The following is a 144,179-nucleotide window of genomic DNA, read 5'->3' on the forward strand; positions in this document are numbered from 1 at the left end:
TGAAGATGGAGCGGGTCCCAAGACCACTGCAAAGTTCTGAGGGCACGGTTTCCCTGATCTCGTTTTCACCAATCTCAAGTCCAGTTTAGTTTACGTTTCCTGGAAGGGTTCTATACATATACACTGTCTTTCCATCGTTACCAGACTCCAATGATTTCAGTACTATCGCCCCCATTTTGCCGAGGGGCCTGAGAGTTATTAAGCAAGTCGCTTGAGGTCATGCAGCCACGAAGTAGCTAGTGCCAGCCGTGGGCAAACTACGGCCCGCGGGCCTCGGCCCGTTTGAAATGAATAAAACTAAAAAAAAAAAAAAAAAAAGACCGTACCCTTTTATGTAATGATGTTTACTTTGAATTTATATTAGTTCACACAAACACTCCATCCATGCTTTTGTTCCGGCCCTCCGGTCCAGTTTAAGAACCCATTGTGGCCCTCGAGTCAAAAAGTTTGCCCACCCCTGCTAGTCCAAAGCTCCCGCTCTAAACATCTACCCTGCCTTATGCACCCAGAATGGACTGTCCACGCAAACATCCATGCTCGGTCCATAAGGACGGATGTACCGCCACTCCAGGAGCCACCTCCAGGCCTCGCGGAGCGCTGGGCTCAGCGATGCGGGATCCTCCCACCCGCTGCAGAATCCTGGGCGGCCCGGGGGAAGCTTTCGGCTGACAACTTGACCCTTTAGCAGAGGCCAGTTGAAAGCAGGTCCCTTTTACTCAGAGATGCGGTGAAAGCTCACACGGTCTGGGAGAATCTGGACACGGAAGCCACCAGGAGAGAACCAGAGAAGGCAAGGGGGGATTCGTGGTGGGGAGTTCAACAGTTAGCGCAACACAACCAGGAAGTGTCTGGGCGCGACGCGACTCATCACCCGTGGTAGTCCCCACACTCTCAGGGAGAGGGGGCACTCACTCACCGACAAACCTCCAGACTGTTCTTGTCTGGAGACCCCTCAGCCTCCTCACAGCTCGTTTCCACGTGTCCCGCTAGCAGAATCACCGCCTCGGATGCAGAGCCAATCAGGGAGCATTGCGTCATCACCGGGCGCCAGGAAAAGGCAAAAGTAATCTCCTCGCGAACTCGAGCGAAAGCCGGGACCTTGAACGGCTGCCGTTGCCACGGGTAACCGAGCTAACGCGCTCTGCCTGCGCAAAGCCTCCTGGGAATGGTGGTTCGCCGGCGCCCCGCACCTGCCTTCCTTACGGGCGGGGGAACTACAATTCCCAGGGAGCTGCGGTAGCGGAGTGGGCAGAGGAGTGGGTGTTTCTGCTTCGGCCCAGCTCCCGGTCTGAACCTGGAAAATGCTGCTGGCGCCCCAGGAAGGGTCCTCCTCAAGGAAGAGGACGGGGCTGAGTCGCTGGAAACAATTAACAAGGAAGCTGAGTCCCAAGGTGATCTATCCCAATCGGGAGTTACGGGGCGCCGGGACCGTAACTGACTCCCAGGCCAGTCGCGTCCCCGCCTGTGCTTCCTCCCTTTTCTGCCCAGAGCATCCTTACCTGGCCCGCCCCTGCCTTGACCGCCCTGGAGCCAGCGTTGCCCTGGTGAAGGGGCCCTAGGAACTCTGGGGTCTGGGTACCTTGCGGCTTTGGTGGGCAGCATCATGAAGAACTGTTTCTTGGTAGAAATGTATGTGATTTCTACTTCAGTTTCTGCTTGTTACAAACCGGAGAGTCTGGTAGTGCTCGTCTGGTTGAAGAGAATTCACGACCTCTTTCGCCTCCTACTTACTACCACCCCAGAGTTTTGGAGAAATTCCCGCACATTCATTTTTATTTTTTATGTTTTGCAAATCAGGGAACTGGTCTTTATTGGCAGGGGAAGATCTTCACGTTAAGTTCTCGGCCTGATTACAAAATATCTAAAATGAATTCATCAATGCAAGTGGATACTGAATATATCAATACTTGATTCTGAATTTCTAAATTCAACCATCATTTTAAAAATAGACCCTCTTTGTATTTGTTCCCTCTTTTGATGAATTAGCATCCCATGGTAAACTAACCCCATTTTAAACTTGAAACATATGTAAATGGCATGTGCAAAGTCAGTCACAGGAGGCGTGCTTTGCACAGACTACCTTTTTAACAGCCACAAAAATAAATGCCTTAAATGTAGGTGAGAGTACCAAAATGGAGCTGGCTTCTCAGCTTTCCGCCCCAGAGCAGTTTCACCAGCTGTTTTCACCCTTAAGTTATACTTTTTTAAAAATCTAATCTATAGACATGTGGCCTTTCTGAGGGCCCTAGGCAATTGTGCTTACAGTTTGTTCTAAATATACCAGCTAAATAACGCACTGGATATATTTCACTTGTCCCAGATACTGGAGGGTACAGATTGGGGCATTAGAGTTAGAAACAGTCTGAGTCTATTGTAATGTACCAGTTCCATTGGACCCAAAAAAGGTTATGGATATAGATTTGATGATGAAAAGTAAAAATTTGGGTCAATTTCTTAGGACTCCAAAGGAAGGATTTTTGCTGCTAGTGCTCACTGTTACTGCCTAGAGCAGTGGTTCTCAACCTTCCTAATGCTGCGACCCTTTAATACAGTTCCTCATGTTGTGGTGACCCCCAATTTCATTGTTACAAATTGAACATAATTAAAGCATAGTGATTAATCACAAAAACATTATGTAATTATATATGTGTTTTCCTATGGTCTTAGGCGACCCCTGTGAAAGGGTCGTTTGACCCCCAAAGGGGTCTCAACCCACAGGTTGAGAACCGCTGGTCTAGAGGATGAAATGGTAAAATCACGAGCGCCTCAGAATTCAGTTGTGTTTTAATAGAATCAGCTCTTTGTTGCAGTAACAAAATTATTCAGCAGCACAGCTGCATTAATAAGTTCTCTGTAAGGCACTTTGAAGGTGAACTGTTATGTAAGTGAAAGTATTATATCTTTTCCTCCTCCGTGTTTAGATATTCCCTTATTTATTTAAAAATCCACCTGAATCATTAGCAAAGCAAATACCCCTATTCATTAAGTGATTATTAGGGGGAATTCTCCAAGTTTTTGAATGTTACAGAGAGTGAAGAAAGGAGGTGTATGACTTGTCTGATTAATATGTAACTGACCTTGGTAGAAATTCATGTGATTTCTACTTCATGTTCTGCTCTGTAAAACAGTAGAAGATTGATTATCCCTCATTGTACCTCCCTCCCCCAGTTCTTATTGGACCAAACAATATCCCTCCTGTATGTAAGATAAGAAGGCCTCATGCCCTAGCCTCTTTGGCTCAGTGGATAGAGCGTCAGCCTGTGGACTGAAGAGTCCTGGGTTCGACGCCAGCCAAGGGCACGTACCTGGATTGCAGGCTCCTTCCCAGCCCAGGGCCTGTGCAAGAGGCAATCAATCAATGTGTTTCTCTCACGTCAATATTTCTGTCTTTCTCTCTCTCTTCCAATCTCCATAAAAATCAATGGAAAAATATCCTCCAGTGAGGATTAAAGAAAAAAATAAAAGGAAGCCTCATGCTACAGGCTACCCCCGAAAAAGAGGGCCTATGGCAGCGATGGCGAACCTTTTGAGCTCGGCGTGTCAGCATTTTGAAAAACCCTAACTTAACTCTGGTGCCGTGTCACATATAGAAACTTTTTGATATTTGCAACCATAGTAAAACAAATACTTCTATTTTTGATATTTATTTTATATATTTAAATGCCATTTAACAAAGAAAAATCAACCAAAAAAATGAGTTTGCGTGTCACCTCTGACACGCGTGTCATAGGTTCGCCATCACTGGCCTAGGGAGAAGGGCAGACCCTTCTCTAAGCAGATTTGCTTCTGTGACACTTGAATAAATCTGGCAATCAGTGTTTGGGTTTTTATAAGCAACATAATACCTAGCATTCCTCTATCTTGGCTCTTAACCCAGGAGAGCTTGACAAATGCTCATTCCTGGGCCCTGCCCCAAACCAAGGGAATCGGAATCTGGTGGGCCTCGGCAGGAGATGAAAACATTCAGAAGATGCCCCAGAGAAGGCTCCGTGTTTCTTCTTCCTATCATTCTGAGTGCTTTTGTTGCTGAAGTTTCTAATGAAACAATTTGGGGAAAGAACAAAGGACACTTCCATGTGCTTTAGTCAAAAGGATAGATTAAAATGGCAAAGTTGATAATGACATTGCTATGGATTAATATTCTGTATATATTCTCCACAGCCTGCTTTTGACCCTGGCAATGTGGGACACTGGATTGAGGTAAGGATATTGCACAAATTAAGATAGAAAGAAAATTGAGAGTCAGACATAATCAGATTGAAAAGAAATACAAATAGGTCTCCATTTTGCACATATGTTGTTTTTGCTCCCATGTGACTATATATATGTTGCCTTAGTTCTTGAGGCAAGAAGAGGAGAGGAGAGGAGAGGAGAGGAGAGGAGAGGAGAGGAGAGGAGAGGAGAGGAGAGGAGAGGAGAGGAGAAGCCTTAGGAGAGGCCTTCCTCAGGTGATTGGAAAGACTACTGTAGTTACATTAACCTACGGGACCATGCACTAGGTAAAAGCTATGTGTGCATCACAATTAAGAATCTTCTACTGACTAGAGCTATCCAAAAATGGAGTGGGCATTTTTATAAGTGTTTTCTATCACAAGAGTTTTCAAGTGGATTCTAAATGGTCACTTAATATTAGGACTAATGAAAATATGTTTGATTCAGTGAGGGGATGGGGGGATTGGATTAGATAACCTCTGAGACCTGAAATGTATATATTTTTTAGTCCAACTACCATTTAAGTTGAAAATACCATTAAACCACTTGAAGTGCATGCCTCTGAGTATCAATTTGGCAACTTGCCATACTCAGTTCATTTGTGCACCACATGGTTTACAATCATGCGGCTTTTCCTGGGAAAATGTTCTTCTACCTGGTAGTATTTTGAAGAGTTATTACTTATCTGAATTGATAGAGATTATGAGCATCAGGCCAAATGGAACCTAGGCCAGATATCATTGTTTACCATTTATTCATCCACCCGGTATTTATTAAGTGCCTACTAAGTGCTAGCCCTCTGTTTGGGGCACTAGAAATAACATAGTGCGCAGGGAAAGTGCACTATATAGCGAGGGATAAACAAAGCTGTTGGGAGAATTACAGGTGTAATGGAAGCACATGGTGAGGGGTTGCTAATATCGGTGAGCCATTTTCCTCTTTCATGTAGTTGTTAGCCAGCTTGACTCGGTTAGGTATTTATCATTCCTCTAAAATTTCTGCAGTAGCTCATTTTCCATTATGTCCTCAAATAGCCCATCTTGAAAAAAATCAGTAAGTCCTCATTTGGTTAGTTTTTATTATTCCTCTAAAACTTCTGCAATAGCTCTTTTTCCATTATGTCCTCAAATCTCCTATCTCGAAAAAAAAAACAACAACAACAAAAAACAGTGAGTCCTCATTTGATCCCTCCATCATTCTGATTGCCATACAGTTTCTTTCTTGTTTTTGTTTTGTTTTGTTTTGTTTTTTAATCTAACCTGTTTGGATATGTAGCCTGGACTTCTTACCATGGTGTTTTTATTATCCTCTAGTGTCCACAATTATTTTACTCCAGTTTCTATTTCTTACCACTCTGCAGAAATTGTCATAAATGACTTACTGACCAAATCTAATGGTCTCTTCTTTGTCCTCAAACTTTTTAATGTTCATTTCTCTGGTTATCACTTTATTATTCTAGAAATCTTCTCCATTATCTTTTTTAAACACTGTTTTCTCTTGCTTCTCCTACTTCTCTGTTAACTTGTTTACTTCTTTTCTGATTTTTCTCCCTAGTATATCACAACTGTAGGTATATCCTAAACAGTTATAACCTCTGGACCTAAGACTTCCAAATCCACTTGAGTGGACCACATGCTCAAAAACAGCTAAGACCTTGTTATGTGGAAAAGGGGGGAGTATATTCAAAGGATGTGGAGCATGGTGAAGATTTAGCCAGGGCTTTCTTCAAAACAGAAAAGGAAGGTCAGTGTAACTACAGCACTGGGGACTTGACTGAAGCAGGTAATCCTATTTTTTTTGTGGTACCAAAAATTGATAGATCAGATTGATCCAGTCCTGAAAGTTCTCAGTGGAAAGGCAAAAGAACAAGAAATGTGAGGCTTATGTAAGAATAGAGGTCTGATGCATGGATTTGTGCACCGGTGGGGTCCCTCAGCCTGGCCTGCAGGGGTCAGGCCGAAACCAGCAGTCCGACATCCCCTGAGGGGTTCCAGATTGCGAGAGGGTGCAGGCCAGGCTGAGGGACCCCACCGGTGCAGGAATCCATGCACCGGGCCTCTAGTATGCATATAAAATCTTGGGTTAATCTCTTCCCGCTCTTTCCCCTCCCCCATTCCCTCTGAGATTCATCAGTCTGTTCCATGTTTCCATGCCTGTATGTTGAGTGTCTGCCCCTGGTGGTCAGTGCGCATCATAGCTACGGGTCAAATGGTTGAATGGTCGGACACTTAGCATATTAGCCTTGTATGTATATGTATATGTATAATATATATGTATATATGTGTGTGTGTATGTATGTATACACACACACACGCACACACACACACACACACTAGAGGCCCGGTGCACAAAAATTTGTGCACTCGAGTGGGGGGGGTCCCTCAGCCTGGCCTGTGCCCTCTCGCAGTCTGGGACCCTTCGGGGGATGACCACCTGCTGGCTTAGGCCTGCTCCCTGGGGGATTAGGCCTAAGATGGCAATCAGACATCCCTCTGGCAGCCCAGCAGCCCTCGGGGGATGTCCACTTGCAAGCGGGGAGCAGGCCTAAACTGTAGTCGAACATCCTTAGCGCTGCTGAGGAGGCAGGAGAGGCTCCCACCACTGCCGCTGTACTGGAAGCCATCAGCCTGGCTTGTGGCTGAGCAGAGCTCCCCCATGTGGGAATGCACTGACCACCAGAGGGCAGCTCCTGCATTGAGTGTCTGCCCCCTGGTGGTCAGTGTGTGTCATAGTGACCAGTCATTCCCAGTCATTCTGCTGTTAGGGTCAGTTTGCATATTACCCTTTTATTATATAGGATAGAGGCCTGGTGCACGGGTGGGGGCCGGCTGGTTTGCCCTGTAGGGTGTCCCAGATAAGGGTGGGGGTCCCGCTTGGGTGCCTGGCCAGCCTGGGTGAGGGGCTGATGGCTATTTTCAGGCTGGCCATAGCCCCTTCAGGGTGGGGGTCCCCACTGGGGTGCCTGGCCAGTCTGGGTGAGGGGCTGAGGGCCGTTTTCAGGCTGGCCAGCAACTGAGGCTCCCAGCCTCTCCTTTTTTTCTTTTTTTTTATTCTGGGACTTATTTACCTTCTATAATTGAAACATTGTTGCTGTCACTGGAGCTGAGAGTCGGTTCCAGCTCTGAGGCCACGGCTGGCTGAAAGCAGGTATCTGGGGTTTGTTTAGCTTCTATAATTGAAACTCTGTTGCTTTTGGAGCTCAGAGCCGGGCCGTGGCAGGCGGGGAACCTTGGCTTCCTCCATCACTGGAGCAAGCAAGCCTCCTGCTCGCTTCAGCTGCGTGGCTGCCGGCTGCCATCTTGGTTGGCAGTTAATTTGCATATCGCCCTGATTAGCCAATGGGAAGCGTAGCGGAGGTATGGTTAATTACCCTTTTTGTCTTTTATTAGATAGGAGATATATATATATAGACTAGAGGCCCGGTGCATGACATCTGTGCACTGGGGGTGGGGGCTCCGTCAGCCCAGCCGGTGCCCTCTCTCCGTGGGCCTAAGCCAGCAGGCAGACATCCCCCAAGGGGTCCTCATGCTGCTGCAAAGGCAGGAGAGACTCCCACCACCACCAATGCGCTCACCAGCCATGAGCCCGGCTTCTGACTGAGTGGCACTCCCCCTGTGGGAGTGCACTGACCAACATGGGGCAGCTCCTGCATTGAGCATCTCTGCCCCCTGGTGGTCAGTGCGTGTCAAAGTTACCGGTTGTTCTGCCATTTGGTAGATTTACGTACAGTGGGGCCTTGACTTACGAGTGTCCCGATTAACGAGTTTTTCAAGATATGAGCCGTCTCTCGGCCGATTTTTTGCTTTGAGTTGCGAGCTAAAATTCGGGTTACGAGCCAGCTTCAGATACCCCACCACTAGTTGGTGCAGCAAACGTCACAGTGAACGCCACAACATCAGCCCAGCATCACATGTCTCACTCGTTCACTTTTAGATTTGACATACGAGTAATTTGAGTTACGAGCTCCATCACAGAATGAATTAAACTCGTAAGTCAAGGCCCCACTGTATTACGGTGTTATTATATAGGATAGTAGCTGAATATTCACACAGAGCAGGAAAAGAAGGGAACCTTTTAAAAGACTCATGGGTTGAGGGAAAGAGGAGGCATATGGTGACTGGAGGACTTGGTTAGATGCGACACCAATGTTATGGAGTAGGGGAGTGAAAGAGAGACATGGATAGGAGGTGGATGTTGGAGAGGAGGTTATCATCATTTGGTTTGACCAATGGAAAATTCTGTATGACATGGTTCAGGATGACCAGTCAGTGGGTTGCTGAAGTCCAATGAAAGGGAAAGCTGTTGGAATACAGAAGATCAAGGCAAACCTTGAGGTTGGGAAATGTGTGTGGGTCTTCCTCGGGGATGTTGAAGTCACTTAGAATCAGACAGATGTGGTAGAACTATTAAGTCTTGGAATAGCTCACCCAAAATGCAACTGTCTACTACAATTTACAATTCATCTTCATCCTGATTTGTTAGACTAACTCATCTTCTTACTCCAGTACATTCTGCTACTTTGAGCTTTTCAAACATTTTCATCGTGTCAGTTCTTCAGTCTTGAGCCTTCATGATTCTACATGCCATCAGATGAAACTCTAAATCAAGACTGGCATTTAATGCCCTCTATCAGTCTACCTCTAACAACCCTTTTACTGATATTCTGTGTGACTCCCTGTCAGGCTAATTTCCTTTCCCTCCAAAAGATAAGACTTTCTTTGCTTTGATTCATGTTGATCCCCATCCTGGGATACCCTTCCTCTTTGAGAGGCTAATTCAGATCCTTCCCTTAAAGCTCAGCTTGAGATGCCCCTCTCAGTAAACAACTCCCCCCTCACCTCAACCACCTAATCTCCTCTTCTCATACTCTTCTTTGGAATTATTTTGACACTCATACACACATTTGCTTGTATACAGAGTGATTAAAAAAGAAGTGGGTACTTTCAAAAATATATTACTCCCAAAACTATTATATATGAACATGAAGTTTGCACATTCAAGGAACTCATGTTTGTACTTCTTAACCCAGAGGAAATGTAGGAGTGCCTTGTAGCTGCTGTTTCTACTATCGATGGTGATTTTCTACAAAGAGTCTAGCATGGACAATAGAATTAGTGTGCCATGGCATATCAGGAGCACATACAGGCATGCTTCACTTTCTTGTGCTCTTCTCTATTGCATTTCACAATTAGTACGATTTCATCAACATTGAGGCAAGACCCTTTACCAGCAAAAGGATTATGACTTGATGAAGGTTCAGGTGATGGTTAGCATTTTTAAGCATAATGTATTTTTTAGACATAATATATTGCATACTTAATAGACTATAGTATAAATATAAATTTTTTAAAAAATACGTTTTTATTTCAGAAAGGAAGGGAGAGGCAGAGAGGGATAGAAACATCAATGATGAGAATCATTGATTGGCTGCTTCCTGCACACCCCCTACTGGGGATTGAGGCCGCAAACTGTGCAAGTGCTGTGACAGGCAATTGAACTGTGACCTTCTGGTTCATAGGTGGATGCTCAACCACAGAGCCACGCTGGCTGGTCTAAACATAACTTTTATGTGCACTGGGAAACCCCACAATTTGTGGGACTTTATTGCAATACTCACTTTATTACTAGTGGTTTGGAATCAAATTCACAATATCTCCAAGGTATGTCTGCATTGAAAATGTTTAAGATCATGGAAATAACTGAGGTACTTCCTTTATAAACTATATGTTTATCTGTAACATAGCTACTAAGTAATAAACTTTAGAAGGTATTTACGGTTTTGTTTAATCACCCTGTATTGCTTTAGAATTGTTTTTGAGTTTCTGCATACATGTTATATGAAACAAACCAAGAAACAGTGAACTCTCTCAGAACAGAAGATTTTAGTTTTGTTTTTCCCTTCATGTTCACTATAAAGCTGGTAACAGAGCTACCATTCAATAAACTAGTTTAAAGAATAAGTTGTTCAATCGATGCAATGTTTATTTCATTGAAATATAATTTAAGATGGACCTCCCCTGTCTCTTATATGTTTATTTTGAAAATACATGGTAAGGATATAATATTTTAAAACAAGGAAATATAGACATTATTTCTAATCCTTAGTATCTTCTAGTGCTTGTGCCCAGTCATATGAATATCTGGGGGGGAGCAGTCAGCAGAGTGGGGAAGTTCAGTGTAAAGGTCCTGAGCTGGGAACATGCTTGCATATTTGAGGAGGAATGAACAAGGAGGTCAGTGTGGCTGGAGTAGAGGGAGCAATGGGAAAAGTAGCAGAGGAGGGGTTGGAGAACTCACAAAGGGCCTGGCGGTGCAGGACCTTAACACACATTATAAGGACTTGGACTTTTATTCTGAGTTGCATGAAATAGGGACCCATGGAGTTCTAACATGAACTGCACTCAAACTAATGGTTTTGAGTGGAGTTCTAACATGTTATACCTTTCATTTTGAAGGGATCTCTCTGGTGAGAGACTATTATAGAAAACTTGTCAGGAAATTGTGGTGTCTTTCAGGATAATAGCAGTAGAGATGACATGAAGGGTCTGGTCCTGGATACATTTTGAAAATAGATTTCCTGATATGTTGTATCTGGAGAGAGAGAGAGAGAGAGAGAGAGAGAGAGAGAGAGAGAGAGAGAGAGAGAGAGAAGAGGAGAGAGAGAGAGAGAGAGAGAGAGAGAGAGAGAGAGAGAGAGAGAGAGAGAGAGAGAGGAGATTCAAAAGCTTTTTTAGGAACTGAAAGAAAGGAGTTGTCACTACCTAAGTTACAAGACTGGGAACACAACAGGCATGGAGAAAAGCTTGTTTGTAGGGAGGGGGAAAGCAGGGGTTTAATTATAAAGTTAGTTCATTTATAATGTGCAGGTAAGCCAAAGTGCCAAGAAAGTTTGTCCACCTCTGCCAATTCCTCCCCAAACCCCTGAATTTGGCCAACTTTTTACTAGATTCTTACTGTTGAGTTAAAATATCCTGAAGACTAAAGTTCAGTGACCATGTATCCCAATTTTGTTGCATCTATAATTTGCCTCTACCATGGCAGGTTCCTTACAGAGTAGTAATTTGAGGAAGTATAGCTGCTCTGCCTCTAGCTCACATTCATATGCAAATCTTAATAGCATGGAAACTAATAAAATATTATATTTTTATTTTAAAAATATTCAAGTGTCAGTGGCCCATAACTAATGCTCTAAACCAGTGGTTCTCAACCTTCCTAATGCCGCAACCCTTTAATACAGTTCCTCATGTTGTGGTGACCCCCAATTTCATTGTTACAAATTGAACATAATTAAAGCATAGTGATTAATCAGAAAGACAATATGTAATTATATATGTGTTTTCCAATGGTCTTAGGCAACCCCTGTGAAAGGGTCGTCTGACCCCCTAAAGGGTCGTTCGACCCCAAAGGGGTCGCGACCCACAGGTTGAGAACCGCTGCAAACAAAAGTTACCTAAAGTTTAAATAACATTTTGTTCAAATGTATACATTGTGAACACCTGTTAAAACATGGTAACATACTATAATTTCATGTTTATTGAATGAAAGTATTTGAGGTGGATGTTTAAGCCTCACAGTTCATTCAAAAATGGAAAAATGAAATTATTTTAGTAGCTGGTTAAAAAAACAAAAACAGATTCTTGAGGACTAGAGAGAAATTTTTTAACTCTGAACAAAATCGTCATCCTATTGAATTTCTTTTTCTGTTACATTAAAGGGAGTGGAGAAAGCCTCAGAATTTGGAGTTTCAAAATCATTTTCAGCTGGAAATTCAGATTTATCCAGAAGTCTTTGGGGCCAAATGATAGATTTGGAAACATCTGAGCAAATAGAGGATCATGATGAAATCTATGCAGAAGGTAAGATAATTCATTTTTTTGCTGTGAAATTAACAACTCTTTGGAGTACAACTTATTAAAGCATAACCTATAATGAATTTCAGAGTTCAGGAAGAAAGCTTTTCTTTCTCTTGCCTTTAATTTTTGCTTATTTTACTGCCCAGAAGCTAATTTACATATTCGTTATCCACCCATTAGTCACTTAGTAGGTCTCTTGGTTATCAGATAGATTATCACGGTATCACAGTGCTTATGTTCAAGTAACCTTTATTTTACTTAATAATGGCCCCAAAGTGCAAGAGTAGTGATGCTGGCAATTCAGATATGCCAAAGAAGCCATAAGTGTTTCTTTTAAATCAAAACATAAGTGTAGAACAATAAGATATTTTGAGAGAGAGAGAGAGAGAGACCACATAACTTTTATCACAGTACATTGTTATAACTGTTCTGTTATTAGTTATTGTTAATCTCGTATTGTGCCTAATTTATAAAGTAAACTTTATGATAGTATGTATGTATAGGAAAAACATTACACATAGGATTTGGTACTATCCACTGTTTCAGGCATCCACTGGGTGTCTTAGAACATTTCTCCCATGGATAAGGGGGTGGGGGAATACTGTGAACCCCTCTTTATCAATGAATGGTGTTTAGTAGATCTGAATTATTCTGTATGTAAGTTATTATACATACAAATATCTGAATTATCAGACACAGGTTACTCAACAAATATCTGCTCCCTTTCCCTGACTTCCTCTGAAAGCCGATGTTTGCTTCTATTATACTGTTTGTTGTTGTTGTTAATCCTCACACGAGGATATGTTTTTCCATTGATTTTTAGAGAGAGTGGAAGGGAGGGAGGGAGAGGGAGAGAGGAACATTAATATGAGAGAGACACATGGATTGGTTGCCTCCCACACGCACCTGACCATGGCCGGGGATAGAACCTGCAACCTAAGTATGTGCCTTTGATCAGGAATTGAACCTGCAACCCTTCAGTGCATGAGCTGACATACTAATCACTTAGCAATACCAGCCAGGGTGCTGGTATACTTTTTACACTTAGTTTCTACTACCTTGATTCATTTTTTCCTGTTTTATATATCATACATTCCTATCTATATTAAGTATCTTTTAGCATCATTCAATATATAGAAACACTCCATTCCCTCAGAGCTGTGTGATAATGCTAATAATGATGAAGGTAATGCTGAAGTAGACATTTTTCTTTGAAATCTCCTTGCCCTACCCATAAAAACTGTTTGATAATGATAATAATGATTAAGGTAATGCTAAAGTAGACATTTTCTCACCTATATATTTAAGAAGATTTTCTGGCTACCACTAAGAAAGGAATCCAAATGAAGTTGACTCCCAGGATATCCCATTCAGTTTTTATAGTCTTTCTCCTGTGTCAATGACCGCTCCTTCCTAGTTTCCTGGTTCTGCCTTCTCTCTTCAGCCTCTAAATACTGGAGTTTCTCAGGGTGAGTCCTTCCTCCTTTGGCAACCTCATCCACTTCTACAGCTTGAAGTACCATTGTATGCTAACAACAACCATATTTATTTCTTCAGCTTAGACCTCTTCCCTGAAATACAGATTCGTGTAGCCAGTACCTATTTGACATCCCTATTTGGATGTCTCATAAGCAACTCAAAACTGAACTCAAGTCTAAAACTGAACTTATCTTCCCCCAGACCTGCTGCTCCCTGGGCCTTCCCTGGCTCAGTAAGCGGTATCTCCATCCTTGCAATTGCTTAGGCCAAAAACCCATAGATTTCTTTCTCTCACATCTCACATCCAGTCCATCAGCAAGTCAAATCAACTTCACCTCAAAACATTATTTTTTATAATGGCCATTTTTAATACCTCCACTCCTAGGCCACCATCACCCCTCTCCTAGATCGTTGCATTTGTCTCCCAGATGGTGTGCCCGCTTCCGTGTGTGTCCCCTTATTGGCTATTTTAACATCGTAGTCGAGTGATCTCTGCTCACCCTCCTGTGGCTTCCCATTGCATTCAGAGTAAAAGCCAAAATACCTAGGATGGTGTCAAGATTCTAAAGAAGGGGTTTTCCACCTCAGCACTGTGATAATTTTTGTTGTGGGTGCTGCTGTGTACATTGTAGGATGTTTAGCAGCATCCTTAGTCCCTACCCGCTAAACGCCAATGTCACCTCCCCCAGTAGTGACAACCAAAAATGACGACTTCAGACGTTGCCAGATGTCCACTGGAGCACGATTTCACCCTAATCTAGCACCACTGCTCTAAACTTGATCCCCACATTCCTGTTTCCTCCAACCTCCTTCACTCGCTTCTCTCCAGCCACTGCTTACTTGCTGTTTCTCCAGCACACTAGACACTCTCCTGTCCTGGGGCCTTTGCATTTGCTTTCCCTCTGTGCGGAGTAGTATTTCCTTTCCTAGCCATGTGGCTCACTTCCTCACTTGCTTTCCTTCTTTGTTCAAATATCTTCTCAGTGAGGCCTCCTTTCACCACCCAATTTAAAAATATCAACATCTATCTTCCATTTCTTATACACCTTTTCTCTTTACCCGACTCTGTTTTTCTGACTTACTTGTTTATAGTCTCTCTTCCCCAGTTAGAAGGTAAGCTTCATGGTCTGGTAGGTTTTATTTTTCCTGTTTTGTTCTAGCATAACATGTGACACATGATCAGTGCTCAATTAATATTTACTGAATGAATGAAAACTGAATGAAGAAAGGTCTCTGAAGTAGCTGAAATATTAAAAGATGTTATTGTTTTGTTGATAGCTCAGGAGCTGGTCAATGACTGGTTAGACACCAAACTCAAGCAAGAACTAGCAAGTGATGGGGAAGCTGAAGACACTGTATCCAGTGTCCCTCCTGTGTTAGAAGCCAGTGGTCATTTGAAATATGACAGGTTTGATGGTAAGAACTGATCTAATCGGTCAAAGCTCTAACATCCAATTAATGTGTCTAAGAAGTCTTTTCATTTGTTTTGAATAATAAATGTTATTTGACTTTCCTGTGTGTTGTTTAGTTTTATAATTGGCTTTAATTTTTCTTGATTCAATTTAAATTCCTTATCTATATTCTTAGTAATTCATGATGTCTTTTTAAATTAAAATATTCTATTATTTATAATTCTTACTAGAGGCTCAATGCATGAAATTCATGCAAGAGTAGGCCTTCCTTCCCCCGGCTGCCAGCATCAGCTTCCCTGCAGCACCCAGGACCCAGGCTTCCCCCCAGCCACCTGCACCCAGGACCCAGGCTTCCCTCGCAGAGGGAGACCCTGCCCACCACTGCAGCCCGCTGGTTGGTGGCCAGGGCCTCCCTCTGCAGGGCAATCATGGAGCCCCCGATTAATTGCCCTGCCGGCCAATGGCCTGGGCCTCCCTCTGCGGGGCAATTATGGGGCGATGGCCGGGCCCCCGACCAATCGCACTGCACCCGCCTTGGCTGGCCTGGCACCAGTGGGTATCATAGTGTGGTCCCAGATGGTCATCTGGATGGTCGTTCCGCTGTTCGGCCGTTCAGTTGATTTGCATATTATGTTTTTATTACATAGGATAATTATAATAGTAAATAATGCTGTTTAAGAGTGCCTCTTCCTATATATTGTTGGATGGCTATTTACTTTAGAGACTACATTTAGACACCCGTATATCATTTTATATTTACAAAATGCTTCTTATATCTTTATAGGGAAAATAATTACTTGTACACAGAGCTAGTTAAATAGCTAACTTGTGATGATTCTTCAAATGTAGCCAAAGAGCCTGAGATTTTTCCCCTGAGCATAATGATAGGCATAGTGACAGTAGTGGCAGCTCCTCGTGCATTACTCATGCCTTGGTGAACTCACCTGGCAGCATTCCCCTTGTTAGGACGCTACAAATCCCCAACTCAGGAATCACAAAGTCATGAGTTCTTACAGTTAGAGGAATCCTTCAGGGTTACCTAGTCTGAACTGTTCTCTTCACCCCGCAGACAGAGGTCCTTCTCCAGTATACCTACGGTGGGGTGCTGTAATCTCTGCTGAACACCTCACAGGGTGGAGAGGCTGCACTTGGGAGGAGCCCATTCAGCAGTTGTGAGGCTCTGATCTTCACAGCATTCTCTCTTAGTTAGAAGAATTAGAATTTTGTCCTCCGTAACTTTTACCCATTAGTGCCACAGAAAATAATATTGTGTTCCCTCTTCGATTGATGTTTTTCACATCAGTGTTTCTCTCTCTATCTCTCTCTGTCTAAAACCAGTAGACATTTATCCTCAGGTGAGGGGTTTTTTTAAAAAAAGATAGAGATTGGCAGAATGAATTAAAAATATGACATAACTATATCCTGTCTATAAGAGACACAATTTAGTTTCAAATATATAAATAGGTTGAAAGTAAAAGGATGGAAAAAGAAATACTATGCAAACAGTAACCAAAAGAAAACAACAGCAGCTTACTAATATCAGAAAAAAATAAACCAAGATAAAAGAAATGCTATAGAGACAGAGAAGAGCATTTTATAATGATCAAAGGGTCAATCCATCAAGAAAATGTAAGTATTAACATATATTTATACTTAACAAAAGTTCCCCAGCATGAACGGGAGTAGGGTGGGGAGGCAATGGGGGATTAAGACACATATGTAATACCTTAATCAATAAAAAGTGACCCAAAATATGTGAAGCAAAAACTGACAGAATTGAAGAGAGAGAGAGATCATTCAGTAATGACAACTGGAGGCGTTAAGACCCCATTTTTAATAATGTGTGGAACTACATGGTGTACTAAACAGAACATCAACAGGAAAGATGTTCAATATTGTGAGTCATTATGAAAATGAAAGTTAAAACTACCATGAGTAACCACTTACACACCTTTTAAAAATGGTTTAAATTAAATATTGGTCAGGATGTAGAGGAACTAGAATACTTCCATACTGCTCATGAGAAGGTAAAATCATATAGCCACTTTGGGAAAAAAAAAGTTTGGCAGTTTCTTGAAAAGTTTCTCTTCCCAAGAGAAGAGAAAGCATATGTTCATACAAAGACTTATATACAAATGTTCATAACAACTTTGTTTGTAATAGCCCAAATCTGAAAATAACCCAAATGTTTATCCACAGGTGAATGAGTGAATAAATTGTGATATACCCATACAATGGAATACTACTCAGCAGTAAAAAATGATAAACTATTGATACAACATGAATGAGTCTCAAAATAATTATACTGAGTAAAAGAAGCCTGACCAAGAAGAAAAAAAAGAGTACATAGCATATGATGTAATTGTTACAAAATTCTAGAAAATATAACCTAATCTATAATAATAAAAGCTTAATGTGCTAATTTGACCAGACGTCCTTCCGGACAACCTTCTGGACAAAGCCAGGGCTGCAAAGGAAGCCCAGGTCCTGGGTGCCTGCCAGAGGCTGGAGGGAAGCCTGGGTCCCGGGTGCCAGAGAGAAGCTGGTGCTGGCAGCCGGGGGAAGGAAGGCCTACTCTTGCATGAATTTCATGCATTGGGCTCTAGTCTATAATGAGAGAAAGAAGGTCTGTGGGTGCTTGGGATAAGGCAGAGAACATGGGGAAGAGTGGGAAAGAGACATTACAAATAAGCATGAGGACCTTCTGGAGGCTGACAGACATGCTCATTATCTTGACTGTAGTGATGGTTTACTGGTATATGTATGTCAAAAAATATTGTAAACTTTAAATATTTATGGTTTAGCCCTAGCCAGTTTGGCTCAGTGGATAGAGCATCGGCCTTCAGACTAAAGGGTTCTGGGTTAGAGTCCAGTCAAGGGCACATGCTCAGGTTGCTGGCTCGATCCCCAGTAGCGGGGGATGCAGGAGGCAGCCAATCAATGATTCTCATCATTGATGTTTCCATTTCTCACCCCCTCTCATTTCCTCTCTGAAGTAAATAAAAATATATTTTAAAAATAAAAAATTAAAAAGTTTCCCTTGAAATGGAAGTCTGGCTTAAAAATAAATAAATAAATAAATAAATAAATATTTACAATTTTTTTGTAAATTGTTAAGCCATTTTTTTAAAAAGCAGTAGAGGCCTCAAGGATGTTTAGATTAAAGTAACATATTTTAAATCTGACAGTGAGGGAGTCTTTAGTGACTTGGGTGAGGGCAATTCATGAGTAGAGGGTTTTATTTCCCCTCTTAGTTGTAGTTAATTACTGAGGCCTATACTCATGCAATTGGCATTATCAGTTACTATTTATTTAACACTGACAATATTGTATTTTTATTGTACCAGGATTATTTATATAAATATGGAAATTATATTAAATTTTTTAAATTTTTCTTTTTTGTCATTGTTCTGTTCCTTCCAGATTTATGTGGCTACTTGGAGGAAGAAGAGGAAAGCAGCACTGTTCAGAAATTTATAGACCATCTGCTCTGTAAAAATGTGGTGGACTCTGGGATGTTGGAAGATACCGAAATGAGTGGAAACCACAGCAAGAAGCAGCAGAAGGATCCTCGTCTTACCATGGAGATAAGACATAAGCAGGTGGGAGGGAAAAACAAAATTAAAATGGATAACAGGAAGCAATCTTTGTATAATACATTTAATAAGCTTAAATAAAGACTGAAGCCTTATTATGAAAAAGGGTGCCATCTGTCGTTTGGTTAGAAAGAATAAAAGTAAAATATAAGAACTTCAGAAGAAAAATAATGCTCATAAACTGAGGATAGAAAACTATTTAAGAAAACCCAAAAAAAGGAATAATTGAATTTGACCAACAGTGTTGGGCTAAACTTGATTAATTTGGATGTGGTTCTTCCTATTACAAATAGGTAGATTGGGTTTTGCTTGAATTTGGTTTTGGAATTGAGACATCAATATATTAATACCATGAATATTCTGTTGAATGTTAGAATGGTAATTCTTTTCTAGACAACTGAAAAATTCACTCATTTTGTGATAATTTGAAAGGGAGGACAGATCTGAATTACATCTAGTTCAGCTGTTTTGAATTAGAAAGGCATATGGAAACTTTCTTTTCTCCAAAGGGAATAGTAGGTTACAGGAAAAAGATGCATCTGACACTTTGTAGAGGAGCTTCAGGAAATCAGAATGGCCCAGCCTTTGCCACAAGTCCAGAACTAAGACTGAACTGAATTAATGTTTATACACGTGTGCCACCTTTTTATAACACTGAATCTCTGATTGCTTTAAACCATAAAGTGTGCCTAATTGGCACTGGGGATGTTAGGAAAACCGGGTAGAAGTATATCCTGGTTTAGATTTATGATAGAGAGGAGAAAAGAAGTTTCAATGAGAGATAGCCATTATCTAGAAGTCATAACTGGTTGGTAAGATACAGGTAAAGTTAAATGAAGCAGGAGGGAAAGGACCACTCGTTAATTCATAGCTAGTCAAGCCTCTAAAGAATTAATAGGTTTTAAAAATTATTGTGCTTATTCAGAAATACCTGTGAAGTTCATGGTTTTGGTTTTCAGGTATGATCCAGAATCATCAATATACAATATTTAAATCATCATGGAAATGAATAAAAGATTTTGGCGTTCCTTTAGGCAATATAGATGCTCCTTGACTTATAATGGGGTTACAGCTCAATAAATATATCATAAGTTGAGAAAATTATGAGTCAAAAATGCATTTCATACATTAACTTACCACCTACCTACCTTAAACATGCTCAGGACACTTGCATTAGCCTACAGGTGGGCAAAATCATCTCACTGCAGCTGTCAGCATCACGAGAAAGTGTCACGCCACAGATCGCTAGCCTAGAAAAAGATCAGCATTCAGAATTTGAAGTATGGTTTACTGAACATGTATTGCTTTTGCACCATTCTAAAGTCGAAAAATTGTAGGTAGAACCATTATAAATCAGGGACCATCTGTAAATCATTGTTCTATCCTTTACAATGTAGCCTCCCCGAAATATTAATCTTTTCAAAATTATAAGTAGTATGCAGGCATGGCCTAAATAAATAGAGTAATTTGTAAAATCTTATTGATGAGAAATAATTACTAAATAAGAGTTCAGAACTTGGCAGCTGACCCATTAGATTTTCAATTTTTTCATGGTACAGATTATTCCCTAATTGTTGAGAGTCATCTTAACTAACTTAACATTTCGCATTGGTCCTTACCCAGTAAACAAATGAATTCTCTCCATTATTCTGACAAATGGTGGGGTTCTGGAGCAGAATGGGTCTATTCTGAACTTAAAATGTGTTCCACAGTTTTGTAAATCCCTCTCTACTTGAAAGGCTGCATTTTCCCCTTGTATTCTCTCCTTAAGGTAAAAGAAAATCGCTTAAGACGGGAGAAAGAACTGGAGCGCCAGAGAATTGAAAAGACCCTGAAAAAATCTGCCTTCTTAGAGGCTCAGTATCTGGTGCAAGAAGAGAAGAGAAGGAAGGCTCTGGAGGCCAAGAAAGAAGAGGAGGCAATTCAGAGGGAGATGGTAAAGCTGCGGAGGGAGATAATTGAGAGGAGGCACACAGTGCAGGAAGCATGGAAAATGTAAGCCAGCTGTGATGAGCAGTGTATTAAGCAGTCATTTTGGAACTACTCCAAAGTCTTTTAAAATGCACAAACATTAAAATTGCAAAACACAACAGAGAAATCACCCACTATTCCACCATCTTAACAAATTAACTCTTTCACTTTTCCATGTATTTCTTCCTGGTCTTGGTCCTTTTACATATTTAATTGCAGCTATAAAGTACATCTAATTTGTTATTCTTTTTTGTGTTTCACTTATTATGCATTCATTTGTTGATTTTGTATGTGTCCTGACTGGGGATCAAACTGGCAACCTTGGCGTATCAGGACGACACTCTAACCAAATGAGCTACCCAGCCAGGGCCGTAATTTGTTATTCTGGTTGCAATTATCACATTAATTGGAGTCCTAAGATCTGTATCTTACTCCATTGAGTTCCTATACCAGTGATGGTGAACCTTTTGAACTCAGCATGTCAGCATTTTGAAAAACCCTAACTTAACTCTGGCGCTATGTCACATATAGAAATTTTTTGATATTTGCAACCATAGTAAAACAAAGATTTATATTTTTGATATTTATTTTATATATTTAAATGCCATTTAACAAAGAAAAATCAACCAAAAAAAATGAGTTCACGTGTCACCTCTGACACACGTGTCATAGATTTGCCATCACTGTCCTATACCATAATTTATGCAATGATCTCCCCTCCTTATACTGGTAAGCATTACAGCTATTTTAGATTTTTTTTCACCAGTAGTGCACTGAGCATCCTTAAGCATAGAACTTTTTTATTCTTTTGAATTATATTCTTAGGAGTGGAATTACTGAGTCAAATGTTATAGGCCTTTTTATGACTCTTGAAATATTGCCAAACTGCTTTCCAAATGGGTTGGACTTATTTATACTATTACTAGCAGTAGGCCAGTTTTCCACACTTTTCTCAGCATTGAAAAGTATCATCATTTTCAACATGTTTTAGACTTTTAATAGGTATTATATTGGTAAGTTTGCATCTCTTAGGTTACCTGAACATTCTTAATTGTGCCTCACCCTGTTGTGAATTGCATAAGTCTGATCTTCTGATGATCATCTGGAGGTCACCACTGCCCCACTACCACTGATAGAGAAAAAGAATATATGTATACATATATATGCCTAAGCAACCGGCTGACCAGCCAAATGGCCGACTGGTCAGTAGCTATGGCATGCACTGACCACCAGGGGGTAGACGCTCAATGCAGGAGTGGAAACCACAGGCATGGAAACATGGAACAGACTGATGAATCTCAGGGGGAAAGGGAGAGGAAGAGATTAACCAAAGATCTTATACTAGAGGCCCAGTGCATGGATTCATACACCGGTGGGGTTCCTCGGCCTGGCCTGTGGGGATCAGGCTGAAACCAGCTCTCTGACATCCCCCAAGGGGTCCCGCATTACGAGAGGTCGCAGGCCAGGCTGAGGGACCCCACTGGTGCATGAATCCGTGCACCGGGCCTCTAGTCTTTATATATATAAGGCTAATATGTAATATGCTAAGTGTCCCTCTGACCATCCAAACAGTCACTATGATGCTCACTGACCACCAGGGGGCAGACGCTTAATGCAGGAGCTGCCGTGACATGCACTGGCCATTTACAAAGAAACAGCACCATGGACCTGGCGCCAGCAAAGCAATACTCGGCTTCCTCCAAGTGGGACACAGGCCCCGCCACCACCCCGAAGCGACACCCCACCAAATCACAACCAATGCTGCCGAGACCCCATGGCACAAAATACGGCCCACAGCCCAGCCCAGAAATGGTCACTGTGGGCACTGGGTAATGACGTCATGTAGCAACACCCAGCTTCCTCTCCCTAGTGATTAGCCTCCTTGCAGTTTCTTCAGCCCAGGAAGACGACTTGCTTTATAGCCAGGTGCAAACATTTCACACTTTAACCAAATGTCTGTGAAGCGTTTTCCCTTGCCTCATCTCATTTGATCCTCACAGAAGTCCTGGAGTAGGCAGATAGGAGACTCGGTAGAATCCTATTTTCTTTTCATTAGCCGGAAAACAGAGATTTAGAAAGTTTAGAAACTTCACTCAACTGAAAAGAAGTAAGAAATGGTGGACCTTGAAAATGATTTCAGGTTTTCTCACTGGGCAGAATATAGTCAAACACTGCTGCAGTTAAATATTTTACCCTTTGTCTCCCTGCGTGATCTACAATAATCTGCTTCGTGTTGATATTTACTGCTGTGTTGCTGACAATTACCTGAAAGAGAAGTTGGAGTTGGGGTGCTTCACTGGGCTGGAAAAAGTTTAGCTAAATCAGAAAGCAGGTCTAATTAAGCAAGTTTATTCTATATCTATAAAAGGCTAAGTTGACTTGTGCATGCACACTACATATAAAGCTCTTGCTGGCACCAATTGCATGTGTGTCAATTTGGTTGACACTTCTATTATGGAAAAAGGGCGAATAGCGATATTAAAATATTTTTTCTAATTAATTTCCTTTCAATATGCAGGAATCCATGCACCGGGCCACTAGTATCTAACATAAGAAGAAAAACAAAATAGTTCTCACAGGATGTAGGACTGTTAGGAATCTTCATGAAAAAATGAGCTTCAAAAATGAAATAACTGATGTATTTGTTGGGAGAAATAGCATTGATGTATGAGCTGCAGAAGCCTTGGAACAGTGTGCCTGAAGTGGCTGAATACTCAAACTGAGAGGCCAGCAAGACTATTAGATAATCCCTCCCACCCCGTCAGCCCACACAGCTTTCCCCCTGTGTTCTTGATTACTCTCATTCTACACCATTTGAAACAGCTCGGCGGTGGACTTGCACTTCGCTTTCAAGTGCCAGGCTCAGGCCTCCTCCGGACGCCATTCCTTTTAGAAAGCAGTCACCAGGGTTCCCGTGAGTTCTTGCTGAGGTCAGCCTTGCTTTTCAGATTGCTCTTAAGCCCTGACAAACCTCGGCAGACCGAAAATAAATTGTGAAGCAAGTAACATTTGATGGTAGCAGGAAGCTCTTCTCCAGTGGCCACTCAGCAGATGTTCACTGACCTGTCATTTCTTTTAAAAGTTAAAAATCATACCCTGGTTACAGTGAGAGAGGAATTGTGCTATACTTCTAGGTGGATAAACTGATTTAAGCATTCCAGAAAGCAATTTGGCAATAAACAACAAGAGCTATAAAAATGTTGCTATCAGGACCTGGGAATTTCCAGTTGTAGGGAACCTGCCCTAAGAAAATGAGCAGAAATCCCGACAAAGATTTGTGCACAAAGATAATTAAAGTAATATTATTTATGATAGCAGGCATTAATAAATAGTGGAGGAATTAATAAACAACGATTCTGCAATGAAATAGCACTGACATGTTAGTGTGTTTTTTCTGGGAGGAATATAGATGGCTTGTATACCTCTCCACTTTTTCACAATGAACAGATAATACTTTCACAACAGATACTTATTTTTAAAAATCAGATCCATGGCATTAGAACTGTATTTCTTTAAATGCCCACTATGATCTGCCTAAAACCATCTAATACAGTGTCGTCGTGGCATTGGTAAGTTTGGAAAAATTCAGTTAAATTGTATTGTTGGTTGGGTTTTTTAACTTATTTGTAAGCTAACCTAAATCTGCTTCATTGCATAGTTTCAAAGGAGCTTCCCTTAAGAGATTTATTAATTACAAAGGGAAAAATAGCAACTTTGTACTGGAGAAGCCACCTTAACCAAGTGATAAGATATAACACTGTGTGCTCCCTTGTATGAGATAGGACAGTGGTCGGCAAAATACCGACTTCTGCACATGGGCCATGAAGTTTCAATCGCACTGTACGTGCACTCCCGCACGTGGTATTTTGTGGAAGAGCCACACTCAAGGGGCCAAAGAGCCACATGTGGCTCACGAGCCACAGTTTGCCAACCACTGAGATAGGAGAATTAGTGAGAGAATGTCTGCAGAATACTCGGACATCCCTGTTTCAGTTTGAGTTCCCACAAATGTAAAGTGATGTGGAGAAAGGCTAGGTGACTTGCCTGAGTTTTCACAGCTGATTTGTGGCCAAAGTCCATGAATCCTGATTCCTGACTTGGTGTTACGTTTACTACCACAGTAGTAGTATATAGACCTTATTCACATGCCTATGCAGTTTAATATACTCCAACAAGAAGGCAGTGGCTATGAGCTTGCATAAATATAAGGATGACCTAGATAAGAAAGAATCAATAATTGGGCGAGAAAGAGGATGACCAGAAAGATGAGCAATGAAGTTACTAACAGACTCTTGTGACTTGCCTGAAGGCCTTTTCTTTATTTTTATTAAGTTCTGTATTTTCTCTTTTTAGCTCTTTCAAGATTAATATAAATTCTGTTCTTACTCAATAACACCTGATTCTTTTATTATCTTTCTCCCTAGAAACCTTATAAATGCCTTATTGTAAAAATCTCATTTCTTTTTTGTGCCACCCTTATGAGAAGAGAGAGAATTTATGTCTGTTAGAGAATACCTAGTAGTTGTTAACTCTCAAATTTTGATCACAATATCACTCAATATTAAACTCAATAAAGATACTTTACTAAAATGTCTATAGAGATGTCTACTTTTCAGAGTACATTATAACAATTTTATTTCATTTTACCTGTATTTTATTTTAAAAAGGAATAAACTAAGGCTCAAAAAAAACTACCCTATTATGTAGCTTTAAAGCCAGATCTAAAAATCTGTGTCTGCTGATGGAAAATTCAGTAGTCATTCCACTATGGTCTGTTGTAATTACTCATTGTTAAGTCTGTTGTTCATGTGTGTATTTTTAAATTGTTATAATAGAGAGAAGAAAAAGCAAGAAGAAAGTTCTCCAAAATATCCAGAAAAAGGCATGTTTCAAGATGTTCATACTCTTCTGGAGAAAGAAAAAATGGCAAAAGAAAGAAAAAAGAAACTGAAAGAGTTCATAATCCAAACTTACAAGGAAAATCACCAGGTGGGAATTGTAATGTTTCTTTACTCCGCATTCTGTAGCATAAATGACAAAAGCTCCATCAGAGATGGGATAAAGTAACACAAAGCCCAACTGAGCCAATTTTTTTTTAAGCTAAACATATTTGATGGTGGCTTTTTAGACTGACGGTCAAGAAGTCATATAAGAATTCAGATATAAAACAACAAGAGTTTGGTCAGAGTTTTGACTTTAGGAATAAAGAGGGAAGTGTGGTAGGAGGAAATGTTAAGAATTGGGATTAACATTTTGAGAAAGATTGGCAAAGACTCTTAGATGCTGTGTCCTTCCTGAGACTGACAGAGTGGGAGTGACCTCCTGCAGTAACAGGTCAGATTTCTGAAAGAAAGTAGGAAGCAAATGAGTACTCAGGGGGCCATATTGAGAAACATAAGGAAACAGTGCCATGATATATTACCCAACCAGTGAGAGATGAATAAGATATGTGTTCCCAGTAAGATTAACTTTTAAACTTTATTGGGGAAGTCCACTATACAAGAAGAAATAATAATGTATGTTTTAGATATAAGTGCTAGGTATGAATTTTAGACACATAAGAATTTTACAAATGTAGTGCCCTGCTAAAACAGATTACTCAATTTTAGAAGGACCAGCCAGTGTATGTAAACATGAGATTGTGAATGAATTATATCTACTTTGTCACAGATTCTGCTTGATTTGAACCTATACTTTATTATTATAGTTTTTATTTTTAAATAATCTTAGACATACAGAATAGTTGCAAAAACGGGTACACAGAGTTCCTGAATACCCTTCACCCAGCTTTCCCCAATATTAATATCTTGCATAAGCATAGTATAATTATCAAAACTAGGAAATTAACATTGGTAAGATACCATTAAATACCATTAACTAAACGATAGCTTCTACTAGAGACCCGGTGCACTGATTCATGCACCAATGGGGTCCCTCGGCCTGGCCTGCAGGGATTGGGCCAAAACCAGCTCTCCAACATCTCCCAAAGGGTCCTGGATTGCGAGAGGGTACAGGCCATAGCCCAGAGACCCCACCAGTGCACTATCGGGGCCGGGGAGGGACCGCGGGAGGGCTCCAGGGTGTGTCCAGCCCATCTCGCCCAGTCCCGATCAGCTGGACCCCAGCAGCAAACTAACCTACCAGTCGGAGCATCTGCCCCCTAGAAGTCAATGTGTGTCATAGTGACTGGTTGAAGAAATGGTCAGACAATTAGCATATTAGGCTTTTATTATATAGGATTAGAATGTCACCAGTTTTTCTGTTATATCCTTTTTCTGTTCTAGGACTCAGTCCATAATTTCGTGTTGCATTTAGTTGTTATGTACATAGTCTCCTCCCAGTTCCTGTCTTTCCTTATCTTTTATGATCTTGACATTTTTGAAGAGTACTAGTCAGGCATATTGTAGAATGTCTCCCAATTTGGGTTTTCTGATGTTTTCTTCTGCTTAGATTGAGATTATGCATTTTTGGTAAGAATACTACAAGAAGTGAGGTTCTGCCCATCTCAGCACATCATATTGGGGGTACATAACATTAATATGTCTTATTACTGCTGATGTTAACCTTGATCACTTAAGATTGTGTCTGATGGGTTTCCCCACTATAAAGTTACTATTTTCCCTTTGTAACCCATAAATGTCTTAGAGGAAATATTGTGAAATTATGCAACTATCCTGCTTATTCTTAAACTTTCACCTATTAATTTTAGCATCCATTGGTGGATCTTGCCTGTAACAATTATATAATGTGATATTTGTCTAATGAAAATTTTGTATTTCCCTCATTTCTTCTCCATTTATTAATTGAAATTCTTCTAGAAGGAAAAACTACCTCTTCTTCCCCAGTAATTTATTTATTCATTTATTCAATAATTTGTCTGTATCAATATAGACTCATGGGTATTTATTTTATTCTGTGGGTTATAACCTAATATTTTTGTTGTTTACTTTCTTACTCAAATTGTTCTAACTTTGGCCATTAGGAAATGTTTCAGGTTGACTCTTTCGCCCTTTCAAAACCCATCTTTTTTGGGTACTTCCTTTCTGTCTATCACCACAAGATGTTTTAGGCTAATCTTGTTTTTCCCTGCCCTAACCCTGGAATCAACCACTTCTACATGGAACCTGGTTCCTTTTATTGGAGAATAATATTTAGAAACCAAGATCATGGAACTAGGTATGTTCACTGCTCCTGGAGTGTCATTGTCTCTAGGCCCTCCCCGCTCGGCAGACATAATTGGGAACTATGTGTATGTATACAAACCCACATGTGCACACACATTTTATTTATTTCTGTGGCTGTCAGTATGCATATTAAAATCCATGAGTTCTCACTGGTGCCTCCAAGTCCAGTGCAACACACAGGGTCATACTATCCTTCCCCCTTCCTTATTTGTAACTTATTTCTGTATCTATCTGTGTATCCTATATAATAAAAGGCTAATATGCAAATTGACCGAATAGTGGAATGACCGGTCGCTATGATGTGCACTGACCACCAGGAGGTAGATGCTCAATGCAGGCGCTGTCCCCTGGTGGTCAGTGTGCTCCCACAGGGGGAGCGCCACTCAGCCAGAAGCCCTGAGCTGGGCTCACGGCTGGCAAGCACAGCGGCAGTGGCAGGAGCCTCTCTCACCTCCGCAGCAGTGCTAAGGATGTGCTGGAGTGGGCCTAAGCCGTCAGTCGGACATCCCTTGAGGACTCTCATACTGCAAGAGGGCGCAGTCAGGGCTGAGGGACCACCCCCGAGTGCACAAATTTCATGCACCAGGCCTCTAGTATACAATAAAATAACTTCAATCCTAACCCAGCACCACAGGTTTTAGCATAGCCTTTCCTTCTTGCTTATCTAGAATTTTTTATCTGACAGTGAATAACCTGAAGCTTATTATCTAAATATATTTACTTACTTATTTAATCTTAGTATATTATAAAGTAGTTTTAGAATACCTAACCCATGTAACATTGGAAATAAATTTACTGAGTAGAGTATAATATTTATGCCATTATTTTTGTTTTTAGCCTTATTAGCCAAAATATTGTTTTCCAGAGTTACTTAGGTCCTCCTTCCCTTTCAGGGTGATGATTGTTAGTGAACCTCTAATTTAGATTTCCCCAGTGTGTATGGGTGTATCTGAGACATGGGGAAAATCTACCACAATGCTTGTCAGGCTTTTACATTGACTTGGCTGGAGATAGGATGGTCCTCAGGTAAATGCCATTGGAGTAGCAGGCCCTCTGGGCTCATTCTCTTGGTCCCAGCCCACATTCCTAGCCTATTCCAAAGGAGCCTGCAGCTTCCCTTGGGTAATGAAACTTGGATACTCAGCAGCCTAAATATGGCCACAGGATAAAAAGGGGAAAGATGCCTAGCTGCCTTGCAGTGAGCGGCTAAATAACAGGAAGCTCCTGTCAGCACCCTCAGAATGGGTCACTGGCACAAACCCAGCAGCTGTCTCTGTAGAGTATTTGCAAGAAGACTTTAAAGAATATGTTTTAAAGAGTTGCTCTAGTTTGGGTTCCATTAATTCCTGTGGTTTTTGTGCTTTGGCTCTGGATTGTATTTGCTCCCCAAACAAACTCCTCTTTTTTAAGATTTTATTTTTTTATATGTTTTTTAAATTGATTTCAGAAAGAGGAAAGGAGAGGGAGAGAGAGAGATAGAAACATCAATAATGAGAGAGAATCATTGATCAGCTTCCTCCTGAATGCCCCCTTCTGGGGATTGAGCCCACAACCCAGGTATGTACCTTGACCAGGAATGGAACCGTGACCCCACAGTTCATAAGTTGACACTCAACTACTGAGCCACACCGGCCAGGCAACACCCCAAACAATCTCTTAATATCACATTTGGAGCATGTTATTTAATAGGAGACTTTCTGAGAGAAACAGAGCAGGCTCTCATTAAAACACAAGTTCAGGTGCAGCACTATTCATGCACCTTTCCCACACATTTCATTTCTAAGCCTCATTGTTTTATGAAAAAAATCTATAGATTTTTTATAGAAATTTTTTACTTCTAGCCTATCCTATTTTTTCTTTGATCTTACAGTGAAATCTCTTGGGGAGACTCAGCAATCCACATGTCATTGCTAATTAGCAGAAACAACACAAGGGATTATGAAGTTCTAACACCATTTGGAAAACAGCCTTCTTAATTTTGCACCCTATTCTGAAATACATTTCATGTTTTCTTAATAAGATAAAAAGTCTACAATCTTTCCTACTTGTGAAAGTTGAAAAGAACAATGAAAGATGGGTTGACACTAACTTAAATCTTCATTCTATGGGGAACCAAAATTGCTTTTTGGTTGGGTTTTTCTGTTAGAGAGTCATTGTTAATGTTATGTTTGTGGCATTGTGCCTTCGAGAAGGTCACCCCAAACTAAACCAAGGAAGCATGGGTATGTATGGGGGAAAAGCCTGGATTTTTTTTCTGACAAGGTGATGAGAACTGTAGTTAAGTACCTCGTTTATATAGCATGATTTCTTCCCAAAGATCTTAGTTTTATCAGGACTGCCTACACACTACTGAAGCAAAACAATTTCTGAACTGAAACATAGCAACCATCCTCTCAGCAATGTTGTCTGTTTGGGGAAGGAAATGAAGGAAAAGCCTCTTTGGAAATAAAACTACCAAAAAGAGAAATGTCAGGCACACATGAAGAATATTGGGAGTTGTGTAAATCTATCCTCTAAGTTTATTGCCAAGGACCATGTTGGTATACATATAGCCAACTCTCTGGACAACTTCCAAGTAAAATTCTAAGATTGGTAAGGAGGTTGTTTGTTTTGTTATTATATTCTTCCTTACCCTCATCCAACAAATAACCCAGGTTTCTTATTCTCTCAGAAGGGACAGTGAGGGCCAGTTTACACATTGCACTGGTGTTTTGTTTTTCAAACATGAAGCCTTTTTGATCCCACAGATTCCATTCATGTATATATGATTTTTTTTTTCTTTTAAAAAAACTAATTAAATTCTGCTTTGAAATTTTAAGAAAAGAACGTTTGGCACAAATAAAGTTCATCCTCTAAATTTTTACAGAGTAGAATATCCTTTTCCCTGAACACTAGACATTTCAGGTGAATATATTTATAAGGATCTTGAGACCAATATGGGTGAGGAACAAATGACATCATATCATTGTCTTATTGTTGGACTACTGTAGAGGTGAATTGAGCATTTGTCTAATATATTCTGAGGTAAGCTGTACTTTTGGCAGTATGTGTGTGTGTGTGTGTGTGTGTGTGTGTGTGTGTGTGTCTGGGTGTAGGGGGGAGTAGGCAGGGAGTGGGGACTCAGAGGGGGAAGAAGGTCTAGAAGGGGAAGAAAGGAAAGGAAAGAGAAGGTGATGAGGAGCAGTAAGTCTTCCTTCCCTCTTAAAAACATGGTCCAGGCCATGTGGGGAAAGGAGCCTTACCTGAATGGCTGGTGATAGCTGTGTTACGGTCATTGTTCTTTAAAAGATCCCAGAGAGTCTTACTGGCTACGAATTTACTGTATGGCAAGACTAAGCAATTGCTCTCTGAATTCTACTAGAGTGAAGCAGAATTAGCTCATTACAGCAGTATTATTGATTGAAACTTCTTAACAAAATTAAGAAGAATTTACAAAATGCCCTTATGTATGTTAGCAATACATATCGATGCTTTTATGGGTGAAATGATATAATGTCTGATGTCTGGGATTTATTTTTAAATACTCCAAAAGAAAGTAGGGAGAGGAGAGATGAAACAAGATTAGCACAGTGTTAATAATTCTTTTTTTATTTTTATTAAATATATTGGGGTGACATTGGTTAATAGGATGATAATTCTTGAAGCTGAGTGAAGGGTTTAATTCTTCTGTTCTATATTTGGATGTGTTTGTTAAATTTTTATAATTAGCATTTTTTAAGTTTAAAAAAGAAAGGAAATAAAAAATACAGATGTGAAAATCAGCATCACATCTTCCAGCATATAACAAGGATGTAGCTTTTTGTCCAGAGCCAATAGACAAAGGTAGCATTTCACACAGCAACGGTTGTCAAGTTTAGGCCTCCAGATTTCTGCGTGGAACTCAACAGCACGTCAAGTCTTGGCACTGTGTATTTTCCCTAATGTGTTTAGTTATAGGAGCATATGTATATGGCTGAGGGTAGGAGACACAATGATTTCCTCTGTTTTCTTTTGAAAATTACAAAAATCAGGAGTAGGGTGCTTCGCAAGGTACCACTTTTCAGTGCTGCTCCGTCCTGAGGCATTTATTTTGCCAATATCCTCCTCTCTCCAACCCCAGACACTTCAGATGGTCTGTGGCGTCTTTCACCCAGCTACAGTAATCCACAAAAGGAAAATAGAAGTTGTATAGCTTCCTTGTATAGCGATAGAGTGTCTGTTCCTTTCGGCCTGGGAGCAGCAAGGAGTCAGGGCCCAGGGGAGAGGATAGCTTGGTTCCTAACACTCGAGTCTTGGCCAACTCCCCTAGACCACTAGTTGCACCGCAGTTAGTTCCATTAAGTAGAAATAAATTGTAAACTTGTTGACATTTTTGTCCTCTTTACAATTCATTGTTTAGTTTTCCATAGCAGAGAATTCTGATGCAATTATCACTGAGCTTTCTGACAAAAGGGAAGTAGCTGAGGAATTTTGATGAGTTACCCACTTCATTAATCAGAACAAGCATCTCTAGTGACAGGGTTAAAATTACAATGAAGATTAGATAGCAAATTGCTGTTCCACCCAATGTCAATCACTCCCAGTGACAGTGGTGTGATTACACTTCAGGGAAGAGCCTTCTTGCCAACACAAGGAGGGCAACTTGAGTGCAGGTAATAAATTTGGCAGGGCGAACTATCATTTCTTCTCTTGAGCAGAATCTTTAATGACTAAATGATGTCTTATATCATACTTTGAGAGGAGAAAAGCATTTCACTTAAAAAGTTTCTAAATTTCATTTTGTATTTTATTTTCGAAATTATTATAGATATGTACTTGGGAACAGTCTTTCCCACAGTGATTTCCAGTATTTTATTGACCTGTATGAAGCCTTATTTATCACCACAACTATGTAAAGAGATGTGGAAGTTAGTAAAAGAATGCATTACTATGCAGGGGGTAGGCAAAAGTAGTTTTAAAGTTGTGAGTATGTGAAACATGGAGTTTATTCTTGCATTATTATTTATTTGTTAATTGTTATATTATTTATTATTATTATTAACCTGCTTTTGCCCATCCCTATATTTGAAAATCTATCAGAAATAAAAACATGGTGCAGAGAAAACTGAAGCTAGTAAGAATGGAGAGAGGTCAGACTGGTTGTCCAGCTAGTTAAAACATTAAGTTCTGTCATCAACAGAGTATATATCTCTTCCAACCCAATTGTTTTAAATACTAGTTCTGTTTCAAAGAGCTAAGAGAGAAAGCACTATTATAGTTCTGGAGTGTCGAACCAAAGAGGAGAGACTGACCTGGGAGAGCAGGAACTTATAATAGAAAGGATGTAGATCATGACTATGGACGCGTGCCACTTCTCGTCCCTTCTGAATCAGAGTGCTTGCATCTCCCAGAGGAGACAGAGAGTATTTTCCTTTCCCAAATGTTTTCCTTTAAGCAATTTGTGGGGCTCCTGTTTGCTTGAATAATGTTTGCTGTGAGTCAAGAATAACCAATTAGCTATTCTTCATTCATACTTTTATTTTTTTATTAAAATTTTAATGGGATTGCATTTTTTAGTAGGCTGGATAAAAACTAATAGCAAGCTGCCCGGCTGGTGTTACTCAATGGTTGAGCATCCTATGAACCAGGAAGTCACAGTTCGATTCCCAGTCCGGGCACATGCCCGGGTTGTGGGCTCAATCCCCAGTAGGGGGCGTGCAGCCAATCAACAATTCTCTCTCCTCCTTGATGTTTCTATCTCTCTCTCCCTCTCCCTTCCTCTCTGAAATCAATAAAAAAACAATAGCAACCTGATGTTAAGAAAGCTGCCATTTGACATAATATGGATAGGTCTTGAGAATATCAGGCAAAGTGAAATTAAGTTAGACAGAAAAAGTTAGGAACCATATGATTTCACTCATATGTGGAATATAAAACTGAAAGCAATAAATGAACAAACAAGATAATCAAACAAAAACTCATAGACGCAGATAACAGTATGGTGGTTACCAGAGGAAAAGTGCATGGGTGGGGGGTAGTAAAGAATAAAGGGGGTCAAATATATGGTGATTTGACTTTGGTTGGTAGGCACCCAGTGCAATATACAGATGTTGTATTATTGAATTGTACACTTGAAACCTATATAATCTTATTAACCAATGTTACTCAATAAGAAAGGGAGGGGCAACATTAGCCCTCGGGACAAAAAAGAAGTCTGTCACTTTCCTGCTGTTAACTTCTGTGTAGTGAAATGGAATTATAGACCTTTAAAACTGATCATTTTGCTATCTAAATCTACACTTAAGTACTTTAAAAGAAATAGATTGACTGTAGAATTCATTCTTTTAAATTCAGATATGTTCTAGCCCTAACCGGTTTGGCTCAGTGGATAGAACGCTGACCTGCGGACTCAAGGGTCCCGGGTTGGTTCTGGTCAAGGGCATGTACCTTGGTTGTGGGCACATCCCCAGTGGGGAGTGTGCAGGAGGCAGCTGATCGATGTTTCTAACTCTCTATCCGTCTCCCTTCCTCTCTGTAAAAAAATCAATAAAATATATATATATTTTAAATTCAGATGTTCTAGCAGAGCTTTTCTAACCCTAGTAAGTTATATATCAAGTTCTTCCTCTTTCAGCATTAAGAAGAAGGAAAGCAAGGAACATGCCTTCCTTGTGAGGAGAGGCTTTTGTCTAAGAGAGTAAGGTCGCCAGGGTGCCAGAGAGTTCCCACGTTAGCCGCAGGCGTGCCACCGACTCTGGACTTTGTGAGCTTAGCCTTAGCCCTTCTCCACTGGAAGGTCAGCTTGGTAAGGTAAAGTACGCTGGTGCCTGCAGTCTCCGTTTTGTAATGATGGTCTACGGATTAATAAAATAGGACATGTAGGGTGCTTTGAACTTAGAGAGAAAAGGTATGTAGAAATCTAAGAAGGAAACTATTAGTAAATAGTGTTATTGTCAAAGTGGATTATGTTTGTGCTATTTCATCATTAGACATATTCTAGGAGATAACAATCAAGTCATTCAAGAGGAATTTCTTAAATGAATCTCATAAGTAAAGGATATTTTCTTTTGACTATGGCGCACAAGGGAACATTTTTTCATGATGTATTTTGTGGGATAAACAGATGTAATGCAAAAAGCATAACCCCTCCACCTGGCAGCTGTTTTTCTTCCTTGTTATGACTTAAGGATGTTTTATATTCAGCAAATCTCCCTTCTGCTGTTTCTCTCTTCTTCCACCTTCTCTCCCTCCTTCTACCGAATCTGAGATAGAGGTTCAGAAAATGTGCCCTCGTTTGACATAATAGAAGGGGAACAGGGTTTATTAAAGTTTTCCCTGGTTCTCCTGATGGGAAGTAAAGATTTTGTATTTTGTCTAAATGGGAATATGACTGGTTTTCTATGTAGAAAATATTTCTGGCCAAGTGGATACTCCCTATGTTATTGATCTTTTAATTTATTCTCTCTCCCTATGACACCGCAAAATCTATATCTTAAGCAACTTTGTTCAGAGTTTCCAAATTCAAACACAGTGGTGTGCTTACTAAATGTTGAAATAGTGAAAGATAAGTATTTTTATAAAGAAAGAAGCAGTAAATCGGGTTGACCCTGGGAGGGCTACCAAGTTCTTGCTGCTGGACATCAGGCATCCCTCAGGCCTCCCACAGAGGCACCTCCTATGAGGTTGCTTCCCATTTAGTGCTCCCCATACTTGGCGCTCCCAGACTTGCCATTCCCATTTATGGAGCCAGGGTCTTTCCTTCCAGAGGCTCCCAGTCTAGTGCAAACCAGTGAACAGGTGATTGTAATGCAGTGTGTTGAGTGTCTTGACTGAAGAAAGCATAGATTGCTCCGGAAGGGCACTGACATTTGGGGAGAGTGGTGGGTAATAGGAGGGCTCCCTACGGGAGGTGACTCCTGAAGTATTCAGGTAGGGAGAGGAAAGAAGGGGAGGGAGGAGTTAGGATGACCATAGATAGAAAAGTGTGAAACAGTATGGTTAGTGTAAGGCCAAGAGATGAAAGTAATTTGAGTACCAGGAACATAAAGTTTGCTGTGAAAGTAGAAGATATAGACAAGGACTAGATCTCAGAGAGTTTTCTTAGACAAGGGCCATGAGCACTTCTCTAGGGCATCCTTAGGGTCAGCAGACCTTGTCTGATTATTGTCACATGCATACAGTGGGAGACTGCAGGCAGCCTGAGTGTCTCACTCCCTCTAGGCCTGCTCCACCAAGGCCCTAACATAGTTAGGGGTCACCCAACTCAAGCTACTGTTTTTAGTTGTCTTGTTCCCAGGGACCAGAGAACCCACTCCATCCTTATGGGACCTCCCATGTTCATTCATGCAGGACATCAGCAGAATTAGTAACGGGTGAATTAAATGGTTGGTATTGTAAATCCCGAGATAGCCTGGCACAGGAGATCCTGTTGGAAGCAGGTCTTTCAAGCCTCTCAAACAAGCCCTTTGTCTTAGACCTTAATTGTGATGGTTACTCCAGCTCCCCATAAAACTGGTGCCTTACAAGAAGGATGAAGTTTTAGTTTAAGTCATGAGGCTGAGAGTGCCTCAGTTGCATGACTTGAATATTTCTTGTCATTATTAGCCATAAAGTAATTGTGTCTGATCTGTTCCCCTTCTATTAACACATCAGTTGCTAATTTTGTTAGAAAAAGTGTGAGGCAGAAATCTGAGGAGAGGGCTCTATTTTAGAAACACTAGTGATTTTACAAATGTTTCCAATCGTAGTGTCAAAAGCGCTATTTCTCTGCCTGGCACAAGCTGATTCTTGACCACAGGATTAAGCTGGGGAAAGCTGGGACTCTGTCCGACTGGAAGTTTCAACTGAAGGTCCTGAAGGCCTGGAGAGACTACACGAGATCTCGGAGGCTGGAGCGGGAGACACAAGCCATGGAGCATGAGCTCAGGGAAGAAAACAGGTACCATTATTTACCATGAAAGCCTTTCTAGTGCATTTATCTAGGACAACCTTCCTCTTGATGAATCCAGAAATGAATTCTCAAACTCTGGTCACTGGAATCATCTCACCTGCTTATAAAATGTGCTAACAATTGTTTTCTGTTGCATCCCAAACTAGAAAAATCTAACTGAAAAGTATAAGCAGAAAAATCTATAATAATAAAAGTGTAATGTGCTAATTATACCAGACAGGCAAACGGCCTTCCGGACATCATTCAGGATGTCTTTCTGGACGAAGCCATGGTGGCGGGGGCCCGAGGCAGAGGCGGTTAGGGGTGATCAGGCAGGCAGGCAGGTGAGCGGTTAGGAGCCAGTGGTCCTGGATTGCGAGAGGGTGCAGACCAGCCTGAGGGACACCCCCCATGCACGAATTTCGTGCACCAGGCCTCTGTTACTTAATAAAAATATAATAATGTGCATGCTTTCCTTTTTTAAAGGAAGCAGGTATCATGCTTTTTCCCTTGTCCTCAGATGTAGCAGCATTTCACTTGGACTGATTTACAATTCAGAAGACAGAGTTTGGTTTATATGCCAGTAATTCACATTGGTAGAAATCACTGTCTGCACATAGAATATTAATTAGGGACACAGAGAACATCCATCTGGGAGGACAGACCTGCCAAGAGTGATTCCTCCCATTCCCCCATCTTTTGTTCTTCATCTCGTGTAGAGGTTTTGACACCTTTTTATCAACTTCCTCTTATTCTTGTGAATGACAACATTTGTCTTCAAGGTAAAACTTTCTTTGCTCCATCATCTTAAATACATTCTGTTCTTTTCATTTCCAAGTTTAACTTTCCATTCTTGAACCAAAATCATATATGTAGAAGGAACAATTTGTTGCTTTGGGAGAGGGCAGTTCATGTTTTTATATTTGCTCACTTCTCTACCAACAACCCTGTTATTCATTCAGGGTGAGAAACTAAAGGGATGGTATATGAAAGCATTGGGCATTGTTATGCAGAAGGGAATGACACCCCCTGGAGTTGTACAACCATGTGACAGCATTAGGCCCTGGGAAGGATCTGTAGGAGACTGATGCATGGCTCCTTGTCCTCAAAGAACTCACAATTTTGTGGGGAAAACAAGATCTAGAAACAGTAGAGCTATTGAATAGCATTATAAACTGTGTAAAGCATCCCCTCTGATAAGACCTTAGCAGATGGAAGTGTCGCTGTAACTAAGGAGACTCTGTACTACAGAGTGCCAGGAAAGGTTTTATCAAGAAGATGGGTCATGAGCTGGGCTCTGCACAGTAAGTAGGATGCTCCTAAGTGGAAATGGGGAGGCAAGGTGATGGCATGGAGTGTAGCCATTCATATTGGCTGGCGATCATCAAGCATGTGGTTGTAAAGTTCATCAACTTGCAAAAGGCCTTGAATGCCAGGACAAGGAGTTTAAATATTTTTTTTTTTTGTAAATAGAGGCAAATTCTTGAAGGTTTTTAAGCAAGAGGAGGGCCTAGTCAATTTTACTTTCTACAGTATGCTATAGAAAATTTTCATTAAAAAAGTCAACATAGAGAACTCTTTCATAATTCATTTCTAAATTCTCAGGACCTAGTGATTGATATAAGGGATTAAGTCTAACTGAAATAGGAATAGCTGGAAATGGATTTGTTGGATAAAGAAGGGAAACTGGAGGTGTTATAAAGGGAAGCAACATGAGTAAGGACATAAAGGAGTAGAAACTCAGATGTTAAAGTTAAAAGTGGCTTGTGAAGTTTACATGCCAGAAGACACCTGTAAAAAAAAAAAAATCTAAAGAACTTGAGAGTCCATTGCAATTAAACTGTTTAAATATAAAAACACTAAATGGGGATTTCATAATGTGCCAATTTTTATTCAGATCTCAGAACTTTTTGTCTCATATCTGTGAATTATTTTCAGATGTCTCTTTTTAAATGTTTGGAATGGGTACTACTTTTTTGTTTTAATTCTATATGTTACAAAGCCATTACACACCTACTCATACTCACACACTTGCATAGACACACATACACAAACATTCCATTAAACACATTCATAAGATACTACCTTTTTAAAAAAAAATGGAAGAGAGAAAATATTTAAGTTATAATAATTTTTTACTACAAAACTTTAGAGCAAAAATATCTTAGAGCAGGAAGGCACCTGAACACTTGTATAATCCAGCCCCTCATTTTACAGATGGTAAAAGTAAGGCCCAGAGAGGGTAAATAATTCTCTCAATGTCATGAAGTTAAGAGTAGCTTCTCCAGGACTAGATCCTGGTCTTTTTGATTCAGAGTCAGATGCTTTTTTCTATACCACACAGCTCCATGTTAAGAAGCTTCCAGGTGATGCTTCCCTAAGACAACCATGTTTTTTTCAACTATACTGTAATTCACTTAAGGTGGTTGCAGATGAAAAATAAGAGAAGTAATTAACAAATGACAAGTCATGCTGAAATATGTGAGAAGAAAGGATCTGTTAGACACAAACTGTACTTTGTGCCGCTTCCCTAAAAATCCCTGGCTCTGTGCATCTTGTTTTTTGTTCTAGAAATTGGTTTAGGATACTTAGGTGGGTGATTTTGCTCAAAGAAGGTTGGGATATTAAAGGTGGAGTAAAAAACTCAAAGGTAGCTGCTGCAAGCAGAAACCAAGAAATGTCAGTGGGCTCGAGGGTGTCAGGTAGTCCCCACTTTCAGCATTCTTTTGGGCAGTCATTTGTGGAGTACCTCTGTTAACATGTTATATTGCCCTTCCCTCCATGCACTCCTGGGTATCCAGAAACTGAATGGCATCTGAAGCTGATAAACCTCCTGATATGTCTGTCAGAGGGGCAGGAGGACAGACTTGCATTGTCGGGCTCCTGTTAAAGCTCTATAACAGAACTGTATTGTCTTCCACGTTTTCCCTGGGGGCTACCTGGTGCATTATTGAAACATTAGCTTTTTCCATTCCTATTCCTGCTGAAGCTGCTCATCCCAAATGCAGCTGTTAGTGGCACTGCTGTTTTTATGTTCTGCATCAGATCTCGGCACACAAGCAGATCACTAGTATGTGGTTACTTATTTGTCATTTCTCATTTCCTTCTTTTTCTTTTCTTTTTTTAAATATATTTTATTGATTTTTTTTTTTACAGAGAGGAAGGGAGAGGGATAGAGAGTTAGAAATATCAATGAGAGAGAAACATCGATCAGCTGCCTCCTGCACACTCCCTACTGGGGATGTGCCCGCAACCAAGGTACATGCCCTTGACCAGAATCGAACCTGGGACCCTTGAGTCCACAGGCTGATGCTCCATCCACTAAGCCAAGCCGGTTAGGGCTCCTTCTTTTTCTTTATTGTGTTTATATTTTTCTCATCACCATTTATCTCCCCTATATCTTCCTCCACCTCCACCTACCTCCTGCCCCGCCCCCCATGGAATCACCACACCGGTGTCTGTGTTCATGAGCTCATTCCTTTTTAAAAATTCAAGACATTCCTTCAATACCTAGAAATGTCCTAAGATAGTGTTATTACCTTACATGAGAATTTGTTCTACATAGGACAGGCAGCATAGGGCTTTTTTTAAAGGGTGACATTACTTAGAGGAGGAATCTGAAGCTTAGAAACTTTCAGTCACTTGCCCAGTGTTCTGTTAGTGTTCTGACTTCCTGGTTCTATAATATGCACCAACCACTAGGTATCCTTTGAGTTGTTGGTTCTAAGCATCATGGTTCAGATTTAAATTCCTCTTTAAACCTTTTATATTTTATATTCTTAGGTCTTTAGAGATGGCCTTTATCTGCATGCAGTTATATAATTGTGATGCTCAGTTTATATGATCTTGCCACAAATTCCCTGATTTCATCTTGGCAGCATACTGGGACAGGATGTTTTCCATAGGGGAACTCTGTCTTTCATTCAGTGATTATCTGTAGCCTGTGTCTGAAACGATTTCTTTAGCTTAACATTCCTAAGTAAATCACATCTGGTTGAGCTTTTAAGTGAGTTTTCACTTTCAGAAATACTTATGTTTTCTGTGTCATCTTTTTAAAAGTATAGAAATTGGCTTGTCTGGAATATTGTCACTGCTGAAGTGAACTGCAAGGGCACAGGAGTAGACCCAGCCTTGTCTCTGGACCCCTGGCTTCCACATCGACCCACAAACACAGATATCTTAAATAGATCTTCACACCGCCTGCAAAACCATTATAGAGTAGGCTCTAAGCACTATAGTGAACATGCATTTTTCGTACCTATTTTCTTATTGTTTGAGTTTTTGTTATATTTCAAATATATTCTTCTTTTTGCCTTTTGATAGTGTCCAAATAATCTTTTCCCTGACAGTCAAAATCTCAGTTTTGTTTTGGCTTGTTTATGCTGTAAAAACATGAAATTAACACTTCAGGTAAATTTCACACTCCTCCTTTCTGAGCAGATTGTTGTAAATCAAATTTCACATTAATCAGAGCAATGTACATTCTCCTGTGAAAATTGATGACTTTCACTTAATTATGTAAAGTTCTGTAGGGTTTTTGGAGCTTTGTTTTTCTTTGTGTGTGTTTTTTTAATATATTTTTATTGATTCCAGAGAGAAAGGGAGAGGGAGAAAGAGATAGAAACATCAATGAGGAGAGAGAATCATGATCAGCTGCCTCCTGCACGCCCCCTACTGGGGAATGAGCCAGCAACCCCAGCATGTGCCCTGACCCGGAATTGAACCATGACCTCCTGGTTCATAGGTCAATGCTCCACCACTATGTCTCATGGGCCAGGTTGGAGCTTTGTTCTTACCTGTGTTGCTATCTTATTTATTATTCGTGTGTCCTCTAAAATTTTTATTTCAAGGTTATTTCATCTCATATTAGATACTTTATTTCCATCAGAGTATAATAAAATACAAATACTTATTACCACCTATATCAGCCGTGGGCAAACTACGGCCCGTTTGAAATGAATAAAACTAAAAAAAAAAAAAAAAAAGACCGTACCCTTTTATGTAATGGTGTTTACTTTGAATTTATATTAGTTCACACAAACACTCCATCCATGCTTTTGTTCCGGCCCTCCGGTCCAGTTTAAGAACCCATTGTGGCCCTCAAGTCAAAAAGTTTGCCCACCCCTGACCTATATTGTACTTTCATTACAAAATCTATCAATCACTAAGTATTTATTGAATAACAATTCAATTATTTAATTCATTAGAAAAAAGCAATTAAATATAATAAAAAATGCTCTTTGCAGAGTTGCTATTAGTGTTTATCCTGCAATGCATCATTTCGATCAACTTTACTCTCATTAATTTGCTGTTTCATTCAACTCCTCTGAAATAGGCTAAAGTCTGTGACACTAAAGTAGTCTTTTTCAAACTAAGGGCTTTAACTCTTTAGTGGGTCCTGAAATCAAGCTCAAGATGAGCTATGTCTCTTTAAAATAAATAGAACATATTAGAACAGAAATATCTGAGTGCATCTCTGATAATAGGGTAAATATTGTTTGGTGAAACTTTTGTTTCAGTTACATATAGTTTTGTTTCATACATGCACACATAAACTTGCATATTGAATCACAGTGTAACATTTTTTTCTTACTGTAGGTGTTAGTCAAAAAGATTTCAAAGTCACTTAAGTATTTAAGAACCGTAGAAAGGTTCTCCTGACACATTGACTTAAGAACTTTATGATTTTTTTGTTATGACCCCCGAAAGTCCATGAGGAGAGTTAAACATTATGTTTATTTAACAGAAATGGATATGCATACAGTGTTATAGAGAACTTATTTGATTCCCCTTTACAAGATAAAATCAAGTAGGTAGCTATACAATATTAGGTTTTAAACTTCGAAGCTGACCCCTGATGCGACTAAGTTCCAAGCTCTATACCTCACTTCTTCGGGGACAGTAAGCATCCACTTAGAGATGGAGCTCAGAAAACCCAGGCTTGAATTCTCCACGGCCGCTCCAAGGTGTCTCCTAATGGAGAGTCCCTTTGGGGAGGGCATGTAGCTGGTACTTCCTACCTCCACTCAGTCAGTTCCCCTAATGTTCATGACGTTTCCAGGAGCTCTTCCAAAGGAAGAGAATGAACCTGAATCCCTACTAGCCTGGGAGGGAGCTCCATGGGAGCAGTGCCTGTCTTTGCCTTTCACAGGGCGGTCCTTCAATCATTTAGTTAAAGGGTCTGTGAGTCCCTGGCCAGGTAAGTCCTCCCTTCCCAGATCTACCTTCTTAGTTTCATGTTGACACTTATAAGTCTTATACTTAATTGTTGACAGTTCACTAAAGTTTTGTTCCTTTCCCTTCCTCCCAAATTTCTGTCTTCCTTAGGTTTCCCAGATAGATGGATATCTCCCTCATTTTTTAAAAAGTACTTACTTATATACCTATTATTTTTGCTCCTTCCCCTCCAGAAGCTCTCAGAAGCTATTTTATGGTAATCAAAAAATGTAATGTGTCTTTGTGACATGATAGAACAGAATAGTCACTCTTTCTTCTGAGGTAATGTCTTGAAGTGCCAATGCCTCCCATGAGCAGACCCTTTACACCAGGGAATTTTATAAACCAGTTCCTTTTAGCTGAAATGGAAGGATAGGGTGGAGCTAAGTGGAGCATTTCTGGGACTCCTCTGGACTTGTGTTTCATTTATATCACCAAATAACAAGCTGTAAATGGCTTATCCTTTTTAATGGAAGTGCTTTGTTGCTTAGAAAACAACAACTGGCCGCTGAGTATAACAGGAAGCACGTTCTCCAGCACTACTTTACAGAATGGCAGCATTGGCATCACCGGAAGCAAGTTCTCCGCCACCACTTTACAGAATGGCAGCATTGGCATCGTGCAGAGATCCTAAAGAAAGAGCTGGCTCTAACAAAGGAGGAAACAAGGAAGAAAATGGGTGAGCTGTTGAAGGCAGCATCACTAGGAAAACTCAGTGCAGCTGGGTCAGTAGGCACCAGTCTGCTCAAGAAGGCAACAGCCACGGTGGAGGCACCTACAGGAGAGGTACTTTGCTTTGCTTTTGCTTAGTCTTCCTGCTTATTAATCATTTGCATTTGATCTTTGCACTTGGGTAGCTTGGGCTATGTTAGCCATTGTCAGGTTGCCTTGCCTAGGCTATCTAAAAGATGAGCTGCTGTAGTGCACAAAGGTTAACTTTCAATCGGTGTTCATTTTTTTGAACTGCATCCTCTTTTTATAATCACACTAGAGGCCCGGTGCACAAAAATTTGTGCACTGGCAGGGGGTGGTGTCCCTCAGCCCCACTTGTGCCCTCTCACAGTCTGGGACCCCTCGGGGGATAACGACCTGCTGGCTTAGGCCTGCTCCCGGGTGGCAGAGAGCAGGCCCAATCCCTAGGTGCCTGCCCTGCAGCCCCTGGTTGGGCTCAGAGCAGGGCCGATTGGGGAGTTGGGGCGCCACCCCCTGTCATGCACAGAGCAGGGCGGATCAGGAGGTTGCGATGCCACCCCCAGTCACGCTCAGGGTAGGGCCGATTGGGGGGTTGGGGCACCGTCCCCTGTCACACTCAAGGCAGGGCCCATGGGGAGGTTGTGGTGCCACCCCCTGTCATGCACAGAGCAGGGCGGATCAGGGGGTTGGGGCGCCTTCCCCTGTGATACACAGAGCAGGGCAGATCGGGAGGTTGCGGTGCCACCCCCTGTCACGCTCAGGGCAGGGCTGATGGGCATGGGGTTGTGGCGCCACCCCCTGTCACACACAGAGCCGGCTGATCAGGGGGTTGGGGCGCTGCCCCCTGTCTTGCACAGAGCAGGGCCAATGGAGGGGAGGGGGTTTGGGGCGCCACCTCCTGTCACTCACAGAGCAGGACCAATCGGAGGGTTGGGGCACTGCCCCCTGTCACGCACAGAGCCAGTCGATCTGGGGGTTGGGGTGCTGCCCCCTGTCATGCACAGAGCCAGTGAATCTGGGGATTGGGGCGCTTCCCCCTGTCAGGAACAGAGCAGGGCCGATGAGGGGGGAGGGGTTGGGGCGCCACCTCCTGTCACGCACAGAGTAGGGCCCATCAGGGGGTTGGGGTGCCGCCTCCTGTCACGCACAGAGCAGGGCTGATCTGGGGGTTGCGGTGCTGCCCCCTGTCACGCTGCTTCAGGGGCCGGGAGGCCTTGCGGGTCCGCTGATCCCAGTGCTGGGAGGCCTCGCGTCTCCGCTCATCCCAGGGCCAAGAGGCCTCGTGGCTCCACTGATTCCAGTGCTGGGAGGCCTCGCGGCTCCGCTGATCTCAGTGCTGGGAGGCCTCGTGGCTCTGCTGATCCTAGGGCCAGGAGGCGTCACGGCTCCGCTGATCCCGGGGCGGTGAGGCCTTGCTGCTCGTGGCTTCGGGGCTGTTTGGCTTTGCTCCACCACTTGGAGCCTACATATGCAAATTAACCACCATCTTTGTTGGCGGTTAATTTGCATATCGCCCTGATTAGCCAATGGGAAGCGTAGCGGAGGTACAGTTAATTACCCTTTTTGTTTTTATTAGATACGACTAGAGGCCTGGTGCATGAAATTCCTGCACAGCGGGGAGACGGGGGAGGAGTCCCTCAGCCCGGCCTGCGCCCTCTCCAATCCCGGACCCCTAGAACATCCCTCTTGCAATCCAGGACCGCTGGCTCCTAACCGCTCACCTGCCTGCCTGCCTGATCACCCCTAACCATTCTGCCTACATGCCTGATCGCCCCTAACCGCCTTTGCCTGCCTGCCTGATAGACCCTAACTGCCTCTGCCTGCCTACCTGATCACCCCTAACCACTCTCCCCTGCTGGCCTGATAGCCCCTAACTGCCTCTGTCTTGGCCCCTACCACCGTGGCTTTGTCCAGAAGGACGTCCAGAAGATGTCTGGTCTATCCAGTCTAATTAGCATATTACCCTTTTATTAGTATAGATTTAAACTTTGATGTAGCTCAAGCTTAGGAGGGACATAATAGAGGGAATTTTTTTTAATTAAACTTTTAATTTTGAGATAATTATCAAATTACATTCATTTGTAAGAAATAACACAGGGATAATCCTTTTCTCAGTTTCCCCCAATGGTAACATCTTGCAAAACTATATAGTACAACATTACAATCAGCATATTGATATTGATTTAGTCAAGATATAGAATATTTCCATCACCATAAGGATCACTCACTGTTACCCTTGTATGGCCACACCCACTTCCCTCCCACCTCCACCCCTTTCTTTTTTTTTTTTTTAAATTAAATCTTTATTGTTCAGATTATTACATTTGTTCCTCTTTTTCCCCCCCATAACTCCCCTCCTCCCAGTTCCTGCCCCACCTTCTGCCCTCACTCCCCACCCACCGTCCTCATCCATAGGTGCACGATTTTTGTCCAGTCTCTAGACTCCTTCAGGAACAGATAATATAAAGCATTGTTTACAACTCTTGAATTCCTCTTATTTGATCATACATTTTCTTCCTAAATGAGCCTTGTGACTTATAAGAGGGGAATGTTTATGTTTTTATTTTTCTAGTGAGAAAAAATCAGAGATATTAATTGTAGCAATTTGGTAGAAGAAAATGACAGATGAAAAAGAAAAATAGCCTATAATTTCATTATTTGGAGATAACCACCAGTAACATGTTGAAGTAGAGCCATCTAGTCTTTTCTCTATTCAGGTATATCCAAAGTTTGCTCTTCAGTATTTTATTTAGCTTTAAATTTTTCTTCAGTCAAATAATTGAGAACATTAATCTGCCATAATACAGAAAAAGGAAGGCCATGTATTTTTCTTTTTAATAATAATATTTTTCTGCTTTTCTAAAAGATATCTTTTGCATTTTCATACTAAAACATGAGAATTTTTTTAAGTCAGTAAGTCTTCAAAACAGTAGTTCTCAACTGAGCATATACTGTAGAATCAGACCACTAATGGAGAATCTCGGAGTGGAGCCCTTGTAGTTTTTTAAAGTTCCGCAGGTGAGCCTGATGAATATTCACCCACGAATGAAGGACTGCCATTATGTGCCATCATATTGTAACGGCTGCATGATATTCTATCGTGAATTATAAGGTAGAATCTGTTTACTTCCTCCTCTGTTACTGGGCATTTAAGCTGTTTCCAGTTTGCCCAATTGCAAACAGAGCTTCAGTGAACATCCTTGTAGTTAAATCTTTGCACACGTCCACAATGCTTTACCTTGGATAATTACCTGACAATAGAATGCACATTTTAAAGACTCTTACCAAGTTGCCCTTCCAAAAAGGTTGTACCGTAGGAAGTGCCTCTTTTCTTTTCTGATAACATATTTTAACATATTTTTCATTTTTACCAAGTTAACAGGTAAAATGTTTTCATATTATTGCTTCAACATTTGCAAGTGGGTTTTTTTTTTCTGTTGTCGTTTTCAATCCTTTCTAAGGATATTTTTTTCCATTGGTTTTCAGACAGAGTGGAAGGGAAGGAAGAGGGGGAGGGAAACATCCATGTGAGAGAGACCTATGGATTGGTTGCCTCCCACATGCACCTCGACCAGGGCCAGGGATCAGTTGCAGAACTGAGGTACAAGGTATGTGCCCTTGACCAGGAATCGAACCCAAGACCCCCTGGTGCGTAGGCCAAAGCTCTAACCATTGAGCACCAGCCAGGGCTGTGGATTTTTAATTACTACTGAGGTTAAACATTTGTTACATTTCCCATTTACATATATATGTAGTACATGAAAATATATATAGTAAGATAGATACATAGTGACTTGTCTTCATGCCTTTTTTCTACTTGATTATCTTTTCCTTATTTATAGGAGCTCTTTATATTTTTAAGACCATTGATGCTTTTATTATTATGTTTTGCAATTTTTTTGCATTCTGTCATTTGTCTTTTTGGTTTATTTATAGTGTTTTGTGCTATACACAGTTAAATTTTTATAAAGGCAATCCTACCAGTTTTTTTCTTTCATAATTGCACTTGTATTTGAAAAGCCTTTCAAAGGAGGTGCTCTACCTGCTCACCTCCACCCCAGACCCCTCCATCCCTCCACATAATGCTGTTAAGTACTTAACTCAGATGTGTGAAATTGAAGTGGGCACTAGAGGGTCCCCAACCTTGTTTTTTACCCTGACTCCTGCTAGTAAGTAGTTAGTTTTCATTTAAGCTTAGTCTCTCAGCAAAGGGGATCATGAGGATGCTTATTGTGCCTTATGTAACATCCTGGTCTCTTCCCCTAGGCAGTTTACCTACCTTTATGTCTGTCAAAGGATTTTGTTTCCATTGAGACCCAGGAGAGTCTTCTATCTTGGGAAATAGCTGTGTGGAACCTTTTACCTTACAGAGTTCCACTGTTACCTTTCAATGAAAAAAAGGAAGTCAGCAGAAAGTTTTTTTTTTTCCTGTGTAAAGCAGAAAAATTACTAAAATACTTACATAATTTAGACTCAAGTAAAAGGGTCTCCAAATATCTGAAATCAAAATCAAAATAATTTATCAATATATCTGAAATCAAAATCAAAATAATTTATCAATAATTTATCTAGGTTGCAAAAAAATTGAGCAAAAGTTAGAGAAAATGAAGGGCTATAATAGACTCTGTAAATTACTAGATAAACTCTAATCTTTTCCAGAGTGTAAAGTATAACATGGACAATCTATACTAATAAAAGGATAATATGCTAATTAGACTGGATAGATGGGACGTCTTCTGGCCATCCTTCTGGACAAAGCCACGGCGGCAGAGGCTGAGGCAGAGGCAGTTAGGGGCGATCAGGCAGGCAGGCAGAGTGGTTAGGGGCAATCGGGCTGGCTAAGGAGCAGTTAGGGGCACCAGGCAGACAGGCAGAGGTGGTTAGGGGCGATCAGGCAGGCAGAGAGGTTAGGGGTAATCAGGCAGGCAGAGTAGGTAAGGGCAATCAGGCAGGCAGAGTGGTTAGGAGTGATCAAGCAGGCAGACAGGTGAGTGGTTAGGAGCCAGTGGTCCCGTATTGCAAGAGGGATGTCCAACTGCCGGCAGTCAGACATCCCCCAAGGGGTCCTGGATTGGAGAGGGTGCAGTCCAGGCTGAGGGACGCCCCTCCCTCTGTGCATGAATTTTGTGTACCAGGTCTCTAGTGAAAATATAAAATCTTTAGTTAGATGCGCATTAATTATACAATCATATGAACTCATGTACTATAAACACATATATTATACCTTGAAATTTTTCAGAATTATCCGTTAGCTAATAGGTGATTTTCTCTGATTAAGCCAGATTGTTCAGTTCTGTTCTATTAAGTACAATCTGTACCAGTAAGCTTTTCTCTCTTTCTCTAATTTCACCTTAAAGAGTTATATGATCCAAAAGAAATTTTGTTGCTGTACTCAAGGCTTTTACAGCCTTGCTGGGTTAATAATATGTCATTACCACAAAGTTTAAAAGGGCCTAAAACATGTACCCCGCTTGATGCTAAATTACTTAAGCAGGTGTTCTCATGAATAAATGTCCACTGACATTTCTGAAATAGAAGGTCATTTTTAAAAGTATTTAACATGTCAGAGTTTTCACATACCACATCTTTCACTTCAGCTGAATATAAAGAAAATATTTCCATCATCATGAAAAATATCTTTGAGTAGCCAAGTATGGCACCCTGTTAGCACTAGAGGTTTCTAAGATATGTAAGATAGTTCACAGTATTTTTATCCTTATACCACTGCAGATGGTAAAATCAAAAACTGGTTAGAAATTAGACCATGGCATCAAACCATTCTAGAAAAGACATTTTTAACTATGACATTATTTTGGCTAGGATAAATTTTTCTGATTAAAACTTCTGTTTTCTTTCCTTCTGTATAGAACTTGTAATTGTGATACCTCAGTCTGTTAAATGAGATATAAATGATCAAGCTTTGATAACCATTAAGCCATGTGCTAATACAAAATATTATTAGGTAACATTATTCTTATGTAACACAGATATTTGTCCATTGATCCTGGGTGTGCCAATATTTCCCACAAATAGATTGTTTTAGAATAACTAGGACTCTAAACTTTAATCCAGGCCTTAATCCTAATATATAAAAACCCTGGGTCTATCACATCCACAATGACTAGGAGGATCGACCAACTGGAAGCACTGACTGCTATGGCTGCAGGCACAGTGACCCAACACTCACTGCTGAGGGGACCGTGAATCAGGCCCAGAGAGAGGCCTGAAGAGAGAAGCAGGGTCTAATCCAGGGGTGGGCAAAATTTTTGACTCGAGTTCCACAATGGGTTCTTAAACTGGACCGGAGGGCTGGAACAAAAGCATGGATGGAGTGTTTGTGTGAACTAATATAAATTCAAAGTAAACATCATTACATAAAAGGGTACAGTCTTTTTTTTCAATAGTTTTATTCATTTCAAACGGGCCGATTAATTCGGCCCGTGGGCCGTAGTTTGCCCATGGCTGGTCTAATCCGTAGCCTCTGTGGCAGCTGTTGATCAGCACTTGCCTCTCTCCTTAGCTCTGGGCCTGGTCAGCAGCTGTGCCTCCATTTCTCTCCAGGCCTCCACCAGGGCTGCTGATCAGCCCCGCCTTTTTTATCAGGCCCCGCTGATAGGCCCAGAGACGCTGACTGGCATAGAAACTGACCAATCAGAACCAAATTGGCTGGCAGAGGAGGGCAGTTGGGGGCAAGATCAGGATGGCAGGGGAGGGAAGTTGGGGGCAAGATCAGGCCAGCAGGGGAGGGCAGTTGGGGGCAACCATGCCGCAGGGGAGCACAGTTGGGGGTGGGGGTCAGGCCTGCAGGGGAGGGCAGTTGGGGGCAAGATCAGGCCAGCAGGGGAGGGTAGTTAGGGGTGATCAGTTAGGCAGAGGCAGTTAGGGGCGATCAGGCTGGCAGGAGAGGGCAGTTGGGGGCGAGATCAGGCTGGCAGAGGAGGGCAGTTGGGGGCGAGATCAGGATGGCAGGGGAGGGAAGTTGGGGGCAAGATCAGGCCAGCAGGGGAGGGCAGTTGGGGGCAACCATGCCGCAGGGGAGCACAGTTGGGGGTGGGGGTCAAGCCTGCAGGGAAGGTCAGTTGGGGGCAAGATCAGGCCAGCAGGGGAGGTTAATTGGGGGTGAGATCAGGCTGGCAGGGGAGGGCAGTTGGGGGCAAGATCAGGCTGGCAGGGGAGGGCAGTTGGGGGCGAGATCAGGCTGGCAGGGGAGGGCACTTAGGGGTGAGATCAGGTTGGCAGGAGAGGGCAATTGGGGACGACCAGGCTGGCAGGCGAGGGCAGTTGAGGGCGATCAGGCCGGCAGGGGAGCAGTTAGATGTTAATCAGGCCGGCAGGGGAGCAGTTAGAGGGTTATCAGCCTGGCAGGCAGAAGTAGTTAGGGGCAATCAGGCAGGCAGGCAGGTGAGTGGTTAGGAGCCAGCAATCCCGGATTGTGAGAGGGATGTCCAACTGCCGGTTTAGGCCCGATCCCACAGGCAGTTGGACATCCCCTGAGGGGGTCCCAGATTGGAGAGGGTACAGGCTGGGCTGAGGGACACCTCCCCCAGTGCACAAATTTCGTGCACTGGGCCTCTAGTCTGAAAACAAATACCCTGTGATTAATTTACTAGTGGCAAGAGAAGCAATGAAATAACTATTATTAAAGAGCTATTTTAATAAGTATTATTGACTAGAGTGGGGTCTGGCCAGCCCACCCCGATGGGGCCGATCGGGCCGGACCAGTGGGGGAGGGGATGAGGGAGGTTGGCCGGCCAGTCCCGATTGGGGTTTGGGGGGCTGATAGGGGGCCAGGCCAGCCAGGGGGAGGGGCCACAAGATGTTGGGGGGGCCGATTGGGGCCCCGGTTGGGCCGGTTGGCCACTGCAGTGCACATCATAGCAACCGGTCATTCCAGTCATTCCATCGTTCTGGTTGCTGGGCTTTTGTATATACAGATTTATAAAGGTATTCTTTAGTTTTCAAATATTCTTGAGAAAAACTATATCCTTTGCCACAGAATTTTCAATTTTCTGCAAAATTCAGTTACTTCATGCAGATTAAAATTCTTGTGATATATATCTGGAGTAATCTTGTCTAATTTACAAATGAACTATCCAAATTAGACATCTATGAGAGCACACTTTTCTGATTACAAATGTTCTGGCCCATGTCAGTGGTTTGTACAGCTGTAGCTAGTCTCTCCCTCCCTCCCCCACCCAACCCCCCCCCCCACACACACACACACACAGTTTTCCTGGCCAGCAGCATTGCACATTCTAAGAGTGGCTCCCAGGGTGAAGACTGACGGCCTGTGAGATAGCCAGGCCAGCCGCACAGGACCTCTGACTGGGGTGCGGGGTGGTTGTGCCATTGAACAGAACGATGCTAACTGGCTGAAGTTGGATCTCAGCAGCACAGTCCTTCAAACAGCTTTGCTCTGTAACCTTTTTCTTCTCTCTCAGGTGACTGCCGGGCCCCTTTTGTGGGAAAAGCCTCCCTCAGAGAGGAGTGATTGCATGCCTAGCCCCCACCTAGGAAGACCAACAAAGGGCACCTTGCAAGTTCCCCTCCAGAATGTCCCTCTGAACACCTCTGACAATAAGCCGCACAAGACCTTGGATGTTGAGGCCTCCCAGCAGCCTGATAGCAACGAGAAGCTCAGAACCACCAGCCAGAAAGCAAAGCCCATTTGCATGGGCCATTTCCACAATCGCCATGTCTTCCAGCAGCAGCTGATTGAGAAGCAAAAGAAGAAACTTCAGGAACAGCACAAAACAATTCTGGAGCTGAAGGAAAGCCAGAGGCTGGCACAGGCTCGGTGGGCAGCAGAGCGCGATGCAGCCCTCATGGACACACACAGCCGCCTGCTGTCAAACCCCAGAGATGAAGAACCTGAAAGAACCTGCCAGGTGCTTTCAAAGTATGTCTATTGCATCAGAACACTCTGGACTCATTATTTGGAATTTTCCACTTTGTGGTAGACGGGCTCCTGCACTCTACCTGGCTTCCAGGCTCCGTGATCTCTGCTTTCCTTTTTTGTGCCCTCTCAGATCAAATAGGCCCATGCATTGTGATGGGTACATGGCAGATATAAATAGCTCTTTAAGGCAAGCAACTGCCTAGAGCAGTGATGGCGAACCTATGACACGCGTGTCAGAGGTGACACGCGAACTCATTTTTTTGGTTGATTTTTCTTTGTTAAATGGCATTTAAATATATAAAATAAATATCAAAAATAGAAGTCTTTGTTTTACTATGGTTGCAAATATCAAAAAATTTCTATATGTGACACGGCACCAGAGTTAAGTTAGGGTTTTTCAAAATGCTGACACGCCAAGCTCAAAAGGCTCGCCATCACTGGCCTAGGAGTTCTTTTTACCAATAAAAGAGAAAAATACCTACTTGCTTTAACTTGACTTAATGGGTTTCTGATCATATTAAGTGCTGAGAAGTCAGGTCAGACAATATCTGGTCCAAATGGAGCAGTCCCTCAGAATGGTCAATTATCTAGCTTAAATTTGTAGTTGTTTTGGATAAAAGTAAACATTTTTGAGCCTGAAATAAGAGTCCAAATTTCTTAAAAGCCATTTAGGATGGTTTCAGAGGTGCTTGAGATATACTCAATATGTGTGACAGATGGTAGGATAAGTGGGTGACACTATTGATTTGAAGTACTGGGGTGAGAGTGGGAGTGCTTCACACACTGGAGGTGCAGGCCAGTCATTCAACCTTTCCATGCCTTATTACACCAATTTATCCAGTGGGTGTAATAATGCGTGGTTATCTCAGAGAGAAAGGATTACAGTTTTCAAAATTCTTTGAGTTCCTCAGGTGCAAGGGCTTTGAACAACGCTGGTTATTGGTCTGAATTCTTTTTTTTTTTTTTTCCTTCTCCAGTTCTCCTGTTGCTTCCCCTGGAACTGAAGGTAGTAGAAGCAACTCCCAAAATTATCTTTCTGGACCCAGAAGGAACCCAAGGAAGCTGATATCACCCCATCCCATACTTAAAGGCAGGGCTGTCTTGGTTTGGCCTTGGTGGTGGTTATCCTCCCTGGTGGAGTAGAGTGAGTGGGCTGGGATTGAATTCAGGCCACTCTTGGGTTTTGAGCTTGGCAGAACCTGGTCAGTCTAAGGTGGGTAGACACATGAGAAGTGGAATACACCAGGGCGCTCCACAACTTTTCTCCTGCCTCTTCTGCCAAACTTTGGGCCTTTCCAGCCAATAAAAAAAAAATTGCTGAGAGGTGTATCATTTTCCTCTAATTTGAGATTTTTATTGTGATTTTTAAAAAATGGGACACATACACAAATGAGAAAACTCTGAGTAGCTGCCTAGAATAAACATTGATCAATATCGCCTATTATTATATTTTGTTAACATTAAAATTTATAGCAATTTATGTTAAGTTAGTACATCATTTTATAATGAGTTGTGCCTTGATGATAGGCTTTTAGTAATGAAATCTGTAAACCACACATTTTAATTTAATAGAATTGTTGATAATATAGACATCGTTATTTAAACCAAACAATACTGTTGGAAGAGAAGCATTCCTTAGAACCCAGCAATGAATCTGCTCATTGTTTCCACTGTATACTTAGCCATTGTACATGTGTTTGTATGTGTGGTAGGCACTTTGACAATTAGATTGTGTTTTATAAATCTGAGTTTTCACCTATGACAAGATTGCTGCCCTCACCAAAATTGAGGTCATCGGAAGGACACTGTGCCTGAAGTTCATTCCTGTAATGAAGAAATTAGCAGTCTTTGCATTGACTGCTAGGACAGCAGTTTATGCCATCTGTGTCCACTGAGGATAATTTAAAAATGCCCACTTACTACTTTTTTTATTATTTGATCAACAAGTTAGCACCTCAGGCTACCTTGCATGCAGTCTTTAATGACTGTCTAGCTCCAGAAAAGATGGGAAGGGACATATTACCAGAGGCTCCACTTCTCAGGGTTCTCTCACTTTAATCCTCTAGTCTGCTTCTGCCTCCTTAAAGGCATCCTCACTCCTGCCATCTGTGGCACCCCACTATTCTTTTCCAGCAAAGCAGACACTTAATATCTGTAAGACAGCCTGGTGAGTGTTTTATTAATTCTTAAAACTTGGACTTAAATGTTCTTCCTCTATAATATGACACAAGGAACCAAAAGTAACCATTGGCTGACTTGGGTGAGCAGAACTTGGTACTCCTCCCACCCATGCTCCACTTCCTGTGAAAGTCCTGGCTGATGACAGTCACATTATCAGGCCATCTTGCACATTTGCTTCTTTTGGATTGATATTTAATAGACTGTCAAGAACAGGAGTCTGACACTCAAATCCGTTCAGATGCCAGCTCTCCAAATGCTTAGTACAGTTCCATTTCCTGCCCATCTGGATATCCAGGCCTTAAAACTAGATTAAAATGTATTCATTGTGACCCTAAACTTTAGTTTGTGGTTGTTGTTGTTACATATACAGATGTATGCATCATGACTTGGGAAAAATTAGTGGATTCAATGGGAGTAATTCTATTCTCAAAGTATTTGTTAAGTATAATTAACATCTTCTACATTCATTAAAGGAATTATCAAATTAAAATTATGGTTTCTCAGTTTCATATACTAAAAGTATCATCAAGGCACATTATCTAATTTAAACCAATAAACATTATTCTAATAGAAATGTAAGTAAAAACATAATCTGCAAATTGCTCATTATTGTTGAGGATGAGATCATAGGTCTTTAACTTACAGGGGATATACATACATACCTATAGTTTATATATTTGTATTTTATAGAAATTTTATACATATATTTCTGAGATTGTGAACACTCAACTTAAAAGAAAACCTTAATAACACCAAATTTTACTGTAAAATGGAGACATTTGTTTTTCAGTGTTCCTTATATTTTTTATATTGGAACTCTTACTATTTTCTAGCCATGGAAGAGAGAGCAGCTCAGCGAGCTGAACGTAGGCGGATCTTGGCAGAGAAGAAACAAAAACAAGAAGAGGAAAAATTGGTAATATATCAAGAATGCAAACTGAGGCAAGAGAAAGTATTTGTATAAGTGTTTATTAAAAAAAAGTTAAGCCTGGCTTGTTTAAGCCTATTGAGGCAATAGAATTTTACCAACTTTGGAAATGGCTTTTGGCCTACTGGCCTGTACTCTGTAACAATTTTAGGAAAATAAAGGGGAAAACATCAACATCATTTGTGTAGCAGGAAATGTTACAGACATCAGTGAGAACTAGCACATTGGAAGATTAACAGATAACCAAGACTAGTGTGTTATAGGTAGATGTCCAACCTGACAAGTTTGCAAAAGTAGGGAGTTCTTATCTTTCGAAGTTTTGACCTGGACTTCAGAAGTAAATGTTGTACCTACTAAGAAAAAATAGATACTACTAACAGTTTTGAAGGTTTTTTAAATGAAATGAAAGAACAAATTTTCCCACATTATATATAGTTTGGACTTAGTATTTCACAGGTGAAAAGAGGAACTAGAAAGTAGTTTTTATGATAAAAAGTTAATGGTCTTATTTATGCTTAGTCTCATCTTCCCAAGGAGAAGAGTATTCTTTGGAGAAACTTTCAAGTTACAGAACTGACCACTTGTTGGTTGGGTTTCTACTTTTATCACAGAGTGCAAGCTTCTTCCTGAGACGGGGTGGACACTTTGGTAGATACTTCTCTCAGTCTCAACTTAAGGATCATATTTCCATACAAATTGAGGGTGCTGATTTTTACAAATTCTAATCTTGATCAGGCCCAGTTAAAGGCCCAAGAGGAGGAGCGGCAGAAGAGGGAGGCAGAAGAAAAGGAGGCTCAACTTGAGAAAAAACGAGAAGAGAAGAGACTGAAGAAAATGGTTAGTAGTGTCTGTCTGGTCAATTGTGTGACCCTGTGCACTTTCCCCACCCTAGACCTTCTGTTCAGAACACTCTTTTCTCACCTGCACCCTTTTTCTCTATTTAGTGAAAATCTACTCTTCTTTACATTTTAGCTCAATATGACTTCTTCCAGGTTAGTCTTGCCCACCCTCCTCTTCACCCAAGGTTAGGTTAGGTCACTCTCTGTGGACTCTGAGCATATTTCCTTCAAAGCATTACTAGGGCTTTAATTATGCATCTATTCCATGGTTGTTTTATTCGTATCTGCATCTCCTAAGCTGTAATCTCCATAAGGGTAGAAGGAGCAGTCTGAAGTTGCTCACTATTGTATTGGCTAGCAGTGTACTGAGCATAGAGTAGAACTCAGCAAATGAGTTGAATGAGTACATAAATGAACAAAAAAATGAACAAATGGAAGAAAATACATGGAGAAAAAAGTAAGAGATAAAACTCTTTTTTTCAAGGTCATTAAATTCTAGTTGGAAACATATGTCCTTAAAATACATACCTATCAAAGATGGTAAAAAAAAAAAAAAAAAGATGGTATAGTAATGGTATAGTATAGCATATGCTGTTTTGTGCTTCCCAGACCAAACGAGATCAAGAGAGTTGTGCAGGCAAGATCCATGAAGATTTGGGAGAAATTAGAGGCATTTTCAGAGGAAAGAGATTTGAATTGGAAATTATATTAGGGTTCTCCAGAGAAAGATATATATATATATATATATATATATATATATATATATATATAGAGAGAGAGAGAGAGAGAGAGAGAGAGAGAGAGAGAGAGAGAGAGGGGGGGGGGGGAGACTAGAGGCCTGGTGCATGAAATTTGTGCACAAGAGGGGGATCCCCCTCAGCCCAGCCTGCACCCTCTCCAATCCAGGACCCCTTGGGGGATGTCCGACTTCCAGTTTAGGCCCAATCCCGGGCCTAAACTGGCAGTCGGACATTCCTCTCACAATCCTGGACCAATGGCTCCTAATCACTTACCTGCCTGCCTGCCTGGACGCCCCTAACTGCCCCCCCACCCCCCCGCTGGCATGATCACCCCTCACTGCCTCTGTGTGCTGGCCTGATCACTCCTAACTGCCCCCCGCTGCTGGCTAGGTCACCCCCAACTACCCCTTCCCTGCCAGCCTGGTCGCCCCCAACTGCACCCCCCCACACCAGCCTGGTTGCCCCTAACTGCCATCCTGCCAGCCTGGTTGCCCCTCACAGCCCCCCCGCTGGCCTGGTCGCCCCACGCAGCCTGCTGTTCAGTTGTTTGGTCGTCCTTCACTAACCCCCTGCCAGCCTGATCACCCCATGCAGCCTGCTTGTTCAGTCGTTTGGTCCTTCCTCACTAACCCCCCTGCCTTCCTGGTCGCCCCACACAGCCTGCTTGTTCAGTCATTTGGTCGTACCTCACTAACCCCCCAGCCAGCCTGGTGTAGGCAGCCATCTTGTGAGAGTGTGAGGGTTAATTTGCATATTACCTCTTTATTATGTGTGTGTGTGTGTGTGTGTGTGTGTGTGTGTATATATATATATATATATATATATATATATATATATATATATATATATATTTATTTATTATAAGGAATCAACACATGATTATGGAAGTTGAGATGTCCCACAGTCTGCATCCAGAAACTGGAGACCTAGGAAAACCAGTGATATAATTCCAGGCCAAGTCTGAAGGCCTGAAATTAGGGGGCTGATGGTACAAATCCCAGTTCAAGGGCAGGAGAGGACCATGTCCCACCTCAAACAGGAAGGAAGCAGACGCAGCAAATTCCTTCTTCTGCCTTATTGTCCTATTCAGGCTTGTAAAGGATTGGGTGATGCCCACACATATTAGGGAGGTCAATCTACTTTACTGAGTCCATGGATTCAAATATTAATATCATCCAAAAACACCCTCACAGACACACCCAGAAATAATCTTAGTCTGGGCACCCTGTGGCACAGGCAAGTTGACACATAAAATTAACCATCACAAGTTAACCTCATTGTCAACTTGTTATCCATACACATATGAAACCAACATAATCTTCAAATAAGGAAATAACAACATCATAATTCTGCCTAACATGATACAACTATCCCACATACAATCAGAAATGCTCTAACTCAGGGGTGGGCAAACTTTTTGACTCGAGGGCCACAATGGGTTCTTAAACTGGACCAGAGGGCCGGAACAAAAGCATGGATGGAGCGTTTGTGTGAACTAATACATGTTAACGCTGCTGCTGGTGAAGGAGCGGAGGGGAGAGCAAGAGAACCCTCCGCTCTTTCGGCTCCGAGGGCCGGATAGAACAGCCGAACGGGCCGGATCCGGCCCTCGGGCCGTAGTTTGCCCACAGCTGCTCTAACCTCTGCCCCAGAAGATGAGGTAAAGTCTTTGAGTGATGTTTCTTCTTCTCCTTGATATCCCATAACTTAAATACTATAATGTAAAATGAATAATACTTAAATACCATGATATAAAGCCAATACATCATATGTTACATAATAAGAGAATAAGAAAGGCAAGAAAACAAAGATACATATACAGATAAATATATTCATAGCAAAATAAGAAATGGATACTCATGACAATTACAGTCTTCATTTATGTAACTGGCCAAGTGGGCGTAGCTAGTATTTATAACTTATGTTCTTCTACTACCCACTCTTCTCTTTGCCTTCAGCAAGCACCTCTGCTAATCACAGTTTTTTACCTGGTAAGGTGACCCAAACCTTCATTCCTGAGCAGCCCAGTGTGGATTGGGTTGCTGTTGTTTTCTTTTGACCTTAACCCCAGGGCATAGTAATGCTAAGATATACTCTAAGGGGCTTCCTGTATTCCAGAAATACTCTTCCTTACCTCCACTGTGGAATAGTATACTCTCCAGTTTCGCGTAGTAGTCAGGTTTATTCACCCCAGTCAGCACTTCCTTCTTTGCCTGTTGATTTAGAGTCATAAGGAACCCAATATGATTGGGTGGCATTTTTAACTTCCAGTTCAGTGGAATCATTGTTATGTCTCCTGATAGAAGCATTCCCCCAGTTGAAACCAAGACCTCTAGACTAACAGAACATCAAGTCGTGGGAAAAGGAAGAAAAAAATTTGCTAGTGGGTCACTGGAGGTAATCATGAGTGGTGCCAATCCCACTTCCACTTCTTGATTCCTGGAGCCTGTGAATCCTGACTATGGGGGGAACAGTGCCATATATTGGATGCTGACTCAGAGCATAAATAGCCCTCTGAAGAACCTTACCATAGACCTGCAAGGTATTGCCACCTCACTGGAACTGCAACTGAGCCTTCACAAGATCATGCCAGCCCTACACCCACCAATTTGATTCCCTATCAAAGAACATGGCGAGGATTTGGGGCACTATACCCAGTAGCAGGTGTACAGGAGGTACCCAATTGATGTTTCACTCTCACATCAATGTTTCTCTCCCTCTTCCTTACTCTTTCTCTCTAAAATCAATTTAAAAACATATTTACAAGAGACCATGACACCATTCTGTCAAGCCAGCTTCTTCAGGATGGTAGAGCACATAAGTTCCATGTGTATAGGCCCATTGCCACACTTCTTTTGTTGTAAAGTGAGCGAGCTCCATGATTAGAAGCCATGCCAATGTGGAATACAATGATGGTGGATAAGCTTTCTGTAAGTCCACAAATGAGACCTTGTAAGTCCATGGGTAGTAGTTTGGGTCAAAAGCATTGTGTAGAGGAAAGGCAAATCCATATCCAGAGTGTCTATTCTGGTAAAAACAAAACTCTGCTCCTTCTGTGATGGAAACAGTCTAAGATAATCAACCTGCCATCTGATCGCTGGCTGGTCAACCCAGAAAACGGTGCCATTTTGACGACTCAGTGTTAGTCTCTGCTGCTGGCTGGCTGGGCGATCAGCAGTGGCCATAGCCAGTCAGCCTTGGAGAATGGCAGTCTGCATGGCTGAGCCCGTGTATAGCCACCATGGCCACTTTGTTTATGCGCCCATTGGGTAATGGTAGGAGTGGCTGGGAAAAGAGGCTGACTCAGTATCCACAGAATGGTTCAGCTTGTCCATGGAGCAAAAGGCATGTACTATAATTCATCCCTTGCTAAGACAGCCTAAGAAATCTCTAGAAACAGCCCAGTTACCTCCCTTAAAAATTACATAAGGGTTCTGAAGTAGCATTTCCCAACATGTGTTCCATGTAATTTTAGTGGTTTCTAATATTAAGTTGTTTTGAATTACCTTTATACCTCTGTCAAAAATCAATTTTTTTTTAAATTAAATCTTTATTGTTCAGATTATTACATTTGTTCCTTTTTTTTTTTCCCCCCATAACTCCCCTCCTCCCAGTTCCCGCCCCACCCTCCGCCCTCACTCCCCACCCACTGTCCTCATCCATAGGTGCACGATTTTTGTCCAGTCTCTTCCCACATCTCCCACACCCCTTTCCCCCCCAAGAATAGTCAGTCCATTCCCTTTCTATGTCCCTGATTCTATTATAATCACCAGTTCATTCTGTTCATCAGATTATTTATTCACTTGATTCTTAGATTCACTTGTTGATAGATGCATATTTGTTGTTCATAATTTGTATCTTTACCTTTTTCTTCCTCTTCCTCTTCTTAAAGGATACCTTTCAGCATTTCATATAATCCTGGTTTGGTGGTGATGAACTCCTTTAGCTTTTCCTTATCTGTGAAGCTCTTTATCTGACCTTCAATTCTGAATGATAGCTTTGCTGGATAAAGTAATCTTGGTTGTAGGTTCTTGGTATTCATCACTTTGAATATCTCTTGCCACTCCCTTCTGGCCTGCAAAGTTTCTGTTGAGAAATCAGCTGACAGTCGTATGGGTATTCCCTTGTAGGTAACTGAGTTTCTTTCTCTTGCTGTTTTTAAGATTCTCTCTTTATCTTTTGCTCTTGGCATTTTAATTATGATGTGTCTTGGTGTGGTCCTCTTTGGATTCCTTTTGTTTGGGGTTCTCCGCGCTTCTTGGACCTGTAAGTCCATTTCTTTCACCAGGTGGGGGAAGTTTTCTGTCATTATTTCTTCAAATAGGTTTTCAATATCTTGCTCTCTCTCATCTTCTGGCACCCCTATAATTCTGATGTTGGTACGCTTGAAGTTGTCCCAGAGGCTCCTTACACTATCCTCGCATTTTTGGATTCTTTTTTCATTTTGCTTTTCCGGTTGGATGTTTTTTGCTTCCTCGCATTTCAAATCATTGACTTGATTCTTGCACTCCTCTGATCTGCTGTCGGGCATCTGTATAATATTCGTTATTTCAGTCCGTGTGTGCTTAATTTCTAGTTGGTTCCCCAATATAAGATCGAGGGTCTTATTAGTTTTCGTGTAGATCTCATTAAGTTTATCGGCAGCTTCTAAACAGTTCTTGAGAGACCTTAAAAGTGTGGTTCTGAACTCTATTTCTTCCATTGACAATTTTGTCCTGTTTCTTTGTCTCCGCATTTTGTTATGCTTCCTTGGTGCACCCCCTAGTGGTCTTTGTTCGCAGTCTTATAGATAAATCTTGATTGTTGTAGCTAATTCCAGGGAGGGTTTGACCTCCAGGCCAAGTGGCTATGAGAATCAGCTGTGTCAGCAGTGAGAGAACTTCTGTCCTCTAGGGAGGTGCTAATCTAGCCTTTGCCTGAGGCTATCTGGCAAATGCCTCTGTGCAGGGCTTGGGCAGGGCGGGTCGCACAGGATCAACAGGGTGGGCCTGAGAGAGCAGTTATGGCGGCTCTCAGTCCTGTCCCCAGGGGCTCTGCCTCTCTGAGTCCCAGCACCCGCTGCAAAGCTCGGAGAGAAAGCTGCACTCGCTCTGACCGAAGCCAGACAGTCCCGCTTCTCCCGTTTGAGTCTGGGTCCCTAAAGACTCGCCCGGATCTGGTGCTCAGAGTCTGCGACTCCCTCCCGATTGAAAACAACAACCGCGCCCTCCGCCGCCAGCCCGCTCCGCGCACTCCGCACCTCAGAATTTGACTTCAGCACTGCGCCTCCTCTGAGTGTCCGTATGCGTTTCTCTTTCCTCCTAGTTGTAGGACTTCCACTCAGCCAGCGTTCCTGTGGTTCTGGGTGATGTCCCTTCCGTTTTTTGGTTTCACTTTTGAAGTAGTTGTTCAAAGCAGCAAACTCCGGCGTTAACCTATGCTGCCATCTTGGTTCTCTTCAAATATCAATTGACTGTATTTATGTAGGTCTATTTCTGGGCTCTCTGTTCTGTTCTGTTGATCTTTATATATATTTCTTTAATAGTACCAGACTGTCTTTGATTGCTGTAGCTTTACAGTAAATCTTGAATATATTAAATGTGAATTCTCCCCTTTATTCTTTTATACAATGTTTTTGCTATTCTAGTTCTTTTGCCATTTGATATAAATTTTAGACTAATCTTGTTGATATGTATAAAAACTCTTGCTAAAATTTTGTTTGTGATCATATTGAATTATAGATCAAATTGGAAGAATAGACATCTTAACAATATTGAATCTTTATTTAGATTTTTTTACTTATTTCATAAGTGTTTTTATTTCTTTCCAACAGATCTTATATATTTTTTGTTAGATTTATACCTAAGTATTCCTTTTTGTGGTACTATTGTAAATGGTGTCTTTTTAAAACTTCAGATTTTATTTATTCATTGCTAGCATGTAGGAATACAATTTATTTTTATATATTGACCTTGTATCCTGCAATCTTACTAGGAGGTTTTTGTGGATTTTTTTGGAATTTTATACATAGGCAACCATGTAGTCTGCTAATAAAGACACCTTTATTTCTTCCTTTCCAATATGTATGACTTCTATTTATTTTTCTTGCCTTATTGCACCAGCTAGGTATTGCTGTGCAAGGTTGAGTAAGAGTAGTGAGAGGAGACATCCTTGCCTTGCAGTCTCTCACCATTATTGTCATATACTTCATGTATTTTATATATTTCATACATATGCCCAATACCTTGTTACTTTTATTGCTTTAGTTATATTTTAGTGTAATTAAAAATAAGCTGAAGATTATGTTTTACCTTTATTTCTTCCATTTCTTTGTGTAGATCTAAGTTTTTAACCTATATCTTATTCCTTCTGCCTGAAGAACTTCCTTTCACATTTCATGTAGTGTAAGTCTGTTAGTAGTGAATTCCCTTTTATTTTTGTTCATCTGAGAACATCTTTATTTCTCCTTCATGTTTTGAGGGGTATTTTTGCTGGATATAGAATTCTGGGTTGACAGTTTTTTCTTTCAACACTTCAAAGATGTTAGTTCATTGTCTTCTTGCTTGGCTGGTTTCTGGCAAGAAAACCAAGAAGTTTTCTTTAATTCTTAGTTTTGTTCCTTTATAGGTGTCAGTCTGCTCAGGCTACCATAACAGAATACCTCAGAGTAGGTGGCTTAAATAGCAAAAATTAATTTTCTCACAGTTCTGTAGGCTGTAAGTCTGAGATCAGAGGTCCAGCATGGTTGGTTTATGGTGAGGGCTCTCTTCCTAGCTTGTCGCTGTGTCCACCAATGGCATTTCTTCAGTGCATGCACATAGAGGAGGAGAGAGCATGCGAGCTTTCTGGTTTCTCTTCATATAAGGACACTAATCCCACCCTTAAGACTTCATTTTTACCTTAATTACTTCCTTAGAGGCCCTATGTCCAAATACAGCCACACTGGGGGTTAGGGCTTCAGTGTATCTATCTGGAAATACATATTCAGACCATAACAATGGGTAAGGTGAGTTTTCCCCCCCCAGCTACCTTCAAGATTTTTTTCTACCTTTGGCTTTCAGCACTTTGAATATAATATTTGTATGTGTGGTTTGTTTGTTTTCCCCTGCTTAGTGGTCTCTAAGTTTCTTAGATATGTGGTCAGTTATTTTATAATATGTTTACTCATTTCTTCAAATATTTCATCTCCATTTTTCTGGGATTCCACTTATGCTTGTGTTACATTGTTTGGTATTGTCGCTCAGCTTTTGGATGATCTGTTGTGTTTTCAGTCTTTGTTCTCTTTGCTTTTCAGTTTGTATAAATTCTATTGCCCTAACTTCAGGTTACCTGATTCTTCCCTTAACTGGGTAACATCTAGAGAAGAGCCCATTGAAGGCTCTCTTCACTTCTGTTACCCTGTTTTTAATTTCTGATGTTTTCATTTTACTTTTATTATATTTGTCCATGTCTCTGCTAAAATTACCTGTCTGATATTGAATGATGACTACCTTTTCCATTATAGCCTTCACTATTATCATAGATTATTTAAAATTACCTCTCTCTGATATTTACAACATCTTTATCATATCTGATTCTTCTTTTGATGATTGCTTTACCTTTTCAGGCTTTATTTTTTGTCTTTTGGTATGTCATATATATAGGGTGCCCCCCAAAAAATGATATACACAAACTTTTAATAATTATAAAGGCAATATTTATTAAAATACAATTTATTTTCAAAATTGAGCTATCAGCTATTTAAGTGTGTATACCTTTTGGGGGGAACCCTGTATATATTTGACATACCAACATATCTATATATATAAAAGCCAATTGACTGGAACGCCAGAATGACCGGAACGACCAGTCACTATGACACACACTGCGGCCCCACCCGGCTGGCCTGGCCCCAATCAGCTCCCCTGCACCCTCCCCCCCACCCCACCCCCGCTGGCCTGACCCTACCCATGCACAAATTCATGCACCGGGCCTCTAGTATATATATATTTGCAAGCCAGACATGTTGTACAGGACAATAGAAACTGAGATAAACAGGCTTTTAGTGTGGAGATGTGTGATAATCTAGCCAAGAGTTAGGCTGTTTTTGAAGTGTGTTAATGATTACTATTGTTGAGGTTTGTTGTTGCTGTGGGTACCATACACTTCAATTTCCTCTAGTGACTTGTTTTGTCTCCTCTTTTGGCCTTAGGTCTTCCCTTTGTACTATTCTCCAGAGAGAATCTGTCTCTTAGCAGCTCTCTCAGCTGTACTCCATTGTTATTACTGGAGGTTTGTTAGCATGCTGAGTAGGGTATGAACAAGGGGTAGCATTCTCTAATGTTCTGATTAAATCTCACTCTTTGGAGTGCACAATATTGGGCATTCAGGAGAATTTCTGCTCCTACTTTAGAAGTAGAGATTTTCCCTGCCCTCTGTTCCCCTCTTTTAGTATCCAGTGTACAGTCTGTGACCAGAAAGGCCATCACTCTGTGAGGTTCCCCCTCCACTTAGGTGAGATAGGGCAGTGGCCTAGACAGAGTCCCCTTCCCACAGCTGCAGTGGCATTCCACCAGTGCCCGCAGGTGGTGCCACTTGCAGATGAAGTCTCTTTTTCCTAAGGGAGAATGGTCTGGGCAGATTTTGCAGTGGTTGCTTTTTCTCCCTGCCAGCGGAACCATGGTGGGAACTTCTCTGGACTCTCCTTGATCCTCTCTTTGAGAGCCTGGTGGAGTTCCTAGAACAATGGCCTGCACAAAGCGGGGGAACCTCCCTATAACTATGACCCCAGGAGCTTTCACCTTTCTCATGCTGGCCTACCCTTGGCCTCCAGCAATTCGCCAAAATTTCTAGTTTAATCGTCTTACTGGCTCATATGGTGTATGGTGGCTTCTGCCTCAGATAAGCAAATGCTTGGGTCCTATGTCTCCCTAAAGGTGCCTGTCTCTCCAGATTTGTAATGGCTTCAATCTCTGATTGGTTCATAAAAAGTTATTAATTTGCTGTTTGTCCAGCTTTTTCTTGCTGGAAGACTACAACTTGTGCGAGGCAAGAAGGATGAGAAATACATTACTGATTAAGTTATTTAATTTCTCTCACTATACCAAGCTGAAATCTTTCCTTTTTAGGAAACATGAAATATAATTTCAGTCCCCAACAATAGACAAAAAGATGTTGTCACATAGACTAGTTTCTATTAAGTAACTCAATCGTTGGTAGCTGTCTCAATTGAGATAGATGCATTTATCTCACAGCTTTCTTTGCCAAGAGCTTTAGCTCTAAAATGCCCTGGGCCTTTATCTCCTTTTGCTCTAGCATAGATGCTCCGCACAGTATGTTTCTCCACCCAGTTTATCTTTTGTGGTCTTATTCCTTTTTTGAGGTGATTCTTACCTCCTTTATACTTTATAGAGCCATTCACAGTCAGCGACTTTCAAGGCCATAGCAATGTTATTCTTCTGGACATCAAAAAGATAATTACATTTCTGAACCTGTGCCTGACATCTCAAAGTCAGTCATATTCTGTATGTGCTTGATGGAAGCCTGCTTCACCTCTTTTACTTGGGTACATTTTTGCTTAAGTTTATCAGCAAATTGTGCAAAAGTGGTACCATAATATATATATATATTAATTATTGATTTTTTACAGAGAGGAAGGGAGAGGGATAGAGAGCCAGAAACATCGATGAGAGAGAAACATCGACCAGCCGCCTCCTGCACACCCCCTACTGGGGATGTGCCCGCAACCAAGGTACATGCCCTTGACCGGAATCGAACCTGGGACCCTTCAGTCCACAGGCCGACGCTCCATCCACTTAGCCAAACCAGTCTGGCAGTTTCTAATTACATAGATAATCAACCCGACTGTTGATATGGTAAAGAAGGTCTCTAGGGAACTCACATATATTTATTTAGATAGAAAATGCAAGATAAATCCTGTGATATCAGTTTTAGGATAAAGGAACTGGAAGAATTTCTCAGGAAAAAGCTCATGACCTATTTGTCCTCCATATTGAGGAAAAAGTCCTCCAGGGTCAGGATCAAGACTTGGCTGTCCTCTCTGAAAGATCCTTGTTACCTGCAATTCCCCTGGACCTCGATGTGCTTCATTCTTCAGAGAGGGAGCCACTGGTAATGGCAGGAAGTACCACCTGGGACAGGATGGTCAGTGATAGTCCAATGGTGGCTTAGTGTCCTTTAGTGTCAGGTGCAGCAGTAACTTGGCCATTCACAGGTCTCACACAAGGACCTTTTAAAAATAAAAATCTAAACCCCTCCTAACATCTCAGTGCTCATTTTTGTTAAAAGCTTACTTTCTAGTAACCCTTATCAGACAATGACTTTTATGGCTATATAAATATGCTTTTGATTGATAGACAGTTGATGAAGTTTGTGGTTAAAAAGATAAATTTATCAGAGAAGACCAGGTAAGATTTTAAGTCTTCCATAATTTCTTAACAAGCATATTTGTTTGTTTAACAAATATCTTTATAGAATCTACTATGTACTAGGCATTGTTCTAGGTCAGTGGTCGGCAAACGGCGGCTTGCGAGCCACATGCGCCTCTTTGGCCCCTTGAGTGTGGCTCTTCCACAAAATACCACGTGCGGGCGCGCACGTACAGTGCGATTGAAACTTGGTGGCTCATGCGCAGAAGTCGGTATTTTGTGGAAGAGCCACACTCAAGGGGCCAAAGAACCACATGTGGCTCACGAGCCGCAGTTTGCCGACCACTGTTCTAGGTGTTAGAATAGAGCAGTGTAGAAGACAAACAAAAGCCCTGCCCTAAAAAATGTATATGCTAGCTGGGGAAAACAGGTAATATGTGACAGCGAAAGAAGTAGAGAAGGGAAGGTCTGATAGGGGAAGCAAGATGGGAAAGGTCTCTCTGGAAGGCGATATTTGAGCTGCTGGATGCTGAGGAGGAAAGGCCTCTACAAGAGGGACATGTTAAATGTGAGATGCCTATTAGACATCCAAGTAAATATGTCAGATAGGCAGGTGAATATATAAGTCTAGACATCAAGATTATAGAAAGGAATCTGGGAGTCAAAAACATGTCAATATTTTTCTTGCTCTGGAAGTGAATGAAATCAATTTGGGAGATTTACTGTATAAAGAATGAATATATAATTGATTTCTAATTCAATAGCATTATGGTCAGAAAAGACACTTGATATGATTTTAATCTGTTAAATTTATTAAGACTTGTTTCTGGCCTAACATATGATCTATCCTGGAGAATGTTTCATGCGCACTTGAGAAAATGTGCATTCTGCTACGGTTAGATGTAATGTTCTGTATATGTCTATTAGGTGCATCTGGTTTAACACGTAGTTTAAGTCCAATGTTCCCTATTGATTTTTCTGTTTAAAGTGAGTTATTGAAGTTCCCTACTGTTATCGTATTGTTGTCTATTTCTCCATTCAGTATGTTGGTATATTTAGGTGCTCTGATGTTGGGTACATAAATATTTACAAGTGTTATAGCCTCTTGGTGAGTTGACCCCTTTATCCTGATATAATGACCTTCTTTGTCTCTTGTTAAGTTTTTGGCTTAATGTTTATTTTGTCTGATATAAGTATAGATAACCTTTCTCTTTTAGTTTAAATTTTCATGGAATATCTTTTTCCACCCCTTCATTTTCATTCTGTGTGTATTCTTTTTTTTCTTCATTGTTTTATATTTTATTGAATTTTTTTATTGTCTAAAGTTTTACATAGATCTTCTTTTTCCCCAATTGACCCCACCCCCACCCCCCAGCCATTCCCACCCCAGGCAAGCCCCCACCGCCCCAGTGTCTGTGTCCATTGGTTATGCTAATATGCATGCATACAAGTCCTTTGGTTGCTCTCTAACCCACCCCTCCCACGCCATTTGTCTCTGGATCTATTCTTGTTCATCAAATTATGTTGATCATTACATCCCACATATGAGTGAGATCATGTGATATTTATCTTTCTCCAACTGGCTTATTTCACTTAGCATAATGCTCTTCAGTTCCATCCATGCTGTTGCAAATGGTTGTGTGTGTGTTCTTAAAGCTGGTGAGCCTCTCGTTGGCAGCATACAGTTGGGTCTTCTTTTTTATACATTCAGCCACTGTATGTTTTTTTTTAAAATATATTTTATTGATTTTTTTACAGAGAGGAAGGGAGAGGGATAGAGAGCTAGAAACATCAATGAGAGAGAAACATCAATCAGCCGCCTCCTGCACACCCCCTACTGGGGATGTACCAGCAACCAGGGTACATGCCCTTGACCAGAATCTAACCCAGGACCCTTCAGTCCGCAGGCTGACGCTGCATCCACTGAGCCAAACCAGTTAGGGCAACTGTATGTTTTTGATTGGAGAATTTAGTCTGTGTACATTTAAGTAATTATTGATAGGTGTAGACTTATATTGTCTTTTGTTAACTATTTCCTTGCTGTTTTATAGTTTTTTGTTCTTCTCTTTCTTCCTTTGATGTGATGAGTCTTCTAGTTGTTATGCTTTGATTCCTTTCTCTTTTTTGTGTGTTTATATCTACTATAGGTTTATATTTTTTGGTTACCATGAGGCTTACATAAAATGTCTTGCAGCTACAGTCTATTTTAAGCTGAAAACTTTTAATGCATACAAAAGCTCTATTTTTACACTGTTTATGTATTTGATGTCATAATATATATCTTTTTACATTGTTTATCATAGCTATAGTTATTTTTAACACTTTGTCTTTTAACCTTTATCTAGAGCAGTGGTTCTCAACCTTCCTAATGCCGCGACCCGTTAATACAGTTCCTCATGTTGTGGTGACCCCCAATTTCATTGTTACAAATTGAACATAATTAAAGCATAGTGATTAATCACAAAAACAATATGTAATTATATATGTGTTTTCCAGTGGTCTTAGGCAACCCCTGTGAAAGGGTTGTTCGACCCCCAAAGGGTTCGCAACCCACAGGTTGAGAACCGCTGATCTAGAGTTATAAGTGATTCATTTACTACCATTTACAATATCAGAGTGTTCTGAATTTGCCTTTACCAGCAAATTTTATACTTTCATATGTTTTCATGTTACCAATCAGCATCCTTTGTTTCAACTTAAAGTCCCTTTAGCCTTTCTTATAAGGCTGATCTAATGGTGATAGACTCTTTCAGCTTTTGTTTGTCTGGAAACCCTTTATCCTTCAATTCTAAAGGACACTTTTGCTGGGTAGAGCATTTCTGGTTGGCAGTCCTTTTTATTTCAGCACTTTGACTATATCACTCCACTCCCTGTTGCTTTCAGGATTTCTGCTGAAAAATCCATTTGTGTCTTATGGGATTGCCCTTATATGTAACATGTTGCTTTTCTCTTGCTACTTTTAAGATTCTTTCCTTGTCTTTAACTTTTGACAGTTCAATTATAATGTGTCTTGGTGTGTGTCTCTTTAGAGTCATCCTATACAATCAAGAGCTAATATGCTAATTAGACCGGATGGCAGAATGACCTTTTGGAACGACCTCCCGGAACGACCAATGGGTGGGGGCAGCAGGGCCTCGAGGCCACAAGGCAGCTAGTGCTGCTAGGGCCGAGGCAGCTGGGGCTGTGAGGACCAAGCCCCTTGCACAAATTTTGTGCATTGGGCCTCTAGTGTATATGTGCGTGTGTGTGTGTGTGTATGTGTGTGTATATATATATACATATATATATATATACACACACATACATATATATATATATATATATATATATATATATATATATATATATATATATATATATTTTCTTTGGGCTTCTTGGATTTGGATATCTGTTTCTTTCCCCATGTTAGGGAAGTTTACAGCCAGTAAGAACTGTTTCTTTGCTATAGTTCTGTGTGTCTTGTGGACATAAGCTCCAGTGTTTTTCAAATCCAGGTGTTTTGGGTGGTTGTTTTAAAAATTGGGGTTTTAGATGTGCAGTCCAAATGCAAGCTGGGAGTTGGGAGTTCGCTCCCTATTGTATGGTGCTGTGCCAACTATGAGTTTATGACAAAAGTGTTTCCTAGCCTTTCAATGTGGGTATTTTCTTACTCCCCCAATATGGAAGTCATTCAACTGGTTTCTAGATTTCTTCCAGAGGCAATTCTCTGTGGGTGGCTGTATATTCAGTGCATCTGAAGGAAAAAGGAAGTTCAGGAGCCTCCTATGTTGTCATCTTGGTCCCTCCTCACCATTTTTACTTCTTAATTTTTTTCAGAAAGAACTGGAGCAGCAGAAGAGAATTAAGAGGAACCAGCAGCTGGAAGCAATAGCCAAAGATCATTATGAAAGGGTGTTGCTAAGGAAAAAAGGTCTGGAGCCTTGGAAGAGATTGAGAATGCAAAGCAAGCAAAACATCCAGGTATAGTGTCATACTCTTACCCCTCAAAATTAGAAAATTGACTTTTCAAATAGCATAAAATTAGATTTGAGTATTGTCTGGTGATTGAAAAGCCAGAAAGATAAATGAAGTGAGTGTTTGTATTTATTTGTTTTGTGTAAAAGTTTAGATTTGGTCTTCCAAGGTAGAGAAAGATTTCTGTAATTGAATAGGTTGAAAAAAGCTAGAGTAAATTTTTATTATAGACCTACAGATAAGACAAATAGAGGCCTCTCTCACTATTAACAGTGTGTAATAAAGAGAAAAATAATTACCATAGGTCTGTTAGTCAGGTTTCTGCTGCAGTAAAGCTACATAACAAACAGCCCTCAAATATCAGTGACATATATATAATTCGGGCATTTATTTCTTTTTTTTTTTTTTTTCAATTTTCTTTTTTTTTTTTTTAAATTAAATCTTTATTGTTCAGATTATTACATTTGTTCCTTTTTTTTCCCCCCATAACTCCCCTCCTCCCAGTTCCCGCCCCACCCTCCGCCCTCACTCCCCACCCACTGTCCTCATCCATAGGTGCACGATTTTTGTCCAGTCTCTTCCCACATCTCCCACACCCCTTTCCCCCCCAAGAATAGTCAGTCCATTCCCTTTCTATGTCCCTGATTCTATTATAATCAACAGTTCATTCTGTTCATCAGATTATTTATTCACTTGATTCTTAGATTCACTTGTTGATAGATGCATATTTGTTGTTCATAATTTGTATCTTTACCTTTTTCTTCCTCTTCCTCTTCTTAAAGGATACCTTTCAGCATTTCATATAATCCTGGTTTGGTGGTGATGAACTCCTTTAGCTTTTCCTTATATGTGAAGCTCTTTATCTGACCTTCAATTCTGAATGATAGCTTTGCTGGATAAAGTAATCTTGGTTGTAGGTTCTTGGTATTCATCACTTTGAATATCTCTTGCCACTCCCTTCTGGCCTGCAAAGTTTCTGTTGAGAAATCAGCTGACAATCGTATGGGTATTCCCTTGTAGGTAACTGAGTTTCTTTCTCTTGCTGTTTTTAAGATTCTCTCTTTATCTTTTGCTCTTGGCATTTTAATTATGATGTGTCTTGGTGTGGTCCTCTTTGGATTCCTTTTGTTTGGGGTTCTCCGCGCTTCTTGGACCTGTAAGTCCATTTCTTTCACCAGGTGGGGGAAGTTTTCTGTCATTATTTCTTCAAATAGGTTTTCAATATCTTGCTCTCTCTCATCTTCTGGCACCCCTATAATTCTGATGTTGGTACGCTTGAAGCTGTCCCAGAGGCTCCTTACACTATCCTCGCATTTTTGGATTCTTTTTTCATTTTGCTTTTCCGGTTGGATGTTTTTTGCTTCCTCGCATTTCAAATCATTGACTTGATTCTTGCGCTCCTCTGGTCTGCTGTCGGGCGTCTGTATAATATTCGTTATTTCAGTCCGTGTGTGCTTAATTTCTAGTTGGTTCCCCAATATAAGATCGAGGGTCTTATTAGTTTTCGTGTAGATCTCATTAAGTTTATCGGCGGCTTCTAAACAGTTCTTGAGAGACCTTAAAAGTGTGGTTCTGAACTCTATTTCTTCCTTTGACAATTTTGTCCTGTTTCTTTGTCTCCGCATTTTGTTATGCTTCCTTGGTGTACCCCCTAGTGGTCTTTGTTCGCAGTCTTATAGATAAATCTTGATTGTTGTAGCTAATTCCAGGGAGGGTTTGACCTCCAGGCCAAGTGGCTATGAGAATCAGCTGTGTCAGCAGTGAGAGAACTTCTGTCCTCTAGGGAGGTGCTAATCTAGCCTTTGCCTGAGGCTATCTGGCAAATGCCTCTGTGCAGGGCTTGGGCGGGGCAGGTCACACAGGATCAACAGGGTGGGCCTGAGAGAGCAGTTATGGCGGCTCTCAGTCCTGTCCCCAGGGGCTCTGCCTCTCTGAGTCCCAGCACCCGCTGCAAAGCTGGGAGAGAAAGCTGCACTCGCTCTGACCGAAGCCAGACAGTCCCGCTTCTCCCGTTTGAGTCTGGGTCCCTAGAGACTCGCCCGGATCTGGAGCTCAGAGTCTGCGACTCCCTCCCGATTGAAAACAACAACCGCGCCCTCCGCCGCCAGCCCGCTCCACGCACTCCGCACCTCAGAATTTGACTTCAGCACTGCGCCTCCTCTGAGTGTCCGTGTGCGTTTCTCTTTCCTCCTAGTTGTAGGACTTCCACTCAGCCAGCCTTCCTGTGGTTCTGGGTGATGTCCCTTCCGTGTTTTGGTTTCACTTTTGAAGTAGTTGTTCAAAGCAGCAAACTCCGGCGTTAACCTATGCCGCCATCTTGGTTCTCTCGGGCATTTATTTCTTACTCACGTCTGTGGACCAGTTGTGGATTGGGTTCAGGTCTCTCCACAGTCACTCTTTCTGGCTATAGCAGCTATTCAGGGCATGCTTTTCACCTGGCAAATGTCTGAGGTACAAAGGCCAAACCCTTTTCTGTAAACCCACGTGAAACCTCTGCTTGTATTGTGTTTACTAACATTCTGTTGGCCAGAGCAAATCATAGCGCTAAACTAAAAGTCACTAAGAAGTAAAAGAGGGAGAGAAACTAAGATGGCGGCATAGATAAACACCGGGAAATTGTCGCCTCACACAACAATTGAAGAATACCGCAAGGGTCGGAGCAAACATCGTCCAGAACAACAGGAAGGCTGGCTGAGTGTAATTTCTACAACTAGAAGAAAAGAGGGGCACGCTGAGAGCCAGGGGAGCTGCGGAGGTGAGGTGCAGAGGTGCGGAGGTGAAGTGCAGAGGTACGGCGGCGGCTCGAGCGAGCGCGGAAAGGGGGTGGCGCCTGAGGACGCGGCTGTCTTTTTGAATCACAAGCTCCCGACTGCTCTGAACTCCGGTTCCAGCGGGTCTCTGGGGACCCAGGGCTCATACGGGGAGAGGCTGGTCTGTCAGGCGGCAGCGGGCGAACTTGAGGGCGGCTTTCCCTCAGAGGTGCTTGCAGCCGTTACCGGGACACTGAGACGCGTGGCTCCGGGTGCGGAGAATCACCATAGCTGCTTTCACCGCCCTTTGACTCCCTGAGACCCCGCCCCACCCAGGCTGTGGCAGAGGCTTTTGCATGTGAATGTACCTAACTACAGCCCAGCCAGGCAGACCCGGAACTTCCAAGAGAAGGCCCAAGGCCCCGCAGCGGCTTGCATTGCTTCACAGCTGAGCCTCTTCGTGGCTCCTGCTGTGTGGCCTCAGGCAGGGGCTGAATTAGCACCTCCTTAGATCCAGGAGCCACTGCACCCAGTGGTCAGAGGGGGACCATTCTCCCACTTCAGACACAGCTGATTCCCACAGCCAACTGGCCTGGAGGTCAATTCCTCCCAGTGATCCTACAACAACCAAGGCACCAAGAGTGCACCAAGAGTGTCTACCCCAGGTAACTGGGGAGGCTGAGCCACTGGGCCCTACAGGACACCTGGCGTGCAGGGCCACTCTATCAACACAGGGAAGCAGCCAAAATGCGGAGACAAAGAAAAAGGTCACAAATGGCAGAAACGGAGGAAAGCAAACGACTGGATATAGAGTTCAAGGCCACGTTTATAAGGTTTTTCAAGAATTTTATGGAAACCGCCGATAAATTTAATGAATCCCTCAAGGAGTATAGTGAGACCATGGAGGACATGAAAAAGGACCAACTAGAAATTAAGCATACACTGACTGAAATAAAGAATAATTTACAGAGATCCAACAGCAGACAAGAGGATCCCAAGAATCAAGTCAAAGATTTGAAATACAAAGAAACAAAAAATACCCAACCGAAAAAGAAAAAAGAAAAGAGATTCAAAAAATATGAAGATAGTGTAAGGAGCCTCTGGGACAACTTCAAGCGTACCAACATCAGAATTATAGGGGTACCAGAAGGAGAGAGAGGGCAAGATATTGAAAACCTTTTTGAAGAAATAATGACAGAAAACTTCCCCTACCTGGTGAAAGAAATGGACTTACAAGTCCAGGAAGCGCAGAGAACCCCAAACAAAAGGAATCCAAAGAGGACCACACCAAGACACATCATAATTAAAATGCCAAGAGCAAAAGATAAAGAGAGAATCTTAAAAGCAGCAAGAGAAAGACAGTCAGTTACCTACAAGGGAGTACCCATTCGACTGTCAGCTGATTTCTCAACAGAAACCATGCAGGCCAGAAGAGAGTGGCAAGAAATATTCAAAGAGATGAATAGCAAGAACATGCAACCAAGATTACTTTATCCAGCAAAGCTATCATTCAGAATGGAAGGTCAGATAAAGAGCTTCACGGATAAGAAAAAGCTAAAGGAGTTCATCACCACCAAACCAGCATTATATGAAATGCTGAAAGGTATTCTTTAAGAAGAGGAAGAAGAAAAAGGAACTCTTACCATTTGCCACAGCATGGATGGAACTGGAGAGCGGATAAATACCACAGGATCTCACTCATTTGTGGAATATAATGAACAACATAAACTGATGAACAAGGACTGATCCAGAGACGGAGAGGCATTGATTGGACTGTCGGGACTTGGAGGGAAGGTAGGGGAGGGTGGGGGCAAGGGGGAAAGATCAACCAAAGGACTTATATGCAAGCATATAGGCCTAACCAATGGACACGGACAACGGGGGGGTGAGGGGATGAGCGGGGGGGGGGGGGGTAGAGGGTACACATATGTAATATCTTAATCAATAAAAAATATTAAAAAAAAAAAGAAGTAAAAGAGGCTCATCTACTCCATTGGGAGATACTATGAAATCATACACAAAGAATCCTATACAATAAAGAGCTAATATGCAAATGGTCATCACACCCTCATGCCGTAACGGCTCAGACACTGGACACTGGGGGAGAGGAATGGGGACCAACCAGGCACAAATGAGCTTGTGAGAGAGGAATGGGGACCAGCAAGGCTGCGGCCTGGGAGAGGGACAAGCCGCCCACCCCGCGCTCCTGTGTGCCAGCGCCTGTGCCTGTGGCCCAGGAGAGGGACAAACCGCCTGCCTCACGGTCCTGGGCACCAGCGCCTCCGGCTGCAGCCTGGGCAAAGCCACCCACCCACAGTCCCCTGTGGCTGCAGCCAGCCTGGGCAAAGCTGGCCCAGGTCCTGGGTGCCTGTGGCCAGCCAGAGGAGGGAAGCCCAGATCCCGGGTTCTTGCGACCAGCCAGAGGAGGGAATCCTAGGTCCTGGGTGCAGGGTGAGGCAGAGGCGGTTAGGGGCGATCAGGCCAGCAGGGAGCAGTTAGGGACAATCAGCCAGTAGGGGAGCAGTTAGGGGCAATCAGGCAGGGAGGCAGAGGGGTTTGGAGCCAGCAGTCCCAGATTGTGAGAGGCAGTCAGACATCCCCCGAGGGGTCCTGGATTGGAGAGGGTGCAGGCCAGCCTGAGGGCCCTCCCCTGTTCACAAATTTTGTGCACCAGGCCTCTAGTATGGGTATATAATCCTATTATAGGGAATAGCAACCCATTCTGCCACACAAAGGTATATTAAATCAAATATCATCAAAATTCAAATTTATCTAGTGCATAGATCATTCAACTAAATGATTATGAAGCTCAAAATGCATAAAATGTTGCCTTTAGAATTCTAGTTAATAATAAGCTCAGTAATGTGTACCAGTGATAACCACTCTTATTTACACATTTGACCAAGTTAATACTGAAAAGTAAGACTAGTAGTTTTGGTTGTGAAAACCAGGATTAAAGATGAACAATAATGCTTCATATTATAAGAGCCCCACTAAATCAAGTAATGCTGCAGGTTATACCTCTGTGAATGTGACTTAGGCTGCTTTTTATCCTACCTCATCAGTTTATTCACCCTTCATTCTCCTTGTCCTCTTCCTATTTTCACAGTTTCTTTCCTTCTCTTTATTTTCCCCAATGCCTTTCCCACTATCTTTCTTCTGTCCCTGACTTTTTTTGTCCTCAGTCTCCTTACCAGTGGCTCTGGAACTATTGAGTATTCCAAAACACCTGAGGGTGCACATTGGTGGTGGTCAGGCCTGAGCACAGGGGAATCCATCCTATCTGGAGGCCTGGACCCATCTGTGCCCCCAGCCACTGCTAGTTTGCTTTGGCTTTTCTAGTAGTGATATGGGTGAGCTGACTCCTCAGTCTTCTGAGTGAATGAATCTGGAAATGAAATCTGAAATTTGAATTAAAATTTGCTTCTTATCTATATATATAAAAACCTAAGTGACTGGAATGACTAGTCGCTATGATACGCACTGACCACCAGGGGGCAGTCACTCAACACAGGAGCTGCCCGCAGCCCACAGGCCCTGATCGCTGATGGGGCCTGTTGGCCAACCTCCCAATTCTTCCCCCCCCCCCAACCCCCCCACCCTCCTGCCGACAGGCTCCAATCACCTGGGACAGGGAACCTGGGGTGAGTAGCGGCAGACGTGGCCCCTTTCCCGGGGGGGGGGGGGGGCCGAGGGCTGGTTCCCTCCTTGGGGCTGGTGGCCCACCTCCCAGGTCCCTCCCCCCAGGATGGGATGGGGAACTGGGGGTGGGTGATGACAGACATAGGAGGCAGATAGGCAAGGAACCCGATCAGCCCTGATCGCCAGCCAGGCCTAGGGACCCCACCTAGTGCATGAATTTTGTGCACTGGACCTCTAGTAATATATAACCACAAAGATTGGTCATATCAGATAATTTGCTATCCAGTTGAGTGCTCCTAGTTTTATCTGGCTTTTATCTATTTCTTTATTGTCAACTATAATACACAAAGGAAAGGTAGTCAAGGATTAGCTCTTCTTTTTTTGGTCCTTGTTTTTGATGGAGTAAAATCAAGAAAGGTATGAAATTTAGAAACAAAATAGAATTTATGGGTAAATAATCAAATTAAAATTTTTAAAAATTATGCAGAAGAATGTAAAAATAGAAACAGGAATTTGAGCTCAAAATAACAATTATAGGCTTTAAATATAGAAAAACCCACTTAAAATAAAAACAGAAAATCACAGATCTGAAACCAGCATTTCTAAAATTTCTTGATCATACAACCATCTGGAGAACTTACAAAAATGCACTTTCCTGGTCCCACCTCCAAGTATTTTCAGTAAGTCTGGGTTGTTGACTGGGGTGGGGAGTGAGAAGGGGAGTGTGTATCAGGGACTCTGCATGTTTAAAAGGTAGCCCAGGGGATTTTGATACAAGTTGTCCGAGCACCATATTTTGAGAATCACCTCTCTAGTCATACCAGTGTATTTGTTTTCTGTTGTTGTTATAACAATTGACTACAACCTTAGTGACTTAAAACAACACAAATTTATTATCCTAAAATTCTGGAGGTCAGAAGTCCAAAACCAGACCTACTAGGATAAGGTCAAACTGAGTGTGGGACAAGTTCCTTCTGGAGGTTCCAAGGGGAGAATGGCTCCTTACTGTTTTTAGTGTCTAACAGTCACCTGCATTCCACTGCTCACAGCCTCTTCCTCAGATCACTCTAATCTCTTCCTGATCCTCCTGTCTCCCTCTTATAAGGACCCTGTGATTACATTTAGGACTCTCCCGTATAATCCAGGATATTCTCACCATTTTAAGATCCTTCACTTAATCACATCTGCAAAATCCCTTTTACCATGTAAGGTCACCTACTTACAGGTTCCAGGGATCAGGGCAAGGCTATCCCTGAAGGGCCACTCTTCAGTCTATCACAACAAGATAGAATTTTAGAACATTCGTAGTCCTCTGCATCTCCTTCACTTTTTAGACAAGGGAACTAAGCCCTAGAGAAGAGAACTGCTAGCTCAGAGTCACAGCGCATTGGTTACAAAGCTGGAAGAGCTCATCACCATCTTCTTCCAAGAATCCTGCCCATTCTGGCAGCCTTTGTGCTGCGTAGAAATCAGAGGGTCATGTAGGTGCCAGGCACCAGTTGAAAGTTAAAAAAATAAAAAGTAAAATGGAAAGTTCTGGAGGGCAGTAAGAGGAAGGGATGGCTTCTTCACCCATCAGAGTTGGCTTCCAGGAAGGGATAGAAAAAATTAAGGAAGAAGAAGGGTCCAGTTACATAATTCCTCGTTTGTTTCTATCACTTTCTTCAGAAGGATTATTTAGCATTTTCCCTTAAACTCACATGTGCTTGTTAAACAAATAAAATTAACTTCCAAGAACAGGAACAAGACAGGGCTACCCACTCTCACCACTCCTGTTCAACATAGTACTGGAAGTATTAGCCATTGCAATTAGACAAGAAGAAGAAGTAAAAGGCATCCAGATTGGAAAAGAAGAAGTAAAACTGTCCTTATTCGCAGATGACATGATATTGTACATAAAAAACCCTAAAGACTCCATCAAAAAACTATTAGACTTAATAAATGAATTTGGCAATGTAGCAGGATACAAAATTAACGCCATGGAATCTATGGCATTTCTATACGCCAATGGTGAACTTACAGAAAGAGAGACTAAAAAAACAATCCCATTTACCATCGCACCAAAAAAATTAAGATACCTAGGAATAAACTTAACTAAGGAGGTAAAACACCTCTACTCAGAAAACTACAGGACATTGAAAAAAGAGATAGAGGAAGACATAAACAGATGGAAGAACATACCATGTTCTTGGATTGGTAGAATCAACATCATTAAAACGTCCATACTACCCAAAGCAATCTATAAAGTCAACGCACTTCCTATTAAAATACCAACGGCATATTTCACAGACCTAGAACAAACTCTCCAAAAATTCATCTGGAATAAAAAAAGACCCCAAATCGCTGCAGCGATCCTGAGAAAGAACAAAGTAGGTAGGATCGCAATACCAGATATCAAGCTGTATTACAAAGCCACTGTTCTCAAAACTGCCTGGTACTGGCACAAGAACAGATATATAGATCAATGGAATAGAATAGAGAGCCCAGAAATCGACCCGAGCCAATATGCTCAATTAATATTTGACAAAGGAGGCAAGAACATACAATGGAGTCAAGACAGTCTCTTCAATAAATGGTGTTGGGAAAATTGGACAGATACATGTAAAAAAAATGAAACTAGACCACCAACTTACACCATACACAAAAATAAACTCAAAATGGATAAAGGACTTAAATGTATGACGGGAAACCATAAAAATACTAGAGGAATCCAAAGGCAACAAAATCTCAGACATAAGCCGAAGCAATTTCTTCACCGATACAGCTCCTAGGGCAGGGGTGGGCAAACTTTTTGACTCAAGGGCCACAATGGGTTCTTAAACTGGACCGGAGGGCTGGAACAAAAGCATGGATGGAGTGTTTGTGTGAACTAATATAAATTCAAAGTAAACATCATTACATAAAAGGGTACGGTCTTTTTTTCCAATAGTTTTATTCATTTCAAACGGGCCAGATCCGGCCCGCGGGCCGTAGTTTGCCCACGGCTGTCCTAGGGCATTGGAAACTAAAGAGAAAATAAACAAATGGGAGTACATCAAAATATAAAGTTTCTGCACAGCAAAAGAAACCATCAACAAAACAACAAGAAAGCCCACTGCATGGGAGAACATATTTGCCAATGTTGTCACCAATAAGGGTTTAATCTCCAATATTTATAGGGAACTCATACAACTTAACAAAAGGAAGAAAAACAATCCAATCAAAAAATGGGCAAAGGACCTAAATAGACACTTTTCAAAAGAGGACATTCAGAAAGCCAAGAAACATATGAAAACATGCTCAAAGTCACTAGTCATCTGAGAACTGCAAATCAAAACAATGAGGTACCATCTCACACCTGTCAGAATGGCTATTATCAACAAATCAACAAACGACAAGTGCTAGAGAGGATGTGGAGAAAAAGGAACCCTCGTGCACTGCTGGTGGGAATGCAGACTAGTGCAGCCACTATGGAAGACAGTATGGAGTTTCCTCAAAAAGTTAAAAATGGAACTCCCATTTGACCCAGTGATCCCACTTCTAGGAATATATCCCAAGAAAACAGAAACACCAGTCAGAAAGGATATATGCACCCCTATGTTCATAGCAGCACAATTTACCATAGCTAAGATTTGGAAACAGCCTAAGTGCCCATCAGCAGATGAATGGATTAGAAAACTGTGGTACATCTACACAATGGGATACTATGCTGCTGTAAAAAAGAAGGAATTCTTACCATGGATGGAACTGGAGAGCATTATGCTAAGTGAAATAAGCCAGTCAATGAAAGAAAAATACCACATGATCTCACTCATTTATGGATAATTAAGACCATTATAAACTGATGAACAAAAATAGATACAGAGGCAGAGCAACGTCGAACAAACTGTCAAACTACAGCGGGTAGGCCGGGGAGGGTTGGGGGGGGTGAGTAAGAGATCAACTGAAGGACTTGTATGCATGCATATAAGCAAAACCAATGGACACAAGACACTAGGGGGGTATGGGAGGCCAGGGGAAGGTCAAGGGGAGAAAAAAAAAGGAGACATATATAATACTCTTTGTAATACTTTAAGCAATAAAACAATTTTAAAAGTATATAAAATAAAATTAACTTCCATGACAACTATGTTTTTAAATAAGGTTTATTGGTCCAAAATGCTAGCCAAAAGCAGCATAGACTCCAAATCACCAGGAGCATGGCCAAGGAGAACAGTGTGCCCATGGTCCCAGAGTCTTGCAAGCATTTCTGTACATGGAGCAGAGGGAAGGTGGAAGAAAGGTAATCTGAAAGAATTCTCATTAGCTGCAGGCAAAGAAGGGGGAGAAGGGGGAGCGGGATCAGCATAGAGAAATGTTCCCTCCTGTAGACTGGCTGTGGGCAAGTCTGGAGAGTGCACACACGTGCACACAAGCCGAGGCTCCTGGAGTCAGTCAGTGGTTCTCAACCTTGGCTGCATATCAGAATCACCTGGGAATCTTTTTAAAATCCTGATTTCTGGGCTTCATCCTCCAGAAATTCTGTTTCTTTGTTATGGGTTGGTGCCACAATATTAGTAACAAAGAAACAGAATTTCCGGAGGATGAGGCCCAGAAATGAGGATTTTAAAAAGATTCCCAGGTGATTCTAATGTGCAGCCAAGGTTGAGAACCACTGAGTTAAGTGGTGCCTGGTAGAAATAACCTGTGGAAATAGCCACCTGGAAGTTAACCTGAAGCTCCAACAGGCAATGGGAGGAATGTGAGCAGTCATTAACAGGCTAACGTTCTGTCTTTCACTTCCCGGTCACTGTAATTTAATTTAGACATTTCAGAATTTTCTCTTTCTCATGCTATATTCCATTTATTCCAACAACCATTTTTAGAACTTTTAAGGAGCCTTCTGAGAATCGTTTTCTTTCTGGTTGTTTCCGTTTTCCCAGAGGATGAAGAGAAGGGAGGGGAGGAGGCTATGGTTTCTGGCTGCCTTTGCCTTTTGGTCCCCAGACAGAAATCAGGACAGGCAGCATCTCAGGTGCCACAGAGACCTCTTATAATGCTCATTTTGACCAAGAATTATGACTGCCAAGAGTTTGGTTTGGGTCAATCACATTCATAATGCTGGGTGGCTAGACAGGCTTAGAAAAATATGTAATTGGAGAGAACAAAGGGGGAAGGATTTTTTCCTCTTACCTCTTGAAAGAATATAACACTTTTTAAAATCTATAAACTGAGTTGTATGTTTATTTTGAAAGAATTTTGCTCTGACCTTTTACGTTGGTAAGACATTAAATTATTCATCATGTTATTTTTCTATCAGATGGTTCTGTGGTTTATTGATAATGTCTAAATTTCAGTGCTGGTGACAGCTCATTCTACAAAACTAATTGAAAGTATTGGCATTTCCTCAATTAGACAGTGGTTAAGTACATAAAAAAAGAGAGGTTTGTTATGGAGTTGCTGTCTGAGCTCCAACAGAACAAACTGAGAACATTGCCAGCCACCCACTTCAAAACTCGGTGCAAGTGAAATAATGGCTTTGGAGGCTGTTTATTTCATTTTCCTGATAACCAGCCAGTCACTGTGGTCTTCAGGGAGTCAGCACTGAAAGGCTATGCATGCGATGAATCTAAAACCCCCATAAAATAGAGTCAGTAGTCAAAGCTTTAGGGACATAGGCTGAATGTCCTTAAGATACTCTCTCCACATGTGGTTTGAAGCATCATTTGCCAAGGCAATGAATGTGTGTTTCCTTAAGTGATCTACAATACAAGGAATAATTTCCTTCTCTTATTTATAAAATGATATAGGTGGCCGAAGAACATCATTCTTTGGCCCTACAGAGGAAATGCCTGCTGAGCTGGTTCCGTTGCAGTCAGGAGAGCCTGGCTAGGAAGACGGCCCTGGCCGATCAATGCTATTCCCAAACGTTGCTTAGGAGAGTCCTCCGGAGCTGGCAGCGGGTAAGGCACAGGAAGGGAGCTTTGAATACGTGTCTGCTTAATCCCTGTAAGAAAATTAGATGCAATCCAGAATGTCCAGTCATTGTTTTTTCAAGAACAATATAAAATAGTCAATCTAATGCATTGCTTAGAAATGAATGCGGAATGTCAAATTAACTTTTTGTTAATATAAAATCTTAAGCCTATTTCTTTTCACACTGTCTCTATAAATTATGTGTCATTATATCAACTTTTGATTTTATACTTGTTTCTTATCCCGTAATTGCTCAAGTGATTTTACTAGAAATCTACCCCCTTGATATTGTTACTGTTTCCCCCCTCTGGTTCCATTATTTCCTTCAGACATTACAGAGGCTGTTTGCTTGGCTGCCACATTTTCTCTTTATGCCTCCAGTGTCCTTTGTTCCTTTGTCTTGTATTTGTTTCTATTCTTTCTCTTTTGTACTGTTTATCTGCTCTAATTCTTTGTCTGTGACATTATTTGACTCATTTCTGTTCCTTTCCTCATCCCCAGTACCTGACTGACCTGGAGGAAGAAGTACAAACACTGTGTATGCATTTTCTTCAAAAGAAGATTTGCAGGGCCTGGCTTAACATGGTCAGGGAGGCCCGGATCGATTCTCAGAGCAAGCACAAGATTGCCGTGGAGCACAGTGACAGGTGAGGGTCTGATCTCTGAGGAAAGTCACTCTTTGACTGCATAATTGCCCTGCAATATATTCTGTACCTGGAACATGTCCAGAAAGAGGAAGTGGAGGCTAGGAGAGCTGGGCATTCAGCGATACCAGCAGAGGTGTTCCAGCTCACCCGCTGACTCGGTGATGAAAACAGGATAGTAACCATCCCCCTGGAACTCCAGGGACCTGTCTTTAAAATGAGGAGGGTGCCCATCTTCTCTGCTTCACAGGGACTGGCAGGAGAATAAAATTATGAGAAGTACATGAACACACTTAAGCAAATGTATGTATTCTTTATGTCACATAGGTTTGTAAGTTCATTTTTTAACATTATTGTGAAATATAACACTAATACAGAAAAGTGCTTAAGTCATGCAAGTCCAGCTTAATGAATTACTATAAAGGGGACATCCATGTCATCACCACTGAGGTCCAGAAGTAGGACACTGATGGCCCCCAGAGTCCCGCTGGCTTCTGCCCAAGGGCCAGCCCTTCCTCCTCAAGGTGAACTACTCCTGAGCTTTGTGAGCAGCATGTCTTGCCTTTTTGTTTCTTCACTTTTGCCTTCCAAGCATGCAGCCTTCAAGGCTATATAGTTTAGTTTTGCCTGGTTTGGAATTTTATGTAATTCAAATCACACAGTATGCCATATTAATGTTTGTAATACAGTGATGTCTTATTTAATCTAAATTCCTTGAGGAATAAGGTGTAAGTTTTCCTTCGTTTCGTGTGATTTTAAGCATTTTGGATAGAAATGCCCTAAATTTTATTACGCACTTCCCTTTGAGAGTAAACAAATGGTCTGTCCTTCTTTGGTGACTGGGTGTCTGTCATTTCCTATGAGCTTAATGTGGCAGATGCCTCCACGTTCTGTGGTGTACAGATTGTTGTGTAGGCACAGGAGTGTCACCTCCTCACACAGGCCTTCCCTGGCTACCTAAGGGAAAGTAAAAGAACCTGTTGGTCACTCCCATCCACTTCTGTGGCTTTCTCTTCTTTACAGCATTTCTCAGCCTGAATTCCAGTAGTGATTTACATACCTTATTAATATGTTTTATTCACATAAGGATTATTCTTACATGTGCTTCAGATGGAAAGTCAACTTTTCCTTAATATTTTACATTTTTTTCCTTTTTATTCTTAAAGGAGGATTCTCTGGATCACATTTCAGACATGGAAGAAGTTTGCAAAATTTATGAAAGAGGAAAGATTAAGAGAAGAAAGGCGAGAGCAACTCCGTAAGAAGGTAGCTGAAATCCTTCCGGACTTCCAGGCGCTGGCCCCACCGTGACTCTGGTGGTCCAGCGTCAGATACTCGCCCTCGTGTAAGAGTCCTTGGTGTCCAGGGAACACAAGCCAGCGCCGTGCTTAGGATGGAATGCCCATGGTCCATACAGGTCTGTTAGCACCACCCACCCACATGCACATGCATCTACATGGTTGTTCTGTCAGGTTTTCCTTGGATTAAAGGACTTCTTTTTTAGTTTGTACTTCCTTCTTTTATTTCTCTTGGGTTGCTAATCAGTTCACTAAAGCATTTATCCCAGCAGGATCAGCCACAGGAACTGTTCCTGTTCCACTGTTCAAATGCAGCGTCTGTATTTTTAGCATCATAAACTTTAAAAAGGACGTGTTTGCTTGCCTGAGCTTGTGGAGGAAAATGTCCTTATAGCTTAACGTGAGTTGTTAGCAAGTGTAACTTTAGTTAAAAAGAAATTAAAAGTAGTGAGCACTTAGAAAAGGAGTCATATGTGGCCAGGCACCTAGTTAGTACCTCAGCATCCGCAACAAGCATTCTGCCGGACTCCGTCCTTTCTGCCAACCCCTAATGGAAAGCCACGCATCAAAGGTAGTCTTTGCAGTGCTGCAATGGATAACAGCGTATCCTAATTTCAGAGAAAGTGGGGCACCAAACACATTTTTCCTCAGTGCACCTTGATAAGCAGGAAGGGAAGTCCAGCAGTTTGTTAAAATATCTGGCCATGCTCCCAATTGCTTCCTCTAAATAATACTTGATCTGCTTTTAGACCTCAATTTGATCTATATGTCAAGATGTTTATCTTTCATTCAAAGAATGTTTCAATCTTTAAGGTGCAAAAGACTATAAAGACATTCCCTTCTGTGAACTGAATTATCTGCTAGAAATTTTTTTTCATTACAAAACACATTTATTACAACAAATTCAAGTAGTAGATAAAAGCACAGAGTAAAATGAGAAAGTCCCTTGCGCCCTGAGGTAACTGTTATTTGGTAGGTTGAAAACATGAGTTGGTAAAGTAAAATTCTGTCATCATTTCTTACTTCTTCGAAGGGATACCTAGCTGTAGCTATACCACCTGCAAAATGATTCTGTCCTTCTCTGTGGAAGATGTGTGACTCACTCAGACAGGACAGAACACCCTAAGTCAAACTTTAGTTCTTCTACAATATCCCTGTCTCCATAGTTATCCTCTAAAAAACTTTTTAAGACTGATGGCCACCAAAGAAAATGGGAATAAAAGTAACTCATATTTAATCTCTTTCCATCTAAATCCTGTTTTCATAACTGTAGTAAGTTATAGACTATTGGCTTGTATTACCACCCAAGCCTACACATATAGGTGAAGCCCTTAAGCAAGCATGCAAGGTTTCACCTGTAGAGCTTAAGTTTTCTCTCTTAAACTCTTTTATTTTTATTTCACCTCAAGCATCATTTAGAAATTGAGTCTTTAGCAACCCATATTCTGATTGAGCCAGCAAGAACTTTTTACCTACTTATAGAACCTTCTAAGTAGACATAGGAAAACAAATTAGTAAATGACCTATGTTTCTGGCTGGGCTATCTGTGTGTGTGTGTGTGTGTGTGTGTGTGTGTGTGTGTGTGTATGTATGTAAAACCTGAAACCATGGGTATGTGCCCTGACTGGGAATTGAACCTACAGCCTTTGGTGTATGAGACAACACTTCAACCAACTGAGCCACACCAGCCAGGCCTTGCTGGGCTATCTTAATATGATTTAAAATTTTACTGCTAACAAAATGCCCAATAAGCAGTATCCCTGGCCTACAAAACTGGAAAAGTAACCACCAGGAATATGATAGTTTTAGGTCCACAGGCTGGGACCTAAAGCTACATTGCAGGCTTCTCTTAAAGCAAAGGAGTTCAGGAGGCACACCGAGAAACACCAACTAGTCTCCTTAAATAAAGCACTTTATTTCCCATTTAAATAACTTGGTCACAAAAAATAATAATAACTTGGTCACAGTACATTATTTTACATAAATGGCAGTAATTTTTTCAAATCTCCATTTGAAAGGCCTTGTGTCTGAGTCCAAGGTGATAGGATGAATACAAGGATTAAAAACAGTGCAAAATGTGTAGCCCACAGCTTCGAGACTTGGCTTAAGAAATCCCCTTTAATGTTGCTGGGCAAGTTACATTAAATATTAAGTTTAATATTAAACAAACATACCTGGGTTTCCTTTAGTCGATAACATCAGACCCAGAAACCTAATCAACTGAAAAGGCTCAAAAGCCCTAACAACTGAAACCGTCACATCACCCGAACCACAGATCACAACGAGTTGAGCTTCACGCAAGTTCTATTACCCGCATCTAGTCAGTGACACCACCTGGAGAAGTGCAGGATTTTATTTGTGTCAGTAACTAGAATAGATCTGGTTTTCAAGCTTTGCCTTTAAAGCAGGGGTGGGGAACGCCTGGCCCGCGGGCCGTATAAGGCCTGAGAAATCAGTTGGTCTGGCCCTGCCAAGGCAACCGCAGGCGGGACTCAAAATTCAATAAATCTAGGAGCTTTTTTCATAGCAACATACACTTACATTAAGTGAATTCTATTAAGCGAATGATGTTATGAATATCCAAATGACCCTTGGCAGAAACAAGGTTCCCCACCCCCGCTTTAAAGCATGAATTTCCTAGAAGTGGAAGGTGACATCAGGAAGACTAGAGTAGTAATGAGTCCCAAGGCCCGCTCGAAAACAGCCACCACCTCTAGGAAATGTGTCTTCATTAAGCACTAGGTCTTTGGTCTGCTGCTGCTGCTGCTACAGTGAGACACTTAGTGCCCACTGAAGTGGGATAATTGTCCATTAGCAACAGGACCACATTTAGCTGATTGTACAAAAAGTTGCTATTAGTCACAGGAAACATTTACAAGAGCACACTGGATTTTTCTCCAGCATTAAGCCAAGCACAGCTCTCTCCTCGCCCTGCAGCACCTCCGCAATGTTTAATATAAAATGGCACACTTGTCAAGCTTCTGATGTGAAAACCAGATTCCAAACAGGTGCCTCAAGCAAAAGTCTCTCTCATCCATTGCTTATTTGAGGAAATTCTCTTTTATAATGCAGGGTACCAATATGCGGCTAAAATAAAGTCAAGTCATAAACCTGCTTGCCTAGGTTAAAGAGACCCTTAAACCTAATAAAACATTAATTTTTAAACATCCTAGTTAAAACTGTGCTCCTATGTCATATTTTTGCTTACATTAATTGAGTTTTAGAATAAAAGTCTAGTGTCCTATCCAATGGAAATATACGCTATTAAGCAGATGGTCAGTATTACGAAGGACCTTGTATTTTCTGGCAGTGGAAAATTCTAGTATAGAAAATTTTCTCTTGCTAAAAATATTCGAAGTACCAAGAACTATTGCATAAGAGAAAGTTTGTAGCAGTCTTTCTGCTAGGCAGATGGTACAGTGGAAGACGACAATTACTTCATTCACCGAAGGGAAACATTACTTGGATAGCACAGGTTTACCATATGCTACACAGAGACACATAGGGCACTGAGGTGAGACAAGCGCACAGTGTCCCTGAAACACACTCATGGCTCAATGAGCAGCATCAGAGAAACCTACCCAAGAGGTGTTGTTAACAGCCAGTTAGCAACATACTCTGGGTGTCACAAGAAACATTTCAAATATTGAAGGACTGCCCGACCAGCATGGCTCAGCGTTTGAGCATCAACCTATGAACCAAGAGTTTCTCATTCGATTCCCAGTCAGGGCACATGCCTGGATTGCAGGTTCAATCTCCAGTAGGGGATGTGAAAGAGGCAGCAAATCAATGATTCTCTCTCATCATAGATGTTTCTATCTATGTATCTCTCTCCCTTCCTCTCTGAAATCAATAAAAATATTTTTTAAAGAAAAAAATATATCGAAGGATTTTTTTTCCTTTTATGCAATTCTGGCCCTTAACTATTTCTCCACAGAATCTTTCAAATGGGCCCTTTTCTCTTCCCCAGGAATAGCACATCCGGCATGACAATAATGCTTACTTAGAATATAGATCATTTCCTAAGCTCCACATCCAATGTGTTTATTAACAGAGGCTGAGGATGTGAGGGGGAGAGAAGGGAGCCAACCTGTCTGGAATTATGTTGAGGGTGGCTTGCTTCTATGGCCACAAGACTGCTGGTGTATAGGTTTGTAGGCAGTATCCCATGGCCACCACCACCAAATGTTTCTCTGGGACTCCTCTGTTCACAGAGGCTTTGTCCTTTAAAGGGCAAAATCCCTCCAATAGTTCCAGAGGATAAAAAGCGTTAAAAACCTAGGAGTCCAGGCCAATGATGCCCCAAAGCCCACAGAGCACTGCTCATGGAGAGCCGTTTATTTGCTCTCCTGGCACAAATACTTCAGTAGACTTTCACCCCCACAGAACCACTGAGCTTGTCAAAGGTTTGGGCTTTCTTCTGTAAACTGCCAGTCATGACGTTCTCAGGGAACTTAAAACAAGCCTTTTCTTGTGTTTGTTAATCCTCTCGGAGGATATTTTTTCCATTGGTTTTTAGAGAGAGTGGAAGAGACAGAAACATCTATGTGAGAAACATCAACTGGTTGCCTCCTGTACAACCCTAACCGGATCAAGCCTGCAATCAGAGTATGTGACCTTGACTGGAATTGAGCCCAGGACCCTTCAGTCTGTGGTCCGACGCTCTATCCACTGAGCCAAACCAGCTACGGAAAAAAAAGCCTTTTAATTTCAATAAGCCAGAACAATACACAAGGAGTCCTTATCCTAGTGAGGGACACTGACTTGCCCCATCCAGGTAACATGGGTATCTATATAATAAAGTAGTGGCCTGGTGCACAAAATTCATGCACTGGAGGGGGGGGGGTCCCTCAGCCCGACCTGCGCCCTCTCCAATTTGGGACCCCTAGAGGGATATCCAACTCCCTCTCACAATCCGGGACTGCTGGCTCCTAACCACTCACCTGCCTGCCTGCCTGATTGCCCCTAACTACTCAGCCTGCTGGCCTGCTTGTCCCCAACTGCCCCACCCCCGCCAGCCTGCTCACCCACAACTGCCCCCCCACCGCCAGCCTGATCACCCACACTGCCATCCCAGCCTGGTCTGATCACCCACAACTGCCCTCCCCTCTTGGCCCCTAACTGCCTCTACCTTGGCCCCGCCACCATGGCTTTGTCCAGAAGAACGTCTGGAAGGTCTCCTGGAAGGTCTCCCAGTCTAGTTAGCATATTACCCTTTTATTAGTATAGAAGATAGTAGAGGCCTGGTGCACCAGTGAGATCAGTTGGTTTGCCCTGAAGGGTGTCCCGGATCAGGGTGGGGGTTCCCTTGCGGGGCGGGGAGGCCTGGGCAAGGGGGCTGTGGTGGTTTGCAGGTCGGACATGCCCCCATTGGGATGGGGGTCCCCCTGGGGATGGTGCTGGCCTGGGCAAGGGGCTGAGGCAGTTTGCAGGCCAGCCATGCCCCCATGGGGTGAGGGTCCCTGCTGGGTGGGTGTAGCCAGCCTGGATGAGGGGATGAGGGCTGTTTTCAGGCTGGCCACACCCCCTTCAGGGTCGGGGGTCCCCGCCGGGGTGCCTGGCCAGCCTGGGTAAGGGGCTGAGGGCCGTTTGCAGGCCCCTCCCTCAGCAGCCAGCCCGGGCGATGGCAACCCAAGCCTCCTGCGCCCCCAGGCCAGCTCCGTGTCCTCTGCTCACAGGCCCCTCCTTTGGCCCCTACCCGGGTTGGCTCCATGTCCACCGCCCACAGGCCCCTCCTTCAGCAGCCAGCCTGGGCAGACAGGAAGCTTAGCTTCCTCTATTGCCAGGGGTGACCCAAGCCTCCTGCTCACTCTGTGACCACTGCCATCTTTGTCCCACTAATTTGCATACTCACTCCTGATTGGCTGGTGGGCATTGCGAAGGTACGGTCAATTTACATCATTCTCTTTTATTAGTGTAGCTAGGTAATCTGCAAATTAGTCATTATGGCATCACAGTAACGGCCGTTCAACAGGCTGAGAGTACAGCCGGGCGACTTGTGTGAGGCTCGCTTCCCTGCCCCTGGCGCCTGGCCAGGGAAGTGAGGCTGCGTCCCCCGCCACAGTCTTTTTCTCCCAGGTGCACACACCCAACAAACACCCCCGCATCACAGCGCCCCGTCCAAGAGCACTCTGCCTGGGGAGGCCACCAAAGCTAAGGAGTGACACCCACATGGCAGAAGGCCAGTTCTCAGGGCACGGTCAGCAGACACCAACCGGGGGGTGGAAGCGTCGGCAGTGACCCCCAGGAGGGGTCGCGCATGCAAATCGAGAGGGTGTGGACCCAACACAAAGGAAGGGCCTGGGTGCTACGAGAGAGAGTGGACGTCGAGGTAAGGCACCAGACCTGGATGGGCCACCCGGTAAACAATGTGGGGATCCCACCGCCACAGACACACAGGGAAGCCCCGCAACGCCGGTCGACCCTCCCAAGCGCACCTCAAACCCTCCTCCTGCCACATAGACCCGGCCCCGCCACTGTGGAGACCACAGGCCACTGTTGCACCACAGTGAAGCCGCCACGGCTTTTTCCAGCCGTCCATCCATTCATCTGCCCGGTCTGACCAGGACGGTGGTTCGCATCCTGGGTGGAATGCCCCCCGAGGACAAGCCATGCCCCGACCATGCCTGTGCAAGCACACCTGTCGCCTGCGAATTCGGGATGGGAGCCAACGGAGAGCCACTTGCGGCGTGGGAGCAGGCACGCCGGGGGGACGGGAAAGGCCTCCGCGTTCCCCACCCCTTCGGCATGCAACAGGAGAAAAGCCTTGCGCACACACAAATGCACACAGGCGTACACGTAACGCAGCGATCTCCACAATGGACGCCAGCCCCGGCCTGGTGGGACCCACCTCTGACTCAGAGCGGGGAGGCATGGGCCACAGTAGGCAAGACACAGCTGCGTTGTCACTCGACCCCTCAAAGCCACCGCAAGAGGGGCCCAAGTGCCCAAACAGAGGCAGCTACAGGTCACAGAGAGAAAAGAAGTCAGTACTAAGGACAAAAAGCATAGAATTTTTAATTAGCCTGTAAAGAGTAAAAGAGTGAGGGAGGAGGGGGGGATAATGGGGAAGAGGGTAAGGAGGGAGGGAAGAACTTTATAAAGGAGTCAGTAGACAGCAGAGTTAAAGAAGGAAAGAGGATGTATGAATGAACTGTAGGAGCTATAATGAAAAGCAAGTATAGCTGTGTACTGGGGACAGATTTTAAAAGTATGAGTCAGAAAAGAAAAAAGATAAATGATAGTGAATAATTAGGCAGGTAAATGGATAGATATTAAAATAGTGGAAGTAAGTAGAGAAAAATGTATGGGAAAGGTAGGATGAGAGACAAAGAGGGAAGGAAAAAAAGTTTTAAAAGGGAGCTGATAGAGCTTAAAAGGAGAATGGGAAGGAAGAAACGGGGGATGGAGCAAAGTAGGTCCGAGGGAGGAAGTGAAGAAAAAAATTAAGGTGGGAAGGAAAGAAAAGGGGAGGAAGAGCAGGGGTAAAGACAAAGGAAAGAAGGAATGTGGGGAGGGAGGGAGGGTAGGAGAAAGATGGGAAGAAGGATGATGAACAGAGTAGGAAATAAGGAGGAAAGAAAAGTTTACAAATGATGAGTCAGTAGGAAAAAGTGTTACATAAAGGAGAGAGAAAAATTGTGTGAAAGGGAGAAGCCAATAAGGAAGTCAAATACAATTGTGTGTGAAGGGGATAAGATTTAAAAAAAAATTAATAGCAACCAGGCTGGCAGGGGAGGGCAGTTAGGGGGATCAGGCAGGCAGGCAGAGTGGTTAGGGCAGGTAGGCAGGTGAGCTGTTAGGAGCCAAAGGTCTTGGATTGCAAGAGGAATGTCCAACTGCCAGTTTAGGCCCAATCCTTGACTGGCAGTTGGACATCCCCCAAGGGCTCCTGGATTGGAGAAAGTGCAGGTCGAGCTGAGGAATCCCCACCCCCGTGCACGAATTTTGTGCAATGGGTCTCTAGTCTCTCTATATAAAAGCCTAGCAATCGTTACACAGAACAACCAGTCACTATGACACACACAGACCACCAGGGAGCAGACGCTCAATGCAGGGGCTTCCCCCTGGTGGTCAGTGTGCTCCCACAGTGGGAGTGCTGCTCAGCCAGAAGCCAGGTTCACAGCTGGTGAGCACAGTGGCGATGGCAGGAGCCTCTCCCGCATCCGAGGCAGCACTAAGGAGTGGCAAGGCAAGCGGTAGGGAGCAAGCAGGCAGGCGGTAAGGAGCGGTGAGCCAAGCAGTAAGGAGCAAGCAGGTGGGTGGTAAGGAGCGGTGAGCCAAGTGTTAAGGAGTGAGCAGGCAGGCAGTTAGGAGCAAGGGGTCCCGGACTGCAAGAGGGTGCAGGCCAGGCTGAGGGACCCCTCCCCCATGCCTGAATTTCATGCATCGGGCCTCTAGTCTACACTAGTAAAAGAGAAACATGCAAATTGACCATCACTCCACTATGCCCACCAACCAATCAGAGCAATATGCAAATTAACCCAACAAAGATGGCTGTTAGTTTGCATACACAGGCACAGAGCGAAGACTGAAGACAGCGTAGAAGAAAGCCAAGCACTGCAGAAGGGAGCGAAGTGGCAGCAAAGGGAACGCAGCTGAGGCAGTGGAGACGGGAGTGGATCCGAGGCGGCGGACACGGGAGGGAGTGAGGCGGCGGAGATGGGAGGGAGCAAGGTGACGGAGAAGGGAGCGAAGTCCACCAAGGCAGGCTTCGCTCCCTTCTCTGCTTTGCCCCAGTCTCAGGAAGCCCTATTCTTGCAGGAATAGGCCTGAGGAAGCCCTATTCTTGCAGGAATGTTCCTGCAATGGGCCTCTAGTCTATATATATAAAAGCCTAAGTGACCAAACAACCAAACAACTGAATGACTGGTCAACCAGTCGCAATGACACACACTGACCACCAGGAAGCAGATGCTCAATGCAGGAGCTGCCCCCTGGTGGTCAGGAGTGCCACTAGCTGACAGACGCAGGGCTCACGGCTGACGAGCACCGCTGTGGTGGCACAAGCCTCTCCCAATTGGGACTGACGGGGCACGAGCCCACGGCAGACACAGCAGGGCCGGGATGAGTAGGAGCGGCAGGAGGCAGTGGTCTGCCAGTTTCAGCCCGATCGCCGCAGGACACACACCAAGGAACCATGTCGGTGCACGAATCCATGCACCAGATCTCCAGTCTTATATACAGTATATAAAAGCCTAAGCAACCATCCAACCGTTTGCCCAGTAGCTATGACGTGCAATAACCACCAGGGGGCAGACACTCCAACCAGTAGAGAATGGAGCCTGATTCCTCATGAATCGGCCATGGGTTAGGTTGCTGCTGGAGCACTGTTGGCCCTGAATCAGCTTCACCTGCACCCTGGACCCAGAGAGGTCCCTCGGCCTGGCCTGCGGGGATAGGGCCTAAATTGGATCTGACATTCCCTGAGGGGTCCCGGATTGCAAGAGGGTGCAGGCCAGGCCAACGGACCCCACTGATGCATGAATCTGTGCACCAGGCCTCTAGTGTGGTTATAAAGATGATCATTCCTAATTCTCCCAAATGATCAGTCTTTTTCATAGGACTCATCTTCATCATGTCATATTTTGATTGTTTTTAAAGATATGGCAGGAGGCTAAAGTTACTGACCATACTAACGTTTCTGTGAATGTTATTATCAACTAGGGTCCTGGTGCATGAAATTCGTGCAACGGGGGGGGGTAGGTCCCTCAGCCCAGCCTGCCCCCTCTTACATACTGAGAACCCTCAGGGGATGTCCTACTGACGGCTTAGGCCCGCTCCCTGCTCCCCTTGGAGAGCGGGCCTATCCCACAGTCTAGCCTCTCTTTGTGTGAGGCGACCGGACTGATCAGGGGAAGGCACCAGCCCCATCACCCGGCTGCTGCAGCCACTGCCAGTCACTGCAGCCACCAAGGTGTTTTCATCAACACAGACTCCAGTCCGTTCACCATGAAAAAATGACAGCTTTCTTTAGGCATTTTCAAGATGTGTCTTTCATAGGATATGATATTTCTTTTTTTTTTATCCTCACCTGAGGATATGTTTCCATTGATTTTTAGAGAATGTGGAAGAGAAAGGGACAGAGAAACATCAAAGTGAGAGGAACACTTTGATTGGTTGCCTCCTGCATGAACCCTGACCTGGGCCCCAGACAGGGAGGAGCCTGCAACCTAGGTACATGCCCTTGGTCAGAATTGAACACAGACCCTGCCATCAGCAGTCCAAGGCATTATCCACTGAGCCAAACCAGCTAGGGCAGGATATGACATTTCTTAGCCCTTCAGCAGCGGACCTTCGTTTTTTTTCTCCAGGAATGTGGTGGAAAAACCCTAGATCACCTATTTGGATTCTTATTACCCAAGTTACTAAGAATATTACCAGTGGCATACAGGGAGCTTAGCCAATGAGCGGTCAGAAAAGGTGTTTCCTCTGTAGTTCACACTGATCGCCGGCTAGGCCCCCTGCCCAGGCCGAACGCCTCTGGCCAAGGCGTTAGGCCTGGGCAGGGGCCCCCTTGGCTCTGATTGCAGGTTCAGCCCTGCCCAGGAGCCCCCTGGCTCAGGCCCTTCCTAGGCTGCTCAGGGCCCACATGGGGCTTACCTCGGAGTGACCTGGGTGCCGATGATGTTCCCAGACCCAGGCCACTGGGCACCTATGTATGCAAATTAACTGCCATCTTTGTTGGGTTAATTTGCATACTCATCTGATTGGCTGGTGGGCATAGTGGAGTGACACCAATTTGCATGTTTCTCTTTTATTAGTGTAGACTAGTGGCCCGGTGCACGAAATTCATGCACGGGGGAGGGTATGTTCCTCAGCCTAGCCTGCACCCTCTCCAATTTGGGACCCCTCGAAGGATGTCCTACTGCCAGTTTACAGGGACTGGGCCTAAACCGGCAGTCGGACATCCCTCTCACAATCCAGGACTGCTGGCTCCTAACCACTCACCTGCCTGCCTGCCTTCCTGATTGCCTCTAACTACTCTGCCTGCCAGCCTGCTTGCTCCCAACTGCACCCCTGCCAGCCTGATCACCCCAAACTGCCTCTCCTGCTGGTCTGCTCGCCCCTACCTTTCCTCCCCACTGGCCTGCTCATCCCCAATTGTCCCCCTGCTGGCCTGCTCACTCCAAACTGCCCCCCCTCCGCTGTCCTGATCACCTCCAACTGTCCCCCACTGATGGCCTCCAACTGGCCCTCCTGCTGGTCTGCTTATCCCCAACGGCCCTGCCCCCCACCAGCCTGATCACCCACAACTGCCCTCCCCTCTTGGCCTCTAACTGCCTCTACCTTGGCCCCGCCACCATGGCTTATTTTTTTATGTTTATTTTTTTTTAATCAAAAACTGAAATATTTTCTATTCAGAAAATATATTTGGATCTAAATATCTTCTATACTTTTAACCCTAAAATATCAATTTATATATTTTTAAAAATGGTTGGGATGTTTGTTTTTTTAAAATAAGTTAGTTTACTGAAGTTCTACATGTTACTGGATCACCTGGGGTAATTTTCTGATTGGAAAATTAAGAATTATAGTCAGAGGGGAGGACATGAGAATTTTTAAAGAACATATTCAATTTACTTCAGAAGCCAAACCTCTCTTATCATGTGACTTGTTTTGTATGTTTGTTAAACTATATTATCACATAAGCATTGCTGCTATTGGGACAAACAGTGACAGTTGATTCGGGTCATTTGAATGTCCACTGTCTGTTTTAATTTGTCTGTTCGTTTTGACTCTGTCATATGCTCAAACTACAGTGGAAGTCATGAGAACCTATTATTTTTGCCTGCTCCCTCCTTTACATTGGAAATATTCTTTTTTACTCAGAAGGACCTTAACTTTTTTGTAAGGGATTGTTTCCGTTGCCAACTTTTTTCTTCCTTGACAAGTAAGAGAGTTGCTGTGAACTCTTCAGTGATGCCTTCCCCAGGATATTTGCAGATGTGGTTGGGAAAGGTCATTTCATCCCCGACCTTTCCATGTCAGGTGCTGGGGTGCCCAGGGTGCTGCCATGCCTGCTGCCCTGCCCCTCCCTTCGCGACTGCAGATCCGGGAGCTGCAGGCCAGCCAGCATCCCTGGCCCCGGGGGTCCAGGGGTGCCGCCTGGCCTGCGTCCTCGCTCTCTCTTCCTCCGATTGCCATGGCGATCACCGGCACCCCCGGTGGGGGGCAGGGGGTGTCTCCTGGCCTGCTGCCCGGCTTTCCGATGGCGATCACCAGCAGGAGAGCCGGTTGGGGACGTGAGTGCTGGCGGACTGCTGCAGTCACCCCACCAGCTCCGATCTCCCATCAGGAGAGCCGGTTGGGGACGTGAGTGCTGGCGGACCGCTGCGGTCACCCCACCAGCCCCGATCTCCTGCGGGAGAGCTGGTTGGGGGCTTGGCCGGTGGCGGATCGCTGCGGTCACGCCCGCCAGCCCTGGGTCGGGTCACACACAGGTAGCCCGCCACCCGGGTCACAGATAGCAGGCCCGGATGGTGGCGGGGCAGGCAGGATGGCACTGTCCCATCCTGCCTGCAGTATGCAAATTAACCGCCATCTTAGTTGGCAGTTAATTTGCATATTGCCCTGATTAGTCGATGGTAAGCATAGCGAAGTTACGGTTAATTACCATGTTTGTCTATTATTAGATAGGACTAGTGGCCTGGTGCACGAAATTCATGCACATTAAAAGGGAATTAGAGGAAATGTTTTAATATTGCTATTTGCCCTTTCTCTATAATAGAAGTGTCAGAGATGAAAAAAATTAGTAAAAGGTATATGAAAATAATATATAAATTTATCGCCTGCAGGGATGCAGTGTGGAGTCAAGTCCTGGGTGCGGATATCCGGCTCCCTCCTCTCTCCTGTCAGAGTCTGGGCTGGTGCCTGCAGGGATGCAGCGTCAAGTCCCGCCGGCATCACGAGACCCAAAGTCAAGTCCTCACCCACCCGCTTGCACCTCGCCACACACACAGCCCTACCCACCCGTGTGCACCTTTAAATCGCACGAGACCCAGACCCGCCTGCGCCCACGGGGATGCAGTGTCAAGCCCCTGCCAGCGCCCGTGGGGATGCAGCGTTAAGCCATCGCCGGCACCACATGGGACTCCCCTGAATCCCACAGTCCCACCCCATGGCCGGCGCCATGGGACTCCCCCGATGCGCCTCCTGGTCAAGTCCCCGCCAGCGTCCGCGGGGACGCAGTGGCAAGTCCCTGCCCACCCGCGTGCGCCTCGCCATGCACACAGCCCCACCCATCCATGCGTGCCTGACATGCACGCAGCCTCCTGGTGATCGGTCATTACAGCATGAGGGCGTCATAACCACAGGCTTTTTATGATATTTATGATATAGGATTGCTGGACAGTCAGAGTTGGCTATCCATTTGGCATTCAAGAGACTACAACTAGAGATTTCTAACTACATGTGCTGTCCGTGACATTATTACTGTCTCTCTTATCGCAAATATACACAGAAGGAATTAGCTGTATCAGATCTAATGATAATTCCAAATGAATACTTGACTAGGCCGGGGAGAATGCATCACTGTAGAAACCACAGCCTCTGCTAACACCCCCAGATTTGCTGTTTGGCTCATCCCAGGGGAATACGGAGCCTATCATTTGTTAACCATCTCTGGGAAGAGCAACAACAAGCTGTCTTAGGGACAGCCTCGATCAATGGCAGTACCAGGGATGGCGCTAGCTTCAAAGGGTAGAGTTGCAGGAAGTTAGTCCTATTTCCCCTTAACATTTATAAACCTCTTGTTACACAGCATGCAAAAAGACTGAACCTGGCAATATCTTCCCGATATTAAGTTATAAATCAGGGTGAATTTAGAGCTAATGAATTACCTTTGAAAAAAAGAAAAAAACTTGACTTGGCTGGTATGGCTCAGTAGTTGAGCGTTGACCTATGAACCAGGAGTTCACTGTTCCATTCCCGGTCAGAGCACATACTCGTGTTTCAGACTATATCCCCAGTTGGGAGCAAGCAGGAGGCAGCTGATCAATGATTTCCCATCATTGATGTTTCTATCACTCTTTCTCTTTCCCTAACTCTCTGTGAAATCAATAAAAACATATTAAGGAAAAAAACTTGACTTGGGGTAGTGAACACATCCTATACTAATAAAAGAGAAAAATGGTAATTGGCGTACGACCGATACCTTTTTCATTGGCTAATCAGCGAGATATGCAAATTAACTGTCAGCCAAGATGGCGGCTGGCAGCCAGGCAGCTGAGAATAGGAGGCTTGGTTGCCCCAGCGATGGAGAAAGTCAAGGATCCCCGCAGCTGCGGGCTCTGAGCTCCTGAAGCAATAACTCCAAAAGATACAATGTTTCAATTATAGAAGCTAAAAGATGGCGGTTAATTTGCATACTCAGGCTCCAAGCAGAGCGAAGCCAAACAGCCCTGAAGCAGCAGGGCAGAGAGGCCTCAGGGCCTGGGATCAGCAGAGTCAAGAGGCCTTCCGGCCCCACGATCAGCGGAGTCGAGAGGCCTCCCGGCCCCGAGATCAGCGGATCCGAGAGGCCTCCCAGCCCCGGTGATCAGCGGAGTCGAGAGGCCTCCCGGCCCCGGTGATCAGCGGAGTCGGAGGCCTCCCGGCCCCGGTGATCAGTGGATCCGAGAGGCCTCCCAGCCCCGGTGATCAGTGGAGTCGAGAGGCCTCCCGGCCCCGGTGATCAGCGGAGTCGGAGGCCTCCCGGCCCCGGTGATCAGCGGATCCGAGAGGCCTCCGGGCCCCGGTGATCAGCGGATCCGAGAGGCCTCCCAGCCCAGGTGATCAGCTGAGTCGAGAGGCCTCCCAGCCCCGGTGATCAGCGGAGCCGAGAGGCCTCCCAGCCCAGGTGATCAGCAGAGCCAAGAGGCCTCCCAGCCCCGGTGATCAGCGGATCCGAGAGGCCTCCCAGCCCCGGTGATCAGCGGATCCGAGAGGCCTCCCAGCCCAGGTGATCAGCGGAGTCCAGGTGATCAGCGGAGCCGAGAGGCCTCCCAGCCCAGGTGATCAGCGGAGCCGAGAGGCCTCCCAGCCCCGGTGATCAGCGGAGTCCAGAGGCCTTCCGGCCCCGGTGATCAGCCGAGAGGCCTCCCGGCCCACTCCTGGCCCCGCGATCAGCGGAGTCGGAGGCCCCGCGATCAGCGGAGCCAAGAGGCCTCCCAGCCCAGGTGATCAGCGGAGCTGAGAGGCCTCCCAGCCCAGGTGATCAGCGGAGTCCAGAGGCCTCCCGGCCCCGGTGATCAGCGGAGTTGGAGGCCCCGCGATCAGCGGAGCCGAGAGGCCTCCCAGCCCCGGTGATCAGCAGCCGAGAGTCCTCCTGGCTAGAGATCAGCGGAGCCGAGAGGCCTCCAGGCCCCAGTTATCAGCGGAGCCGAGAGGCCTACAGGCCATGGTTATCAGCAGCCGAGAGGCCTCCAGGCCAGGGATCAGGGGAGCCGAGAGGCATCTGGCCCTGGGATCAGCAGAGCAGCGAGGCCTCCCAGCACCGGGATCAGTGTGACAGGGTGCGGAGCCCCAACCCTCTGATCGGCCCTGCTCTGTGTGTGACAGGGGACAGAGCCCCAACCCCCCTGATGGGCCCTGCTCTGTGCATGACAGGAGTGGCGCTGCAACCTCCCTATGGACCCTGCCTTGAGTGTGACAGGGGGCGGTGCCCCAACCCCCCAATCAGCCCTACCCTGAGCGTGACTGAGGGTGGCATTGCAACCTCCCAATCCGCCCTGCTCTGTGCATGACAGGGGGCGGTGCCCCAACTCCCCAATTGGCCCTGCTCTGAGCCCGACCAGGGGCTGCACCTAGGGATTGGGCCTGCCCTCTGCCACCCGGGAGCAGGCCTAAGCCAGCAGGTCATTATCTCCTGATGGGTCCCAGACTGTGAGAGGGCACAGGCCATGCTGAGGGACCTCCTCTCCCAACCCCGAGTGCACAAATTTTTGTGCACCGGGCCTCTGGTAATATAATATACAGATGATGTATTTATAGAATTGTATAACCTGAAACCTATATAATTTTATTAACCAGTGTCACCCCAATAAATTCAATTTAAAAATTACAGGTACAAAACCAAATATTTCAAGATGGTTTCTTCCCCATCCTAAACTGCCTCATCTTAATTCTGTGGCAGAATAAACCCATTATACATAAATATTTAATCCTCCATACATTTTCAGTTTTGAGATATGATTAAAGAAATAACTTGATATTTTAGGAAGAACTAGGGAACAACAGTAATCCATTAATTAGTGGGAACTACATATACCCTGTTTTCTCTCTTGGTGAGATACGTTTATATGGGAAAGGTGAACGAGAATGTACAAGTTAAGGGGGGAGATGCCAATCAACCCCTCGAAGAGAGTCCATGCCAGAATTATGTGAATGCCGGAAGACGGATTATTGCAACTTAGTGCTGGAGCTAACCGCATTCAAATCACTTACACAAACAAAAAAAAATCAAGCCCTTAATATTAACTGGCCACCATACCCAGGAAAGGTAAAGTGTTCGCTGCAGGAGTGCCTGTTTTCCTGTTCCAGCCATCGTCACAGTGTAGCTAGCACCTTACCACGTGAGACATGGGAAGAGGAAGAAACATTAATGCCTATTGGAGTTCTTTAGAGTAAATTTAAACAACAAATACCTAAGAAGTAAGATGCATCACCCAAACTCATGACCACTGTACATTACACCAGCAATAATTAGCTTCGCAATTGGTATCAACTCTCCTTTTACGACCAGATTAACTGTAAATCCATCTGGTCATCTGCTACACTGTCCGAGTAGTCACTGTAATGCTTCCGAAAGAGAAACTCCCATAGCTGTATAGCATGGTATTTGGGGATTGTTTTTTCACTCTGAAATGCCTAAAAAGAGATTATTCTAATAATAATGGCTTCAATATTCGGAACTACAAACATTTCTTTCAGTCTGGGATTTTCCTAGTAATACTTCAGACTTCTCTGGTGCTTTATTTTCTGGTGCTTTTTACATATCTCATCCATCATGTGACCTCACAGCTGCTCTGGGGGGAAGCCAGGGCAGACATCAGGACCCCACTTTACCAATGAACCTGAGATTCGGGGATGTGACTCAAAGAAGGGTCACATGGCTATTAGGAATTAAAAGAGGGAGTAGAAACTATCCTAATCCAAGATTCTTCCTCCCACACTGAGGGACGGAATTGCTTCGATCAATTTGTGCATTAGCAATCCACATCCTTTTCAGCTTCTGGTGACTGAGTTAGTTAACAAGGCGCCTGGAAAGGAATGGCTCTACTTTTACTGCTTCGATATAAAAATCTCTTAGGCTGTGAAGTCAGAAAGATTCATTCCTCCAGTCCAGTCTCAACCTGAGCGTGGCCCTATAATGCCTTTAAGAAACTAGGGATAAAAGCGAGCATCCCAAGTGCACACTGAAGTGTAGGGTGGAGGGGAGCAGGGGAGCCCCTCCCCCCCACCTTGAGCGCACAGAAGGCACATCAGACAATGTCCTCGGCAGGGTGCTGGAACGGGGCGGTGCCCAGGGTAGAGAACTGGTGCCAGTTCCGCAGGAAGCCCCTGTTGTACTGGCCTGTGTCCACGATGAGCCCACAGAGGAGCCGGCGCCCCGTCTTCTGTCGGAGGGCCTGCTGCACTTCCCTCTCGGTCACGTTGTAGCTGATGTTTATCAGCTGTATCAGGAAGATGTAGCCCATGCCCGCGGTGATGATCGCAGAGTACCACACGCAGGTGAAGGTCAGCGCCGAGCTGGGAAGGGGAATGGGCGGGTCAGGGCTGCCAATCTTTCACGTTCAGAAAGCTGTCCCCGTTCCAACATTTTATACATGTAATACTTATTACCGAGGACTTTGGCACCTTCCCCAATCACCCCACTGAACAACAGTCTTCTATCCTCAAAATACCAATAACCTGCTTAAATTATGACCATTAATGAACATGTTCTGTTTTAGTTTTTAATTATTAGTGGCTCTTTTTCCAGTATTTTTTACTTAGAATAGCAAAGACTGTTTTCTGCACTTTGTATCCACCACACAACCAACACAGTGCCTGACATAACAGGATCCAAAATCTGTTTGTTGAATAATTCCTAACTTGTTCTTAACTCAGGAGAAAACGAAGGCACCACAAGATGGCTATAGACACCCTCAAGGAAGCTGTGGGTGGGAAGTTCTTTAATTTCCATGCTTTTTCAGTCCGAGGCTGCTGAATACAAATACAGAGACAATGCCCAAAGCCAGAAGCCCTCCACATGTACGATGTGTAGGAGCACCAGCATATTTCAAATTCTGCTTCCTACAGCCAAACACAGGACAAGACAGCTCCTTTCAGCTCCTACAAGACTGTGAGGAGAGGCTACTGATCAACGTCTGCCAACTGATGATTTTCATTCAAACATTTGCAAATGAGTTACATGGAAATAAATTCATTCAGAATCTAAGCCAAAAGGACCTGAGCGATGATTAAATCACCACCAAGATGAGAAAAACCGAGGCTCAGCTGGGAGATATGAATGGCCATCCAGAGCAGGGAGGACCGATGGCAGGGCAGTTTAGTTAAGTGGCCCACAGAAAGTCTACAGAACTCAGGCTTCGTAACAGACAGGCTCTGCTTTAGGACATTTGTCACAACCCACTAAGAATAGCAGTTACTGAAGAATTTCACAACCTACAAAGACTCAACGTGGGGGGAAAAAAGGAACTTATTACCCCTGAGGAGGAGGACCAATCTATTCTAATAAAGCCCATAAATGTCTAGGTCTGTAATGGCAATGGGGAGATCTGTCCACGGACTAAAACAAACAAATACCTGCACAGGGACACTATGCAGATAAAGCAGGGATTGATTGTTCTGAAAACAAAGAACAGGCTAGAGGGGCGAGGGAGTGGCTTTCAGGGGAGGGAGTGGCTCGAGCCAACGCCGAAAAATCCCAGCTTCTTCCAAAGCATGGAAATCTTCACAATCTAGAAATGTGCCCAAACGAACGAAGCTGAAGGAAATTTTGACCTAGATACCACAGTAATCATGAGTGGTAATTCAAAATAAAAAGTAGAACAGGAAAAAGCAATAGAGGTTAAATAGAAAAGGAAGGTCATAGAAATTGTAAACACTTCACAAAAGGGTCCGAAGCAGTAAATTAATATTGGGCCAAAAAGCTCCAGGAAATAGCAGTAAAGTGAGGCGTTCACTGATTATGACCAAATGGACCACATACACACCTTGGGACTGCTAGTTTGTCTGTTCAAGTTTCACCCTCACTTGGTTGTGCATGTGAGTAGTCATCTGACCCTGGAAGTCCCTGATTAAGCTGGTTGGTCTTACTTCTGCAGTACTAGTTCCTCCCTTTTGAAGGGTCAATGATCCTTTTGACATCACCCTAGAAAACTACGCCTATCCATCCACTGCACAATTCTGTTGGCAATTTCAGGGATAGTCAAAAGCCCCATAACCTGTCCCTAACCTAGTAGCAAATCATAGCCCCTTACAGTGAATGGCAATACCCCTTCCCTCCTCCTGGGCCTCCGTGCTGGGGTGTCCATAGCTCACCTGTAATCTGCATAAACTCCAGGACAATAGAAGAGAGCTGTGAAGACACTTCTATCTCTACAAATGGTGTCCAAGGTCAGCGTGATCCCATACACCGAGGTGAGCAAGAAGATCGAAAGGGCAAGTATAAATGCTTGATGATTGCATTCTCCGACACAGCCATTTATCCTCAAAACAGCACAGGGGGGAAAACAAACATGTTTTTAAAAGTTCTCTATAATATAATAAACAAATAATAAACAAAAAAGTTTTAAAAACAGGAATAGTCTGAATTCCAGTCATCAAAAAGCTATCTTACTTTTCAATTATAGAGAATTAAAAACTTGTCCACTGAGAGATGCAGTCTTACAATCTCTGCTCTTTACAAAGTGAAATCCTATCATTCATTTAAGTACAAGACTAAGTAAAACACAGAACCTGGCTAATTAATCTTTCTAAATATTAGTAAGTGAACTCTTTACCCAGCTACGAAGAGAGTGAATACTATAATTACCATGATACGGAAAGGATGATAGTAAACTTAAAAAAGCTAGATCAGAAGTGTTACACAGGCCCCAGCCAGGTAGCTCCGTAGGTTGGAGCATCGTCCCTGATGTGCCAAGGTTGCGGGTTCAATCCCATCAGAGCACATACAAGAATCAATCAATGAATGCATAAATAAGTGGAACAACAAATCAATGTTTCTTTCTCTAAAAAAAAAAATAAATAAATAAAGTGTTACACAGCATCAGAAATTATATGTTAAAAATGTATTAGTAAAAAGATCTGGTTGGTGTGGAATGAAGAACTACTCAATGATATGCAGACTACTTGTCAGATAGAAGAGAGTCCGTGTCACAGCCATTTGTAGAACATGTAGGACAGAATGTACAAGGACACCGGGATGCCCCAGTAGGTAGAAATCTTCTTTTGGGCGAGACTGTCAGGCCTTCTGCAAACCAGAACTCGTAAATGGGCCAGAGAGAGAGAGAGAGAAATGACAAAGAGAAGTGGAAAATCTAAAATTGAAAGTACCTGTTTATGCCTAAAGACAACGCCCCAGAAAAGAGCTGTCCCTATACCTGAGGTCCACCCAATGCCTCTGGACTTCCTGCACCTTACCCTCTGGGACATCCCCTTCTGAAGGTGTGCCAGGTAACCAGATTCCTAGTCCTAAAAAGCATAATTCATTGACCTCGAATGCCGTAAGAGCAATAGAGTTGCAAACATGCTACTTAGGGCAATCACATCTGAATTACTTACCCCCCCATTAGTTTAAGATTTACTCAGTAGATCTGCAAGGCTAACTTTTAAGAGTTGCCCTTTGCATCTTATCTTATAGGCCTTATGTGTCCCCATTTGTCATTGGCCAGTGGGTAGGTACCCAAAAAGCCCATTTCTCCACCAATAACCAAATAGGGAGTTATCTAGCAAGACCTCACCTCAATAATGTAGATTAGTAGCTTCAAAATGATAAAGGATGTATGATGAGAGGAGAAAAAAAAAATCCCCTGAAAATATGGAAACATTTGCTTGAACTCTGTGTTCCAGAGAAAATAAGCCTACACTGATTTTGATAAATTCTTTAAAAAAAATCATTCAACTGTAGATGCTTCTCTTTTAGAAAGAAGATAAATGAGGGGCAGTTCAAAAGAGAATGGCAAAAAAGGAAAAAGAAAAAACACCTCAGGAAATGACTGTGAAAGAACTAAATTTGTGAAACTAGGAAAAACTGATGACTAAGTGGGAACATCCTAACGGCCCACAAATATCTACAAGATGTAAAGCTGGGAAGGAGAGAGATTTTAGGATGATACAAAGGACGATCAAACACTGCTAGAGTCTCACGTGAATTTACACTTGGCAAGCCTCCAGTTTTTTCCCACATACCAGACACAATGGTGATCCATTCTCCTCACACAGGTGCCACATATCCGGCAATGCCATGCCCGGGCAGGTCGCACGAGCTGGCACTGGGCACACCAATCTTCCTTCGCCTTCGTGGGGCTTCCAGCCAACGACCTGGAAGAGCCCTTCTGATCATCCCTCGGGGTGCGGTTGTTGAGGATGCCCGACACATCCGCGCCAGGGAACCCTTTGGTCTTCTGCCCTTTTCTGTTCAGGCACTCAGTTCGGTTGCTGCCCAGAGCTGTGTCCTCGCTGGCTGGATTTCTGAGGTAGCCTGGGTTCTTCTTGGCTCTGTACAAGGCTAAGAGGATCAGAAATAGCCCGCAGGTAAGGAGAGCCAGCTGGGTGGGCCCCACACGCCCTCTGGGGACCACTTCCTGGAGGAACACATAGTACATGTAGCCCAGAGAGAACAGCCCGAGGCTCAGGAAGAACAGAGTGCGCTCTTTCCTTCGGTGAGTGAGGTAGTAGTACCACAGGGCCAGCCCAGGCAGGGAGGTCAGAACCACCACCCCCAGGAGGAAATGCCAGGAGGCCACTCGGAGGAAGATGGGCAGGAGGATGAGAGGGGGAATGATGCTAATGTTAACTTTTCTGGCTCCTCGAAGCCAAGGAATTCGGAGGCGATCAGAGATTGTTTCCATGATTCTTTCACAAGTCTCTGGCTGCACAGATTTACACGTAATCCATCTATTCAGAAAGAGCACAAAGAAAAGGCACTTCATGTGGGTTTGTGGAATTAAAAACCAATGAACACTGTAGGTCAAGCAGCAGGATAAGTGACAAAGGAGGCCAAAGGCCAAGTATTCTACTGCCTGACTACTGCATATGCTATTTTCAAAATCGTGTGTCATTTTTTAATATAAACCAGAATATAATGTTTAGATACTTAACAGTTAAAACGACTTCTCCCTGAAACAAATACTTATAAATATGCACATTCCATACACATACTGTCTAGACTTGGGTGGGTGTAGAGACATAAAAGTCTCAAACAAATTCACAAGGCAGTTGTAAAGACAAGACAACATGGGAACTCAAGAATTATTAGGTAAGTGACAAAGCAGCAAAATCACCCAGTGAACTATGATGGCCAAACATCAAAAGGAATGCTCAAAGGAGAGTGGACAATCTGAGTGGCATCATTAGAGGGGTCTTTGTGGAAAAGGTGGGATCTGCACTCGACCTTGACAGCTGGCGAGCATTTGTACATGCGAGGAGGACGGGTGGGAGGCTTTTCAGTGTAAGGCACACAATCCGTCCTGGGCCCCGGGAGTGAACCCGTTCATCAGGGGGAGGGGTCTGCACGGTGGAGAATGGAGATCAAACTGGTATGAGTCAAATGACCCAAGCTTGGAGGACACATGGTATATTGCTGACTCTTTTTGCATACTTAAGCTAGTAAGGCAAGGAACAGTTTAAGGAACAATCACAGTGATTTTAGACAATAAAAAAAAAGTAGGGCTAGAACTTGGAAGCGGGATAACTATATGGGAGGGAGTCATACAGAGCAGTGGGAGCCTATCTCCAGAGCAGTATATGGAGAGAGCAGAGAATTCAGGCACAGCCCAGTTCTAAAGGCTGGGAGGGTGGAGAGTTAGAAGGTTAATAGAAGAGCTGCGATCTTCAATGATGGAGATTATGGAAGCAGCACTTCTCCATTCATTAGCACAAAGTGCTCCACTTTCTCATGGGTTTCTAGACTAAGTCTAAAGAAACTATACTTAAAGACTGTAAAAAAGGTTTTAGACACTGTCTAGTAAGAAGTGTAAGGTATTCAGGTGTCAAGGTTGGTACTAGACCACCGTGGTCCCAAAGGAGGCCTTTCATGCTAAATTAATGCACAAAGTTTTAAATAGGCAATCTGCCACTGCAATGACTTTTTACACAGAAGGAGTTATTATTAATAGGAAAAGCAAGTTTCCAACATTCTCATTCTTCCCACATTATGCTTTCCATATGGCAACAATGTTTAAATATATTACTTAGAAAAAGGGGGAAAAAAGCCAAGTTATTAATGTTTGATACAAAATTCTTTGAGTGATGTTAAAAATTATTGTTCTGGGTAGTAATTTTCATCACTTGGATTAATGGTGAAAATAAGCCAAATACAATAGCATCAAACAAAACAGTGCTTCCGCTCATGTTGAAAATAGCCAGTGCAGGAGAGGGAGGTGTTTCCTAGCTGGATCTCCTCCCCAATAACAAGGGGTGAGACCAGTTGCAACTGCAGGAAAATGATCTGTCCACCCTCAAGGCCCTCTGCGCCAGGTCCCACCTAGTCAGTCTCCAATCACTGAGATCCCTGAGAACGTAGGAACTTTCTGGCATAGTGCTCCTTCTAAAATCACAGATTCTGCGGGGCTGCATTTTATATTTTTTACACATTTAATTTGCCTTCTATCCCTTTATCGGCCTGTTCTCTCCATCTTCTCCCTTTAAAGGAAAAATAAGGTCCTAGTAAACGGAGCTGAACAGACAGTTGTGCAGGACCGAGTAATTCATCTTTATGAAATACTTACCCTTGACGTAGAAGACTACTCTCAATGCTAGATCCTTGGAAATAGAATCAGAGCCAATCCCAGGGTTCTGGGTGGCTGAGCTGAAAGTATACATTGCAGTTCTCAAAAGGGTCAATGGGGTCGGCATGGAGAAACACTCTGCCCTTACCTCTCACACCCTTCATCCAGATCTTGGCAATCACACAAAAAAGCGGCCACGTGGTTCTTTTCCCCATTTCGATCTATGTACTCGCAGCAGCACAGGGGCTCCAATTCAGGTTCTTCCGCTTTGTTTTTCTTCACGGACTTCAAACTGCCCTTCTGTGTCATGACTGCCACCTGTCACCATGAGCCCTCAGCAGGTGAAGGAGGAAAGCACACAACTCATATCTTCTAAACACATTCACGCCGCTCTCTGATCAAACGCCAACGCCTGAGAAATCAAAAATGAGAAGAGGGGGAGGAGGGTCCCATTTTCACCAGGCTTTTCTGACCCGGGTTGGCCAGACAGAAAGCACTAAGGCTCTAAGAGTCCAGGCGTGGAGCCGCCTTCACCGCCCCATCCCATCCAGGGCAGGCTACTGGGGTCCAGCCGTTCCCATGGCGACAGTCGACCACGCCGCCCCGGGACAGCCGGGACGCGGGTGGCTGGGCGCCCCTGCCGGTGCGGGCTGAGGAGGGCTGCGCGGTCCCCGCCCGAACCTGGGCGCCGAGGGAAACTCACCCTCGGGGCTGCGGGCAGGGACGCGGGTGCATCCGCTGGGCCGGCGAACGCTCCTGGCTGCAGGGGCCGACGACCCGGCCCCGGGAAAGCCCACCAGCAGCTCGGGTGGCGCTCGGGTCGCCGTCCAGTCCCGCTCCTCCAGCCCCGCGCAGGGCTCGCCCCTTCCGCCCCCACCAACGCGAGGACGTCGGCGGGCCCGAGCGCCGCCGCCAGGAGAATGACCTTGGAAGGAAGTTACCTGCGCTCCGGGCGGAGGTGCGGCTGCAGCCCTAGAAGACGAGGCGGAGGGAGAGGGTCGGCCCCTCCAGCGGCGCGGACGCGTGCCGGGTCTCCGCGCCGCAGGGCTCCCGGCGCGATCGCTGGAGTCCCCGGGCTCCGGTTCCGCTCGTCGCCGCCCACCTGTGACCACAGCCGCCGCGCCCGGGGGTGCGCCCACCGCCCCACGGCCGGCCGGGCTGGCGCGGCAAGTCCGCGCGCGCTTCCTGGTGTCCCGCCCCCGGCGCCGGGGATCCCCGCCCGCCCGTGCACCGCCCACCGCCCCGCGGAGCCGGACGCGAGGCCCCGCCCTCAGCCCGGAGGACCGGAGAGAGAACCTGAGCCCCGGCTCCCGGGAGCGGTCCGCACGGCGGGGAGCCCGATGGCCCGCACCTCCGCTCCGCCCCCGGCCCCTGCGGAGACCCGGCCCGACCCCACCGTGGCCTGCGGGCGGCGCGTGGGCGGGGCAGCCTCCAAAGGCCCGGCCGGGGAGGGGCGAGACGAAAATGGGGGAAACCCGAGAACCCCAAGGATTTCCAAGTACGTGAAACCCGTGGGTCCGCCGGCCTCCTGCAGCGCCCGCAACCGGCGTCGGGGGCGCTCTCACCGCCTGCCCTCAGGTGACCGAGGTACCGCTCCGAATCCGCTAGCCTTCCCCTAAAGGCCCGTAACTGCCCGATCTGGTGACCACCTAACTTCTGTATTTTATTTTTATTTTTTCTAGTGAGCAGTCTTCATTGGACCCGCAGGCCTATCTAGTGTTTTTGTTCCAACAGTATGCATATTTGAAATGAAACTGATGTAAGGAGTCCTCCTCTTTGGTTTTTACACATTTTTTAAAGAGTGTAGGCCCATGCACATGTTTTTCACAACAGCAAACCGTACTTTGTGAGTTTTGTTTTGTGTGTGTTTTATCAAACAGAAAAGGAAGAAAAATGATAACTCAGATTCCGGGTTTTATTGATATTCATTTTATATAACACTCAAATACAATTGATTGAATTTTGCATACATACGTGCTTAGTCGTAATTTATAAAGCAACTTTGGTCATTTTCTTTGAGGTATGTATTGAAGTACAAGTTTTACAGAAACATCTCAAAAATATTCAGCTTGTCACTGATCATTTTTGTGAATTTAAGAGAACAACGTTTCAAGTTTATAATCCAGTCACTCTTGCTCACAGCCAGACCCTTCATAAATCCTTATTTTTTAAAAAAACAAAAACAAACCCAGGTAGGTACACTGGTTCCCTAAAGTAGCTGAGTTGGGATTCACTCAAGGAAACCCATTTCCCCTCTAATGGAGCCAGTACTTTGATTCTCTACAGGCATCTCAAAGACAACTTTAGCAATCCCATGTGGTGACTCTGGGAGGAAAAAAGAAATTTAAAGGCAATAGTTGTTGAAACAGTACAAATATATACACATTATTCTGCACTGTCTTGCTCTTGTTACAGAGACATCACTTGTATGGAGACATATAGGCCTAAAACCTTTTTATGAAAGAGCCAAAGCTTGTGTCTGACTTACAACTTCAGTCATTATACTTGTATTGGGAGATAATATACCCAGAGTTTTATTAAAAAGCTAAAGTTTGTGTCTTACAAGTGACTAAAACAAGCCACACACATGAAGGAATGAATGAAGCTATCGGTGGCTACTAAAAACGAATCCACAAATTAGACTGCTAAGCTGAAGCCACGCTTAGTTCAAGTATTATTAGATTACTAAATGCCCAGATTTTAACCTAATCTGGTTTTTAAAACTCAGAGCATGATTCTTCATTTTGAGTGTTGGTATCCTACATATTTCCTTTTCTGAAACTGACTCTTCGATTCATTTGATGTATGAAGAGGCAAGATAATCTCACCTCTGATAGCTATTTGGAGAAAACTTTCTTTCATGAAGATACAATATGACTGAAGAACTTTTCAGATAATTATCATCAATGTGCAGAATCAAAACATCTATTGAATTTGTGTGCTAAATAAATGAAGACATTGTAATGTTTACAGTATGCAAATCTAGAAATGTATATGCCTGAAAACTGATCCTTCAAAATTCGTAATGGCTTAAAGGTTTCTTCTTATATTGATTGTCTTTAGCCTGTTGAATGTATATCAACTGTGAAAGCAGCCAATTGGACACATACTGATTCTGTGCTAACAGAAAAAGCATCAAACTTCAAACCTCCCTGTAAAAATGAGGCCAAAGCGTCCCATTTTCTTTTTGCATCACAGAAATTCAGTTCCACAATGTAGTTCATGCTTCACTGGAGAAATTCACAGCTTAGAATAACGTACAAGAAGCAAACGGATGGATTCTTAAGGCCATCGGAAACTAATTATGAATGTTCATATTAGAAGTACCAATAATGAAAAAAATATGGAAATGTTTGTATGACAATGAAAATCCTTCATCCTCTGGTTTTCTCCTAGATGTTTTCTTTTACTTCCAAGTAACGGTCCAATGTCAGTCCTTAAGATCACTAGCTCTCCACAACCATGCCGGTCTTGTTTTTATTTAGTAGATCAAAGGTTCTCTGAAGCATAATGAGTGAGCTCTTCAACTGCAAACAAAATAATTTTCAAAATAGATTATTTACATTATTTCTGTTCATTTTTATGCCATAGTTCACATTTGCATTTGACATAATTTTGTTTATACTAATGTCCAAATAAAAGACTGAATATGAAACACCGGATTCCTTAGCGTATCTATGTCAGTATGATTGCTACAGAGTTCTTCCCATTTGCTCTAGGATCACACTTCTTCCTACATACTGTGTATTCTATCTCCCATTAGGTCCACAATCAAATTATCCAAAGGGACAGGCTGGCTTGTTTCCTTAAATGGCTTCTGAAGTTGCCGTGGTCTCACTATCTCCTAAACAACTCAGGTTTCACTTCCAGGCCTGTGCTTGCTATTGTTTTCATCCATCCAAAACGGACCCATCCCCCTGTCTCCATGCAGTTTTCCCTAATCATCCTGCCTCTAAACTCCCAATGCATTACTACTTACTTTGACATTTAATTTTGTACTTTTTTATAGTCTTTAACAATACACACGGACCTTTGATTTCTCTAATAAAATTATAGGCAACTTGAAAGCAAGAATTAAGTTTTATTTTTCTTTATATTCACTCATTCAAATATTTATTATTTATTACATGTACTGTGCTAAGCACTGGGTATCAATGGTGAACCAAAGAGCCACTCTCGCCACTGTCTCTGCCTTCATGTAGCTTATGGATTAGTAAGCAATACAGAACTAAAACACATAATCACACACACAAAATATACTTACACATTGTATTAAGTTTTTTAAGCAACTGGAGGATGGTACTATCATTTTCTAAAACTAGGTCAATTAGAGGAGAAGTGGGTTTGGCTCAGGATGAAAATGGAATTCTGTTTTGGACATGATCAGTTTGGGATGCCTGTTATCATCCAGGTGAAGATGCCAAGTCAGCAAATGACTGTCTGAGCCTGGAGCTCAGAGGAGAGATCAGGGTAAGAGATGGATTTGGGAGTCACTGGCACATGTGGTATTCCAAGCCAGGGGAGCGGATGTGACCGCCTAAAGGGGAAGCAGAGGAGAAGGGAAGAAAATCTAACACAGTGTGGAGCACTAGGCCAGAAAGAGGTCAGGTACTGGAGAAGGTTTTACAGCAAAAAGGAGTTTCCCGTTATGCTAAATGAAAGAAGCCAGTCACAAAAGATTCCATTTATAGGTTCTTTTTGGGGTGATGCAAATGCTCTGGAATTAGTGGTGATGGTTGCATAACCTTGTGAATATATTAAAAAGCCTTTGAAAGGGTGAATTTTATAACATGAATTATTTCACAATAAAGCTGGAGGTTTTTAGATACATTTCAAGAAAAGAGTGGTCAGCTCTCAAAATGTTGACACTGTAAATGGAAACTAAAGAAAGGTGCATTTACACTAAAAGCTAGAGGTCACTAGGGATCTCAGCTCAAGCAATATCGGTGGAAGGCAGGGGAGAGGAAAACAAGGCAGGAGTGAGCTGAACAGCGAGGAAGTGGATTAAATACATTTATCCAGTTTTGCTTCCTTCTGAAACCCCACTAGGGGATTTTTTTCAATTCTCACCCGAGAATATGTTTTCTTTTTAATTATTGATTTTAGAGAGAGGAAGGGAGAGAGAGATAGACAGACAGACAGACAGACATTGATGTGAGAAACATCAAGTGGTTGCTCTCGTATGTGCCCCAACTCGGGACTGAACTTGCAACCTTTAGTGTATCAGACGATGCTCCAACCAACTGAGCTACAAGGGCCAGGGCAGGATTTATTGTTGTTGTTTTTAAAAGACATAAACCATAAGGGCTGGGAGAACAGAAAGAGTGACATCAGCAACACAACTTGGGAACCTGGAAAACAGATGGATGACTTCACAGTCCTGAAAAGGCTGAATCCTAAGCTAATACTAGAGAAAGCTGAGACCAACCAGATTTACCCTGAAGAATCTTCAAAAGCCTCAGGAATTGATGGCCAGGAATCACTGGAAATGGGAATTAAGAGGAAGGGGCTAAAAGAAGGATTGGATGGACCTTTGGGCATCTGACCTCTCTTACTACCTGGGCAGAAGTCTAAAATTGTATTTTCTGGACAGGATAAAACAGAGGTTCTCTGGCTGTCTGGCTCAGGGGACACCAAGACTTTGTTAAGGACAGTGTTGCCGTACCAAAAGCAGGGGGATTACAGGAAAAAGTGAATACTGAATATTGAAACCATCTCCTCTGTCCTGACCTCCCCATTCCTCTCTCACTCATTTGAGTTCCTAAATGCTGGCAGCCAGCCCTCAAATCCTTCAGAGAGACTAGAAGAGAATTCTCTGTGGAAACTGACCAATCCAAGAGGAAACACCTAAAAATACTGAGATCAGGATTTCTCAACCAGCAGCCCAGCCAAATCTACAGAAAAGTTCAGGGTAGACCAATATGACCCACATGTTAAGAGCTTCTGATCCACACAAGCAGACAACCAAGGACTATAGACATCTAAAGAAATTCTCTAACACTAAGGATGGAAGTCAAAACAGAAGGGAAAGGATTATGATGGAAAGTGAGTATGCAAGAAGAATAAAAAATTGTTTATTAGTAATATGGTCAGAGAGATAACTTTATAGCTATTAAAAAAGATCACAATGCCATAAAAAATTTCAGAGGAACAATAGCTCTTTAAAATTAAAAACTTGTTAGCAAAAATTGAAAAACTCAACAGAAGAATTTGAAGATTGAGTAAATCATTGAGGAAGCAGAATTTTAAAAAAGCAAAGAGATGGAAGCTGGAAAGAAAAGGTTACAAAGATTAGACAACCTGTCCAATTAACTGAAAGCCAACATCTGAGTTTTAGGAGCTACAGAAAGTGGAAGGAAGAAAACCCTCAACTATCTAACTTAATACTTTCCAGAACTAAACGGCAGGATGAGAACATCCTCCAAAATTCTCAATAGTAACACTGAAAGCCAAAAGACAGTGGAGCAATGACTGAACCTTCTGAGAAAACATTATTTCCAAGTTAGAATTCTATCCCCAGCCAAACTATAATCAAAGGACAGAATAAAAATTTTTTCAGACAGGTGAAATCTTAAAATATTTACCTCCATACTTTTTCTTAGGCAGCCTCTAAAGGATATGCTCCATTAAAAAAAGGACATAAATCCAGAAAGCAGAAAACATGGGGTACAGGAAATAGAGGTGGGTAACAGGAATCCCCTGGATGATAGCTGTGCACCCACGCAGAGGGCCACCGGACCTGACTGGAGCCAGTCAGAGGCTCCACTGATGGAATGCCTGAGGTGAAGGAAGATTATAACAGATTTATACGACAGGGGATGAAATATTCATAAATAATATTGGTAAACTAATCAATCATAATGAAATTCAGGGATAAGAAAAAGCACAGAAAATAAAAAGTAGTTATGGTGTATTCGATGATGTAGCTCAGAATAGCAAAATTGGTCAAACCAAAGCAAACAGTAAATAAATATTGATCTAACCAAAATTATAACTTCATTTGGGAGAATGGGGTAATTAGAAATGGGGGCAAGATGAGGTGAAAGGAAAGAACAAAATCCCTGTTTCCTTTTTTACTTTCCTAATAGGAAGTCAAAGGGAAATGTCTAAAACTGAAAAATCAAGACATATCAATACATGTTGTTTATAAATGTGGAGGTACACATCAACAGTATAAACTAAAAGTTAAAGACTGTTGTCTTTAGGAAAGAAATAGGGATGAGGGTGCTGGGATTCGTATTTTCTCAACAAACCTTGTAGAACAAGTTAACTCTTTAAAATATGTGAACGAGTTATTTTGGAGAAAATAAAAACTTAAAAAATGAATGAGTTATGAAGCATAAAGTAGTGACAGCCAGAGTAGACAACTAACCGAGTTTGGCTGTGAAAGGGAGTAGAGAGATGAGGAGCAGATAGGGAAGGATGTGCATGGTGTAGGTTTTTTAATGTAGGAGATAACAGAGCACAGTCATGTGCTGATGGTACCTGCTAACATGTGCTGGGACTTGCCTCCCATAGGCTGAGGAATGAATGTAATAGGAGTGGAGAAGATAGGGGTGCAGCTATAGCAGGGTCTCTAGACTTGGTTACAGAAGGACAGGTAAAGTCTCTTTTTCCCTTAATGCGTAGTCATCAGTTGAGAGCAAGGGGGATATGGGAGGAGATGAGGAGGAGAAAAGTGAGAATATGATCTCCCTGCTGAGAGTGGAAGGAGAAAGTTGCTAAGGAGCTGTAGAGACTGTGCATCTGAAGAGTACTTCATTGAAGTTGTAACCTTCAGTGCCCTGAGTGATATCCTAAGAAATGCTCAATAGTTGAATTTCCTAAAAAACAAACTTACACATAGAATAAAAAGATGAAAGGTAATAAAATGTTAAAAGTAATTATGTCTGAATGCTAGAACTTAGGTTTTCTTCTATTCTCTATTTTTCAATTTTGAAAAGTAAGCATATATATTATAATGGAAATATTAATCTTTATTTTTCAAAGGGAATCCTAAATTTTGGTTCATGGAACTAAGTGGCATATATTAATAATACTATGTTCGAGAGATAATGTTTGTAGCAAAACACTGAAATATAGTAAATATTCATTCTTCAGTGGAAAACTGGTAAAAATAGGGCACATTTATATAGTTGAATTCTGTGTTGCTGTTAAAAGTAGAGAAGGTGCTTTATATACTGATATGGAAGTATCTCCAAGATATATGGTCAATAAATAAAATAATGACAGTGTATACAGTATCTATTAACCAAGAGTTAATATTAAGCATAAAATTTCATATAGAAGGATTAATAAAAAGATTCAGGTCAGTGTATATATGATGATATGGAAACATCTTCAAAATATCAATTGAAAAAAGAAGAAATGCAATGGTGTGTGTAGTATGCTTCCATTTTGTAAAAAAAAAATAAAAGTGGCTATCTATATAAAAGCCTAAGCAACCGTTATGACTGTGACTTGACAAGCAGCAGTAGCTATGACGTGCACTGACCCAGACTTTGTTGCTGGGGCCCTGACAGCCCCGAATCTGGTTCACCCGCACCCCAGACCCAGACAGGAGGGAGGAGGGAGCCTGATTCCTCACTGAATGGGCCTTGCCTTAGCTAGCTGCTGGGGCCCTGACAGCCCCAAATCTGGTTCACCCCTATCCCGGACCCAGACAGGAGGGAGAAGGGAGCCCAATTCCTCATGGAATCAGCCGTTGGTTAGCTTGCTGCTGGGGCCAACCTCCGCGTCCCTCCCCACAGCCAGACAGCACCCCCCCCCCCCATCAGCCCCAATCACCGGCCAGGCCAAGGGACTCCACCTGTGCATGAATTCATGCACTGGACCTCTAGTATAGGTAATATGCAAAATCCAGAAACTGGCAAGGGTAGTACCTGTAGGAGGAAGTTTCTTCAAATAATGACATACAAAATATCCTCTTACAACCAGAGAGATACAAGCAGACACAGAGCTGCCTACCTCTTCAAGCATCACGATGGAGTCTCGGAGCACTCCTTTTAAGCGATGGGCCTGATCGTTATGCTTTTGATTGTTTTCTGCTCTTGACACCATGTCAGAGGCTAAACTGAAAGAAGAAGACCATTTAAAAATCAGGGGAATAGCTGCTAATCTTTTACTTCTAGAAATCACTAGTGCTCCATAAATTTACAAACAAAACAAGAAATTAAGGAACAAAAACAGCGTGACTACAGAAAAGTTAGCAGGCCAAAATCTCTAAAACGGGAATTGTTTTTTACATTAAGGAATTATTGAAATAATAACAGGTTGGAGGGAGGAAAAACTTACTTTAAAGATTTCTCTTCTTGGAGGTGGAGACGGTAAACAGCCTGAGCAGCATATTCTATCCTTGACAGCTTCATAAACAGTGTCACATTCAACAAAACCAGGAACAGCAAGCTGGGCAGAGCAAAACATACCCGGTCAATCCCCTCTTATCCAGACCTAGAGCACTGCTAATGCAGAAAAACATGCCAAGCCTTCAAAGATGTACATTACCCAACCAATTTCCACTTATTGTTAGTATTTAAATCAGTTATCCCTATAACGTAACATCATTACTTTTAAGTATGAGATGGACACTGAGAAAAAAGAAAGTAACTGGAATGACAATAGTCCCTGACATCTCTCCGTGCTGAGGTGTGACCCCCAGCTTAGACCTCTACCAGGCAAGCTTTCTGTATCGGTTTTTGGGTGCTTTTTGGCCTAAGCAGTTATAAGCCCATAATGCTATACTTCAAACAGAAAATGAAGATCAATATGGACTAATCTTAGGTAGATCATGATGTACCTGTTATTCCCAGTGGAAACCAAAATAAATTTTTAAAAATAACCATTCAGCAAAAATTTCCACACGTTCAACTTGGACAAAGAAAGTATCATATCCGAAATATATATTAATTGTATCAGATATAAAATGTTACATGCTACATGAACTTACTCTGTTGGTTCTCACAACAGCCTTTCAAGTAAGTGGATATATTTCTTATTACACATATATGCAAATATATAGGTAGCATATCTCATTTTTTTCTGTTAAAATTGATTTGCCCTTAAAAATATACAGTATTCTCCTTTATCCATCCAGAAGAGGATATTTTTTTAAAATGAAAACTAATGTAGTAACAAGAAAATCAAATTATGAAATTATTATGACACTGAAATGATACACAGATGAACATTTCCATTTTTTGAGTATAAACTTTCTGCAAAGTAATAATACAAAAGACCATTAATAATATTTACTATTCAAAATTGTCGTGGCAAACTGACTTAACCAGAATATGAAATCCTTTTTATAAAACTCAAAGGCACAACAATTATTTCCTATGTTCTGAAATCTGTAATTAGAAAAACAGCTGATATAAGAACTTCATTCCAAAAAAATTCCAGAGTATATCACTCTGTCAGAACCAATTAAATAGAATCTAATGGACTACCTCAAGGTTCACATATGGCCATGTAGATGACAGTACTCTAAACATGACGGGCTAAATGGACTCCTGTAGAACACTCTGAGATTCACACTAATTGCCCACTACATATTTCTCTTCATGTGACCCTCAGACCACTTTCATCAGAATAACCTGCAGTGTTTTAAATTACTGATTCCTGATCCCTACTCAAGACCTACACACAGTCTCTGAAACCGGAACTGAGAAATCTACATTTTAGTAAGTGATTCTTATTCACAGTAAAGGGCAAGGATTACTGGTCTAATAAAAAAGAGTAATATAGCATTATTGGGATTTCACCAGTCTGCATATAAAAATAAACTAGAGGCCTGGTGCAAGAAATTCATGCACTGAGGGGTGTCCCCTCAGCCTGGCCTACACCCTCTCACAATCTGGGACCCCTTGGGGGATGTGCAACTGCCGGTTTAGGCCTGATTCCCATGGCAGTCAGACATCTCCCAAGGGATGTAGCAGTGCGCCAAGCAGCAGGCGGCCAGGGAGGAGCCCATACCAGGGCCAGGCACCACACCGCTCACGCTCATCCTGGCCTGCTGCGCCTGCTGCCGGCGCTCCCTACTCGGCAATGCTGCGCGGAGGCGGGAGGGGCTCTCGCCACTGCAGCTGTGCTCACCAGCTGTGAGCCCAGCTTCCTGTGGGAGCACACTTACCACCAGGGGGCACCTCCTGCATTAAGCATCTGCCCCCTGGTGGTCAGTGTGGATCATAGTGACTGGTGGACCGGTCGTTCCGGTCATTCCATCATAATGGTTGCTTAGGCTTTTATATATATAGATAGATATTCCGTTTAAATTTATGGAATATCTCATAAAAACTTATGATACAAGAAGTCAATCAAATTAGTTTAAAAAATAAAAACATTTTATTTTATAATTTATAAATTTAATAATTCTTCTGAAAATCATACATCAACAACTATGAAATAGAAGACTATAAAATTATTGTATTGCCCTAACCAGTTTGGCTCAGTGGATAGAGCGTTGGCCTGTGGACTCAAGGGTCCCAGGTTTTATTCCGGTCAAGGGCATGTACCCTGGTTGCAGGCATGTCCCCAGTGGGGAGTGTGCAGGAGGCAGCTGATCGATGTTTCTCTCTCATCGATGTTTCTAACTCTCTATCCAATAAAATATATTTTAAAATAAATAAATAAAATTACTGTATCTGTAGGCCCAAACTGGTCCAATAGTGGCAAGTGCTACATAATAATATACAAATGCATCAATCCTTTGGTAAACTGTTAAAAGTGAAATCATAAACTAAATAAGTATTCAAAATAAATACTTACAAAATACTCATCACCACAATAAGGGCGGTGTGATAGCTTTCCGTTTCTTTTTTCTTTCCTACAGATCACACACAAAGAAGGCTGCATTAAAATCAGGATGATGATTACAACCAATCAAATTTTAATTTCATTTGAAAAGAACTAGAAAAGAGATTTTTAAAAATTATTTGTAAAGACAAAGTGACTTAGGGTGAATTCCCTGCTCCTTTTCGTGGTTTCTGATATCCTGAGTAATATGAAACACATCTACAAAAAGAAAACTTACATGAATCCTCCAAATTTGGCCTATAGTACAAATTAATTTGCTCTAAAATTAAATATGCAATTCAACACATCATGTATGATCTCTAGCTGAATTCTATCTCGGCAAACCATATTTGAGCTAGGTTTATGTATAATACTTCCCTCCTTTAAAAAAATTTTAAGTCATCTTTGCCTGTTCTCTATTGCCCATACTTTGAAATTCCAAAATTGGGCCATTGGCTTGAACATAGTCACACTGAGAAATAAGAAGGCCAAGGGAGGGGGAGGCGGGAGGGGGTGGATGTGGGCAAAGGGGAGGAAAGGGGACACCTGCAATGTCAACATTAAATATTTTTTATTTTTAAAAAGAGGGGGGAAAAATAGCCTTAGAAGAGCATTTTATAATGTAGAAGGACGAGAAGGTATTGCAGCTTTAGAATTCCAAGAGGGAGGAAATAACGTTAGTACAGGCAGGATGTCTTCAACATTGAGAGCAGTGAGGATAATAAAGCCAAAATTCCGCCCTAGCCCATTTTGCTCAGTGGATAGAGCATCGGGGTTCGATCTCAGTCAAGGGTACATACCTTGGTTGCAGACTCCTCCCCAGATTGGAGCCTGGGAGGGTGTGTGCAGGGGGCAACCAATCTATGTGTTTCTCTCACATCAATGTTTCTCTCTGTCTTTCCCTCTCTCTTCCACTCTCTCTAAAAATGAATGGAAAAATGTCCTCAGGTGAGGATTAAAAAAATAAAGAAGTTCCATCTTTGGAATTTTGCTGGACTGGCCTTGACAGTATATAAGAATTAAAACATATAATCACTGTAGTACATTCAAGGGTAGAAATCAAATGTCTGTAAGTGCTGAGCAGGAAATTAATGAGAGAAGTGTCCAGCAGCCGGGACAAATGGTGGGGACTGGTGACTGGGGACATGGTCTAATGCAGCAGCTACTATTAAGTTCCAACTAACTGTTGCTATGAAAGGATTTGGTCCAGGGCTGTCAGGTATGAGTTTTTATAAAAATGTCCATTTTTTAAAATGCCGTGTGAGCCAATAAGATACTCCGATTGACCATACGCCTGCTATTTTGCATCTGCTCAAGAGACATATTCTGCTTCATATAAGCAAACTGAAATCTTCCACCAGGTAATAGCTACCTGCAGTAACCCCTTTGTCGTCTAAATCCCCATCTCCAGAAGAACGCTGAGGAGAAAGTTTAGGAACCGTGTCTGCTGTTCGGTTGAATGTCCGCCTTCTCCTTCGTAGGCCACTAAGTTTTCCAGGGTCTTCAATGGGCTGACTTAACATAGATTCTTCCATTAACAAATCTGATTCTAAGAAGAAAAAAAATCTTTAGGTATTAGAGAAAGCTTCTCCACAGTAAGATACAGTGGATATGGTGTTTGTTTTGTGTTCTGTTTGTTTGTTTTAAGCCTTAGAAACTTTCTTTAACAATTACTTGGGTTCTTATGGCCTACATTCAAATCTTACTGAAAAGTTTTAGAGAGTACAGTGATCCCATAATAAGGCTTCATTATTCTAGGAAGAATGAACTCTATTAATAAATGATGGGATCATCAGAGCAAATTTGCCATGTACTATATTAAATATTAATGTAACGATTTCAGTTATAGAAACAACAGGCTACCCACTAATATTAGATCATTAGAAAGATTTCCAAGATAGATTATGGTACCTGATGGCCAATTTCAAAGGAAGGAGTAGCAAATAATCGTACTAATTTACAATAAGGGTTTGCAAAAAAGGAAGCCCTAATAAAGAAAATCTGCAAACAACCTAAAAAACTCATTTTTGTCAATTGTTTCAACCTTTACCTTTACAAGATTTTTTCATTAGAAGCTCATTATCCAGTGGCCAAACTAATTTTTGATTTTCATTTTCTTTGCTCCTGATTAGGAGTTTAATAATGAAATAACCAAAGAAAGAAAAGCAAGGAAATAAAATAATCCATAATCTAGAGGATGATAGACAAATTACCCGAGTTGACTGACCACCAGCTTTGCTTTAACTAAAATTAATTATGCTCATGTAGGTATATTTTTTTCTCGTGTATATTTTAAGGAATATCCGAACAGAATTACTGTATTACTTCCCCCAGTCTAATGCCCACCTCCACAAAATTCATGCATGTACATTATACCATTGCGTAGTGGGCCTGCACAAACCCAGGAAAGCTGCGTTGGTAAGGCAGATGTGGGCTGAGAACTGTCCATACATTAACAAGCGCTGGTGCACATGTGTGATCCAGTAGGTAGGCCCTCACTGCAGTCAGCTTCCTTGGCTCCCTGCAGAGTCAGGCAAGTGTGACATCTCCTAACTGTGATCTTGGGCTAATCATTTAACCTCTTCCTCTGTGTTTCAATACTTCTTGTTTAGTAAAATGGAAAAAAATAATAATACCTACCTCATAGGTTGTAATGAGTTGATATTTATAAAGCACACAGAGCAATATCTGGCTTACAGTAAGAATTATATTAAGTGTTTGTTAGACCAATGAAAATTAGAAGTTTGAAATTCCAAGTGGGGTAGTCATAACCACACTTCAGTAGGAGTCATTCCAACATCATCTACCAGTTTCTGCTATGAATCCAAATTAATAATTAGTCCATTTTGTTAATAAATGCTATCTTTACAAAAATAGATAAATCAAGAAATTTACAAACCAAGCTGTTTGAAATAGTCCTCCAATGAACTCCAGGAATTCTTCTCAATTACAGATTTGATAATGGCCCATGGCTGTTTTCTGTATTTCACATCTGTGGAAACTCTAACAGGATAAGAATAATATTTATTTACAAGACAGAATTTAGTTATATTAACATTGCAATTAAATATAAGATTGTATTCCGTGGGGAACTGAAAGGATTTAAAGTCATTTAGATTATAAAAGAAAATGTGTTCACTGATAATGACTTCTTCCAAAAATTACTATGTATGATTAATAACGTCATCAAATTTTCCTTCTAAGTACTTGACATTTTATTTCTTTCCTTTCTCTCATCCTGAAGTTCCTTTACTTAAATAGCAGAAAAAGCTCAAAATAAAGTCTAAATTTTCTAAGCGCCTTGTATAAAAAATCTCCAGTGCTCATAAATTAATTGACGATAAGTACATTGGCTAAGACTAGGCCAAGTGTCTGATGACACATTGTTAACTTTAATGCACCGACATTTCTTCTTTCCCATTGAGACCATGTGCTCCTCAAGAACTCCCAGGGCCCTGGCCATTAAACAGGGTCCCGCACTTAGTTCTGGCTACTGAATTGCGAGCACAGTTCTTTCTGTAGCAGCTGAAATGACACACACTCTTGGATTGTGTAGCTCCAGGATGTCTGAACCTCCATGGGCTTGGATGTGGAGGGAGGAGCCCCCTCTCTCTGCTGACCAATGGTGGATGTGTAATTTGAATGAAAAATAAAGCTTTGTTGTGGAAAGCTACCACTAAGATCTTAGGACTCCTACTATGTTACCAGAACATAATCTAACCTATCTCTCCGGACTAAAACATTCATCTGCAGTAGCTCACCTCAACCGGCATTTCTGCTCAGAAGATGGGAAGATGTGGTATCTGTTCACGGTATAGAAGTAGTCATGGTAGGGGACATCATGCGTCACCACTTCTGCATCTACCAAATAAAATTGTGCTTCCCGACTTTCTTTATACAGTGTCTGCCAAAATATGATAAAAAAATTATTTTGCATGTGCATGTTTAATATATCAGATTCCTTGCCCATTCCGAACATATATATTAGAATTCTTTTTCAGAAATTACAAAAGACATGCCAAGCCTATGTACAAAGCCAAAAGAGCCTCCATGTTGGCTGTGCTGTCTATGAACTGAGAAGAAGGGACCTGCCGAAATGGTATTTGCTGCCTCTCCGCCATTTCATAGTGTAATTATTTTTCTTCCTTTTAGACATGAGGAGGAGAAAGCAACCATATAATCTCTTATGTATATTATTAGTTTATAAAGAATTTTAAATGTTCCTGTTAGGAAACAATTCAAAAATCGTTTGAACAAATTAAGGACCCCATCCCCAAATTCATCAAAGTTTCATAAAACCACCCTTCACCAAAAAAGCAGGCCACCAAACAAATAACAGCTTTTCCTAAACAGGTTGAAGTGGTTGCTGGCCAAAAATTTCTTACTGCAATCATACCTTTTATACCTATTCTCTAAGGTTATCAAAGCATCTCATACCAAAATACCAAACTTTTCTTAATTGTCTGAAATTCTTTTGGGGAAAAAAAAATTAAGACATTTTTAACACTGATGGACAAAACTACAATAGCATAATTAGTTCAGATGTTAACAGATATTTTCAAACTATTTGCACAACAGATGCACTATACTTCAACACAAATTGGCCAAACACAAGCTCTGCTATAAAACAGTGCCATGCTGGCACTGAGCAGGGTATTAAATATCTTATCATCTCTTCCCCATGTCGCAGCAGCCCTCTAGTTATATGACCCTAACCCTTGGCATGATTCTGCAAATCAAATTCCAATAGCGTTCTTTTTATTATTATTATTATTATTATTATTATTATTATTATTATTATTTTACTCTCACCTGAGGACATGCTGACAGAGAGAGAGAGAGAGAGAGAGAGAGAGGGAGAGAGAGAGACTGATCAGTTGCCTCCTATATGTACCCCATGGGAACGGAATCAGTGTACAGGACAACACTCAACCAACTGAGCCACTCCAGCCCTGCCATTAGAGTTGTTTTTTTTTTTAAAACCCACTTATTTTTTTAAAAGGTTCAAACAGCCCTAACCGGTTTGGCTCAGTGGATAGAGCATCGGCCTGCGGACTCAAGCGTCCCAGGTTCGATTCCGGTCAAGGGCATGTACCTTGGTTTCAGGCACATACCCAGTAGGGAGTGTGCAGGAGGCAGCTGATTGATGTTTCTCTCTCATCGGTGTTTCTAACTCTCTATCCATCTCCCTTCCTCTCTGTAGAAAATCAATAAAATCTATTTTAAAAAATAATAAATAAAAATAAAAGGTTCAAACATACACAAGAGTAGAAATTAAGCACAATGAACCCTCATAAGCTCATCAACCAGCTTCAACAACATTAACTCTGCCTAGTCCTGTTTCATCTATACCCCAGTCCCACAATCCCTCTCACACACATACACACACCATCCTCTGCCTGGCTAGTTACTTTTAAAAGATATCCCAGACATCAATAGAATTTCATCCATCCTAGATAATAAAAGGGTAATATGCAAATCGTCCCCTTGACTGGGAGTTCAACCATAGTTCAACGGGGGGGGGGGCCACCAACCGCCCAGGACTCCTCCCTCCGACTGGCCCCAATCGGCCCCCCCACCCTGACTGGGGGACAGGGCCAACCTTGGCGTCCCCTTCCTCTGGCTGGCCCAGCCCGATTGGCCTTGATGGGGCAGGCTGGCCAAATCCCACCCGTGCACGAATCCGTGCACCGGACCTCTAGTAAACACATAAATATGTTTATCTCTTTATAAATTTTTCAGTATGTCTCTTTAAAAGATAAATATTCTCTCCTTTAAAATACAGCTATAATACCATTACAGACAAAAAGTTAACAATTTCTTAAATCTCATGAGTACTTTACAGGTGGTTTGTTTGAATTAGGATTGGGTTGAAATGCCTCTTAAGTCTCTTTTAATCTATAACAGTTTCTGCTCCCTTTTCTTCTTGCCATTTATTGGTTGACATTGTTTTGCGAACTGGTGACTGGGAAAGGCCTTTTTTCTCTTCCCACATGTGTGATTCTTCTGGAATACTGGTGAGGGGACGTACCTGTTTTTCTGTGGAGGGGACGTACCTGCTTTTCTGTGGAGGGGACGTACCTGCTTTTCTGTGGAGAGGACGTACCTGCTTTTCTGTGGCGGGGACGTACCTGTTTTTCTGTGGAGGGGACGTACCTGCTTTTCTGTGGAGGGGACGTACCTGCTTTTCTGTGGCGGGGACGTACCTGTTTTTCTGTGGAGGGGACGTACCTGCTTTTCTGTGGCGGGGACGTACCTGCTTTTCTGTGGAGAGGACGTACCTGCTTTTCTGTGGAGGGGACGTACCTGTTTTTCTGTGGAGGGGACGTACCTGCTTTTCTGTGGAGGGGACGTACCTGCTTTTCTGTGGAGGGGACGTACCTGCTTTTCTGTGGCGGTGGTGCACTTCCCGGTGAGCGGATTATTAAGCATTATGGTGTAGGTCATGGTTCTCAGTTGACTGCCTCCAGGTTCCACATTCCAAGGGGTAGATACTACATCTACTCACAGCAAAGCATAAGTGAGTTAGTTCTAGAAATCTGAAGGGTATGACTTGAAATGAATGAAAGAGGTAGTTTTTGAATTATTTAAATTTTATGTTTGACCAATCCAAAAGTAAAAGTCATTGTTAGGCACTCTTCTTACATGTGACATATAAGATCTATTTACTTCTATCAGGGGTGGCGAACCTTTTTCCTGCCAAGGGCCAGTTGATATTTATAACATCATTCGGAGGCCAAACAAAATTGTCAACTTAAAAACTAGCCTGCTATATTTGGTCAAACATTTAACTCACCCCTAATGCCTCGGCGGGCCCAGACCATGTGATTTCACGGGCCTTATATGGCCCACGGGCCAGAGGTTCCTCTGTAAGTGTTGTCTATTAATACATTTTTTTTACTTTTCTTTCTAAGATAAAGTAAAAGTTGGTTCATCTGTAGGCTTCTTTTTAAAGTCCCCAGTTACTGCCCTTGCCAGTGTTGCTCAGTGGTTAAGTGTCATCCCATGCACCAAGAAGTCGCTGATTCCACTCCCGGTCAGGGCACATGCTCAGGTTTGTGGGCTCGATCCCCAGGAGGGGGTGTGCAGGGAGTGTGTTTCTCTTTCTCATCAATGTTTCTCTCTCTCTCTCTCTCTCTCTCTCTCTCTCTCTCTCTCAAATCAATAAAAACATTTAAAAATAAATAACTCCCCCATAATCTACAAAAAGAAGTGATGGCACCAGCCTTACCAAACAGAGACCAAAAAACATCAGCATTCCCATCATTTAAGACAAAGCCTTGTGTCTTTATACAACAATGTGGCCTGCGTCCCAACTTGTGGAGAAATCATGTCAATGAGAAGTCATATCATGTTAATGGCTTAGCTGCTGAAACCTTTAAATAAGGAGGGGGTGGAGGAATACAAATAACTACGTAGCCTATGTAGCACACGCTACAGGATAATCTCTCTGTATTTATAGCAAGACCTTCGTCAAAATTCTCTTTTATTTGCTTAGCAACAACACAGTGAGTAGAAACACACTTTGAACCGAATGTATCTTTAGAATATAGCACTATACAGCAAGGTCATCTTACACGCCAAATACTAGTAAAGTAGAGGTAACAGCATCAGGATCTATTCAAAGATCTGACTCAATCATCTAATGCTGTTAGCACAAATGGACTTGGGCAATTCGTCATCTGGCTGCTATTCATCAGCATCCTAAAATATAGGAGCCTTTAGTTAACCCATTACCTATCATCAGAGGAATGAAGCCAGGCATTACGATCTACCCAATTTTACTCATTTTCTTTCATACACCTAGGTCTAGGGATTTAAAGAGGGACCCTGAAGCTGCCTTTTGAGTATATGGAAGAATCTTACAACTAAATTAAAAAAGCAACATCACAAACCATGGAATATATCATCCAGAATTTGCCATACAAATTATTTCTTTACATGAAAGCTGTAAAATTCTAAAATGCTATTCAAAGGTTACTTTGGTCATATGCCAGCCTGTTTCAGAAAAATTATACAAATAATCCATTGTGAATCAGCAATAGAATTGAAAGATATTGTTGAATGCTGCTGTTAAAACTATTCAACAAAGCAGCCATCAACAAGGATAACAAAAAGTGTCTTCTACTTGTATTTTCACCAATGTTACCAACAAACCTACTGAATCTCATGTGCCATGACATCATCTAACTCACAACATCTTGGAAAAGTAAAGTTCCCCAATACTTCAAGATATAAAAAATTGGGGATGAAATTTTAAGAAAAATGGCAACAGCATACAAAAAAAAAAGGCAAGAGAGCCATTTTAATTTATTGAGTTGAAATAATAAAAATCAGTAATTTCAGAACAAATACTTTAAGAATCCTTTGATTAATAAGGTTTAAAATTGGTGAATCTTCACACCTATTAGGATGGCTGTTATCACACACAAAAATGAAAATAACGTTTTGGTGAGGATGTAGAGAAACTGCAATCTTTATGCATTGCTGGTGGGAATGTAAAACGATGTCGCCACTATGAAAAACAGTCAAAAAATTAAGCAAAGAATTGCCTTATGATTCAGAAATTCCACTTTTAGGTATAAACCCAAAAGAATTGAAAGCATGGGCTCAAACAGATATTTGTACATCAGTGCTCACAGCAGCATTATTCACAATAACCAAAAAGTGGAAACAGTCCTTGCCAGTGTGATCACCAAGGGGTCACGGTTTGATTCCCAGTCAAGGGCACTTACTTGGGTTGTGGTTCGCTCCCCGCCCCTAGTCCAGGACACATGCGGGAGGCAACTAGTCAATGTGTCTCTCACATCTCTCCCCTCTCCCCTCTCCCCTCTCCCCTCTCCTCTCTCTCCATGTCATTCATGGTACACATGTACCCATTTCTGAAAAATATACGCCTAGTAGTAGAATTGCTGAGTCAGAGAGAAGGTATAGGACCAGCTCTAGTAGATTCTGCTAAACCATACTGCAAAGTGATTGTACCAATTTACACTCTACTAGCATCCAGCTGTTCCACAATCACCCCTTTAAAATGGGTTCAACTCAACTCAACTGCTACATTAATAAATAAATAGAGTTTTAGTTTTCAAAGGGTTTGAATGGAATCATAGGTAGGATCTGACTAATTGGACAACTACTGTTTATATGTGAATTTAATCAAAACACTTAAACACTAGTTTATATATCACAATAGTAATGTCAGAACTTAATTTCCCCCCTGACAATGTAAATCACTTTATATAGGCTCAACCTTCTAGAGAGAATAAAATATTTCCAAATTTGTCAGATAAGAACACAAAAACCAACCTATTATATTTCTAGAATTGGTAAATCTCTGCATAAATCGTGAACTGGTGAAGAGCAATTCAAACATTTTATCAGCATTGATGTGAAAAACGCGGTTGATATAAAGTCTTCCACGAAGATCTTTCTCAGGAATATTTTCTGTGGGGGGAAAAAAACAGAACCATAAGAGAAGAAACCAAGGAAAGGTAATTTTAAGGTTTGGTTTTGTTTGCTTATATGTGGTACAAAATAGTTTTTAAATGTGATTACAGTGATCAGCACATTCAGGGCACTATTAAAAACTTTAAATTGGTTTACATACGTATGCATGATGTATAACTATACATAAGAGTATATAGTTAATTAAACTATAATGATCAATATTTCAATTGTCAATACCCAAAGATAGAGAAATATTTAACTTTGAATGATATCAAACTCCCATAACGTATCCTTCAAAAGAGTATTTCAAAGGTTTCAAGGGCAAAACTGAGGTGCATGGAGCAGTATATAGCACCGCACTTAGCAGGCCGCATTTCTGAGTGCTCATGCAGTCAGCAAACATATAAAGTGTGAATGGCTCTAGTACCTGCTGCACTGACTCGCTCACTAGCCTGAATACGTTCTCAGAGCTGACTCCCCCAAGTCAGGTAACACTGTATTCACATCCTATTCTTAATGCCACACATTAAAAGAAGAAATCCTTCTGAAAAGTATGCTTCAAAGCTAAATAATGTCCAATGAAATATTACATTTTTTTCTGGGAACCTAATAATGATAATGAGGTTGAAAACTACTGGCCACAATTAAAGAAGCAGTATCTGCTCACCTCTCCTCATAGTCCTAGGGAACATTGTATAAAATAGCCCATGCTACTGTGGCACTTACTATACGCCATACATGGTGCTAAGCACCTTACAAATATTCACTCATCCTCACAGCAATCGTGCGAGATAAGCGGTGTCATCATCGTTTCCATGGCACAGATGAGCAAACTGAGGCACGGAGCGATCGCCAAAGCTCCACAGTTAGGGAGTGACTGAATTGGAACTGGAAATCACTACAGCTCCAAAACACACAAACTTAACCTCTATTTATACTTCCAGGAGTTTAACCTAGAATAATCAGAAAGAAAAGACAGCTAGGCATAGGAGCCTGGTAAAGTAAGGGAAATAGAGTCAAGCAATCCAATATGTAATTTTAACGATTTCAGGACTGGGGTTATTATTTCAAGGATTATGCCCCATCAATACAAAATAGAAACTGTGCCCATAACTCCCTATATTTCAGAAATCAAGTTCTAAGAATTGTCTGTGTAGAGCATCCGCCAGTATTACACCACAGGAAGCAGTTTGGGTAAGTAAAAGACTGGTCTAAGAATCAGAAAACCTTTTCTAGCTCTGTCTTCATCCCAACTATTGCTTTTTCTCCATCATTAAATGATTTGTGTCTCTCTACTTTGCTATAGATGCACAGAACTTAGAGATATCAAGTAAATATTGACTTAGTCTTGTAGGCAAAAGCTCTCCACTGCAATTTCAAATAATGGCTCCTTCTGCATAGAAATGAATCACTGAAACAAGGCAACTTGCTAAGATTTTGTGAGGCAGCTTCCCAATTAGGCTGGATAAATAGCCCTTCTGACATAGAAGTACTATATGTTCATTGTAAAAATAATTCAGATATTCACAAAAAATACAAGTAAGTACAGGTGATTCTCTTGATCCAGCTCATTTCTTCACAGAACTTATCCCAACTTGTAATTATATTTTTGTTGGCTTATTGACTTGCCTATTGTCTCTCTCCTGCATTGAACTCTAAGTTCCATGTGAGTAGGGACCATGTTGACTTTAAACACCAATGTAGCCAAAACCGGTTTGGCTCAGTGGACGGAGCGTCGGCTTGCGGACTGAGGGGTCCCGGGTTCGATTCCGGTCAAGGGCATGTACCTGGGTTGCGGGCACATCCCCAGTGGGAGATGTGCAGGAGGCAGCTGATCGATGTTTCTCTCTCATCAATGTTTCTAACTCTCTATCTCTCTCCCTTTCTCTCTGTAAAAAATCAATAAAATATGTTTAAAAAACAACAACAAACAAACAAAAAAAAACACCAATGTACATTATGTGCTTGACATAATGCTTGACAATGAGTATGAAATAACTACTTTTGATTGAACAAATTTAGAATTTGTGATATCACTAAAGGAAATTAACAATAATACCTCTGGTATGTAAATATGTTTAGTGGCTATTGAGAACACTAAAAATATCTTAGGGTCTATTTTTATTTATAGAACTCTGAATTTGCAACCATACTTTTAATCATCTTATTTTTGAGTAATTGTAGATGTACAATTAACTAAACTAGGCTTTAATACTCTCCCCCCGCCCCACCCCCAGCCAATAATGTCCTTTTCTGAACTAGGACCCAATCCAAAATACCATGTTGCATTTACTTGTTATATCTCATTCATCTCCTCCAATCTATGACAGCCCCGCCTCCTGCCTTTTTTTATTTATTTTTTTATGGCCTTAACACATTTGAAGAGCACTGGTGAGATGTTTTATAGCATGTCACTCACTCTGGGCTCATGAGGGTTCCTCATGATTAGACCAGGGCTGTGGATTTGGGGAAAGAACACCACAAAGGTGAAGTGCCCTCCACATCAAACTGGGAGGTGGCGGTAGACATGTCAGCATGATTTGTGATGATGCTAACCTTGATCGCTTGTTTAACGTTGTGTCTGGCAGGTTTCTCCATTGCAGAGCTACCATATTCCCCCTCCAACAGTCCATTTGTTAGGAATGAGTCACTACGTTCAGCCCACACTCAAGGAGAGAATTACCCTCCACCTCCTGGAAGGGGGAGCATCTACATACATTATTTGGAACTCTGTGCAGAAGATTTGTGTTTTCTCCTCCATTGTGTATTTATTCAATCATGTATATCACTGTGAACTTACTCTATTCTCTAGTCCATGAGAATTATTTATTTTGTTGCTCCAACTTTTTTATTTGGCCATCAGGAGCTCTTTCAGGTGGACTCCTGTGTCCCTTGGTCACGCCTCCCTTTTATTTTAGGTACTTTATTTTCTGGCACTACGAGACGCTCCAGGCTCATTGTGTATATTCCCCATCCCAGCCCTAGAAGCAGCCATTTCTCTGAGGAGCCCTGGAGCTATAATTTTTCACAAGTAAAGTTCTTGTTCACATTTAAGAAGGAAACAAATCCCTCTCATATAGGCATTTCAATATAATATTTTCATATTTCATTTAAGCTCCCTTATGAGATAAATTGCTCTGTATCATAAATGATAAAAACAGAATCTTTGGTATCACTAAAGGAAATTAACAATAATACCTCTGGTATGTAAATTTGTTTGAAGAAGTAAGTAGCCCTGACCGGTTTGGCTCAGTGGATAGAGCGTCGGCCTGCAGACTCAAGGGTCCCAGGTTCGATTCCGGTCAAGGGCATGTACCTTGGTTGCAGGCACATCCCCAGTAGGAAGTGTGCAGGAGGCAGCTGATCGATGCTTCTCTCTAACTCTCTATCCCTCTCCCTTCCTCTCTGAAAAAATCAATAAAATATATATTTAAAAAAAAAAAAAGAAGTACATGAAATCAACTATTTCCACCTGGGGTTATTCTATATAATAAAACCCTAATATGCAAATTGATTGAACAGCAGGAACTACCAGTTGCTATGATGCACACTAACCACTAGGGGGCAGATGTTCAGCGCCGCTGAGCCAGAAGCCGGGCTTACAGCTGGTGAGCACAGCAGCGGTGGCAGGAGCCTCTCCTGCCTCCATTGCAGGTGGGTGGTAAGGAGTGAGGGGTCCCAGACTGTGAGAGGGCACAGGCCGGGCTGAGGGCCCCCCCCCCGCCCAGTGCACAAAATTTCGTGCACTAGGCCTCTAGTTTATGTGTGAAATTCATGGTATTTTAGAGCCTCCTATCCAAGTAACATCACCATTAGCATTGCTGTGACCTCCTGAGCTGGCAGCTGCTATTTAAATGGGGAAAGGAACACTGCTCAACGTCGCAGCAGGTCACCATTTCCAATGAAGAAGAGCTAGCACTTCAACATACCAGTTTGAAAGTGGCCAGTGGAAATGGTGGGGAAAATAGGACAGATAGATCGGAAAAGGACATGGACATGAATAAAACTGGAACATGCTAACAGTGTGTTGAAGGAGCATAAAAGTAGGCATGCAAGAAAAGCAAGTGACTCGGAGCTTCACTGAGGGACTGAGGACACAGCTTGTTATATCTTCTTCCATTTTCTAAAAACTGGTGACCTGCGTCTTCTTGGCTCAGTTTGAGGGCTTTCTTTACACCTGAAAAGCCACGCTTAATTTGATAGTGTTGTTCAAAAACCTGACTCTGGTAACGGTGTCAGGGTTACCCCGTTAAGCTGCTTGCCTGACATGCTAGACTATGTCATGGCTTTTTCTTTGGCTTTCCCCAGAGGTATACTTGTCCTCACCTTTATTAATTAATAAGCATCACTCGATATTCTGATTCCTGTTTCTCTTTGCATGGCTTTGCCTCTAACTCATCTTGTTCTGTCAGCTGTAGACCATGGATTCCAACTTTGCTATTTTTATGCGCTCCTCCCCCCACTTAATCTTTGCCTTAGTTTCCATTCTCGGCATAAGTCACTCTGGTTAGGGAAGCCTCCGCTATACAAAACTAAATTTAACTTCTATCACATGACACAGCGCAGGTGTCTCAGGCCATGAGCTAGTTTGTCTGCTCCCACTCGAGGCTCCACCTCCTGCAGATGCTTCACAGACGACCCCTGGCCTGACAGAGCAGCGCATGTGGAAGGAGCAAATCCTGAAAGCACAGAAACATGAGAGCCTCGAAAGCACAGCCATGATCTCCTAGTGCTTGTGGATGTGGACACATTACATGGTGCCCACTCACCTTCATTTGCCAGGACACTCCCAGCAGCTTCTCAGATGGTTTGAACTCCTCCCCAAAAGTGGGCAAATAGTGAGCTAGGAAAGTCTATCAGCAACAGCCCTCTAAAGAAACAAAGTTCTGTAGCTTTGTCTGTGAATTATTATATATCTAAGTTTTAATGTACTGATACGGTTTAACAGATTAAAACACAATGCCTAGCTAGCCTTTTGTTCAGCAGCTGAAAGCCCCGAACCGGCTTCCGGATGTACAGGAATATCCCCAAAAAGGGAACCGTCACTCTTGGTGGGGTCTACATTTCCTAGTGCAGAGTAAGAGAGTTGAAAGAGAAGCCAGTCGCAGCCGATTCCAGGCTCTCCCTAGCGGGGCTCCAGTGAACTCACAGGAAGGGGACTGTGCTGGAAGTATTTCAGGCCCCTCGGAAGGTAGTTTATGACGCTCTGCTTTGTTGAGTCCTCTTACGTTTACATGGGCCTAGAAGGAATCTCTATAATAAAACAGCCCAGTGCCTCCTTCCCAGGGAGTATAGGGTATATGTGGTAGGAAAGAAATCCTCTCATTTTCTCACTCAACCTGCTCAGAATAGTAGATTTTTTTAAAAAACTATCATTTTAAATAAAGTGAGGCTTGATTTAATCTGCCATCTCCCTAGCTCCCTCTAAATCCCCACACATATTTCCAAATTTCTTGGGATGGTTTACTCCTTTTGACCTTTTGACCCATCGTCTCCCCAGTTCATGGACTTAAGAGTCTTGATAACTTCACAACTTTCAGAAACAAACAAACAAACAAAAACTAGATTCATTCTAAAACTCACGTAATACATTTGATAGGCCCAAGATTTTGGAAGCTGCTTAGGGAAAGCAATAGCAGTACTTGATTTGTTGGCAAAAGATAATCTAATTAAAAAATTATCCCATACAGGTTAAAGAAAACCTGCACAAACAGAGGCCGAATGTTGCATGGAAGGCCTTGCTGCGGAGAAGCCCAATGGTATCTTTAAATTGGTGCCAGCAAGTTGCAAAATGTGATCAGGGCTCACATGCAATACAGCAACCATGCCACTGTTATTCTTTCTTTATTTCTAAATATGAACGCAGTGTTTATGAGTTGTAGTGGTATCCTTTATGTAACTTATCATTAATCTTAATTTTATAGGAGCTCAATAAGGAAACGACTTTTGAAGCACTGTTGTTACAAAGAGCGGGTGAAAAAGGAAAAAGAATCCTTGTTTTGGTGTCACTTACCCATCTGGCCACTGGGTGCCAGAGTAGATCTTCCTAAAGTCAGAGGTTCAGCCAGGCAGGGGATAACTAATTCATATCCGCTGTCTACCAAAGCATGAAAGGTAAGAACACCAGCCATCCCATCATTTAGGGGCTGGGTGTCTTTAAAATACTTCCTCTCAACTGTCTTTTCAAAAAGAACTCAACAACTGTCTTCTTAACGCAGCCTGCACTTTCTAGGAAAGAGTGGATTTTTACCTATGTTTTGAAGAGCATGGGTTTAGTTTTATTAAAGATACTTCAGGGTTCCCAAACCAAGGTCTAACCTGATTTGGATTGGGCTTTCATGGACTTGGCCTTGGTTTGGTTGAATTTAGATTTGACTTTAGATTTGGATTTAATTTGGATTGGATTTAGACTTGACTGGGATTTAGTGTGGATTTTCATGGATTTGGTTTTCATGATAGTAAAAGATTTCAGGGGTTCTCAAACCAGGTCTCACCTAAACAGCAACTAGACTAGCACATTCATATGTCCTACAGATCCAAACCACGGCAATGTCCCCAGCACTATTCTGAGCACTGCTAGTAGGAAAGCGGGTCTGGAAAAACCCAGGCATTGTTCCCGTTCCTCAACTTGAAAGCAATTACTACCCGGAACCTTCCCCAATGCTTTCCTACTCCACTGGCTTCAATGTCAATAATCTTACAGTTGTTTTTTAAATCCTTAAAATGCCCACTTAATAAGTATGACAAGCCCAAGTTATTGATACTAACCTAGAGAAAGCAGAGACAACATGATTTGCTATCATTCCTTTAAGCAACTGCTTTTTATATTTATTCTCTACTTCCACCTCTCTCTCCCTCTCCCTCTCTCCTCCCTCCACCCCTCTCATTTTTGATGGTTAAAAGAAAGTATAATTATAATGTAACAGATTTTTATTGAGATTTGCTTTCCACTGCTACTCCATCTCCATTGACTGAAGGCTTGGGATTTTAAAAAGCTAAATGTGATGGAGATTTTCAAATTCGGCTTCTGGAAAGTGAAGATGAGTTAGGTTTAGTAGCCTCTTCACCCTATATTCTGTTAACTTCCTTCCTTTTTTGGTTCTTTGTAGAGTGAGACTTTACCTAATACAACTAAATTCTCCATCTACACACACCTAATACAAAGATTAACATTAAAAGATATAATTGAAATGATATTAAAATTTATAAGAAATTCTTTACCTTCATCAACAGAATCTGAAGTGCTGCTTTTGTCCAGAGAAAGATACTCATTTTTATTCAAGTCCAGTGATTTTGGTGGTACTCTGCTTAACCTCTTTTCTGAAGTTAGTGAAGGACTCTTTTTCATCTGTTTCTCACTTTGGGCTTCCTCTTTCCCTAACTCCTAAAAGGCAAACAATCCAGTTTAAATATATATATATTATAGGCTTAGATTTCACAGAGAAGTCTTTAATGATAAGGACACTTTGAAAAATGTGCTTGTTATGTTTGCATCATATTTCCAATTCATAGTCTATAAAACACTGGCAAATAATATATATCATTGTAAAGGCATCTTCTTAAGCAGTAACAAACAATAAATTTATGAAGAACAGCATATAAATAACTCGCAGAGAGGTAACATCATGTGAATCACTTATGCAAAAGGGAAAGGGGGCAGAGGACAAAATAATGGAACATTCGGTTCTATGGGGTGGACAAGGGAGAGGGGTAAAACCCAGCTAGTGTCCCCAGGCAATACCTGCCCCATTATCTCAAAGAAGAAAACTCACCCATCTCTCAAGACCAGTAACTAAAGGGGAAAGAGAAAGAAAATAGAGAGATAAAAGTCACATAAGAGTACAATAGGTGAGAGAGGCTTAAAAGGGAAGATTAATTTCACTGCAAACTCATAACACAGTTGTCTTTGCTGTTAAGGGATTGGGCATTAAAATATATTCAATATATGATGCTATCTATATTTTCAGGGAGTGGTTTAATAAAGATATATCATTTCTATAAAAATTAAATATTAGGCATTAAAGTATGAATGCTATTGCTACGTTGGTATTCAAGTAGAATAATGTTATAATTAGGCTTAATAAAACAGTGTAAAAAAAAATGAAGTATACAGCAAAGTACTTCCTTGCATTGTCTGTGTGTAAGCAGATGAAAGAAAGCAAATCACACAGATACAATCCTTACACTTCCTGCCCATGAGACACAGGCTCCATTGGCCACTCAGAAAGCAGAATAACTACGGGGACTCAGGACACAGTTTAATAAAAGATTAGCCTATCCTAGTCAGAGGACTGATTCTGAAGCAGAGGCCACTGCTAAAATCAAGACTTAGCTTACTCGGGAGTCCCACACTGCAAAACAATACGCTTATTTAGCTAACCCAGAGTGTCTGTAACAGATGCTAGGTAGAGTAAGTTTCCACACATATTTCTTCTGTTGTCACTAATTAAGATACAGCTCCTATTATAAATAATATAAACAGATATTTGTAGGAAAAGCAATAGTCACTATTTTTGAGAAGTTGGCATCTGGACAATTTATTTCTTTGTATACTTTTCTAATTTCCTGAATTTTTACAGAGTATTAATTTTATAACTTAAGAAATATCTACTTTCATCTTGGAAAAATGTTATTTCTGACTTTTTGTTACTTCTAATTTTGTTGGCAGTAAAAATGAAATAAAGTGACATGATATTTGTTGAAATCTGAGAATCTCACAATACTGCTCTTGAATGCAAAAGGTAAAAAAAAGCACTGAGCTTCCATATTACTTGTATTCCATAACCTGAAAACATCTAAATAACATCAATGAATGTCTGATCAATCTTAAAACATTACATTATTCCTCTGCATTCCATTCCCTTTCACTAGAGAAAATATGACTTCCTTTAGGGATAAAACTAGAAGAACCAAGGGGTTAACTCTTCCAAGAGCAGCTACAGCTTATAAAGGGGGCAGCAGGAAAGACTCAAGTAAGACTGGTAGTTCTGAGAACCCAGTCCTCAAAGTCAGACTTTTGTAAAAGGATGAGGAGACTCCAAGAGATCCCTGTCCTGTGACCTCCGGAAATTGAGTGGTTTGGTCTTCTCAGGGAAAGCGCACAGAGAAAGTAGCATCCAGAAGCCCTCCTTGTACCAGGAGGAAGTTCCTCGGGGACTCCAGGTGGGTCCGTTTTGCAAGAAACCCTCAACACAAAATCAGACCAAGAGAGATGCATGACAGGGGCCTGAAACTAGCTGATGCCTTGGTGGGCTTCCACATAAGTACGGTCTGTTTCAATGTTTTCCTAACTTTTATTCACAGGAGACGCTGGGAGCTCCATGGGAGAAGGGAGAAAAGGTCCATTGCTGGCCACACACGGATTCGCCTTCAATTATCCCATCTTATGGTTACTGGACACTTAATGTGTGCCAGGGACTGCTCAAAGCACTTCCCCATATAGTAACTCATTCAATCCTTATACATAGCCCCATGGGATGTCATTGTCCTCATCATCAAGAAGTTGAGCCGAAACTGGTTTGGCTCAGTGGATAGAGCGTCGGCCTGCGGACTGAAAGGTCCCAGGTTCGATTCCGGTCAAGGGCATGTACCTGGGTTGCAGGCACATCCCCGGTGGGGGATGTGCAGGAGGCGGCTGGTCGATGTTTCTCTCTCATCGATGTTTCTGACTCTCTATCCCTCTCCCTTCCTCTCTGTAAAAAAATCAATAAAATATATTAAAAAAAAAAAGAAGTTGAGAAAACAAAAGCAGAGGAAGGTTAAGTAATTAAGTTAACTTATTTAAAGTCATACAGCAAACGGCAGAGGTAGGATTTGCAGCCAATGATCTGGTCCGAACCAAGCAATTCCACTTTAGGCCTGAACGTGCAGTTCCAATCAGAATAAAAGCTCTAGGGTAGGCACAATCTTAGCACTCAGAATGTGGTCTCTAAACACCATTCTTCACTAAGAACTATATAGCTCATTAGGAAAATGGCTGATATTAAGTCTAGGACCGAAATTATACAAAATGTGCCTGGGACATGTTCTTGTACCAGAAAGAAAGGAAACCATCAGAAATCATCCATCGAGAGAACCAAGATGGCGGCATAGGTTAACGCCGGAGTTTGCTGCTTTGAACAACTACTTCAAAAGTAAAACTAAAAGACGGAAGGGACATCACCCAGAACCACAGGAACGCTGGCTGAGTGGAAGTCCTACAACTAGGAGGAAAGAGAAACGCATACGGACACTCAGAGGAGGCGCAGTGCTGAAGTCAAATTCTGAGGTGCGGAGTTCGGGGAGCGGGCTGGCAGGGGAGGGCTCGGTTGTTGTTTTCAATCGGGAGGGAGTCGCAGACTCTGAGCTCCAGATACAGGCGAGTCTTTAGGGACCCAGACTCAAACGGGAGAAGCGGGACTGTCTGGCTTCGGTCAGAGCGAGTGCAGCTTTCTCTCCCAGCTTTGCAGCGGGTGCTGGGACTCAGAGAGGCAGAGCCCCTGGGGACAGGACTGAGAGCCACCATAACTGCTCTCTCCGGCCCACCCTGTTGATCCTGTGCGACCCGCCCTACCCAAGCCCTGCACAGAGGCATTTGCTGGATAGCCTCAGGCAAAGGCTAAATTAGCACCTCCCTAGAGGACAGAAGTTCTCTCACTGCTGACACAGCTGATTCTCATAGCCACTTGGCCTGGAGGTCAAACCCTCCCTGGAATTAGCTACAACAATCAAGGTTTAACTATAAGACTGCGAACAAAGACCACTAGGGGGTGCACCAAGGAAGCATAACAAAATGCGGAGACAAAGAAACAGGACAAAATTGTCAAAGGAAGATATAGAGTTCAGAACCACACTTTTAAGGTCTCTCAAGAACTGTTTAGAAGCTGCCGATAAACTTAATGAGATCTACAAGAAAACTAATAAGACCCTCGATCTTATATTGGGGAACCAACTAGAAATTAAGCATACACGGACTGAAATAACGAATATTATACAGACTCCCGACAGCAGACCAGAGGAGCGCAAGAATCAAGTCAATGATTTGAAATGCGAGGAAGCAAAAAACACCCAACGGGAAGAGCAAAATGAAAAAAGAATCCAAAAATGCGAGGATAGTGTAAGGAGCCTCTGGGACAGCTTCAAGCGTAACAACATCAGAATTATAGGGGTGCCAGAAGATGAGAGAGAGCAAGATATTGAAAACCTATTTGAAGAAATAATGACAGAAAACTTCCCCCACCTGGTGAAAGAAATGGACTTACAGGTCCAAGAAGCGCAGAGAACCCCAAACAAAAGGAATCTAAAGAGGACCACACCAAGACACATCATAATTAAAATGCCAAGAGCAAAAGACAAAGAGAGAATCTTAAAAGCAGCAAGAGAAAGAAACCGAGTTACCTACAAGGGAATACCCATACGACTGTCAGCTGATTTCTCAACAGAAACTTTGCAGGCCAGAAGGGAATGGCAAGAAATATTCAAAGTGATGAATACCAAGAACCTACAACCAAGATTACTTTATCCAGCAAAGCTATCATTCAGAATTGAAGGTCAGATAAAGAGCTTCACAGATAAGGAAAAGCTAAAGGAGTTCATCACCACCAAACCAGGATTATATGAAATGCTGAAAGGTATCCTTTAAGAAGAGGAAGAGGAAGAAAAAGGTAAAGATACAAATTATGAACAACAAATATGCATCTATCAACAAGTGAATCTAAGAATCAAGTGAATAAATAATCTGATGAACAGAATGAACTGGTGATTATAATAGAATCAGGGACATAGAAAGGGAATGGACTGACTATTCTTGGGGGGGGGGAAAGGGGTGTGGGAGATTCGGGAAGAGACTGGACAAAAATCGTGCACCTATGGATGAGGACAGTGGGTGGGGAGTGAGGGCGGAGGGTGAGGCGGGAACTGGAAGGAGGGGAGTTATGGGGGGGGAAAAAGAGGAACAAATGTAATAATCTGAACAATAAAGATTTAATTAAAAAAAAAAAAGAAAAAAAAAAGAAATCATCCATCATTTAAAAAGGACAAAGGAGCCAATCTGAAGGGACTCAGAAGGGACAAACCGAGTATTGAAAGTAATAATGACTCCAAGTGATAGAAGCTCATGGAAAAATCAATGGGCTTATAACGATGCTTGAAAAAAATTAAGGGAGGAACTAACTAACTCAAAAGCCAGTGGTTAGCTGGATGTGCCTGCTTTAGCAGTCAGCTTAAGAAGTGTCTCCTGTTATGCAAGCATGCTGCTCAGGGCTCTCATCCCCCTTCAGAACAGACTACCACATACACTACCTACTCTGGGGAAAATTCTGCTATGACTTGCTCCGTCTTATTATATTTTTAAAGTATATTTCCATTGATTTCAGAGGGGAAAAGAGAGGGAGAGAGAGACAGAAACATCAATGATGACAGAGAATCATTGATTGGCTGCCTCCTACACACCCTCCATTGGAGATCAAGCCTGCAATCTGGGCAAGTGCCCTGACCAGGAATCAAATAATGACCTCCTGGTGCATGGGTCAACACTCAACCACTGAGCTACACTGGCCGGGCCATCTTATTATATTTTTAGTGATGTCGACCCCCTCTTGGACTGGTGCTCTGTCTGATAGCTCTGCACCATATCCAGCTCTGAACAGAACCACGTATGTATACAACCTCTGCTACTTACACACTTAACACTCCTAAAACAAAGGAGCAACCTGACATCTTAAGTTTTAAATATTTTGTATACTGTATTTTCATTTTACCTTATATCATGATTAACACATGGCAGCATCAAATATATTTTTAAAGAGGTATCACACACTAACCGCTTTTGATAGAGTTCCATCGATTGACTCTGTTTCTGAAGCCCGATTAATTGATTCAGGGATAAAACTGATTGACTTGGATAATTTTTCATCTCTCTCCCCACAGTCATCCAAGTTGCTTCTTCCAGGACTTCTGTAAGAAACACATACATCATTATGGAAATATACACAAGGTCACTGCCACACAGATATGTGATTTTGGCTCCTCTCTGAGGGCCTTTTCTATTATAAAGCACTTTGAAAACAAATGAGTTTTTGTAATGTAACAAATAAGCCTCTATTTATAACACAGCTATCTTCTTAAATCACATGCAAATTGGCTTTATATCTGAAAATAAGATAATGCTCACGTGATATTTTATAAATTTCAGAAACCATTTGAAAGGGTGAGGACTACGCCCTCCACCTTGCCCCAGGGTAAGGGCTATGCCCTCCATCTTACCTTGGCCATGTGCTCAGCAAGGCTTCTTCCCCGAAGCCAAGCCACTGCTGGCCACACCCAGGATTTCTCTGGACTGGCCAATGATAGTTAAGGGAAGTGCACGCCA

At 42.6% G+C, this 144,179-nt stretch overlaps 3 protein-coding genes and 1 pseudogene across 7 annotated transcripts in view; 1 reads left to right on the forward strand and 3 right to left on the reverse strand.

The window, feature by feature from the left end:
* Positions 1-1,117: 1,117 nt before the first annotated feature.
* CCDC191 (coiled-coil domain containing 191) lies at positions 1,118-85,870 on the forward strand. 2 transcript variants are annotated; one of them, XM_059687801.1, is made up of 17 exons: positions 1,118-1,391; positions 4,162-4,200; positions 11,927-12,068; positions 14,823-14,960; positions 18,380-18,558; positions 20,324-20,547; positions 25,359-25,512; positions 36,413-36,603; positions 43,302-43,596; positions 51,945-52,402; positions 53,380-53,492; positions 55,417-55,499; positions 56,247-56,348; positions 71,253-71,396; positions 83,551-83,703; positions 84,218-84,363; positions 85,527-85,870. In XM_059687801.1, the coding sequence occupies exons 1-17, from the start codon at positions 1,302-1,304 to the stop codon at positions 85,669-85,671; spliced, it is 2,796 nt and encodes a 931-aa protein (XP_059543784.1). In that variant the 5' UTR covers positions 1,118-1,301; the 3' UTR covers positions 85,672-85,870. The 2 variants fall into 2 exon arrangements, with proteins under 2 accessions (XP_059543784.1, XP_059543785.1); XM_059687802.1 differs by lacking the exon at positions 1,118-1,391 and having other exon boundaries at positions 4,163-4,200; positions 14,828-14,960.
* On the reverse strand, positions 66,292-68,925 carry LOC132231846 (ATP synthase F(0) complex subunit B1, mitochondrial-like; annotated as a pseudogene).
* Positions 85,871-101,630: 15,760 nt separating the features above from the next.
* On the reverse strand, positions 101,631-110,745 carry ZDHHC23 (zinc finger DHHC-type palmitoyltransferase 23). Of its 3 annotated transcripts, none has more exons than XM_059687803.1 (5): positions 110,536-110,745; positions 109,743-110,006; positions 107,055-107,762; positions 105,186-105,353; positions 101,631-103,388 (listed from the first exon to the last, which is right to left on the reverse strand). In XM_059687803.1, exons 2-5 carry the CDS (start codon positions 109,901-109,903, stop codon positions 103,121-103,123), a joined length of 1,305 nt encoding a protein of 434 aa, XP_059543786.1. In that variant the 5' UTR covers positions 109,904-110,006; positions 110,536-110,745; the 3' UTR covers positions 101,631-103,120. The 3 variants fall into 3 exon arrangements, with proteins under 3 accessions (XP_059543786.1, XP_059543787.1, XP_059543789.1); XM_059687804.1 differs by lacking the exon at positions 110,536-110,745 and adding an exon at positions 110,298-110,462; XM_059687806.1 differs by lacking the exon at positions 101,631-103,388 and adding an exon at positions 103,805-103,981.
* Positions 110,746-111,495: 750 nt separating this feature from the next.
* Positions 111,496-144,179, reverse strand: part of GRAMD1C (GRAM domain containing 1C) — a 91,165-nt gene continuing 58,481 nt past the window's right edge. The window contains exons 8-19 of one of the 2 annotated variants that reach the window (XM_059687807.1): positions 143,632-143,764; positions 138,053-138,215; positions 136,845-136,928; positions 130,691-130,828; positions 127,766-127,884; positions 125,146-125,288; positions 124,284-124,387; positions 122,757-122,933; positions 121,358-121,415; positions 118,889-118,999; positions 118,562-118,667; positions 111,496-113,121 (exon numbers count right to left, since the gene is read on the reverse strand). In XM_059687807.1, coding sequence (XP_059543790.1) covers positions 113,041-113,121; positions 118,562-118,667; positions 118,889-118,999; positions 121,358-121,415; positions 122,757-122,933; positions 124,284-124,387; positions 125,146-125,288; positions 127,766-127,884; positions 130,691-130,828; positions 136,845-136,928; positions 138,053-138,215; positions 143,632-143,764 — 1,417 coding nt within the window. In that variant the 3' untranslated portion in view covers positions 111,496-113,040. The remainder of the gene's footprint in view (positions 113,122-118,561; positions 118,668-118,888; positions 119,000-121,357; positions 121,416-122,756; positions 122,934-124,283; positions 124,388-125,145; positions 125,289-127,765; positions 127,885-130,690; positions 130,829-136,844; positions 136,929-138,052; positions 138,216-143,631; positions 143,765-144,179) is intronic. The other variant, XM_059687808.1, reaches the window with a different exon arrangement.

The sequence above is a fragment of the Myotis daubentonii genome, chromosome 3 (genome assembly GCF_963259705.1).
Source record: "Myotis daubentonii chromosome 3, mMyoDau2.1, whole genome shotgun sequence".
NCBI lineage: Eukaryota > Metazoa > Chordata > Mammalia > Chiroptera > Vespertilionidae > Myotis > Myotis daubentonii.

What these genes read in the sequence shown, in the direction of transcription:
- CCDC191 (XM_059687801.1), top strand. Translation starts at nt 1,302, where the DNA reads ATGCTGCTGGCGCCCCAGGAAGGGTCCTCCTCAAGGAAGAGGACGGGG. An exon ending in CAAGGAAGCTGAGTCCCAAG is followed by an intron (nt 1,392 to 4,161) that starts GTGATCTATCCC and finishes TATTCTCCACAG; the next exon opens with CCTGCTTTTGACCCTGGCAA. An exon ending in ATGTGGGACACTGGATTGAG is followed by an intron (nt 4,201 to 11,926) that starts GTAAGGATATTG and finishes GTTACATTAAAG; the next exon opens with GGAGTGGAGAAAGCCTCAGA.
- ZDHHC23 (XM_059687803.1), bottom strand. Translation starts at nt 109,903, where the DNA reads ATGACACAGAAGGGCAGTTTGAAGTCCGTGAAGAAAAACAAAGCGGAA. An exon ending in CTGGATGAAGGGTGTGAGAG is followed by an intron (nt 107,763 to 109,742) that starts GTAAGGGCAGAG and finishes CTTTCTGAATAG; the next exon opens with ATGGATTACGTGTAAATCTG. An exon ending in GGAGTTTATGCAGATTACAG is followed by an intron (nt 103,389 to 105,185) that starts GTGAGCTATGGA and finishes TCCCCTTCCCAG; the next exon opens with CTCGGCGCTGACCTTCACCT.